Source organism: Ammospiza caudacuta, chromosome 2 (genome assembly GCF_027887145.1).
Source record: "Ammospiza caudacuta isolate bAmmCau1 chromosome 2, bAmmCau1.pri, whole genome shotgun sequence".
NCBI lineage: Eukaryota > Metazoa > Chordata > Aves > Passeriformes > Passerellidae > Ammospiza > Ammospiza caudacuta.
In genome coordinates, this window is record NC_080594.1 from 90,763,771 (window position 1) to 90,878,372 (window position 114,602).

Consider the following 114,602-nt stretch of genomic DNA (forward strand, 5'->3'; position numbering starts at 1 on the left):
CTGAAGTAAATGATTTACTGAAATACACGCAGCAAATCTAATCAGCAAACTGTGTTGGCATCAAGAACAGGAAAAGATGATAAGAGTGTCAAGAATGAAGCAGTAATTCGGTTACTTTAGGATCTTGCAACAACTGGCACCACAACAACACAGTGTGTGAAACTCTTGTTTTTAAAAGGAAAAGTGTTTCTCCATGTGAAGTGACAGCTATTGCACTATAGATTATGCACTGCTCTTGTCTGCAATCCAGCCTGGCAGAAATACATTCTTGACCAATGTTAGCATTAAAAATTCTGAGACTCACTCCTCATCCAAATCACAAAGGTGCAAACTTCCCCTTGGAGACATGCTTCCTACACAGATCCTAGAAATAGCCCTTTAGAAAATATTTTGCTCTATTTAGCATTTTATTAAAAGCATTGTGTAAAATGAATTCTCCGTTACTCTGCACTGTTCATCTGCACATAATACCAATGGTAATTGATTTTCTGATGGTGCATGAACTACTAGTGTAAAATGTCTGCAGAAGACTTAAAGGTGAAATCTATTCTCCCTGCAGAAAGCCTATATAATCTGGTTTTACACAGGAGAAGTGTATCTCAAAGGAACTGGAGGGCAATGCAGTTCCTGCATCCCACTTACTACTCCAGCCTATGGTGAGGAGGTAGGCACTAGCCCAGCCTCATCCACACCTATGCAGAGGCGGCAGCATCAGCCAGACATTGGTGACAATTTAAACACCTTTTATCCAGTGTTAAATTCCTAACACAATTTTGCAGCAGCAGCTCATTTAAATACATATTATTCACTTAGGCATCCACACATGCCACTGTGTTTTCATCTCTGCACTCACCACTTCCATTCCCTGCAAACCTTCTGGCTGCATCCAGTGGCATGTAGAGGGAGGACATTGGCTGCCTCACTGGGCTATGTCTGTGCACAACTGCTGCCACCACACCAGGATCAGGCCCTGCAGACTGAAACAACTCACTGCCTTCTCAGCAAACAGAGCTGGGGGCAAACATTGCCTACAGTATCTGCTGATGCTGGAACACTGCAATTACTTCCGAAATATAACCTAATTACAGTTGCTGAAGAATTTTTCTCCATCCTCTCTGGCTCATTTACAGTTCTCCCACATTCTCCTTTATGTCTCCTTTCTTTGAGTCAATATTTACCTTTTTAACACTTTCTCTTCCTCTGCTTCCTTTCCTCCTGCAATGCTCTGTGAAAGGGGAATATCACAGCCTCTGCTAGAAGCTACATCTGTACACTATCTGCCCTAGAGATGGAAGCCAAATGCATCCTTCAAGTTCTTGCAGCCCCATCTCTGACTTTGCAAAATCAAGGGAACACCTCACCTGGTTTTGCATTACTGAAACTGTTTTGTTTGTATTTTGAGAGTCTCCTGGGGCAGTCACAATGGAATAACCACATTTGCATCAATATGAGGGTGAGGAGCTGACAGCCACAAAAAAGGAAGAGCAGTCCATGAACTCACCCATTTTCATTGACAATAGAGAAAGGACATAATCTAGGTTAAAGGAAAAAGTTTTCTGAAGTTTTTTTTTAATTGTATGACTATGCTCAAACTAAGACTTTGAAACAGCAAAGTAAATTATTTTTAAATGCATGGTTTAATTTAGGAGTGTTTTTTTTTTTTTAATTATTACCAGGAATTCAGTATCTGTTTGAGCAAGAATGAGCCCAAGGAAGAACACACCTAGGGCCTCATTAACATCTAGTACCCACGGACTGCAGTAGTTTAAAAAAGATTGAAAGATACAATGAAGAGATGAATCTGATAACAGCACATAAATTCAGACTTCCACATTGTCTTGATATGATAGTTGTTTACTGCTTTGAGAATCATAGATGACAGAGCTGAATATGTGTGGACAGATTCTATGCCCTTGAGTTTGAATATTTCTTTAAATTTCTTTTGTTCTTTACTAAACTTCCACATTTAAATTATCCATATTTCTAGCAGCATGTGTTGTGACTAGCAATTGCATTATGAGATTAAGGTAGGTGCAAGAGCAGAGTGTTGCACACAATCAAAGCAAGCTGAGATGAATTTGAAAGAGGGAGTGTGTGGTGGTGAGTAGTATAACTCCAAATATGTGAGCAAAATCAGTACCCAGAAAAAAAGAGGAGGAAGAGCAGTTATCAAAATTATTTGAAAAACTGGAATCCTGACTGTGATGATGAAATCCAGGCCTAATCCAGCTTCTGCTGAAATCACTGGAGATAGTGATGAGGCTGTTTCATGTAAGGAGAGAGGCAACAGTTAACTACACCTTCCTTCTGCTCATCAAGAGCTTCTGCATGAGGTAGAAGGTCTCTGTAAAACTGGCCAGGAACTAAAACTTTTATACAGGTCCACAGGAATATGTGCCTGACAAAAAAGTATTAACACAGTGCAACAGTAATGTAAGATGTAAAACATAATAACTATTAGCAATAGTCTTTTATTCTCAGTCAAGGTTAGGACAAAGATGCTGTGTTTGCATTCAGACTTCTCCCAGCTGTTCTTAATTCAGTTGTAGCACTACAACCCCTTATTATCTTCCATTTCACTATGACTTCCAGAGCAAAAATAGCAGATCCCTTACTCCTGGGTTCAAGCTTGAGCTTCCTTTTCTTGAACAGCTCTCAAATCTGAACAAACTCCATCAGTCTGATTTGAGACCAGAGCCTTTTTCCCAGGCACAGCCATGCCATAGTTTCTTATTCCTATTAACCAGCACAGTCACAGTGAAACTGGATGTATTCCGATGAGATGTATTCCCATTCTGCTATGAGTGAACCAAAGGTCTTGTATGGGTGCACTGGCACAAAGACTGCTGTCAGCCACAGGGTAAGTGGATCATCTCTTTCCCACACAAGAAGGAATTATTTCCACAGCCTTGAGCTTTGGCTCGCCAGGCTGACACACACACACACATGCAGTATGCTCCGTGGCAATTGAGTGCACACATACAGCTCATGCTGTCGGGAAGTTCTTCCCAGAAAATATGCAAATGCTCAGCCACAAGATTGCCAGCAAGCTTTAGGGCTTTCTGGGCACCCAGCAGTAATCTAAGACCTTCCAGACAGCAAGTCTATTCAATGGTTTGCAACTAATTTTTCAACCCACACCTTCTTCCTCCCCACTCTTTGCATTAACCACTTTAAAGAAACTTACAACCCCTTTTTTGAATAACCTGAGAAAGTCAAACCCTCAGGTAGCTTATACACCTGGCTTAGTTCTTCCATGAAAACCCTGGCAATGGATGTTTTTTTCAAACTAGATCTGACTGAAGTAAGTTCAAATCAGGAAATTCTCTCTTCTCTTGTAATAACCATGCAGAAAAACAAGGAGTTTGGTTTTCTAAGGGAACAGATCTTGATGACCCATTAAACATCCTACTCCACTGCTTGGGGCAGCTCCAGTAGGATGCATCTGAGGTCCATTTCACTGTGGAATCTCTCTGCTTTTCCCTGCTTCGAAGACTGTGCTGCTGGTTGATAAGTATGCATTACCTCTCCCTCCCTCAGGAAGCTGCAAGCTGCAGAATGAAAAATAATGCTGATCCCCAGAAGACTATTCGGCCCTGCAGAAATTTCTAACAAAATTGGTTACAGAAGTACATTACCCAAAGAAGGAGCTCCTCACATCTGTCCTTGTGCTCCCATGCTTGCCTCCCCCAGCCAGCCTGTCTGGAAAGAAGCACAGAGCTCCCAGCAGACACAGCTGGTTTGACTTCTCTGACTAACATGAGACATTCGATTTATTTGCCATTTATTTGTGCCTGTTGCTCTCACTTTCAAAGTGGAAGGTAAGAAAAATGATCCAAATTCTGTTGTGCCCTTTAATTAATATGAATCAAATGAATCCTTGTCCATTTCCTTACTTTCTTGAAAACTAAAGAGAACAGTCATATTCAATGGAATTGGTCAGGTCTTTGTGGGTCCTTTATTTTTTTTCCATCATGGTCCTCTGCTCTACAGTGCCATCTCTGACTTTTGCACCACTGTTGCCATTTATGTTGATCAGAAGATGATTATTTGGGAGAAGCCTATTTACGTCTACACAAACACTAATCTGAATGTAGGCTTCACATTTAAATTACGGGGCTGCAAATGGCATCCTGTTTTCCCACAACATCTACTGGTGTCTGCTGAAAATTAAAAGCCTTTATATAGAACAGGCAATCAGAGAATCATCACAGAACCTTTTGGGTTTGAAAGGACCCTAAAGATCATCCTGCCATGGGCATCTTCCATTAGACAGAGTTGCTAATGAAGTAGGATGAAAGCTCCATCCTACTTGGCCTTGAACACTGTGAGGATGGGGCATCCACAACTTCTTTGGCAACATGTTTTAGCGCCATCACAGTAAAAAAAAACAAAAAAAAAAAAAAAAACCCACCACCTAATATTTTATCGAAACCTGTCCTCTTTCATTTTAAAGCCTTTATCCCTTGTCCTATCACTACATGCTCTTGCAAAAAGTGACTCCACTGCTCTCCTGTAGGCCCCCTTTAGGTATTTGGGAGGCCCATGCTTCCAGATTGTGGTGGCCAGGCTCTGGTTCTGGAGCCAAGGGATGTCCAAGGTAGGTCCTGTGCCAAGGGTTACGCCTTGCAGTGGCAGCACCTCCTAAATTTAACTCCTGGCAGCAAGAGAAAGCAAACCAGCAGAGTTAAACACAGTGTGTCTGGGCTGAACTCACACCCAACCCAAATCCCTCCCATAGTCTTGCCACAATGGAGCAGCAGAGTCCCTGGGGTGCTGCTGTCCTCTCAGGCTCTCCCCCTTGGCCCTTCTCACTGGGAGACACCTAGCCTGTGGTTCACAGCCTATTGAAAACCCTCTTGCCTTGTTTCTGGGCCGTGAAGGTTGGCCAGCCTATTCTAGTTGAAACAAAAGGGATTGTGTCTTTGGATCACAGGCTCCCGGTGTCTGAAAAGTTGCTTACTAATATTTCATTATTATTAAAAGATTTCATTCTTTAAAATTGAAGCTGGGCTCCTTGCCTAAAGTTCTTACGTGTAGCATCTAGCATAATTCTTTGGGTAATTTCCAAGCCAAACATGGTATTGACAGTATTTGGTTATTTTCCATGTGTCACTGGACGGAGAGAAAGGCTTTGTGTTTTGAATGGCTGGTATTTCACAATGGGATTCAGGTATGAGCTGGGAAAAACCTGCCTCACCCTCAGCCGCTCTGCTCTTTGCTGCACTAATTAAAGTTTACTCTGGTAACCTAGGGAATGAATTAAGAAACAAACCTTAACCAGTCTCACTTGTTCACTTGTGCAATGGTGTCCTTAGAAATTCACAGGGAAGATGTTAAAACACAGCACGATAGAGATGTAATTTTGTACGTGAGCCTGTGTGTCTGATTGCATTTCTCAGCCTGGTATTTTCCTTAAGGTACTTGGTTTCCCAGCTTCTGAAAGCACAGGGTTGGTTTGGGGAAAGGATTTAGGTAGGTTTTCAAAAGGACTGGAATATCAAATCATGTAGTGTATATAAGCATGGGAAGTTCCTTTTCTCTAACCTTACAAGGCTTGAAGATTTTATGTTATACTTCATTGTGCAACACAAGAAAAGTACCTCAGGAAAATAAATGTCTTTTATTCCACTCCCCATGTATCTGATGCTTTATTCCCTCAGGCGCTACTTGTTTGCCAAAGGATTGTTTAACCACTGTTTGACAATTTCCAAATGGGAAAAAATGCTGGGTTTCATCCAAAGGAAGGGAGGAGCTTTTTGAAGTTTTGTACTTAATCTTGGTTAAAAGTAAACAACTTTACCCTTTCGACATTAGTCATGACTGTTGTATAAAGTATGATGTAAAAGTGCTCAGCAAAGGAGCACAACATATTTCCGTACCTTGTAGTTATTCACATTTGCATTGGGGATTGAATTGGATCAAATAACTGGCTGGATAAGGTGTATGGCAGGAGGCAAACATCACGGCGGGATAACTGGGTGAGCTGTATGGTGGGGGTAGCGGGAAAAGCAGCACAGCTCCCCACAAGGGCCAGGTAGCTGGAAAAACCATCAGTTCACACGCTGCATCCACAGACGCATACCCGGAGTGGGCAGTGTTCTCTGCTGGGGGATATTTCGTGAAGATTAACGTGTCTTTACAAAGGAGGCATCGGGGGACATGGGGAAACAGCGCCTAGCCCACCACACAAACTCTACTGGAAGAGGCATGGCTGCGCAGTCAGGCCTTTTGGAAAGGACACAGCTTGCACCTCGATATGGGGGCTTTCCCTCCCCAACAAAACCCTCCTCTGAACAGAAAAAAATACAACTGTCCCGAAAGCACATACTGTATCTCGGGGAGAAACCCCTTCTGCCGGTGAAAGAGGTGTCTGCCAGCAGTGCCAGCAAGCCCCGGGTACACAGGCGGTGCGAGGGCGGCAGCGGGCAGGGGGCAATAGCCGGTGAGGCCCGGGGCTCCTTGGGCTGAGCCGGCGGGAGGCGCGGGGAGCGCGGCCGGGAGCGGCGGAGCGGCGGGGAGGCGGCGGGCTCTGCCCGAGCCGTGTCCCCGCTCCCCGGCCACTTCTGCTTTCCTCGGGAAAGAAGGGCAACTCCGGAGCCGCCGCCAGAAGCCGGCAGGAGTGCCCGTCGAGGCAAGAGCAAGGCTCCGATCGCCAGCTCCTACCGGGCTCGAGCACACCGCCTTCTCTCTTACTGGCCACTTTGCAGGACGAGTATTAGAGGGAAAAAAAAAAAAAAAAAAAAAAAAAAAAAAAAAAAAAAAAAAAAAAAAAAAGGCAAAATAGGGAATAAAAAGAATGACCTACTTTGAAACAAGAAAAAAAAAGCGCTCTCTGTCAAGGTTTTGCTCCAATTGCCTGTGCGCCGTTGCATAACCAGATCGGGAGCTCCTGCCTGTGCCCGTGAGCCTGCCCCGGGCGGCGCGGTGCCGTGCCCCGCTCCGGCCCGCTTCACGCCGCCACCACGGCCGGGACAGCGGGCACGGACAGGGCGCGGGATCGCCCCCTGAGGCGGGGGCCGAGCGGGGAGGGGGTCCCGAGCCCGCCGAGCGGAGCCGCGCAGAGGTCCCGCCGGATCGCCCCGGGAGCCAGGGCCGCGCACCGCGCGCAGTCCTGCTCGGCGGGGCCGGCGGCACCGCCGGGGGCTCCCGGGGTCAGGCTACCGAGCCGTCCGCCGGTGCGGAGCGGGGATATCGCTACAGACATATGTAAACGTGGGCACGCCGGGGTTCGCTCGCGGCGGCGGTGTGAAACCATCCTTGATGCGGGGCTAGATCTTAGGTTGAGGGTTTTTTTTTCCCTGCTTCCCCTTTCGTTCTCTTTCCAGCTTCTCCTTTTCTTGGATCCTCGCCTGTCTCCTCCCACAGAACGAGAGAGAGAGAGAGAAAAAAAAAAGGTCACGTATGTTTGGAAAAATATGTAGGTCAGTGGAACATTCCCTGCACTTGTGCACGGGAGCCGGGGCGGGAGAGCTCCTCCGCAGTCCTCTCGCTACCCACCGCCTCAGCCCGGCCCTCTCGGCGCCCACCGCGGGTAGGGGGGCGCCGAGCGCCGGGGTCCCTTTCCCCTTTCCTGACCCATTTTGAGCAACAGCCTCGCGTCTGGGCGCCCCCCGGCCCTCACCCTCCCCCCCTCCATCTCCCCCCGCTCGCTGCCGGAGAAGGCGACGAGCGGCGGAGGAAACCGGCACGGGAGATCCTCTGCCGCCGGCGCCGCGGCTGCGCCCATGGGCGCGGGGCGCGGGGCGCGCCCCCGCAGAGCCGCCGGCTGAGGGCGCGGGGCGGTGGCCCGGCGGCGGGGGCAGGCGAGGGGAGGCGGCGGCGGGCGGCGATGAAGGGCCGGCGGAGAGGATGCCCCCGCCTCGCCCGCCGGGCTCCAACTTCGCGGAGAACTATCGGCCCCGCAGCCCCCGCGCCCGCCCTGCCTCTCCAGGCCGCGCGTCCAACTTAATGCCCCAGCGGGAGCCCCAGCCAGCAGCCCCCCCGGCCTCTGGCCTCCGCACTCCCCCGCAGCAGCCCGGGCTCCCGGCGGCCTCCCGGTGCCGGCGGAGCCCCTGGCCCCGGCGCGCGTGGGTCCCGCGGCGCCCGGGGCGGCGGCAGAGCGGCATGCGGCGGCCCCGCGCACCATGAGACAGGGCACCGGCACCGGCGGCAGGCAGGAGGCGGGCAGCGTCCCCGGCTCCTCGTCGGCGAGGAAGAGTTTGCCGGCTCCCGAGGCCGGCCTCCTGCGCGGCTGGAGCAGCGGCGGCCGCTGCCGCAACGGCACCGGGAGGCACCGGAAAAGCAGCGGCATCCAGCTCGCCGGCACCGGCACCGGCGGCGGCTCCCGCGCCCAGGTGGCCACCGCGGACAGCAGCAGCAGCGGCAGCGGCGGCGGCTGGGGCTTCCCCGCCGCGCTCCCGCAGCACCGGCACCCCAGGTAACGCGCGGCCGTGCGGCCCCGACCCTGCCTCCGTCCCGTGGGGTGCCCAACCGCGACACCCGCCCGGGGGGCGCCCGCCCGGGGCACCCTCGCGGGATGCTCGGCCACGCGTGACCCCGCGGCGGCGGCCGGGGTCAGCTCCGCGGTGTGCCCGCTCCGCGGGGGTCACGGACGTGCCCGGTGGTGCGGGGTGGCGTGGCTCTGCCGCGGGAAAGTTTCCGTGGGGAGCCCGCTCATGTGCGGCGTGTCTGCCCTGGCCGGGCTGGCGGGGTCCGGCCGGGCGGGCCCCTCCGTTTGGAAAATAAGTTGTCCCCCAAGCAGTCCTCCTCGCCATCTCGTTTTGGTGTGGTTGGACGTTTCCTGACTTTGGGGGTTCCTGTAAGCTAGACTGGAACAGGGTCTGCGATGCGATCGGGAGGTGTTTGCTCAAGGAAAACTTCCAGTAAGACCAGTGGGGATTTTGAATGGGTGAAAGCTGCCGGGGGGAGCAGGGGTTGTGTCGTGTGCCGGGAGAGCCCTGCTGCTGCTGCAGCCCTGCGCAGAACTCCCCTCCCGCGTGTTTGCATCCCTGTGTGGAGCGGGGTAAACCTTAAATACACGGCTGAACCGCAGCGCCGGATTCACACGGAGCTGTGCCGTGGTGCTTTCCTCTATGGTCACTAGCCCGTTTGTCAATTAACAAGCACGCTCATCCAGAAACTTTGCTCCGTACTCCCTTAGCAGTCTACAGGATGGCAGCTTACTTTCACTCAAGTGACTCAGAAATAATTAGCGGTTATAAGCGTTACAGCCAGCAGAGGAACTTGGATTTTTTCATGGCGCTAAACCTCCTGTAGGGATCTCTCGGATGGGCACAGCCAACCTGAGCATTCAGTTCAACAAGTGGTTGCTCTTGAAGTGGAAAATAATCTAATTTACCCCAGTGTGAGATGTTAATGCCCTAAACTGTGGGTTTAGTTTATTTGGTGGTGCTAAATAATTAGAGTTCACAGTGTCCAGACGTAGCCAGCTCATCATCCACTGATCCACGTCTGATTCCGAGAGCTGTCAGCTGGTGGAGGGCCCAATCCTGCATACATTTCAGTAGATGAATATGAGCACAGAGTTGCTCTGCAGAGATGGCCAGGAGTATTTGGAGAATGTGATTGCCAAACTGCATTCTTTCACTGAAGATGTGAAATGAAGGTTTTCTAGAACTAGGTATGTGACATCAGGGTGATTCCCCAAGCTGGCAGCACTTCTGTGCCCTGCACCAAAGCCTGGAGAAAGTGAGCTTTCCTAAATTAGTTTTCCCTCACAAATAAAGGTGCCTTCCTGCACGTTTGCAGGGTTGAATCCACAGAATTACAATATTTTTGCCCAAATCTCTACCCTGAAGCATGCAAGAGCTCTTAAAGGAGTTGTTTTTTTCATCATAGGCAGCAATGTTGTCTACAGTTAAAATTAGCTAGTGCTTTCTAGTACAATGCTCTGCTGTCAGGTTTTTTTGCTAAGATTAAGCCTAGGCTGGTATTTTGCAGGTTGAGTGCCTGCTGAAGACAGACTGTCTTTGGGAAGTTTCAGATTAAGTGGTTTGGTTATTTCTGAGATCATGGTAAGACGTAAACTTGGTCTTTCACAACGTATTTGATGAAGATGGTTTAGGTTTACATCCTGCATTAGGAGACCTTGATCTATCTGGGAATCTGAATTTTTTTCACTATGCTAAGAAACACTTTCTTTGAGATTTAAATTCTTGTGGCATCGTGTTTTGGAGCAGGGAAAAGATATTTTTCTTGGGATCATCTTATGATGGGGGAGTGCCTTTTGCTGATCCTCTGAGAATCTTCCAGAATTTCTCTCCAGTATAATTTTATCGCAATGCTCAGGGCGTGTGCTCTTGGGAGGGAACTTGTTGAGGGCTTGACCATTGCACTGACTTGAAGATGCTCTCAGCACAAGGCATGCTGAGCATCCCAGCACTGTTAGGAGCTGAGCAACTGCTCCTCTTCCTGGGAAGGATGAGACCCCTCCAGCTGGTGGCTGATGGGCTGAGTGGACTTTCCCCCCAGTTATTCTTCCAGGGTTTCTTCCAGGGTGTTGCTTCTACAGTGAGTGCAGGAGGGAGAATTGAAGACTTTCTCAACTGTGTCTTGGGTGGCCGAGTGTGCCTGGTGATGCCATGGAAGGGTGGAGGAGGAAACTGTTTAATTCACTTGCACGGTTACAAAAATTGTGGAACTAGAATGGTACCACTTCTGAGAAGAAGTACTGGTGATGGATACATGGAGAAATTGAAGAGCAGATATTTGAGACCAAGGATTTGTGGGGTCATAGATGACAAATCTTGGGAACAAGGTGCAGGGAACTGTAGATAGAGGTAGTAAACCCAGGCCAAGAGAAGGAATGGTGGAAAGAAGGAAGTTGACACTTGTCGTGTACAGGGACAGGAGATCTGAGCATGCAAAACCACAGTGGTTTCCATTCTTTCAATAACCAGGGCATTGTACTACTACTTTTTCATCCTTCTCATTTTCCTCCCCACGCTGCCTGCTGTGTCTCAGCCCTTGCCTCTGCTTCTTTGCCTCTTCCCTGGATTGGTAAATGTCATACAGTTAAAAATAACACCCAAATACACATTTTATGTGCATTTAATTGCTTTTCTTTCTGTGTTAGATGAACTTAGGTAACTTCCATTTGTGTTTATAGTTTTGTGTCTAGGCTCTTAGGAGAGATGCACTTGAATTGCAGATTTTTTTTGAGGGATCATTATCTGTATAAAAAATTAATTTTCCTGGATTTGGTTTAACTGTCTGTCGATCCTTGATCTTAATAAAACTTCTTGAAAAGGCAGGCTGAGGCCATGCAAACATTTGTATTTTAGCTAATTTAATTCAGTAGGCACTCTGCATCAGCTGATAGAGTGATTTTATGAGTCTGACTACTGAAGTTTGAAAAGGAAACACCATGTAACAGCATTTAAGCAGAATGCATAGATGGTGGTGGATTTATTTATGCAATGCTGCTTTTGGTATTGCTGTTTTGGGAGGGACTAAAGCCATTGTGACATGGTATGGGACAGAGAATATATACATATATATATATGCATGCATGTATGTATGTGAAACAGTATATTGCCAGCTGAATTCAAAATTACAAGAGCTGCAGGGCAGGAAAGGCAAGGGGGTGATAAGGGATGTGGGTCATACAGGCTCATGCTCTGAATAAGGAGCTGAGGAGCTGCAGATGTGGTTCATTCTCTGCTCCTTGCATTTATCTTGTGGTGGCTCTGGGATGTTGGCAGATTAGATTGAGGGATTTAGGGAAATGGCTTTCTTGGCCTTGTCCACATAAATTCAACGTATTTTGGGGATAGAGGGATAAATACTGGTTTTTATGCTGCTCTTCCTGTGTCTCTTCCCCCTGAAGGCAAACTATGAGGCACAGCTCAGTCCAACCAAAACATTGTTTTTAATTACACTTTGGTAAAGACACTTCTGTTGCTTTATCCAAGGACCATGGCAGAAATCGGTGTTTATTGCAGGCTGCCTAATACATTTGGGAAGAATAGTCTTATGCATCCCCAGTGCTAGTTTTAATCCTGCTTCGGTCTGAAAATCCACCTGTGACTTCAGCAAAATAAAGCTCTCACAAAACTTAGGTCACTGGTGAGCTTGGACCTTTGTTACTATGAAATAGTATTGCCATACTATAAGACCAGATTTATAGTACCCCATCTGCCTGCTGTTTCTTGTTCTTTCCTTTACCACCAAGCACTTTGAGGCAATGCCATCTCTTTCTCCTGTGTCTTTGTGGCAAGGTAGCAGGCCTTGAGCATCAAGATACTCCAAAAATGACCATGTAAATGGTGGGAACAGGGTGGTTATCTAACCTCCTCCTGCTTGGGCACAAGTCTGTGTAAAACAGCTGGGCTTCTGCTGGCCTGATTATGACAGAAGGTGTTTTTCAGCTGTTTTACTACCGTTCTTAGGGATCTGCATAAAATAGAAGATTTCTAGCCAAGTGGAATGATGATATGGGAAAAAAAAATTGAGAGTATGTATGTTTGAGATCAGAACTGAAATTTGGAAATTCAGGTATGAAACCTCTAATTTCAAAATGTTCACAAAGTGCTGGCATGACAGTGTCATCTACTGGGACATTTCAATCAGCCTTTCTCCTTGAGTATCTTCATGTGATATAAATGTAATATGCATGTCAGTTTGAAAATAAATAGAAGAAAATATATCTATAGTCATAGAAATTAATTGCCATAGGTCACTGAAGGTGCCAAAACTTAGACAACATCTTCCCTGGTCAACTCAGGGGAAAAAAATCAATGCAATGTGGAGGTGTGAGTTAAAAAACAAAAGGAAATAGAACATTAAGATTGTTTTTTAAATGATGGGAAATTATAAAAAAGACTCCTCATTATTTCACTGTAGCAGCTGTAATGTGCTCTATCTCCAGTGTCCTGTGATGTTGATTCCCCCACATCAGAGATGGCTAGTGGCAAGGGAGATGGTTCGGAGGGTCATAGGAAAGGGGATCAGAAACAGAGTGACTCCTGTCTCAGGACTGACAATGCTGATAAAGTGATGCAACACACATCTGTAAAATTAAGCAAAGCATGGAGAAGGCAAACCAGGAATGACTGATCACAGCCACAGCAGCAGAGGGCACTGGGCAGGCAGTTGCAAGAATGCAAACAAAAGGAGATTGCTCTTCACATGGCATGGTCAGACTGCTGAGCTCCTCACCACAGGATGTGGATGCTGAGAGGTTACATCAGCTAATGAGGTGACTGGATGAGTTCATGGAAGAGAAATCCATCAAGGGCTGTTAAATTTAAAACCACTGCCTCTGGCATGGGAAGTTTTGAGCAGCATATTTTGGAAGCTTGGTGAGTATCCTGAAGAAATACCACCACTGGTTTGCCTTGTTCTTGTACTTGCTCCTCAGCACCTGTGTCTGGCCATGGCTGAGAGGGGCTGCTGGGCCCGGAAATCTCCCTGTGGAGAGAATGGACCAGCATCTGGCCCCCCTCAGTTCCCAAGGCCAAGATGTTGCTAGTGGCTCATACCTTCCCTGCTCAGAGCTGGCTCCATTACAGCACATCTGCCATGGAACAGGCTGGCTGGGAGCAGCTAGTTGAAGTGCTCCAAAGAAAAGCCAAGGCATGGTCCAGAACTGTACTCCAAAAAGCTGTGTACACTGCTTGAGCGCCCTCCTTGGTGTCCTGTTGTGGAGCTGTGCAGTCATGGTGAGGATTATCTTCTTGGGTTCAAGTAGGTTCAGAAAGCACTTCATTCAGGGAAGCAATCCCACCTGAAGGCATTGAATAATGAGATACAATGCCTGGCTGAAGAAGTTCCTGCTGGGAGACTGTAATATTGCTACATGCCTGCCCTGCTGACACAGGCTTCCCCAGCCTTCCCTGCTGCTCGGTGCCAGGGAGAGGATTTGGGCCAAGGTGGGCATTTTCTCTGACGAGTAGTTGGTTTCATCTGTCTCTACAAGACCAGGCCTTGACATTCTGAACTGAGAATGAGAGGACTGGGAATTAAATTTCTTCAGTTATCCACTGAATTTAAGCACTGGTTAAAACAGAAATGTTGTGTTCACTGCTGTTTATTAAACCAGACAATTTGCTTAATCATCTGAAAGGCAGATTTTAAAGCCATGGATTGCATTTATGACGGCTGTGCTAAACCAAAGGCTGTATTGCTGTTTACTTAAGCAATGGTCAAAGCACAATGTATTAAAACACAGCTCACAGTAATGGCATTTTGCTGCCTTTTGGATGAGGTCTGTTGCTATTAAAACAACAAGCACCATTCCCAAACTCAGCAATGTCTTAAGTCCTTCTGGTAGTTGCCTAAAATTTCCAGATTCTAACTGATACAGAAACTCCAATGCAGCACTTAATGGAGCTCACAACTGCCTGGCTGTATATTTTTGGGCTACCTTATGTAATAAAATGGCAGGCCCTTGCACTGCCTGCACAAACAAGGTTGCATAAGCAGCCTGGGGAAACAACCGCAGCTCCAAGAGCCCTCCTGAATCCTGCATGTCTTGTTTGATCTCATTTAACATTATTTAATAAGCAGTATTAACCTTTTCCTCTCTTCCCCCTTAAATTATCTAGAACCAGTGATACTGACTTAATTTCATACACAGACCTCACTTTTCAGAGAAGTCATCAAACTTTCCAGTCAATTGAGCAGCCTGATGTCTGGGTAGCCTTGAATTTTCTGTAATCAGCACTCAATTTAGTTAAAAATAAAAAGACATTAAAAACAAAGCCTTGAACAGGAAAGTACTTGTTTTTCACTCTCATTTCTAATTTGGTAACCATTCTTAAAGTTCATCACTATGGTTTGTTCTATCAAGGGATAAACAATTTATTATTCAAGCAGCTTTGGGATTTTTTTCTTTTAAAAACAGACAATGCTATTCAACCATTGGGAAAAAAACCAGCACAAGAAAATTGTAATCAATTTTAACAGGCTTGCAGATGGCAATGAATTTCTTTAAGCATAATGTTAGCCCTGCAAACAATAATAATTGAGTTTGATCATTTATTATCCTTTTATCATCGATAACAGACCAGACTATTTTTCTCTTGATTCCCTCTGTTAGGTGTGTCAAATTTTTAAGCTGAAGAACAATTTTAATAAGGCAGCTTCCACCTGTAATCTCTAAATCAACAGGTGGATGTAACCATGCAAAACCTGAGCATTCCTGGTTATCTGATTGAGTCAGTGGCTGAATAAATCTGACTTTAAACATGTCCTAGATTTATTGGTTTGGGTGGGACACCTCTCATTAATACTTTGGGAGAATTGACATATTTCCCATGTTATGCATAAGAACAGTATGCTTGCAAAATCTAGTCAATACTGTGTGCAGCATGATCAGCTAGAGATAGGATATTTCTCTGTCATTTCTAATTCTGATACAAAATATCTGCCTCAGTGTTTTTATTGGTAATTCTATGGATTTTACTTGTGTTATTTTGTCTGTTCCTGGTTTTGACATATAAAACAGGAAAAGGTTTTAAATTGGAGGTTTTGCATTAGACATACACACATTCCAGTTACACTTCCAGCCAGGCTTCTTTTAGTTCATCATTTATAAAGGGGAAGACAACTATATGATTTCTACATGGACCATTAAGGCCACTATTTACTCAGGCAAAATCTTCATCCTGTTGATTAGATAAAGAGTGAGTTGTTATAATTTGCTTTATCTTTGGCTATGAAGGTGAGAAGAATATTTTATTCTCCTATCTACTTTTCAATGCCTTTTTTTTTCATATAGTAATACAATATTTGGGATAGATAGTTTCACATAAAAAGCCTAATCAAACAATAGTTCTGTAAAGCAGCTGGGTGCATTTCCAACAATTTCAGCAAGAGCAAGACTGATGAAAAATAAATAGGTCACTCATAGTCATTCCTATATTTATATTTTTTATAAGAAGGACTGAAGAATCTTCTTTGTTTCTGGGCTGTCACTGAAGTCGATGGGAGTTTTGCTGGAATAATTCTGGGCCTTTAATTTGATTGTTTGTAGAGTGGCACCAGTCATTTTTTTTTCCATCTTTTTTCTTTCTTTCCAGCACAAAGGACCTTATTGTCAGCTGACACACACTGATGTAACTCAGCTCGTTGTAGCAATTACATTTATACTGCCTGGCTTGTAACATCCATATTTACTCAAAAATGCATCATCTTTTTCAACAACAGAATATCTTGTTATATCTTGCTGTTATTCAAGTATAAGAAATGAAGCTGCATTTGGTGCCTGTCCTGCTGTCCTCATTAAGGCAAAACTCCCACTCCCATTAAGGCAAAAATCAAGGAGAGTTCGGCTGACAGAAAATTACCGACTCGAGTTTCTAAAAGGTCTAAACTTTCTCACTTTATGGGTTTGATTTTTTTTTTAATTTAAAAATTTAAAATTATCTCACTCTGTATTCTAACTCTTCCCTCTCCTTTTATATTTCTGGTTTTGAATCTTTAGCTTCCTTTACTAGGATCTTTTTTCCTTTTTACTTCTGTCAGGTCTTAGCACCTTCTACTTTCCACCTTGCCCTCCCCTCCTTTCTTCTCTCCTCTTACTGTCTCGCACTCTCTTTCAGTCTGTTATTCTCACCTTCACTGACTACAGCACTGTAAAAAGTTTACATACATCATACATGTTTCCAGGAATTTCATTGAGCTTGCTTAGACCCCTTCTATGTACAGGTGCTTATTTTAAGGTACTTGCCTTAGGGCAAAACAGCAGTTTGTAAGATTGGTGATCCAGGCAGAGATTTATTTGCACAATATTCATCTCAGTAATCCTTCCTCTTCTTCTGGGTAGAATCTTAGCATTTCCTCTGAAGTATTGATGCAGGGTTTCAGTAAATTGAGCTTTGGACTGATAAAATAAATATTTGGCATAGTATTGCAGTCAGAAAAAAATACTCGCGGATTTTGAAGTCTGTGTAAAAGGGGTTTTGTTGAGGGTGACAAAACTGGAAATCTCCAGAGAAATGGGTTTTATTAATAATTCTTCTACTGTGCAATGTTATGAGCTTAGACCACATACATAATGCTTTCTGTGCATCACTTCTCTGATCTGTAAACTAGGACAGCTTTACAGAGTATTGTAGGGTATGAACAATTCTGGGTGCCAGTCATAACCAGGTGTCAGAGGGGGGCACGAAGCAGGGAGCTCTGGGATGCTAAAAAGGCCATTGACAGGAAGAGGAGCTACAGTAAGGGGTTTTTTGGGCATTGGTCACCTCTGTGGTGATCAGGATACATCAGGCAGTACCTTGTCACTTTGCTTCCAGCTGTGCAACACCTGGTGCCTTTGGAGCTCTCCCTGGATGTCCCAGCTCCATTGGTTTCCTGCACAGTGGCTCAGGTCCCCCCCTCACCCTGCTACCTCTTAGCTGTTTGCATTTTTCAGATGGAAAGCCTTTGGAGAGTGCCAAGTATTGTTATTTCCTTGCTGAAATGACTGAAAGTTGTGTTGTCACAGGACCTAATTCATGCTTGTGAAATAAATAGTCGGTATATGGCTTCTTAATGTATAGTGTAGCATTTCAAGCTAAAGCTATCAGCTTTCTGCTTCTCAGCATCTGGATCCCTGCAGACATACTTCTTAAAGCAAAAGACATAACACTAAACTGGCTTATTCTCCCTTAAACAAGCAAATGCATTTTCTCTTATGGGAATGATAAAAAAAAAAAATTTCATGGTGCCCAATTGCCTGTTATTCTGGCAAACCTAAAACAAATCAAAAACTGCAGGCTATATATAGAGAGTAATGACAGTTAAAGAAGCATTTCTTCTTTGATGCAATTTCTGTTTGATTTTCTTAAAACCCTCCTTTTCCAAAGACCCATTTCCACTACATCTGAACAATAGGTTTATTGTTGTCAGCTGAATGAGAAATTTGATAAAGATAGCTTTTCTATTTCCATTAAAAATAGATGATTTTTCAGAACACTGAAGGATGAAAGTTCAATTTTTAAGTCTGAATTTCACATTTCATTTGACCAGTCTATAATATATGTATTTTTTCAAAGTCCTGATTGGCATTAGACATGGCATATTTCTCTGCATATTTTTTATCAGTGTGAAACTATTAGAGGGTCATTGCTCTGGATAATGAAAGAGGGCTGACATTCTTTGTAAGTTGTGAGTGTTTAAATATTCCTCTATGCAAATTTTCCCCTTTAATGAAAAAGTTTAAAGAGACATCTTAAAAAAAATTGTTTAACAGTGTTGAAAAATTCAGGTTACATTCATTCATAATCTATGATATCCAGTGGTACGAGATGATGACACATTTCAAATTTGCTACTGTATAATTAAGAGGGAATTCCATATAGGAGATGTAAGCATAAAAACTGGGTATGGCTCTTCATGATACTGCTGGTTTTGCTGCTGAATTCTTCAGTAGTTTTGTTAGAGTGTATAATCAGTTACACTTGTGCTGATTTAATCAATTATTCTTGTGCACAAACAAACAAACAAACTCACACAAAACCCAGCTAATTTCAGACTGTCTTTGAAACATCAGAGCTAGAGATTTCACTTACAATGAAAGAAAATATTATTTTCAAGCCCCTAGAATGATTTTTAAAAATGGCAAAGATATATTTGGGAGCTATCATACTTTTGGGTACCAGCAGCTGTATATCCTCATGCAAAAGTGGATTTGGCTGAAAGACCAATTCATAAATATTATCTTTGAAGATTGCAGCAAGCTTTCATATTTTCAAGACATAATGTAAAATGTGCAACATTTTTTTCTTTGCTTCAAGAAGTTTGAGTTTAAACAGCTTGGTCTCTCAAATCTAATGAATAATGGCCAACAAACAAAAGTATCCATGGCTTCTTGAATCATAGGGGCTGGAGACCATTCTGTCTGTGGAAGCAGAAAGGTCAGCCTGCTGTGGTCAGTTTGAGCACCCTCCTGCGTACTGCCAAACTGTGAAGTGGCTTGGCGGTGGAAGATGCCAATAAATAACTTTACACTGGCACTCCATGACTTCACATCTTGTGGTCTATGAGCTTCCAGGCAAGCAACAGCCTGCTCCTAGCTGCATTGCTTGGAGAAATCAAGGGAGTCAGGGGAACGTCTCATTTTTCTGCTGGAAAACGAATCTTATTTTTTTCCTTTTTTGTAGTCCTCCTCTGCCTTAATCTGCTGTTTGGGGAAGTGAGGGGTGTAGTGGGGGAGGTAAGACTTATCTTTGATCTGATGGCTCCTTTCGTTCTGGGCTGCTCTCCAGGAAAAACTTTTTCCCCCTTTGGGATACAGTGCTTTTCATGGCAGAGGCTCTGCAAACAGGAGTGCTGTGGAAGATCCTGAGTTTCCCTGACATGCGTTTGACATTTTCGCACAAATTCAGCAGAGCAGCTTTATTCAGGTAAACACTTAAGCACATGCTTTTCATTAGTCAGAATTTCATCTGAGTTTCTTTACTGAATATGGAAAGACTTAGGCACATATTTAGGGGCTGAACGGGTCTCCAGTCTGACTCATGTATGGAGCAGCGAGCATGGGTTGGATGGAAAGGGAGTGCTCATCATGGTAGCACAGCAGCTGTGAAGTAAGATGTACTGTCTGAAAATCAGGATGTTACAAAGAGGCCTTGTTCTTTTTGTCTATGTATGGTCTCAAGAAGAGGAGCAGGCCTGAACTTTCTGCTTTTGTCTATGCATTTGTTCCTCTGTTTCTCCTTATTTTGAATTACTCTGCATATGGCTTGGATGATGTGACATAGGTTTATAATTAGAATTTTTTGGTTCCTCTGCAACCTCATGTTTGTCAGTTTTAAGACTCACCCATCTGGCACCCCAAGAAGAGGACAGTGTTCTTTTGCAGAACACTGTTGGCTATCTCCATGTGAAGACGGTGCTGTATGCTAAGTCCTCTGAGGATTTCTCATGTTGCATCAGCCACAGAAGGTTTCTGAAATTTATTAAGTATTTGTCAGCACTGAACACATACCCAAACCTTTGGCTCCTTCTAGCTACTTCATTCATGAAAAATGTTTTTTCACAGTTTTGTGTGCAAAACTTAAAGTGACTCAGGCACTGATGTAACCTTTCTCACTTCTTTTGAGGATCTGAATTATGAATCTAGATTAATGTTTTGCAACACAGAGAAGGAAAGAGAAAGGCACTGCAGAGAGAGCTCAGAAATGGTTGTGCCAGAAGGTTGTTTTGGTGAGCCAGATCTTGTCTGTTTTTAAACATCTTTGCTGACACTAGCACATGTAAGGGCACAGTGGTAACTTCCTCTAACAGATATGTGTTGTGTGCAGGTACTTTACTGGCAAAACTAAACTCTTTCCCTGAGCAGAATGAGCTATCCCGGTAAAAGAATGCTTCAGGGGAGCATAGTAGAGTTGGCAGAAAGATGTTTCCAACATAGGGTCCGTTGAAGGTTCTTTCACATTCCTCACTGACAGTGTCCCCCAAAATTTGAAATACAGACTACACCTGAATAGAATATGGATAATGGGTTTCAAAACCTCAACTGATGAATAGCCTTAATTGTTGCATTTCTTCTTGCATGTTGACTTGAGCATGACGACAGTGGAAGTCTCTTGTTTTGGGGGGATTATAATGTAGAAAGTGTCTCACTTCAGGCCAGCCCTTTTTTTGCATTTTATTCTGGAGTTAATAATGTTTTAGAAGTTTCTTCCTAGTCTTGTTTCATAGCTAGTCTTCAGGTTTCTTTTGGAGAAATGTATTTGATGTGAATATCTTCTCACTCTGCCAAAGCATGACATCTCTTGGAAACCATTGTCTTAAAGAGCAAAGCAGTAACTGGGAGTCATAAGATGTTTCTGGCATGAACTCAGGCAGCATTGCCTCTATAGTGTATTTTTCCATTTAAGACTGATTTCCCATTACTTCCTCAAATCTTACGCATTTTGGCTAAACTCATAATTGCAAGACTGCTTTTATCCATTGTATTGAGTTTGCATGGAAAGGTTGTAGTGAAGGCTATAGGTGTGTATTTTCTGAGAAACTGCTAGAAACTTCCCTGATGTCTGACAGAGCCAATGCCAAGTGGCTCCAAGCAGAGCCACTGCTGGCCAAGGCCAAGCCATTCAACAAAGGTATTACTGATTTTGGGATAACATGCATAAGAAGGAAAAAACCAGTTATGGGCAGGAGTAACTGTGGCCAGAGAAGAGAGGAATGAAAAGAAATGAGAGAAACAGTTCTGCAGACGCCAAGGGTGGTGAAGAAGGAGGGAGAGAAGATGCTTCAGGAGCTGAGATACCCCTGTGGGCTGTGCTGAAGACCATGGTAAGGCAGCTGTGCCCCTGCAGTCCTTGCCACCTGCAACCTTTGGAAGACCCCATGTCACAGCGAGTGGACACCCAAAGGAGGCTGTGACGCCGTGGGAAGCCCACACAGGAGCAGGCTTCTGGCAGGACCTGTGGGTCCATGGAGAGAGGAGCCCACAGCAGAGCAGGTTTGCTGGCAGGACTTGTGATTCCATGGGGAGCTCACACTGGAGCAGCCCATTCCTGAAGGAATGCACCCTGTGGTAAAGGGACCCACACTGGAGTGGTCAGTGAGGAGCTGTAGCCTGTGGGAAGGACTCCTGTCGGAGGTCTCCATGAACTGCCTCTGGTGGGAGGGACCCCACACTGGAACAGGGGAGGGACTCCTTTCCCCAAGGGAGAAGCAGTGGCAGAAGCAAAATGTGATGAGCTAACTGCAGCCCCCATTCCCTGTCTCCCCATGCCACTGGTGGGTAGGAGTTAGAGAATCAGAAATGAAGTTAAGCCTGGGAAGGAGGGAGTGCTGGCAGGAAGGTGGTGTTAAGATTTGTTTTACTTCTCATGATCCCACTCTGATTTGATTAGCAATAAATTCAATTAATTTCCCCAATCTGAGTCTCTTTTGCCCTGGACAGATTCTCATGGGTGATCTCCAGTCTCTCTCCCTATCTTCAAGTCTTGAACCTTTCATTACATTTTGTGTCTGTTATCCAGCTGAGTAGGGGAGTAATAGAGCAGCTTTGGTGAGCACCTGACATCTGGCCAGGATCAAACCACCACACCCATGTACATCTCTGCTGCTACTGCAAAGGATGATGCTGCCTTACTCCCAACTCTGGACACCAGTGTGTCAGAGCAGAAAGCTGATCTTGCTGAAATTTAGCCTTTTCTTTATGTGCATGGGTTAATTGTCAGCTGTTGCATTTCCCTAAGCTGGGTTACTGTGCAGCCACACCAGGTTGCAGAGGTGAGAGGAAGACAAAGGATCTCCTTTGAAACCAGTGTGGGTTTAATCCACTTTAGAGTAACTGCTGAATGTTTTATATTTCTGGATGAGAGGAGAAGTGGGGCTTGAGGGGAGCTGAGTGAAGAAATGGAGGCAAGGCAGAGACTCAAGGATTTGTACAGGTCAGGCAAGGACATGATGCACTGGGGTGAAAAATGGACCAGCAGGAGTGGGAACAGTGAGCATGGATGGAGTTGAAAATGATGACCAGTAGAAGGAAGAGCACAGACAAGGAGCAAGGGAGACAAAGAAATTTCAGCTGTAATCCATGGCAGTGAGGAAAAAGAAGAGATGGAAAAGAAGCCCTTAGTACAAGCTTGGCTGAGGAGGGAGTGGTGTGATCTACTGGAAAGAGAGTCATGAAGGGAGCAAGCTTGGAGCTGAGCCTGGAAGAGGGAGGTCAGGTGGCAGCATGGGAGGAAGAGGTTGGAGGAGGAGGGTCTTTGCACTGAGAGAAGTCTGAAAGTGGGGTTCTTAGAAGTACCTGGGGCTTGGATAGCCAGAAATGGAGATGAGCATGTGCTCATCCTGCAGTGTATAACTGGGGTCAGGAGGAGTCTGAGGTACAGAAGGAGGCATCAAGCTGACAGTCAGGGAGGACAGACAGAAAAAGCTGGCCTGTGTGGGCATCTGGGAGGGCATCCCAGTGCTGGCAAATGTGATGCCCCTCTGTGGTGCCTCAAAGCCCAGCAGGAGAGCCATCTTATGGCTTGCCTCACTGCAGCCCATTGTCCCTTCCTACAGCAGGACCCTGTGACCACTCTGGCTGATGCAGCTTGTTAGCTGTCATGAGTGGAAGACTGCTGATATTTTGGAAATATCACAACAATGCCAAATAGTGGGGTTTTCCATTTTTTTAAAGACCTAGTAAAGTCACACACTCCCAGAAACTGCCTTGAATGCTAACTAATATGGATGCAAAGCTGAGCACTCAGAAATAAAGAAATAGTATCATTAAGTCTGCCTGTGTAATTTTGATTTACTTCCTTCCTGTATATTCATTGTTATGCAGTACTTATTGGTTTGGTAATCACACTGCATTCAAATAATTTTTTTGTTTAGTTGTTGCTGGTCACTTTAAATCAGCTTAATTCACTGGCAGTTCACAATCAGTTCACTAAGTCACTTCACAACTACTGGCATAAGATGGGATGGGCAGGGGAAGGATGTGAGCACTTATGTGCCAGCACTGCTAGCTTAGCCTGGCCCAAACCAGTACTCAAATAACATTACTCTCAATATAGTTGGGTAGAAGCTTCAGTTTTATTAAACATTGGTCAATTCAGGCAGATTTTAAAATGAGGATATCCTTGTTGCAAAGAGCACACACACCTGCAAAGCAAAGACTAACTTTTCTCATAAATATATAATCTCTACTTCTTAACTCTTCTGGCTGAAAATAGGAATCATCAAAATTCCCAGGCAGACACCAGACTGTAGAATTTCAACCCAAGTGGTTTAATCATGGAAATATTCTGTATAACCAAGTGTGATGGTTTCTTCTAAGATTCTTGAAACTGGAAGAACCAGGCAAGGCTTCCTGGCAGGCTCTGTCCCCAGACTGCTCCCTAGAAAAGGCAGAAGCTGAGAGAGCTCCAATGAGGCTAGCCCTATATAAAATCCCTATTTCCTGCACACTTTCTTGTTTGTTTTCAGGTGTTTCTGCTGCTAGAAAACATTGGGTTTGGTATGTTCAAATTATCTTCTTGAGATTTTAAGTTATACATTTTATCTGGTTTAAGTAAATCAATATAGATTTTTCCTTACTAATAAGTACTAACTTTTATGACTACCTTGGTGATATAATTTTCATTTTCAAGAACTGTGCACCATTTTTGAATCTTAGAAAATATCAGTTGCTCAAGTTCCGAATTATATAAAGCTTTAACAGTTCTTTCTGATACCAATTATTTCAAGATTGTCAGTATGTAACCAAACTCTTGAGATCAAACAGATTTTCTAATTAGTTTTTTGATCTTCTAATTACATCTTTTAGAAGCAGATTGACAGGCATTAATGGCAGTTTTAATGTATATTTATAATTTACTTTGTCTACAAAGCCTTGTGTAGAAGGACTTCCACTGTCTGTCTGGATACTCCTCAAACTAAAGAAACACAGTCTTTAAGAATCTTGCATTATCTTGCTTGCTGATCTAGAATTGCATGTTTTGTAGTATACCTTTGACTAAACAAGGTATTAAAACTTGTGCTTAAATTTGAAGCTATTTTTATTGCTAAAGTGACTTGATTACCCTCATGCAATCAATGTCTTCAAGAGAGTAATAGGTCTTGTTTCTATCATATATTTTTATACTCCAAGCCTCTATGTATGCAAAATAGCATTCTTTAGTTGTGAGCTCTTTGAGAACAAAGCTTTACAGCTTTCTGCTGTGCAAGGCTGGAAAACTCTGAAAAGTAGAATAATGTAAACAGTAACAATAAAAACCTATGTGATGTCCATATGTCACATCCTGTCAGATTGATGCATTGACTTGCCAGATTACAGGTTTCAGTCAGCAAAAAGCAAAGCAAAGGAAAGTGGTGAACAAAAGTTTGACCTGGTTTTCCGTATAATTAAAATAGTCAGTAGTTTAAACTGATGAAAGGCAATGGACTTGGCTGAAAAAATTGAAAGCAAATAAGTTACCTGTTAGATACCTCTTCAGGAGTGAGTAATTCTTTCATTTATCCTGGTGTTTGGGAGACCAAAAGCTCACCCATGGACTTCTGAGGGATCCAGTTACCATCTGAAGTCCATCTATAATGGCTGCAATAAATACATTGTTGTCATGGTAATACAGTGATCAAAGCCTGAGGGAAAAACTGTAGCATTTCTGTGGTTCATAGTGTAAGATGAAAGAAAGCCTTGACAAGAATAAGACTGATTTTTAATTTTTTTGGTTTTTTTTTTGTTTTTTGTTTTTTTTTTTCTTCGGGACTCACTTGAGCAGGTCAATGTCCTTTATACGTTGGGGGTTCCAGAGCTGAGGTCAATATTCCAGAACACAGCAGGGGGACATAATTGCCTCCTTTGACCTGCTAGTCACACTTTTGGTGTGCCTAGGATATGGTTGACTTTCAGGGCAGTAAGCACACAAGTCCTTTTCCTCAGGGCTGATCTTAATCCCTTCTATGCCCAGCCTATGTTTGTGTTTGGGATTGCCTGGCCCTGGTGAAGGACTTTGCACATAGCCTTGTTGAACTTCATGAGGCTGGCACAGAGCCACCTCTCAAGCCATTCCAGGTCCCTGTGGGTGGTTTCCTTCCCTCCAGAGTGTCAGCTGCCCCACACACCTTGGATTGTTGGCAGACTTACAGAGGGTGCACTGAGTGCCACTGCAAAGGTGTTGAACAGCACTGGTCCCAGTACTGACCCCCAGGGAAGGCTGCTTGTCCACTTGTTCAGCAAGCTGTTGACCTCAAATCTTTCAGTGCAACCATTTAGCCACTTCCTTACCCACTGAGTGGTTGATTTATCAAATCCATGTCTGTCCAGTGAGAGGCAAAGACATTGTGCCAGACAGTGTCAGACGCTTTGCATGAGCCCAGGTAGATGATGTCAGCTGCTCTTCCCTCATCCACCACTGCTGTAACAGTCTTGTAGAAGGCTACCAGATTTATCAGGCACAATTTGCTTTTAGTGAAACCATGTTGGCTTATCAGTCAAATCCTTATTTTCTATGTGCCTTAGCATAGTGAGACTGGCCGGCCTGTTGTTCCCTGAGTTTTCCTTTCTTTTTAAAACATGAGAACCTTCCCAGGACGATACTCTGAATTTTAATTTAAAATTAAACTATTTCAATTTAATAGTGTAATCTTGCATTAATAGTGTAATCTTTCAATTTAATAGTGTAATCTTGATATTGTTAGTACTCAGAAGGAATAATGCTGTCATTGTTGCCTGGGAAATGTGATAGTCTTCTTCCACAATTGAGTTTCTAGTTTTCATGGCAAAATTGACACAAACTGGCCCAATTGAATCATAGAATCATCAAACTGTCAAGGTTAGAAGAGACCTAGAAAAGACCTACAAGATCATCCAGTCCAGCTGCTTACCTGGCACTATCACTGTAATCCCTAAACCACTAATCCACATCACCCAGTGCCAGATCCACATAGCTGTTAGACACCTCCAGCAATGGTGACTCCACCGCCTCCCTGGGCAACCAGTTCTGATGTCTGACAACAACAACAGTGAATTTAATTTTTGTAATATCTAATCTGAATCTCCCTTGGGTCAGCCTATGACTGTTTTCTCTGATCTTCTCACTGAAGGGACAGCAGAAGAGATCGGCCCCCACCTCACTACATCTCCTTTCAGACAGTTGTAGAGAGTGATGAGGTTTCCCCTGAACCTCCTCTTCTTGAGCCTAAACAACCACAAAATCAGGCCTCCCTGCAAGGCCATGCAGGGAAGTTGCTATGATCAACTGAGAGGATTCATAGTGAAGTCTACTGACAACTGAAAGATGAGGTTTCACAACAGACTGCAATTTACTTAAGTCCACAAATATGCCATCACAAGTGCACTTGGGTGGTGGAGGACCAGTCCCATTTATAAATGCCAGATTTCCCTCCCCTGTTCCCTGCTCCTAGCTGGACACTTCTGCCAGTTACCTTTGCTGTCCTACCTAATGAGGCTTCTGAAGAAGTCCTGTCAGCTTTCTCTATGAGAAAATTAAAGAAAAAAGTAAAGGATGGCTTTGTTTTTTGGTTTTTTTTGCCAAATTACAGAATTTAGTGAGCTCACAGAAGGAAAATGGACCAGCAATAAAGATAAGCAGTGCAGGAGAAGCAGGACAATCAACCATGTCTGTTTGGTGGCCAGAAGCCAGCTTGGCTGGCCCACTCTTCATGGCTTTGAGCATTCAAGATGTAGAGCCTGAGCTGCCTGCTCACCTAGCAGGCAAAATGCATGTCCCCAAGAAAGTTCAGGATAAAAGGGAGGCTTGAAATGCTACCTTCTGCTGTTTCAGTGCCTTAGTGAGGGCTGTGCTTAGGGCCATCTGTAAGGCAGGAATTTAAAGCCACAGTCCCATATGCATTTATGCAACAAATCTTCCCCTCTGGGTTATTAGTCCGACAGAATATTACCCAGATCAGATCACTTCAGAGGAATTGTCTCCTTTGCCAGCATGCTCACAGTGGGTTTCCAGCCCCAGTCCAATATTCCTTGCTCACAGTGAATACCTCATTATTCCAAAGCAGTGTCCTTCTCTTCAGTGGTGTAGCCTAACGGGGTATGCCCATAAATCCAAATAGATCAAGCTGTGCAAGCTTTAGTCCCAGTGAAAGGGGATGACTCACCTGATGAAGTGCTCCCCAGTCAAAGCAAAAGCGGCACAAAGGGAATCTGAAGTGTCAAAGTAATCTTTTGTCAACAGGCACAGATTCTGACCTTAATCACACTGAGTGCATCTTACAAGCAGTCCCATGAACAAACTGAGACTGCTTGTAGAGTAATAAAGTAGCTCTCCTAGGAGAAAGGGCACTGAATTCCAGCTCTAGGTCATTAAGCTTGTGTTAAAGTCTCAGTCCATTTCGTTGATGTCTCATGGTTAATGTTCCATGACAGCCCTTTAATACACAAGAAAACAGCTTAATCTGAGAGCGCCCTCCTGGCACGTTATAAATTTCATTGGTATTGACGAGACTATTGAAATTCCGATTACAATAAAAGATGTGAAATGTCACACGGCATGGTGATGATCAAATGCTGAGCACTCTCCTAGCTTACTTCCTGGACACTAGAGCAGGCCCACAGCCCATTGCCCAAAACCCTTAGATAAAGGCATAAATATGGAGGGAAAGGCAAATACAAGGGGAAAAAGTACAAAAATGAAAATGATAAATTGAAATTTAACTTCCAAAGAGCTTGATTGTGTGAACAGAACTGATGAGAATGTGGAAACCTCCATGCAAGACTGAGGCAGCTTTCTTTTCTTTTTTTTTTTAACATAAACAGTACAAAAAACTGAGTGCATGTGAGCCATCATGCATAAAATCTGTATAAATACTGTGACTACTAATCTGGAGCCATTGCTGGATTTTTAAGACAATCCTTGCCAGAAAAGGACCAGTGACCTTAATATTTTATTCAATAGTTAGTATGTCAAAAACAATTTAACTTTGCTGACAAATGATAAAGAGGTACTTGCATTGCAGATATTAACTACCTCATGCAGTTTTCAACCTAAACAATGTAAGTAGAAAAGTAGTTTTGTCTGAGTAAGGACATTATGATATGCCCCAGAGGAATTAAAACTCCGGGAAAGGAAATGGAAAAATCTAGAAAATGTAGAAACTACAATTTAATACCATGTTTAAAACATATACCTATTTTAGAACATGGGTTCAACATCTTCCTTTTCTGGGTTTTTAAGATGTACAAGTAAGAACCAGACAATGCACATTACTAAATCACAAAGCAAAGATCGTTAAACATATCTGAAAAACTTGCATTTTTCTTGGACTCCAGCCTGGCTATGAAAAAAAATTAAAATGGGACAAGGAAATTAAAGTATTAAATGCAGTTTTTTACCTCCAAATAGACAGTAAATCAACTTTCAGGCAGCACTTAGCAGTATAGAATATCAAGCATCTAAAGGAAAGACCATTACATCTGAGTGGCAGTTACTGCTCTCATTTGTACTGTATACTGTAAATATACAGCAGTGAACACTAATGCTCTTTGGTTAGATTTTTAAAACACAAGGAATACTGAAGTCAAAGGGACATGCTCAGTCTGACAGTCTGATATTTTTTTAAGAATGAACTGAAAGGGATTTCAGAGACTCCTAACCCGTGAATCTCCACCTTGAGCTTTTGCATTTCTGCTCCTGAGTGTTTAATACATTATCTTTCTCCCCATGTCTGACGGGGCCATACAAGCAGAGGACAATGCCAGGCCATGTGTCTGATAGCATAGTAAAATAAAGCATTATTCTATAAATAAATCAAAGTTGGGTTGGTTTTTTTTAAATGATGAAGATTTTTTTATTTTCCTTCAGATCACAGAATCATAGAATAGTTTCAGTTGGAAGGGATGTTCAAGATGAACTGGTTTCAACCATAAGCAGGGACAGCTCCCTCTGCACCAGGTTGCTCAGAGCTCCATTCTCCTGGCGTTGAACACTGCCAAAGTATGGGGCATCCGCAGCTTCTCTGGGCAACCTCTTCCCGTGTCTCACCACCCTCACAGCAAAGAATTTCTTTTTGAACATTTGGTCCAAAGCTACCATCTTTCAGTTTAAAGCCATTCCTGCTCATCCCATCACTCCATGCCTATGTGAAAAGTCCCATGCAGCTCTCTTGTCAGCCCCTTGAGGTCCTAGACAGCTATAAGGTCTCCCTGAGGCCGCCTTTTCTCCAAGCTGAACAATCCCATCTCAGTCAGCCTGTCTTACAGGAGAGGTGTGGAATGATCCAGCCCTATGATCGTCTGGACTCGCTCCAGCAGGTCCACATCTTACGTTGGGGGCTTCTGTCCCGGCAGATACCAGAGAACCTACTCAAGAGCTTTCTGGCAGTTTTGCCGCTCAAAAAACTTATTTTATTTTCTGCAAACACTTCCTTTTGAATCTGAATGCAGGAGGATTAAGTGTCTCACATCTGAAGTGAGTTGGGCTTGGTTTTAAAAATTAAACATTTTAGAAAGAAGAAATTGGTAACTAGGAAAGAAGTAGGAACCAGTCAGAAATTGGGAAGAGTGGATGGTTTTAGGACCAAGTGGCTTGAATTCATGGTGATTGCAGTTTTGGCAGATGAAGAATTATAGTACTGGTTGTTTTGGAGAGATTTTTGTGCCTTGACTGCACACTTTGTCTCTTCTGGCCACAAAAAGAGAAATCACAAGTGAGAGGAGTTATTAATGGGAAATGCTTTATTACTTTCCTAGGTATAATAGATGATGTGAAAAAGCAATTGTCAGGGAAAGCCAGAGTCACTCTGAACACTGCAGCATTTAGACCTGCTCTTGGCTAATTGCTATTCTAGAGACGTACAAAATAAAAAAAGCTAGAAGACGTGGTGCTGTTGATTACATCAGTGGGATCCACTGATCTGAGCACTCATGTGCAGCCAGCTGGCTCCTCTTTGAACTTTCTGAGGCCAGCCTTGCCTGTGGCACGTGAGCTGGGTGCAACAAGAGAGAAAGGCAAACACCATGAAAAAGTGAGGGGATAAAGAGACTGCCTGCTGAGCACTGAGCTTGCTGCTCACAGGGCTGCCGATAGATATCACAGGTTTTATCTGGAAGGTCTGAGGTCTTCCCCATCATGAATTCGTAATTTTTCTCCTCCTCCACTCCTTAACATTTCAGAGCAAGCAGAAGCTGGCTACTCTGCTTGCCCTAGATGAGTCACTCCTCCAGATAAGCCTGACTGACTTCAAAACTGAAGTTACTCTGCATCAAGTTGAGACAGAAAAAAGCAGACTGCAAATGAGGAAATGCTCCTGCCAAATTTCAGTACCCATCACATAAAGTAATGCTATTTCTTGTGTGAGGTGACGTGCTGTTTTGAACTGACTTCAGCTGATCGTAAAACAAAAATGATATTGTAATTGTCACATAAAGGCTCCTGACATAGCAGGGGAGAAGACTTCAATCTGTCACAACCTGTTCTCTTTGAGGAAGAAAAGGTGACTGAGAAAGTGTTATTTGGCACAGAACAGTGAATCAGAAGCAGAAATACAGTCTTCTTTCATTTTTTTGGATGCGTTTACACTTGCTAATAGGCCACTTGGTGGTCTTAAAAAACTCAACTATTCGCTTCTACCTGGCAGCAGACTGAAAATCTACATTTCTAGGAACGTGCCAGAAAAATATAACTTTTTCAGAACCAAAAGTTTCAGTCGAGTGGGCAACGCAACAGTTTAAAACAGAGAATGTTGCACTGACCTGTGGACAGGATGCTCTCCATGTCCAATGCTGCGGCCGGGGAATTCCTGCATGGCTCTAAGGCAGAAAGATTGCCTTTGTGCTTTCCAATGCCTCCACTTCTGAAAGAACTCAGCCCACTTCTAGAAAACTTAATGTGGAGACAAGGCTCAAGAAAGTTACAAAGGTGGATATCCAGACCCTCAGACTTCGGTTGGAATGCCTAATTTATCATTAGGGAGGCTGGGGAGGGGTGGGAGAATGTAAGCATAGAGAGATAGTGAACCTCCCTTCAGAGGAGCCTCCTGAAGGTGAGCAGTACTGCTTTGTAGCAGTGCAATCAGGCAGTCACCTCACCATAAAGGAGTTGAGCCAGGCCTTTTTCAAAGGAATTCTTCGATGAGTCAAAAACTGCCAAAAAATATTTGCTTGATATTTTTGTAGAGAAGAAAGAGAAATGTTCTGTGTAAAAATATTGAAAAACTCTTTACTATTCTAATGAGCATAGCCATAACCAGACAACAGTATATCATCTTGGAACAGAGGAACTTTTAGGACATAGTACTAAATGGAACTCTTCCATCTCTGGTCTTTCTAATCCTGACATGGGACTCCTGATGGGTGTGCTAAATGACCCATACCCAGCAGAGACTGAAATACCCTCATCATGCATATCTGATAGCACCATTAGTGAACACAACCTCCTGGAACTGGAGGTGTTGGTAAAATGGGCTCAAGTCAATAAGGCATATCAATCTCCAAGCTGCTGTCAGGCCTTCACTCCACACACGCCATCTTATTCTGCTTGGCTTTGGGGTACAGAAAATTAAAACTGAGATTAACAGTCACTTTGGGTTATTGCTAGCAATCACAAGATCAGGAGAATTCAATTTATTGCTACAAGAGTTCACTGAGATCACTTTAATACTGGATGATGAGAGGAAAACCTGAGTTTGAAGCCCCACTGTGGAGGAAAGGAGGAGACACTGGGCAACTTTTATGTAGTGTTTGTGAAGGAGATACTGTTAAGTTTTAGCTGTGGAAATACTGAACAAGGAGAAATATTCATGGATTGCAGAAGACTGACCAGAAGGTCAGTGTGAAGTGAGCACTGGTAGGACCAAAAGCTCTAAGGTGAATTTTGGCCCCATGTAGCACAGGTAAGCAAGCTTGGGCATACACATGAAGCAGGGCTTTGGGAATGGGTAGTTCAGTTTGCTGGTGGATCCTGTACCTGTAGAGGGAGAGGCAGACAAGGCAGGAGTCAAACATCTTAAATTTACTCTTCTAACTGTTACAAGTTTCAGGTGATAAAGATGTAATAAGGCTTAGGATGGTGATTGCAGTTAAAATCAGGCAGAAGTGAGCTGCTTGCTCTGCTGGGACAATCAGGAGGAATTGTTGGGTTGAGCTGAGGGTTTGGGACATATGCTGAGAGGCAGATGCTTTGCTGAGTTTTACTGTCTTCGTCTTGATTGGGGTTAAGGGAAATGGGATCTGAAGTGTTTAATCAATTTTTGGTCTAAAGCCCAGGGTGGTAGGATGGCAGCAGGTTTCCCCAAGGAGCTTAGAGAAGATTAGTTTTCATTTGAGGTTTGGAAGAACTGCAGAAACTGAAGCACTCCAGATTTGGAGCTAAAATGAATCCTCAGTCTTTGTCTCATTCTTCTCCCAGCCCTACAGACCCAGTCAGATATGAGACTTTTATCAGTCTCATCTTTAAACCTAACTTGCACATCAAAAGAAGTTCATGTGCCCTTCCTCACAGTACAAATGACTACCTGCCCTTCAGCCCCAATTGCAGTCCAGTGACCTTGCAGGATCAGTGCTATTAACAGTCCTGAAGCTGGTGATTCCTCTACCCCATCCTTTAAACCTAGCTCTAACACTAACCCTCATCCTTGGTATATTTTAGCAGCCTGTATCTACTCCAGGGTTGTGCACAAGCCATTTGCTCTGCTGGCATTTGTGCGCAGTCCCGCTGAGTGAGTCTCTTGAGACTTTCTGACATTTTCATCCTCATTCCCATCACAACATGGACCCTTCTGCTGGACCCAAAACAAAGAAGGTGCTTGCCCCAGCATCTGTGATGTGAAGCCCCCAGCCAGAGGGGTTTTTTATTAGTGAAATTGAGACAATGCCCAAAGACAGGAAAGAACCCTAAAAATCTTTGCTAATGAACACATCACATGCAAATGTAACAAAGCATAGAAAGCTGTAAGCTGCTTTACTTCTCAGATCATTGGTTGATGATCCCACTTTCTCATTTACTCAGAAGGAACAAGTCACTGACCAGACACTTGTTCTTTTTAGAACTGTTCTTTTCAGCGGCAGAGACAGGATGTCAAGAAATGGTCCTCTTAAGGTTTTTTAAGGGGGTGTCTTAGGGCCTGCTGCCTTAGATGGTATTATTCCAAAGCTACCTGCCTGCCAATACTTGTTAGGTTCTGCACAGACACAGACAGTGCACGATAGGCCTTGGCACAATGTGTATATTTGGCAAGGCTGTGAAGCCATACTTGTGTTTGGATCACTTTGTCCTGGTTTTTTATCTAAGCTTTTTCTTATCAACAGCACTTTCATTTCAGTAAGCTAATAATAACCCTGGAAAAATTTGATGTATCAGCAAATCCCATGGCTAAAGATTGAATTTGGAAGCGTATGCTGCACAAGGGTGAGCAATGAGGAATCTGATGTGTTGGCTCAGGCTAAGGTATAGCCTTGCCTTTGCTCAGGAAGGCCAGTGGTGAGGTTTTGCTGTTGTCTTTATCTGAATCATCAGTTAAGCCCTTTGAGATCCAGTGATTAACTCAGTTCTTTGGGTCCAAACTCTAGTTCTACACCAAGCCATTAAACCCCAGACTAACATAACCTAAAGCACATTATTCCCACTCAGCCCTACAGCTGGTCATGCTTTTCTGTGTTTATGCTCTTCTGAGCTTTATGATCTTCCCAGCAATAGCACCTGCTTTTCATCCTCATCAGTCCTTAGCCCCAATCTCAGTTCCAGCAGGAGTATTAAGAGACTTGAGCAAACTCAGGTCTTCAGAAGTCGTGAATACCAGCCTAGATTGAATCACAGCCTTTCAGCCTGGAGGAACCAGCCAGAAATATTCAGCTCCAGCTTTTCCAAAGACAGACACCAGCTGATGCCATTCATAAACTTGTATTAGTGTCCACGTGGAGCAGCCTGTGCTGTCTTTGAGCCATTAACCCCTAAGGCAGAACGATGCTTCAGGAAGCACAAATGAGCTTTGTTTATGGTATCAAACTTGTCCTTTGAAAATGCCAGTGCAAGGTGCATTTTAGTTTGCCTTTTAGCTATAGCCCAAGCACAGGCTCTGAACAGTGTCCTATCTTCTAGTTTTCTAACTAGTTACTTCCTGCAGAAGTACAGCAGGAATTGCACATATGAGTCAATAAATGTTTGTGGATAAAGACTGCTTCTCTCAAAGCCTCATTGTAAAACAGACACCTCAAAAAACAGACAGGTATGTCATGCTGTTGTTGGTATTTTGGCACTGCTTTTGAGAAAGCTGGAGTGCAGTAGTTTAGTCAAGGTCATGAGAGCTGTTCTGTTAGGATGATGCACATTTTCCTGGGCAAATAATCATAGTACTATTTATCTCCAAGCTATGTTTTCACAATAGAGTAGAATCAATGTATCTGATTCCAGTTCACGTACATTCATTTTACTTACCAGTGGAAATTGATATTACTGGTCTTTGATAAGTACTTAAATTAATTCCTTCTAGACATTTCATTTAATGCCTTTCAGCCTGATGGAGTTAAATTAGCAGGACTAACTACTTAGGAGTACCGAAAAGAAAGTAAAACATTTTTCGGATTAGACATTTGAGACATGTTTACACATTAGTATATTAAATCCATGCAGTGCAGGTGTTAAAAAGGGCTTCAGTTACTCCCTAATTAGAAACAAACCTTTGATAAGACAGTGTGTGCATTTTTAGACATGAGTTTCCCTGTGGATGGGAGAACAGCATCACTATGCACACCCAGCTGCCACAATTTTTTTAAATAGCACTGTGGTATCCCCTCTTCTAGAGAAGGTAGTGTTCTCAGAGTAAGTGGTAATGTAAATGTATTATTTTCCTTGGTTTAAGAGCACTGTTCAGAGCAGCAGAGCTGCTTTCACTCAACAGGACCATATTGTTCCTGAAGCCTGGGATCAAGCACCCACAGTCTCCAGTCACACCAGGAAGGTCAGATGTGAAGCACCACCACTGTATGGCTTTGCTTGGCTCTCCTACTGGAAATCGTGGATCTGTTGGCACCCCAGTGTCTCCTGCCATTTTAGGGAGAAGGCCCACAAAAGCTTTCTAATTGAAAGGCATGAACTACTGTGCCCAGCTGGTCTGACAGAATGGGAAACTTGCATGGGCAGTTTTACCCACATCAGCTCCTGGATCAGAGTCTCAAGGTGTGATTACCCAGTGTGGGGGAAGAGGCAGTAGGTAATTTTGGAGTTTTTACTCTGGTGGACACTGCCTGCAAGTAGCTTACGAGTTATGTGCAAATGAAACACATCTCGTAAGAAAATCTGGAATATTAAGTATCTTCCCAGATGTTCTTACTTTTTACTGAAAAGGTCAGAAAATTTGAATTATTTCTTTTAAGAGAAGATGCATTCCAGTTTTTCCATAAAAGCAGTGTCCCAAAGATTTCTTTGAAAGAAACACAAAGTGTCTCTGATGTTGGTTTTTTCCATGAAAAGATGTCATTCTTCAGACAGAGAATGCTATATCACCTTTTTGTCAGCTTTCTCCTTAATTTATATTTCATTAATATTTTGCATTTGCATTTATTTAAATGTGCAAGGCCTGGATATGTGAAGATCTGGAAACAATTACTGAAATCTTCAATTAAAAAAATAATCTCTACTTTCCATTCTCTCCTCCTCTTCCTTCCACACTCTCCACACCACTTCCCCCCAGTGGAAAGTAGGAAATGCAAGCTTGGAAAACTTGGAAGAAGCTTGAATTGAGTGCATTTGAGAAATACTTTTTGTCAGAATAAGCAGGAAAAGGCAGTGTTCGTGTGCTGAAATGTCACCCTTCAAATTACTTTCCATACAATAAGATATTTCCAATTAAGCTACTATGAAGTCACTATACTATGTTAGCTATGTTATGAATATGGATGTTTGTTTTCCAAACATTTCTTCTAGGAATATGGGTTTGTTTTGTGTGGCTTTCTGCATTATAGCCTTAAGTCTGCTTACTTCCCTTCTCTGAGTCTTATGGAACCTTCTTGTTAATGGCTCAGTGATAGTGGCGCCTTCTATTTCCATCTTTCTTGTTATTTAATTAGTCATTTTACTGCTTTACAGATATGTGAACTAGGAAGAAATGTCATTGTGTACATTACATCTGTGTCTTTAGTATTGGGCATTTTTGGTGCCATTCACAAGACAGGATTTTTTCCTTTTTCTTACATCTACATCTGGCAGTAGTCTATATGTGCTAACAAAATTTGGCATAATAGAGTTTTTATTCTTAGAGAAGTAAATAAAAATTAGTTCTGAAGTGAAACTGCTGATATTTCAGTTTTCCCCTATAGGGGAAAAAAAGGGCAAAATCTGTTACATTTTCTAGTTACAATCATTTCCAGAATATTTAAATCTCTGGATAGACTACAGTTTTAGCAGAATTCAGTGAGATATCCTTGACTCAGGATGCAGGTGTAAAGTAAGTGTGAAATTTGGGAGGAAAGTTTGTGAACATGGTGCTGCTTCTGTCTTTCACTTGTTTACTCTTCCATGTGCCGAGAACCAAAAAAACGAGGGTAGGAAAGGTCAGAGGGGAGGAGATGAAGGAAGTGAGTCTCAGGGTTTCCTTAGCTTTCTCTGCTGCTCCAGGAAAAGCTTTTGCAATTTAAAGAGCACACATTCAAACAAAGAGACAGACCACCAGTCGAGCCCTAAAAGGTGCTGTCATAGGTGTGTGTCGTGGGCTGTAAGTGTCCTCATTTTAGGAAATAAGTAAATGCCAAAGGGAAAGTTCCTATATTGGAGGATAGGCCAACCTGCCTGTGTCCATGAGAGGAGCTGGATGCTGCTGTAAGGCTGGATATGCTGGCGTGGGAGTGCTCGTTTGTACTGGGCGGTACTGGGGGCAGCTGTGATGGGTGGAGAAGAGGGAAATAAAGCACTTCCAGAAACACTTTGGCGTTGACACTTTTGGCCCAATTGCTCAAGACAACATATTTTTTAAAACAGCAAACCAAAACCAAACAGAAGATATTTGCATTTGTGTGACTTGAGTTAGCTTAAATGCAATACTGTGTTCTCCTAGGTGTGTATCTCTGCTATCCTATGAAAACAAAATGGTTCTGTATCTGAGCTTTTGTTGTGCTCCCTCTTTTCTAACTTGTCTGTTGAGAGTCATTCTCCTTAATCTTCTAAAGTGTGATGAATGCCCATCAGCATTGCATAGCAGGCTAAAGGAAATTTAGTGATAAAGGGAAAATAATTGTTTTCTGTGGCACTTTTGTCCTGCAGGAATCCTAAATTAAACATGTATTAAATCTGGCAGAGGTGGAAGGAAGTGGTAGAATGTTAAAGCACTTAGTCTCCTATTCCTTCTTGAGCTTTTTACTCTCCTTTCTGTTAAGCCCAAGTATCTCTCAGATTTGTTGCTTTCTGAGAAGAGTCATGTCTGCATTTGTAGCTGAGGAGCATCAAACTCGGTTTAATGAGAGTGTTTTAGAGTAAGTCAAATGTTGTTTGGTCTCTGGTGCACAGCACAGCTTTCATTTAAACTAGAGGCTGACATCCAGAAGAAACTCAGGCCATGCTGCTTCTGCCCTGGCTTCATTCTCTTCCTGTGCCCTTGGTGGCTGGCATTAGAGCCATAGGCTGCCCTGAGATCCAAGGGCTTCCTTGCTCACCATGCTGTGCCCCAGCCCTGTGCTGGCAAGTAGGTGCAACATCTGCACTCATGAATCACAAGCCTCAGAAAGGAGGGCAGGCAAATAGGGCTCACTCTTACCCTCTCTGTTGTCTTACTGTTTCCTTTAAAACTGTGCATTCCTCCACAATGGGACAAAATACCTCATTATTTCTCAGCTCTCCTGAGACTGCATGTTCTAGTGATGCCATTTGCCACCCACATGACAGGAGAGAAGATACAGGCAAGTGATGCAGTGCTTGGATTGGCTATTGCAGCCACCAAAGTAGTAAAGTTGCTTGTGCATGCTTAAGTAATGACAATGCTGAGGGTAGTGGAGAAAAGTCCCCCAGGAACAGAACATGAACATTAATTATAGGGGGGAAAATATATTATTAACATCAGACTGCACACTACAGGAGATCCCAGTGTGACTATTAAAGGAAATTAATTACCACCTCTTTTTACCTTTCAGATCAACTCTTCTTTATAATGAGAATAATTCCTTCATTGTTACCACTGGTATTATCAACTGTAGGAGAATAATTCTTTCCTTGTATTCCATTCACAGCTATTGTGCATCTCTGTGTTTTGAAAATAAATACTTCTACTGGAGGTATTGCATCCCCTTTAAGGGGAAATTCCCCAGGCTTAGCTCAGGCTGTGTAAAATGGGGCACTATGCTAAAATACTCATTCCTCTGCACTGATTCTTGTGAAATAGTATTCTCTGTTAAAATTATTTTCCAAGTAACCCACCACACTAAAATGCAGCAGTTAAGGAGATACTCTTTGTTAGACTACTCTAGCTTCGCAACACTCATTTCCAGATCCCAGTGTATTTTCCAAATGCATCTTGTGTGAACTCACATGAGAATTTTTTTCTGGCAAAGTCAGAATTGAGGTCAAAACTGGACTAAAAGAAAGCTCATTACAACTTTAACATCTGTAATCCACCCTGAGGAGAGAAATGAATGCAGCGAGCAGGCCATGGATGCATTGTTTCCATTGTACTCTTGATTAACTTATAATTCACAAGTGAGGGACTGTGAAGGAGAGTACTGACTGATGGAAGGTCACCAATTCCAAGAGGAAATAAATGATATATAGGCATCCCATTCATCACTTTATTTGTGTAACAGCATTTGGGACTCTGTCTCTGTAGAATAAAGCCCATTTAAAATCTTTTAATATTTTTGCAAAGGCAAGGCTGGGGAGCTTGTGTAATCTCGGTGACAAAAGAACCGTATGTAGAATCCACATCATCCCAGGGCAGGAGGTGACTTTTTCCTTGAAGAGGGTGCTAATTCCCCAAATTCCTCATGATTGTCCTTGGATAGAGGCCAGTAATTTTCGTGATTTTTTCCGTACTGTGTGAAGATCTGCTGCCCCCCTATTATTTCTAGTGTAATAATAATTCTAAGCTTTGCTGGAAGGTTCACCTTTGCATTACCAGGAGCACTCACTTCTCAGAAAATGCTTTCTTACAGCTGTGTCTTTAATTCATGTCATGATCCCAAATTCAGGTAAAATATGAAGATATGGCATCAGTTGATGACTTTCTTTGTGATCAAGAAAAGCAGATAGGCAAATATCTGCAAACATGCATCAAGCTGCTGAAGCAGTATCTCCCTTTACCACATGGAAATGGAAGCAGTGAAACAGGAGCTAGTCTAAGCCCGGAAGCCGTAGGAAGAAGTCAGGGTACTCCACTTGTAAAGGCTGTAGAGAGTTTGAGTCAAATAAGACGGAAAACCAGAAAGTGGGTGGTGATATAGACATCAGGGCCAGATGAAGAAAAGTCCTTTGCATATATATCCCTATTTTTCCTTCTGTTATGTAATACTGTGGCATTAGGGCAGCTAGACATGAATGAAATACTTTATTTTCTCTGCAGTTTATTGCAGAAATAATAAATGCTGTGCTGCACAGACTCAAATTGATGTATGTGATCTTCTGTGGTTTTGGTGGCTAATAGGATTGCTTTGGAGCAGGTCAGTGCACATTCACACTTGCAATTGCTTTGGACAAAAGCAAACTAAGTGTACCATGAAAAATGTCATCACGTAAACTGGCATCAAAAAGATGATGTATGTCTTTACTGTGATATTTTTATTATGCCTCAGAGAAAATCCACTTTAATGCACAGCTGCAAAAAACCTCACCGGTCTTAGGGCAAAAAAGACACACACTAACCAGAATGGACTAGCATTTTCTGTCACATAAACTGGCAGAACTGCAAAAATGCATGAGATGGGACATAAGCTGCATCTTTCTGAGTGTTTTGGGAAGGATTTTAGTGGTAAATTTGAATTAATGAAGTCTTAATGCTGCATTTTGTTATAATGCCTGTTTGGAAAGACTGAAATGCTAAATAAAGAAACAGGGAAAGCTATAGCATGTCTGCAGAATATTAGGGTGTGAAGGAATCAAGGCACAATATTAACATAAATTTTTAAACAGCAGAGGTCTTCTTTGTTCAGCCTACTATGCAACAAATATGACACTCGGTATGACAAATAAAAATCTTCAGCCAGATTTCATCTGTGTCATATGTAGAGCATGCAGCATGATTGGAGCTGTCCTGAGCGGGCAAATCTTCACCCAAACCATGACTCCAGCTAGCAGAAAACCTCTTCATAAAGGAGGCAGCTGCTGTACTTGGTCATTCTAGCTCCATTTCAGTGGCTCTGTGTGTAGTGCTAGATCACAATTCCAGGTCAGCTTTACAGAGCTTTAGCTGCACACATTTCAAAAGACTTACTGTTGTTTCTCACTGATGTGAGTAAGAGCAGTGACTGGCCTCATTTCTCTGTCCCAGCTGACGTGCTGGAGGATGCCAGTAGGCAAACGGTGTTTCCCTGAGCCACACCTGGATGGGGATGGCTGCAGGAAGAGGCTGTTCTCACCAGGGTGTGAGCAGCAGGAGGGCAGGTTCATGCAGCCCCACACCTGGATGGGGATGGCTGTGGGGAGGAAAGGCTGTTCTCACCAGGGTGTGAGCAGTCAGGGGGGCAGGTTCATGCACCACAGAGAGGGCCAAAATCTAGACTGAGCCCAAGGTAATAGGTTTGATAGTTTAGGAATAAGGAAACAGCAGATACCTTTGAATGCACGTTAAGAACAACCAAGTCCAAGACTTAGTTTGTGGTATTTAGGTTTTGAGAGACAGAAGAAGCAGCAGCCTGTCTGCTGAGACATGGCGCAAAGCTTTGGTTTTCATTTGAGCATCTCTTTGGGTTGACAACTTGTGATCCTTCTTTCAGATGTGTAGTGTAACTTTTTTTCCTTCCTGTGGTTTCCACATGACAGCAGCTGCTTCAGTCTGCAGTTTAGTTCTTCAGGGGTAGTCTAGAGGAGGAAAAGTGTCTGCATCTGTGAAGGGGGTAGTACAGGAGGTCAGAGAACATCTGTTTCCCAGGGAGCCTTCTTAATGTACTTCACCACTGACCCAAAGATACATTGCAATCCATGATAGTCAGTGCAATTCCTAGCAGCACCTGGATTTTCTTTCAAGGTTTCTTGCCCAGCTTTGCCCAGTCTGTTATTGCTTGTCTGTACAATCGAAACTCATCCTAGCAGCCAGCACGAAATAGTTGAAAGCTAGCTGTGAATTTAGAAGCTGTGCTAGCTGTTCAGAAATTTATTATCTTTTTTTTTTCTGAGTAATGGGCAAGTTAGAACCTTTCGATATTTCAGCAAAAGAGCAGCAGAAAATACCCCTGAGGACAAGCTGTCTCAGCTCTGATCCTGTATCTGAAGTCCAGTACCAATGTTTTCTCTCAAGAACGAAGTAATTCATTCAGCTAAAAGAGAGTGAGATTGACTTTGAAAATTAAAATCAATGCTTTAATTCAATACACATACAATTACCAGCTGTCAAATGGCATGTAATGCACTTTTACTGAAAAAAACAACGGCACAAAAGACGAGAAAGGAGGCTTTGACAAATGTTAGGATTCTCATAATGATGTTTTTTGTGTGGTTTTGAAAGCAAGACTGCAAAGTTAAGCACTGTAGATGATAGGGCATTATGCAGAGGGCGTAAAAGGACCAATGGTGTTTTTCAGAACACATATCACTGCTCTCTGTAATGCTCTGTTGTCACAAATACATGGTGATTAGCTATTTATCAGCGTGAAAGCACATCATAAAACATTCCACATATCATTGAGTTTCTAATAATCTGTGTCACTGTGAGGATTAATACATTAAGTCAGTCCACAAACTTCATGGAATACATTCCTCTGCCAAGATTTGTGTTGGGTTTGGCAAATGAAGGATGAAACACTGATGAAATGGTAACTACTTTTGTTGACTAGTCTGTGAAATAACACATTTGTTTTTTCACTCTTTGACACTGTTTTTAGGGGATAATAAGGGTGCCCCTGGTAGCACTGTCAACTTCTGAAATACCTCACTTGCCTGCTCTGCCACTACAGTCCTCCTTAGACTCTTTTGGGCTGTGACTTACCTATATTGAAGCCCTGCAGACCTTTTTGCCATGTGAGGGCATGCTAAAGACCAGCACTACATATCAAGGTCCATATTTTCAATTATGAATGTCAAGAGATCAGCACTTAAATCTGTATTTACCCATTGGACTAACTGCCCTCCCAAGCATCCACACGTCCTTCAACTCCAGATTTATCACTGCCTCTCTTGTCACATGTACTTTCCCAGAGCTCCACTGTGTCTAAGGATACCCTGAAAATCATGTTTTATCTAAAAGACAAACAAAATAAGAAACGAATCAGTCGTAACATTGCAAAAGGGGAATTGTCTCATATCACAGAAGAATTCTGAAAATCCATCCACATATTAAGATGGCTAAATATACTGCCATCACTAGCTTAACACCATGTGTTTGAAAATGTTGCCCTGAGCCCACTCAGTACATGATTTGGAATTAGATGAATGATGAATCCAAAGGAAATAAAACTTTCTCAGGTTAGTGTGACTGATGACACCCATCTCTAGTTCAGGGGGGAAGGTGGAATTTAATTTAGATTGATTTATTAATGTTTTTTCAGGACTCAGTAATATACTTGATAATTAATGGCACAGAAATATGAGTTCAGCTGAAAATCTTCATAAATTAAAAGTATTTAATTTAATAGTAATTTAGAGGATTTTGCAAAGTGCCAGAGCAAGATAACTGCATTTGCAGAGGAAGCAAGATTGAGAGAATTGTCTCCTGGACTGATGCAAGTAATGCATCTTTATAGCCATGTGGGTCAGAATTCAGTAGCACTATTACAATCCTTCAGATCAACATTTCCATGAAGAGAGAGAAAAAATATCAGGAAAAATATTTTCTCACATTTCACTCCTTGCTCTTTAGCTGCCTAGAAATTTACTGTGTGCTTCACACAGTACGCAGTGAAGTATAGTTTAAGGCTTCTCATTATTTCTCAGGAAAATGTCAGTTTGAAAATAGCTTAGAACAAGACAGTGGACAAAGTGAAGCACAGCTGCAACGGCGTTGTGTTTCTTTCCTGTAAAATATTTCCGAGTCCTAAAGAGAGAAGAGCAAATCTAAGGAAAGAGAGCCTTTTAATGCATTTCTGTTCCAACTTCCCCTGAGTAGCAATAGCTTAAACCCTTTTGGATACCCAGGCAGTGGCAGTTGGATGCCTGTTTCTCATGGCCAATGTGGGCATCAGGCTTTGGCTGTGGAAAGCACTCACGTGCTTGCAGGTATCCAGCACCAGCCCAGAAGCAGGGCCTCTGACTCAGGCACTGGATCCAGTGCACCGGAGGATTGCACTGGAGTGCAAGGAGTGGGATGGTGTGTGCTTGGGCAGGAGGAAGAGGCCCAGTGCCACGGACCCCACAGTGGTTACGCTCCAGAGGAGAGGTCCTGGCCCAGAGTGCCACAGACAGGGATAGGACAGGGAGAAGCTCTTGCCTGGACAGAAAGCCCATAACTGGGTTCCCAAAATGTACATCTATTGGCTTCCAGAAGCTGGACCAAGATAGCTGTTTTTTGAGAAAAACAGGGCAGTTAGACATAGATGAAGCAGCATTGGAAAGGATGGGTGACACAGACAGATGTCAATGTCCACTGCAAACATGCTTATTGAATTATCTGTGCAATTTTCCCATAAATTTAGGTAATATGGAACATTTAGCTTAGGAAAGGTAGGTTTTACTTTTTTCTGCCTCGTGTCCTTGAGAGGGAGGTTGTTTGAAACATCAGGGTAATAATTTCAAAGAAGAAAGCAAAAGGGCTGGGGCTGAGATGTGGATGAGGACGTCCCTCTTTTTCTCATGCTTGTTTGAAAAAGCCCTACTTTGCTTTGGGGGATTTGAGTGACTCCCTGCAGCAGATTTTAGGACTGGAACATGTTCAATCATGGTCAGAGAGGATAAAGTGTACTTAATTCTCTGCTCTTTAGTTGGTTTACATTGGCACAGGCTGAAAGATTTTGAGTGCTGAAGTTTACACATTCACAGAGCCTTGGTGTTCAGATTTAACATTATGTACTTTTTTCACTTGGAAGTAGAAAACAATAGGAACCAGCAGAAAAGTTTTCTCAGGATATTGCCTTTTGAATATCTGAAGAAGGGAGGCTGAGGAGGGAAAAAAACACCCACAGAGAACCTAAGATTTTTCTTTTTAAAAGCAAAAGATCCCCAGACCCGAATACTCCTGAAATAGTATGGTGTAGGATGAAGTATAAATTTTTCTAAGTGAAATGCTGTGACATCAAATTTTATACTACCTTTGGCACAGTTTCTATAAATTGATATCTTTTTGCAGACACTAAAGTTCTACAGTTTCAATAACCACCCTTGAGACTGCTTTAAACCTCCCCAACAAGGAGGAGCAGTAGCATTTTTGCAAATAAACTTCCCAGTCCATCCAGTGACAACAGCATTTTTCCTGAGGGTCCCCAAAACTGCCTTTGGGGTCTCTCTTTTTGTGAGGATTTTTTTTTAAATTTTTTTTTTTTTGAAACAGGACATGGGGCTTTCCGTTTTCTCTTCATCTCAACTCACAGCCCTTCCAGTTACCTCTGAGCTGCTCACGAGACTGTGAGCCAGAGGATCCAACCCAACCCCAATCTCAGCTCCCTGCCAACTGCTTCTCTTTCTTTCCTCTTTCTCCCTCTCCCTGCCCTCCCCCAAACTGAGCTGCCATACACAAGCTTCTTTTGGTGACACTGGGTAAATATGTAAACCAGCAGACCTACAATGAGCTGGATTGATGCTGAACTACATCTCTACAGCCAGATCAGATAATGTTTCAAGAGCTGCAGTCGTAGTACTGGCTACAGAATAGATGGGATGTAAAGTACCTTTTTTTCTGCAGGATATTTAGTCCAATTTTTTAGGTTATCTGCAAAATTCATGGTGCATTGAGGGTTCAAGTCCTATTTTTTCATATGTGGTGCTCCCATAATGGCTATGGCACTCTACATAAACAAAATGTCATACAGCTTGTGCTGAGATCTTGAATTATGTCAGGTTTTACCCCCTCCTAGTTTTTTCCCTGGTAGTTATGAAAGATAGGAAACAGTGTGCAACAACTGATACCCTTCGGGACATGGACACACACTTAGTGTGCCTATGTGAATATTCGACACAGATGGCAAATAAAACCGCAAATCAACTTGAGATTCTGACAGCAAATTTTGTTGCAAGTGAAAAGGGAAAATGCACATTAAGAGTGGAAAGCAGCACCCATCAGAGCCAAAAGATGCTTTCCTCCCAATATCATTTGGCACAGAGATTATTTTGCAGTTCTAAGTCATGCAGTACGTAAGTGCAAGGTGAATCAGCACATCAGTATTTCACTGTGGTTTTCTGACTGTCTCTATTCCTTTTCAAAGTTAATATCTGGCAGAGGCATAATTTGATCTTTTGCTGTGGGGCTTTTAATGACTTCTCTGTTTCTGAACTGCTGCATTTGAGTGAATAAGCTAAAATCTAAGTGCACTTTACACTCTATGGACTGTATCCTTCATTTAGCCTGTGTTCAAGAGAACATTAGCCTGAGACTTCTTAAAATCTCTGCTTCGTTTTGGTCAATAGAGAGAGTTTAATGTACAATATGAAGTAGGAAGAATTTGGTGTATGAATAAAAAATATTAACAAAAGCAGTTACACTTCTCTCTTGTTCCCCCATTTCATCAGTTTAAAGCTGTTTTTATGCTAATCAGTGCTGGATCACTGGAATGCTCTATGAATAAAAGACAGAGTTTTTCAAGTTGTTTCCTTGTGTAGGATCCTTAAGAGGATATCTGAATTCTGGAGCCAGATCAGTTTTAATTGATTCTAAATAATCAGATTCCAAACTGACTATATATTGATATTTATTATTTCAGGCTCTGCACTTAAATTGAACACACAGCTTAAGCTGTAAGCTTGTGTTCTTCAGAATCCGCCTTTTCAAGTCACAGATATATAAATGGATGTTGGGATGGGATTTATTCCCAGAGGACCAAAAGAGAACAATTCTAGCTGCCTTGCAAGCTCCCCATGCAGCACTGCCACACACATCATGCAACACAGCCGTGTTGCACCACAAAAATAGAACATCTATCAATTACGGTTGAAGAGGCAAAACCTTCCTCTAAAATTCAAGACAAAATCCCCTGAGAATGTTGAAGCCAATAGCAGAAAAAGGGGGACACAAGGTGCAGAAGAACTGACAAATTAGAGAATTTCCCATGTGGGAAGGCAATATCAGCCCTTAAAGCTGGTCTTCCACTGGGGAACGATTATGAAGAGATTTTTCCTGTTTCTGTACTGGCTTTGGGGTTGTTTCTCCACATCTTATTTTTTATTATGCTGACCCATAAGAGTTACCACTAACTAAAAATAAAAACCAGGAAGTGCTGTATGTTTGGTACCGTAAAGGTTTGAATTTTCATCTCATAACGTTTTGTTTTTCAAACCACTGTATTCCCAGTAGCACAGCAAAAATCATTTGCTTTAATGCAATTGCTAATAATGATGATATCAACACAAACCTCTGTTTGTTCATATGTTGAGCTCATTGAATAAAGAAGCTTATCATTTATCTGTGTAGAAGCTTTTAATTAGTTTTCTGAATTTACTCCAGAGATTAATGGGCAGATGATATTCAATATATGCATTATTGTTTTAATTTCGTTATTGAGATATCTAAATTTGTATGCTCTTCTCTCTTTGATTCTTTACTTTTTTTCTCTCTGTTAGGTAATTGTAAATATTTGTCTGCAAACAGATTCATAAAAAATCTCCACTAGGCCATTGTACCTGGGTGGTGGTAGGTGGGTCACAACAGAAAACAGCAGCAAATTCCACTCTGTCAGGGATTATAAACTTTACTCAGAAAATACTGTGTCACTGAAAAGTGTCACTTGCTGGAACTTTTCAGCATTTCCAGTAAGTGGAGGAGGTACCTTTTCCTGCTCACACACTAATAGTTTGTGTATTCAGGCATTTCTTCTTTAATTGAGATTTCTTTTGACCTTTTCCCCCATCTGCCACCTTTTCCCCTGGTCATCAATTGCTGTTGGCCACTGCAGCATGGCTCCTGCTATCCCTCAGTATCCCACTTACCCATGGGACTCTTCCAGTATGGCAGAGTTGTCCTGTGCACCTTCCTGCTGCCTCCACCTGGCAGGTTCCTCTTGCATGCAGTGGGTCACAGCCTCTGCTAACGTGGGAGCTGCACGTGCTCTTGTTGAGGTCCACATGAGGACCCAGAGCAGATGAAGCTCAACCCTTGGGCTGTTTAGGGAAAAAACTTTGTCTGTCCTTTCAGTGGAGCAGTGGTGTCACTGCCTCCTGAAGGCAGCCAGTATTCACAGCCTACTGCCATCCTGGCTTAGGGACTGTGCCCTTTTGCTGCCAAGAGAGGATATTGAGCCCAAGCTGCTGAATCCATCTTTGCTTTTCTTAATTTATTGTGTCTTGGGAGAAGGTGCACCTTCGAAGTGCAGATAAAAGGGAATGGAAACCCTCAGTAAACAGTGCATCATTTTTCTTTAAAACAGTGCTCTGTGTAAATGTAAAGTTCAACATTATGGTTTTGTTGGCCCAGTAGGAGAGGGATTAAAAATGCTCGTTAATGGGATTTAAAAGCAGGAGTTCAGTTATATTAGCTACAAAAATATAATTATCATAATTAAGATTGCAAAGCACTAACGAAGTTCTTTAATAATTATCCTTTTTCCTTAGAGATTAATTTTGCAAACCTGATTTGAATTTTACATCATGCTGGAGAAACTTTATCTTTGTAGAAATGGGAACCACTGGTAGCGTGAAGGGTCTGAGAAGAGCAGTATTTGCACATAGCTGGAGTATGGCTCAGTCTGAGACAGGAGGGACTCAAGGGCATCAGTGTTCAAGATGGCACAAAATACAGGTGCTACCTTAGTCTGATGCTGTAGCTGAATTCTTGGCAGGTTTATGGATTCAGACAGAAGACTGGGAGTCTGCAACTAGAGAACATTCCTCCCGAAAGTGTCATGCAATCAGGCAGGTGGAGGGTCTCTATTCTTGCTGGCTTTAGGCTTGGTGATGCCCAGGCAAACCCTGAAACCTCCTGACTTGCTCTGGTCAGAAATGACCTTCAAACTCCATAGGCTGTGTTACCTGCAAGGAGAGAGCAAGCAGTACAGAGCAATAATCTGTGTGGTCACAGGCTTGCAGGGTCCCTTCTGAAAAGAAAGAGACAGCAAGTTCTCAAAATTAAATGACAACAAATTGTCCATTTAAAAATATCTCCCCCAAACAGCTTTTCATGATTCATCTCCCCAGATGATTAAATATTTAGTTCTGCTGACAGGGATATGATAGTTACTATAGAGCAGAAAATTTAGTGCAGTGTGTGAGTTATAAGCAGATGTGTTATCAAGCTGTTAACACAAAAGTGATGGGATTATTGGTGTTGATATCTGTATTTATTTCTGTAATATTGTATGGGGATTTTTTTCCTGTCACCAGCAGATCTAGGCCACAGCTTTGGCTCTTGCATGGGGCAGAGAAGTTGTCTTGCAGGGTCTCTGGAGGGACAGTCCCCTTGTCCCCTCATGCCTCCCACCTGCAGCCCCATCAGTGGCAGAGCAGCTGAGCACCCATGGGTGTCACCATGCTGCTGTGCCCATGAGGATGGGGAGGCCCAAGGAGAGCGCTCACTGCCTGGCTCAAGTCCCAGTCTGCTCCTCGGAGCTTGGCCCTCCAGTTCTTGCTGGTTTGAAGAAGCAAACAAATCCCATGTGGGCAGGGAGAGGGCAAGGACACTGAGAGAGGACAGCCCTTCACCCTAGGGCTGTTTAATAAGAGGGAGATGCCACATCAGGATAGGTGCCTAAAACTCAAAGGAAATTTGGCTTCATGTTTAGTTTCTGCTTTCCTGATGAAATCTCCACAGAAACATGTAGTCTGTTATTTCAACATCTTGTGTATGGAGGGAATGATCACAGCTGGTGTAAATTGTGACAATTAATTGAATAACACTACCAAAAAATCAGAATTTATTTCTAGAACAAAGTTTTCTGTTAGCAAAATTACTTCTAGACCTAGAGCCTTTTAAAAGAAGAGTAATTTGGTTATTTGAGAGCCATACATAAACACTTAACAAACAAAAAAGTGGGGGGAGTAACACTTAACAATCAAAGAAGTGGGAGGAGTGAGACCAAACTATGTCAGCTCCTGGACATCTTGCTTTACATTCCAGTGCCACCATAGCTTGTTTAATCATATGGAAAGGGTGAAAATGATCTTGTCAAAACTGTTGCTGCCAGAAAACAAAGAGAATGACTGATAACAGTCCCATTGAAAAAGACTCATTTTCTGCTTCGTTGGTGTGTCCCAGGTAGTTCATGTCAAGCAAAATAAAAATCCTTGCATTTTTGACAAATAAATATTTATAGTATTGTCCTTGCATATTTTGCCTGTATCAGCTGAGCATTTGACCATGAGAGGATCATAGGTCAAATGTTGTATTACTCTACTTATTTAAATATTTGCAGAAGAACATAAAGAGATTCTTACAACTACGAATACTTTATAACTGAGACCCTTTTAAAGAAAAGGTTTCAGAGCTAATAATTGCAAAATAATCTGTGCAGTTCTGCCTCCACGTTTTGACCTGGATTTTGCAGAGATACACATACATGAGGGCCTTCTTATAGCAGTATAGAGTTAAGCACATTTTAAAGTCTTTGTACATTCGGGACTTCTGATATTATGAGGATTAAAGTTTTATAAATACCTAAAACAGATTAAGAACATGAGAAGTAGAGAGAGAAGAAAAACAGGTTTTACATTCAAGGGCCATTCTCGTGTTAGGCCTTTTTTCTTCCCTTTTTTTTTTTTTGTTTGTTTTTTTTTTCTTCTTTTTTTTTTGTTTTTTGGGTGTTTGTTGTTGTTTTGGGGGGTTTTTTGTTTGTTTGTCTGGGGTTTTTTTGTAATTCTATCATAAAGTTTTAAATGCTTTTTTAATTAACATCTAGAAGTGGCATGACAAACACCTGAAATATAGACATACAACGTCAAGATGTTTATCTGTTTATAAAGCAGGAGCAATGTCAATGTAGGAGAGACAGTGCATAAGCTATTTCTAGTACAGAAACCAAAAGCACAATAAAATATATTTCAAGAACATATATATAATATAGGAACTCATTGAAGCGAACTGATTTGCTTAGGATATGTAGCCAGCTCAGTAGATCCAGAATGACTGGACAGTTGAGGTTGAAACCTCAGGAGGTTTCCAGTCCAGCCTCCTGCTCAAAGCAGGGCCAGCTCTGAGGTCAGACCAGGCTGCTCAGGGTTTTGCCCAGTCAGGCCTGTAGATGGGGATGGCACAGCCTCTCTCCTGCTCCATTGTCTGGCTGTCCTCATGGAGAAAAGTTCCTTCTCTCTTCTTTAAACTTACACCTGTTAGTTTTTACTCTCCCACCCTGCACTACCATGAGGAGTCCGCCACTGGTTCTTTACTGACCCCTTGTAGGCAATGAGAGGACTCTTAGCTGTCCCCAAACCCATCTCTTGTCCAGACTAAGTCAGTCTGGCTATCCCAGCCTCTTCATGTAAGTCAGGGGCTCCAGGCACCACCACTGGGGATACTACTGACCTTCCTTCTATCCTAAAAGCTATCTTTTCTGTCCTGGAAAGCCCCAGACCAGTCACATTATCCTAAATGTGGTATAACAGGTGCTGAGTGAAGGGACATAAATCCTTCCCTTCATCAGGCTGCATTCCTGTCCATGCAGCCCAGGGTCCTGCTGGCCATCCTTGCCACCAAGGCACGCCACTGGTTCATGTACAGCATGCTGCCTGCTGCCTTCCAGAACTCCCAGGGCCTTTCCTGCAGAGCTGCTTTCTGATCAGGCCATCCCCAGACTGTGTCAGAGTTCAAGACTCTTCATTCCTAAGTGCAGGACTTGGCAGTTGGCACCACTTTCATAAAGTTTCTTGTCTGTCCTTTCCTTCAGTCTCCCCCTAGACAACAGCCCTGCCTTTGAGCATGAAGCCAGCATAAATGACATCGACTGCTCTCCCTCCATCCACAGATCCTGTCATTTCATCATAACAGGCAGTCGAGTTATTCTTGGTAAATCCACACTGGCTGTTTTTGATCATCTTCTCCATCTGCCCAGCCTTGTGCTCCAACAGGATTCATTCCATGATTTTCCAGGGACTGAAGTGAGGGTGACTGGCCTGTTGCTCCTTTCTTGAAGGCCAGCATTTGCCTGTTTCCAAACATCAGGGACCTCCCGCACCTTCACAACCTCTCAAAAAAAAAGAGATCAGCCTAGTAAAGGACACCAGCAAGTCTCCAAGTACCCAATGAGGGAAGCAGTCAGTCCCTATCAACTTGTGTGGTCAACTTCACCCAGGCTTCCTCAAGTTCCCTGAGCTGATCCTCGCCTGTTGCTGGTGCTTCTGCTCTTCCCTGCCCCTGCCTCCAGCACAGAGGCTGGGAGACCTTGCTGCTGAAAACTGCCTTAAAACGGGCATCAGCCTCACCTGTTTTGCTGTAACTGATTCACCTCCTCACACACCTCCAGTACTGCAGCAGTCCTGCACTTTCCTTGTTCAACCTTTTGCTACTGATGTAGCAGCAGAAGCTCTTCTTGCTGCCCTTGTCATGCCCTGCAGACGTCACTTGAAGTGAGCTTTGGCTTTCCTGCCACCATCTCTACATACCCAATGAAGTCAATGCAGAAAGACAATAGGTGATTTACCATCCCTTGCCACTTTGGCTTATGTGTAAGCTTTGACGAATATTTGGCTGTACACAAACTAGTAATAACTAAGCATTTAGCTGCCCTGTGCCTCAGTTTCCTTGTTGAAATGCACCCACTAACGCCAGTGCATCAGCCAGGCTTTGCCAAATCCCTGATCCTAGAATTGTCAGGTGTCACCGTGCAGGGATGTAGGATCTGAGCCACCTCATGCACCCCATGACAAGCCCAGGTGCTTCATCTCCTGGCTCATAGAGAAGGCGAGAGGGCTGCCAGCAGACCACTGCAGTCACATCCTCCTCCGTTCATCACACGCAGCGATGTTACCGAACTGACCTACTTTCCCCATCCGCCCACGGAAGGCTAATCCTGTTTAGCATTGCTGGAAGGGGACGGGCACGCGGAGAAGTGCTCTGAGTTATACAGATGGCAGTCTTTGCTGATTAATGTTAGTTTAATTTGTTTGCCTTTCTGTTTCCAGCCGTGCGAGGGGAGAGCAGAGCAGCGGTTGAACATAGGGATTCACAGCCTGTGCACTCAAGTCTGAATGGCTGTAGTCATTCAGTAGTAATAACAGCAGTGAGGAACATAATGGGCATGTATGTACTGATCTTCATCAGAGATCCAAACGCTGCACAAAACTTTACACGTTGCTCACAAGCCAGAGATGAAAGATGCCTCTCACCCTGGCCACGCTCCAGCCCGGCATTGCTGACGTCAGCCGGCTCACCCCTGGCTTAAACCGATGTGAAACAGAGCATCAACAGAGGGATCGCAGGCTGCACACCCCAAAATTCAGTGGCACCAGGCAGAGGGGGAAAGGGGTCTAACACATGGCAATAGGTGCAAGGTTTCTGACATGTGGAAAATAAAACCCCTTCCCACCAAACAGAATAAAACCAGAATATGCTCTGAGTCTTTATTTCTATTCATCATAATCTCTTACTACTCGACTCTTATTATCTATAACCATCTTCCTGTCATCCCCAGTTCAGAAGAGGGGAGCATTAATTTCTGTCAAATTCTATTCTTTTTACTATCCACATGTGGATTGTTTTTAATATATGTTTGCTTTAAGCCTGTTACCATCTAAAGATTGATTGTACACATATGTATGAAACATGAAACTGTCCATGAGGTTCATGAAGTCCAGTGTTTTCTCAAAAAGTTTTCTTTTCTTTTTTTGAAGGGTCTAAATATCTCTTGTGTAAGCAAAATGTAGTAACCTATTGAATGCAGGAAGACCTTGCTATACACTGTCAGGAAAAAACTGTAAAGCTGGACACTTAGCAATGCTTCTGGATTTTTTCTTTACTCTTGAAACAGTAATTCTCATAACAATCTTGGCATAACATGATCCATGGTGACTCCAGACTGTCATTCTCCCACTAAAAAGCCACGTATCTTTCTCAAATAACCATGTATATCATCAGGAAAGTGAATTTTTACTATCTTAAGATTTCTAAAGGCTAGTCTGTTCACATTTTGATAAATCAATTTTTATTGCTATGGTTAGGAATGTGTCATACTTAATTATAGAGTCCAGCATGTTCTTGTAACAGTTCATAGGTTTATATCTATGAAAAGAGAATAGAGTGGTACACTTCAGTTTGATGTGTCTGTGAATCTGTTGATTTGTTCTGATTTGTGTTTGTACAAATCCTTCTGCTGTGTGTTCACACTGTACCTTTCCTGGTGGGATATCTGAGTGCTTCATCCATGTTACAGAACTTGAAACCAGGTGCCTAAAATGGTCAGATGATCACTTCTTGCTTCTCATTCTGTGGCCTTTCCTGCTGCTTCCCATTTGCTGATTTTTCTCTTTGCCTTCCAGCAGGGCTTGGAAGGGAAATACTACACTTGTTTGTGTGATTCATTTCAGAGCTCTGCTTAGCCTAGGGCAGCAGGTGGAGTTCCTAGCCACAGTGGTGCTCCCCAGGGTGGGCAAACCCCATCTAATCCATGATGTGGAACACACATGGGATGATGCTATTGACCAACCACAGTGCCCATCAGACCTTGTTCATCCTCCCTGGGCAGGGGATCTGGCAGCAGTGCCAGCACAGTGACCAAGCTACACTGTCCCCTGTGCTAGAGTGCCTAGAAACTGTGTCCCTGGATCATGCCTAGAACCTGTCTAATCTCTTTTGGTGCCTTCTTCATGTGTATTGGATATGTACTCACATATGTACTCACTAAGCACAGGATGCCATGCATGGCTGGATCTGGCCTTTGAATCCTGAGCCCCACCAAACTTACCCGTGTGCCTCCTGTATGGCACTGACCTCTTTGCTGACAGCCATTTCCTCCCCTTCAAAGAGGGCATGGAGAGTGGATGCCCTGTTGAGGCAGAACAGGAGCAGTGCTGAGCAGAGATGGGCCCTGAGGCTGAGCAATGTGTCTGGCAGGCACGGCAGCATGCCTACCCTGTTGTTCTGTTTCTTCCTCCATCACAACACAGCAGTTGTTGGGAAGGGTCTTCCCAGAGGTCAGAGGATAGTTCAAGGTGTTTCATCCCAGCATCCCAGTTTTCCATACAAGCCTTGCCCATCCCTTGTCTTTGAGAGGATTGTTCTCCAGTGCAATATCATCATCTTTAATTAGGATTGGTTGTATTGTACCAGCATCCCAAGTGGTCTGGGGGTGAGGTCTGAGGTGTAAGGCTCAGGTATGTCTGCAGTGGGTGGGAGCATCCTTCTCCCCAGGGCTGACCATACCTGTACAGGAAAAGTGGTGGAATACCCAGGCAAACCTGTGGGGTGATGGAGGCAAACACCCCACCTTGCTAGAGAGGGAAGAGGAGGAAAAGTCCAGTCTTTTCCTTGAGCTGCCAAACATAAGGGCCAGGGAAGCACAAATGCTGTGATTTCTCACAAAGGTTCCCCAGGCACATCTCAGGTCCTCTGAAAGAAATTTACATCTCTGATTTAATCCAGCTGAGTTAAATGAATATGATTAAAAAATTCTTGATAAATATCAGTCAGATTTGTAAAAACTATTAGCTGGCTTTGAGGCAACTTAATGGGAAATCAGCAATGATTACCTACATTTGAGTGTCTACAGCATATCCTTATGGGCAGTAGGGCAGGAAGGAGTGAAACCAACCTCACCAGCCCAGAAAAGTAGTAGTTTAGCTCAATAAAAAACATGTTTCTAGCACAGGATAAGGTGATCAGTGCCAGATGATTTTTTATAGTGCAAGCTCTGTGTCCAGTGGGAATAGACTGTATCAAAATAAACATGTGCAACCTTTCTTCCGGAGAGTCCCTGGAGCGAGCTGGCACTCTGCCTGAATTACTTCTTTCCCAAGCATCTATTCATTGTATGAATGAATGTGAGGGGGATGTTTGTGCTATAATTCTCCATCTGATAACCAAGCCAGGGGTACATGGTTAACAGCTTTAGCCAGTCTTTTGTTTCCAAAATACCATTCTTCCCCACTTGTGGATATGCGTCTTTCTGTGTGTTTGTATGAGTTCCTCCCTGATGGGAGTATGTGAGCTTCCTCCTCCTTGTTCCAAGTAGTTCCCATCTTTTTGAGTGATAGTCTTCACTCCTTGATAATGATCATACTAATGAAGCTCCAAATGTAACTGTCACTGTGAAATACTCTGCCAGCAGGAGTTACATCATGTGGTATTCTTACCTATAGGTTTCCAAATTCCCTTTCTTATTGTGAAAGGATTCTTCATAGTTTGAGAAATACTTGTGCCACTTGTTTTTTTATGTCACTTCTTTGCAGGGGAACCGTGGCACAGAACCTTGGTATTTACTGCCTGCCTCCATCATTGCAATGAGTCAGAATTTTCCCCTAAATCAAGAGACAGTAGGTTTCCAGTTTGCGGTTTGGGACCTTCACAGCTGAGGGATTGGGAGAATAAAATAAAGCAAGCAGGTTGCTCTAAGCACATGCCTAAGCTCCTTGACATGGGTTTCTCTGTCAAGGTGTAAGGCAGCGTCTGTGAGTCTCTAGTAGTTTGCAGCAATTGTATACTCTGATGTGTCTATTTTGTTGAGAACAGTTTGAATTTCATATGGTACATATGTACTAGCAAACCCTGTTAGCAATGCTTATGATGCTCTAGAGATTTTGCCATGTGAGCAAACAGAAGCAAAATGACAATTAGATATTGTCTCATGCTAACAACAGCACAGCAGGTCCAGAATTTCATGTCAGTCACTCAGAAACCTTGTTTACTGGAAGCTGGCCATGAATTGCTTTACAGATCTAGCCAAATCCTTGGCAGAACAGACCAGTTTGATCTGTTGCTCTCTCTCAAGAGTAGAGGCTTCCTGGCAGTGTAATTTCTTCTTGATGGTTTATGGGGTACAGCTGTAGGAAGCCCCTTTCATTAGGTGCATTGTGCCTCTCCAAAAGAGCCAGGGCTGAGCAGCACCAATACTGACTGTCTCGTCCACCTCCACCCTTCCTCACAGCCACTCAGCACACTTGTATTCCTGCTTTCTACTGGGAGTCTGTTACAGCCAGAGGAAGACCTTTAGGGATTCAGGGAGAGCGACTTCTGCTGGTGATGTTGCCCCATTTAGATTGTCATACCCTAGATTCAACATGTGTGCATGCCACAGAACATTTTGTGCTGTGCTGTGCTGTGCTGTGCTGTGCTGTGCTGTGCTGTGCTGTGCTGTGCTGTGCTGCACTGTGAGGGTGGTGAGACACTGAAACAGGTTGCCCAGGGAGGTTGTGGGTGTCCCAACCCTGGTAGTGTTCAAGGCCAGGTTGGATAAGGCCTTGATCAACCTGGTCTAGTGCAAGGTGTCCTCCCACCATTGGGACCAGATGATCTTCATGGTCCCTTCTTACCCCTTAACATCCTGCTGATTGTGAGCAAGGATTTAGCCAAGAAACACTGCAAAATCCTGAATGCTAACCTGCCATTTAAATGATCCCCTCTGTATTCTTGAATAGCATAGGTTGCAATAAGTGAGCAAATAACAACAAAACACATTGAATTGTCACTACATTTTAGCCTGAATTACTTGAAAACATAGTGATTGGGATAACAGTTTCATTATGGGACTAAGAAAATAAACACCTAAAATATATGTAAAACACTGGTTAATAGAATTTTGCTGGCCTTATACATTTTCCTAGTCCAAAATATGGATTATGATATGGCTGACTTGCATGTCAAAAGTCATGGCTGACTGTGGCTGTTTTGCAAGTCAAAACAAATATAAATAATGAAAAATAATCTAAAAAAAATAATCTAAAAACTATTTGGTATTATTTGTTATGTTTTTCTGTATAAGGGAATTCAGCAATTTAAATTCATCAGTTATGACTGAAAAAACTAGTCCCTTGGCCTTCATATTTCCTGTTTATCCTTCATCAAAGAGCTGAGTGCCATTAAGTAGCAGCTTTACCCCTCAATCAGTGACCAGTGGATCTAATTCCTCATAACTCATTTGATAAAAGGTTATGGGTTTTGTGTTCTTAGCTAACTGTTGAGTAATGACCAGGTAGAATGTTGCTGTAAGAGAACTACTAACAGAAGCACTGGTTTTACTATTGTTGAGTTTTCACTTTGGTTTTTTCATAAAATGTTCTTTAAACAGACAAATTTATGTGTGACTCATATGTGGAAAATAACATGGGCTTAAATAAAGCCTAGCAATTAACTTCCTTCCTCCTCCCTTCCAATTTTATTCATGTCTTACATGTTGAGGACTCATTAAATGAGAAACATTGATTGCTGAAAAAGAGTGTTATCATTGCCTATCACTACACTTCTGCTTTGAAAATGAGGCTTTGACAATATCCAGTAGCATTGTGCTGCTGTTTCAGAAAATAAGTGTGTGGGATGCAGCCGCACATGGATTTTGTACCCAAAAGGGGTGCCAGATGCCATGAGAGGTGCAGTTGCACAGAGCTTCCTTCTTGGGCTGAAGTGGTGACAGATCAAGCATCACTGTCTCATAAGGTCACAGAGCAAAGGAGGGTGGGCAGTGAGCTAGTGACAAGGGTTTCTGAGGCACTCAGCCTTCAGCTGGGCTGCTTTTGTATTTTTCCCTTTGCCTTGCCTACACAAATTTACCCAATTTACCCAATTTACCCTTTTCTCCTTACAGCTCACACTGCTAGAGAAATTGTACTACAAAGCTGAGGTCACAACATTTTGGGGAAGATTAGCAAAAAGAGTGATGGGGATGGGACAGTCCCCATGCTTGGTCCAGCATGGCTGGGCAGGTGGTCTGACTGGGCTGCAGGAGGGATTTTTAGTATGGCTTAGGCAGTGGGATTTATAAGGACACTTCAATTTGAGAGGTAATTCAGTAGAGTTATTAACATCTTGTTTGGCTTTGGGTCAAGATCCACAGAGGAGGATGAAGAGCTTCCCAGTAGGAAGAGCAGAGAGGTCAAAGGCATCAGTGATGCTGGCTCTTGCGCTGAAGATGGTTTTGGTGGGAACATGGGGGGCAATGAAAATGCTTTTCAGCTTGAGCAGACCCCAGGCTCATCCAGCCTGCAAGTTTGCAGAGAGTAACTGCCACACAAAAAAATCCCCAAGAAGTGGCTGTTTTTGTACTGTGCTGATGCACCATGTGGTGCCTGGAAGCCTTGATCCCTGCCTAGGAGACCCTAAGGCTAGCATAATGTTCAGGAATAACATTACCCACAATGGATATTTCCTAAAATCAAGGACTGTGGCATAGAGCACTGCTGACACATTTATTTGACCTGGATATCATCACAGTGTTATTAAATTGAAATAGAGTGACTGTGAGATTAACCTGCAAATAGAGCTAAAAAAGTGACAGTTCATACTGATTCTTGCATTCCTTCAACAGAAAAAACTGCTTAGACAATCTAATGGATGAAGATGAGAAAGACAGGGCAAAGAGGTGAGTATCTTTTCCTTTATAACTCTCTGTGATGAGCTTGATACTGTTTGTTGTTGCAGAAGCTGTTTTATCCATAATCAATTAATCAAAGAGCAAGACAGTAAAATACAGTCAAGCACAACTTGAAAAACTGCCATCTCACAGACTCCTACTCCTGGCTGCACTGTAAAAGGAAAATAACCTAGCAGTGTTTCCTGTGGAAAATGTTAAAAAAGCCAAGGCATTGATCATTTTCTTCACATGACTGCAGAACATCAGAAGTGAAGCACCAACAACATTCTTCTGCCACTATAATACATCATCTGAGCTTCCAGAGTGTACAAAAATGTTGTGGTTTTCTTTTTTCTTTAAATACATTTTGCAAAAGAAAAAGAACAGGAAAAGTGGGGTTTTTCCCTATTAGAATGGCCATTTATTCATTTATTCATCAATGCCTGTCTCACAGCAATGAAAACACCCAGAAGTTACCTTCGGAGCAGAGAAAGACCACAAAAAGTCAGCTTTAAACTGGCACAAACCTATATTCACATGCAGTCTGTACTCCATTGAGTCCCAGTTGGTGGGAATTCACTGTGAACCCTTTGTTGGGAGAGAAAAGGTGTGTTTCAAGGCAGAAGACCTGTGGCAATGAAACTCTTAGTAACTGTCAGAGCTGACCGGCATCTGCAGAAAAGCAGTTTGGAAGCATTCGAGGTTATCAATGCCGCAGCCCACAGTTTAATTACTTTAGAGAGAGACGGAGGTTGCCCACATTTTTCCCCTTGGTTCCTTCTAATGAAAGTATTTCCAGTCCAGGCACAAGCAGTTGATCCAGTTTCATCTCTTTTGATTCCTTCTCTGCTTCTTTCCCTCCCTGCAGCTTTGTTTCACCAATATAGGTCAGCAAAGGCTGCAGCCAGGCTCAGCTGCTCCCCTTTGCTTCCTTTAGGATGGTGCAGAAAGGAGCCCACCTTGCAGCACTGCTTCACCTGCTAAAGGCCTGATCATCTTCAAGATATTTGTGTGCTAATTGTCTAGTAAAAGAAAAATTCATTAAATGAATGCATATATGTAAAAAGTAGGATAACACGTATCCTCGCTCTCGGCAATTGTCATCACCATCTGGTATGGTTTTCATGCCGTTTGTTCCCAGAAGGAATTTTTGTCGTACCCTGGGGCTGGCCTCTATCAGCGTGCATAAAAAAGTTATAACTTTCAAAATTAGAAAAGGAAACTGCTTCTTCAGATTGTAATATAAGTTCATTTTTCTTTTTAGCAATAAAGCTAAAGTTGAAATCGAGCTTGAAATCATGAGATGCTTCACGAAGATCTAAAGTTAATACATTATACTGAAATGGTTCAGATTCATTTAAAAGCTACAGGTTTTCTTCCAGAGACAGTCAAACTTAGGAGAAGCTATTTGATTAATATTTTGCTGCTATGTCATGTAAGCTGAGGATTCTCACCTGTCCTGTACCACAAGGGAAGTGCTTTTTTTTCCTTCTCTTTGGTATGAGGACTGGGTCCCTCAGGGCTGAGAAACACCAGAGGGGATTAAAAAGCCCCAGAAATTGTTCTCTCCTTTTATTTTCTCGGTTAAAAGTAGGTGAGACTGAAAACTTCTGGACCTAAGTTGTTGGGATGGTCTCAAGCCAGGAGGTGAGTTTCTCAGGTTAGGTGTGTGTAGAGATACACATTCACACCATGTCTATCTGCTGCAATTTATTAGGCACCTACAGGTTGCATTACACAGACATGGAAAAAGGATCCATCCTCTCCTGAGAAGAGGCACTTGCACTCCCACCCTTGTGCCAGGTGTTTAATATTTGGCCAAGATCAGGAAGAGCACTGGTTAAATTGAGCCCTGTTCTGCGTCACCTGACTCCCTAAGGCGCAACGTCACTCTCATAACCTGAGGACTAAAATGTGGGTATGATGGCACCACAGTTGGCAGCATTGAAGACCTGTGTGAGGTTTTCTGATCTTCTCAGATCAGAAGCCATAGTTTCCTTTTCAGTTCTTTGGTGTGGGATGAGGTTTATTTTGGTTTTAGATTTTTATAATTTTAAACAAAAGGTGTGCTTTGTGCACTTTTTTCTCTATTTGCTCTTCTTTCGGTTTACTTTAATACTATATAATTTTAAAATACTTTTTTTACATTTCAGTTGAATTCCAAATTCCAACCAAAACCAGCTTGAAGTAAACCATGAGAAAGTGCTTAATCATGAAGACTACTACCTGCCATTTTCCACTGAAATAAAAAGTAAATTTAAGAATCTGAATGAAGATATGTGGTACAGTTATTTGCATTGATGCATATATAACACACTCCACTGGACAGGCAGAAGAAATCTGAAATTTAGTGTAAAGTCACATTTCATTGTAAATTAGCAAAATGCAGTATCTATTACTTAGTCAGTATCTGTCTAAGACAACAAGCAGCATATATGTAAGTGAATAAAAATGGCTGTTGTTGATTTTGTTCATTCTGAGTTCAGGTTGTTCTGTATTGCTTTTAACTGTATTTACTAAAAATCGTGATTTTATTCATACTGTGTCTCCTCCTTCCCCTTGAATGTGCTGTAATCTTTATGGAGTAGCAAGGAAGGAGGAGAACTAGGACAAGTAGTATGGAATTAAGACAGAGGTTCTTTTGTCTTACTGTTATTGTATGCCCTAGCAGTGAAGTAAGCAAGGCTAGAAAATAATCTTCAAAGGGAAGTGATGAAAACTATGTTACTTCATGCATTTATAACTGTACTAAACAAAGTATTTTCAACTGTGCAGGGATAGTTTTTATCATTTTTTCCAATCTTTTCTCATTTTTTTTTCCTTTTCAAAACTTAACTGTGATCATTGATTCATATCTTGGTAGAGTTATTTCCACTAGAGGAGTTTTTATATTTCCTTTGTGAATAAAATGTGAAGTGTTAAAAATAGATACTTTATATTTCTGTCAGGGCTTTTTTCTTTTTTCTTTTTTTTTTCTATTTTTTTCCTTTTTTTTTTTAAGCAACACATTCCCTATTGACAGCTGGTGGTTTACTTTATTTTCAGGGAAATCTGGACTCTTTAGGCTTAAAATGAACTGAGGATTGAATTATGAGGAAGTAAAATGTTGATATTCTTAATGTTGCCCTGAACTGTTGAGAAAGAGGATAAGGCTGGAGCTTTTCACATCTTGTTCTGACAGCCTTTTGCAGTGTAATAAGAGCAAGCTGAAATCAGTCAGGCAGTATCCACCCAATCTCTTGTGTTCAAAGCTGTAAAATAATCAAGCATTGGCTTCTATCCAGCGTATCTCCAAGTGCGTTCAGGGTTGAGAGCAAGACAAACAAAAATTACCCCTCTGTCAGTAGTAACATCCAGAAGCCTCTGTAGTGATTTCTCTGCTGAAAATGTTTATTGCCATCCTGGTCCTTACAGGGGATGTAGATGCTGGGCTAAATTCTGCTCTGACTTTCAGCATTGTGCATCCAGAGCTGCTTTGAGGCACAGCAGAGTTAGCTGGGACTGATAAAGTCATAGTGAGAACTGGCCTCTTGGCTTTTCTTTTCCATCTACCTGTAGCAAGATTTTTCAGTCTTTGCATAATTGACAAGGCAAATCTCATCTGCTTGAGGAGCTTTCAGAAGAACAAACAAACCTACTGGGCTATACTTATTTCTATTTCCATGTGGATACAGTAGTCCAGGTGATAACCTCTGAGTCAAACAGTTGTGGTATTCATGAGAAGTCAGAAAATGTGTGTGTACGGATTGGCATAGGGTTAAAAAAAACTAAAGCGCGCATGCTGAAAAGATTATCAACAGCCTTAATGACAGTATTATGATGGTGCCAAAATACCCCAAATGAAATCAGATCCTTTCTTCCTTTGAGCTCTTGAAATGCAGCAGCAGAAGCAGACTCTCTCTGAGGAATCTGCAATCTAAACAGACAAGACTGGTGAAGAAAGCTGTAAAGTCTTTGTTGTAGACCTAGAGATTGGGGCACTGACGCTGATTTTCCCAGTGGCACAGATTAAGGGCAAGCACTGCTGGCACTTCCAAGACCCCAAGTATGGCAATGCATCCCAGCCTCAAACAATCCATGCTGATGCCCTCTCCTGCTTGTCATTGTGACCTTGGAAAGGAGACTGAACAAAGTGGCATACAAACCAGATGGGAGCTGCAGCAACTTCTACCCAGGTCTCTGATCTTAATGACTGGAAAACAATATCCTGATTCTTCTCTGCCAGCCTGGAGGTAGGCAGAGCACCTGTGACCAAAGTGGGCAAGTCCTTCTAGATCAACCCAGCTTCTGTGCAACAGCTGCAAAACTGGGATCTCTCTCTTCTGTTAAGACTGCACAGATGGGTATGATCCAGTCTCTACTCTTCTTCTTTATGGACAGTTTTACTGTTGTCACAGTATTCCTATTTCTTCTCACTCTGAGTGCCTCCCCAGAGACTGCATGAATTTTTAAGATCCTACATATGTCTGGGAGATGGACAGAGCTCCTTCAACTACAAGCTCAATGCTGTCCTGATAAGCTCAGCTGGAGCGTCCAGAGGCAGCACAGAGAAGTGAGCAGAGCCTCCATCTCCACGCTGGGCACTAAAGGTGGCTCAAAGCTGATTTTATGTAAATACATTGCAAAGAGCAGGTACATGATCATTTTCCTTCTTGCTCTGCTCATCATTTGTTTCTTTTCCCCCGTCTGCAGGGCTTCGCGTAACAAGTCTGAGAAGAAGAGGCGCGATCAGTTCAATGTTCTCATCAAAGAGCTCAGCTCCATGCTTCCAGGCAACACTCGCAAAATGGACAAAACCACTGTGCTGGAAAAAGTCATCGGCTTTCTGCAGAAACACAATGGTAAGATTTAGTGCTGCTCCTCATGCACTTGCCAGACAGTTACTATAATATCCTGTTTCCTTCTGTGATTATCAGAATGGCTTGAGGGACCTAGAAGTGCCAACATAAGGTATTTGAAGTTTTTTCCTGCCTCATCAAAAAAGATCATTTGCAGACACTGTGCTGCCCAAATCCATCTCCTTGTTTGCTCTTCAGTCGAAGATGACTCTCAACCTGCTAGAGAAGGGGGCAAATGGCAGCAGCTGAGAGAAGGATGGCAACAGTGCCCTGCAACATTCATGAAGAAGACAGATGCTTTGAACAAGAGAGATTTAGGAGGAGAGGGAATATTGCCTTACTTGAAATTTGCAATATTCTGAGCAGTAGAACAAAGCATTTGCCCCAGTTTCTCTGCAGAAAAAATGCAGGGAAGCAATCTGTTCAGCACCCCAGCTCCTCAGTGAACTGTGCAGGACTCAATTTTCCACGTTGAGTAGAAAACTCAGACCAGAAAGTCCCTCTTTTTTTGAAGCTGGCAGCAGCAAATTGCATCCACAGATAGTTGACATGCTTCACCCAGTTTGCACAAGCAGAAGCTACATCACATGTGCACAGCATCCAGTTGCAGTAGTCAAATTCAGCATCAGAAAGCCAGGAGTTAATTTTTTAAAATGCTTGCACCAGAGACAGTTAAGTCCCTTAGAAATGTACCTTCACAGAGGGCAGAGGAGATTTCTGACCTTGCTGAGCTACTCTCTTAGGTCTAGTTTCTACTCAGAGGGGAGAATGTGCAATGGGGCCTTCCTGATTCTTTGACATGCACCAGTAGTGGTACACTGAAATGCTCCTCCCTTGTAAATCAGGCCACTGATTAAAATGGGGCTCTCCTGCTCTGCCCCTATGATGAAGAGGCTTCAGTGGGTGATTGTGGGGAATGCCCCTGGTCCCAGAAAGCATAAAGGGGTCTCACAAGATGATGCACTACTTCACCTGGCTTACCTTGGCTCATCCAGCACCTCCTTCCTGCACTCTCTGCAGAGCTCTGGGTGTAACAGAAAAGACCATTAAAACTCTTATATCATGACTTGTAACAGAATGGAGTCACAGATGTCAATCTTACTGAGGAAATAACTTTAATGGTTCTGGCATTAGAGTGCAATTTCTTCTTAAATGAATTTTTGCCACAGACAAGATAGAATCATATATTTGTTTAGGTTGGAAAAGACATTTAAGACCAATAAGTCCAACTGTTAACCTGTGTTTGTACAGGAGGGGATGACCAGGACATCTCAAGGTTTAATAGTTATGTACACTTTCAAAAAATTGTAGTAATAACTCACCTTTTTTTTTTAGCTGCCTAAGGCATGGGAAGATATGAATATGCTCAGTTATAAAGCTAAGCAAAGAACAGTCACCCATGATTTGAAATTAGGTGTGTAAATGTAGCTGAAGGTCTAAATAATTTACTCCAAAAGGTGCTTTTCCTTGAAAAACAGCTAGATGAAGGAAAGCTAACAGTCACAAATCTTTCCACAGCAATTGGGTCAAAATGTGACTGGGGTTTGTGCACTTGCTAAAAAAAGTAAATGTTATCTATTTTTAAAGCAGATTAGTAGTCAGAATATAATACAAAGCATCAGCATTTAAAAGTGTTGATTATCCTCAGTGTACTTTGGATCTGGTTTATTGAGTCATGTTCCCCCTCTGTTTGGTAGGCTAAACCAAGATTTTAGTCATAACAGAGAAGAAGGCAAATTTTCAGATTTTTTCCTTCATGAACAGCCTCCTTCATTATAATCCACAGAATCTCCCAAATCTCAAGTAATTCTCCCAACACTCACCATTTCATGTGCATTGGCTTTTCCAAGCTACAGATCAGCTGAAAGTATCCTATATTCTGAAACTACTTTAAAAATCTGATGGACTCTTTTTCCTTAGTCTGCTTTTCAAAGCTGTGTGTAAAACCATGGGAGCTGTGGAGAGTTGCTGTGCTGCCAGTGACAGCCCCAAGTGGTGCAGAAAGCAACTCAAATGAGCTGGTAGGAGCAAATGGCTGCATCTCCACTAATACAGCCTGAACAGAGGATTTGATTTCTTTCTTGGTGACAAAATGCACTGACACTTGAAGAACTTTACTGTCTTTAGTATCATTGGTCCATTTGTGTTTCTCTGGCCAGTTTGCCTACGTGCTCTGAATACAGAGCATTGAGTGTTACATGCTCTGGAAGTGTTAATCAACAGGATTAATTAAAGTGCTAATTGTCAGGAGGTGCTGAAAAGAGAAGAGTCTGTGCTCACCATCCCCTCACTACTAGACCTGAGTGAGGGAGCCCTCCTAGAGAAGCAGAGTGAGCAGCAAATTATAAACCAGCTCAAGTTTCTGTAAATTAGAGCTATCCCCCAGAATCCTGTTTGACTCAGAGCTAACATAAATGACTGTTTTCCAAAGGCAAACCAGCAATCCAGTATAGTCCCAATTTCAGTGCAAAGCTGTGAGTTGTTTTCCTGGTGTGTCTGCACTCCTCCATGGAAAGCCCTCCAGGCACAAGCCCTCTGCCACGTGGTCAGGAAAGGACAACAGTGGGGCAGATCTCCTCTTGGGACCTTTTGGGCTGGCAGCACAGGGGACCCTGCCCTCCAGACAGGATTTGGGATGAGATGCTGGAGCTCCATTCCTTCTCCTGGGCTGCCCTGCACCATGTGGCTGAAGGCAGGGAGAGGGTGGTGGCAGTAGCACCAGTGTAAAGTTGCTGCAAATGCTTCTGATTCGCTCTCCTTCTGGAAAACAGAGCAATAGCTCTGCAGTTTGGGATCACAGCCCTTTGGGGCTCCTCTGAAGGAGCTTTCTTGCTGTTCTGTTTGGCACAGAAGCTATAGGCTGAAGCCTCTCTAGCATCCTGATTTTGAAGCTGTAAATTGTAAATAGCAATTGGACACATGCTAATCCTTGCCTTGATTTTAATTTCATGCAAAGTGGTTTTATCTTTTGATCAATACCCCTGTAATGCTGCTTGAGGTCAATAGCCTTGTGAATACAAGCTCCCACTGAAGTCAGTACAAGTTGACTTGAGTAAAAAATGAAAACATTTCAGGCTTGAAAACTGCAATTTTTGAATACAAAGGTTATTTCTCTCTTTTCCTAGCAACTCATATGTAATATTTCAAGATAGAAGTTAATTTGAATTTTAAAGATGTAAATATTCTCTTTGTCTAGAAGTCTCAGCACAGACGGAGATTTCTGAAATTCAGCAGGACTGGAAGCCTTCATTTCTCAGCAATGAAGAATTCACCCAGCTGATGTTGGAGGTAAACATGCACATACACCTTTCCTAATTTTGTCTAGCACTCATGGAAACGCCCATGCATTTAGAACAAACTATCATCTGCCCTTCCAGAAGAGGAGGTTTTGGGAACTGCTGTATTTGACTATCAAGCAGAGGTGTCACCTGTTGCTCTTCCCTCTCAGCAGTACTGTTGCGCTGGGCTGCTGCAGCCTGCAGAACTGTGCAGCAACTCCCAAGGAAAGAAGTTCAGGGCAAAGATTTAAATCACAGGTTTGTTTGTTTTTTTTTTATAAGCAGAGGTGAGGTAAAGGGCACATGGCTGTTTTTCTGCTGTTCTTGGAAGGCGTTGTTAGCATCTAATATTTATGCAAGATTAGCACCTGAAACACAGTGGTGTCGCATCCCTCTAGTGCTAGGTGCTGAACAAGCAGATAAAGCCTGACAGCTCCTCTTGGCTTGATACAGTTGGTGCTTCCACTCAGATTTTCAAGGCCCTTATCAAACACCTCTTATTCTAGCATTTTCCAATCCTAGTTTTTCAATTATAGCATATTCTTTTGATGCTTGGTTCTTTTAATGCTAGCTGGGATTTGAAGGGAGGCAATGCAATGGTGTTTATGTAGGTTCGAAATGAAAAGCAAATGAGTTGCTAGAATGCATTTTTCTCTCTCAGTAATAGCTAGAACTGCCTTTAGCCAGGGTCTTCCCTAATACTAAACACACAGATGTTGCATAGCCCCACAGTGTCCTTTGAGAACAAGCTTCTTCTCCCACAAATGATGTGAACATGGCACATGATCCAGGCTCTGGTGATGGGCAGGGAAGGATGTGGGGAACAACTTCACCACCAAGGAGTGGCATAAAGCCAGAGCACATTGCTGGCTCCCAGAGGCTGGCAGTCCTTTGGCCATTGCAATTTGTTGTGATGAGACTCCCCTGGACTAGTTTTATGAGACACTTTGCTCCCATTGCTCTGACAACTACCCATTTCCATCTCTGTGCACAGGAACTTAACACACATAACTCCTTCAGTCTGCACTGATATATGTCCCTCTGATAACAGTAAATTGACTGTTGTTTTGACAGGTTGGGTCTTTGTTGATTCTACTTGTATGCTACACAATTTTAGATTAAAACAATCACTTTTGGTTTCCCAGCTTATAAATCACCTTCTTGCTACTGTGATTTTCCATGCCCTTCAAGATAACATTGGGTATTGGGATGTCCTGTTGTGACAGATGTTCATCATTCCCTGCTATTTTGCCTTTCTACTAATCTTATTTTATTAGCATGTGGACAAGACTGCTTGAAGTTTTTCCTGTCCTGTTATTAAAAGATGGGTAGGGCTTTTTCTGAGCACTAATTCAAAAGACTCAAGGCATAATTGACTGCAGTAATATATCAGCTTTCCTGAAAATGGCCTTTTCTTACCACATTGAAAAGGCTGTCACCAAATTACAGTGGGCATTAGGCTCTGTTTGTCTGTCTAGGACTGATGCAATAGTAAAACCTTTGAAGATGAAAATGCTCCCTTAATGTTGGAATGTCCAGTTGCAAGTAAATAAAAACAGAGTTATATATGCACACATTAACTTGGTTTTACCACAAAGCTCTGATATGAGTCACTGTGTGTAATTTGCATTGGATATGAAATAAAGACTTGATTTTTTAAAAACTAACAACCTTCACCATAGTAACATGCACGATCCAACTGCCTTGTAAAACTGCTCTCTTCTATGGGTTAACAGCTATCATGCTTTTTTAGAAAACAGCTTGAATGTACTGCACCAAAGAAAAACATATTCTCTGCACCTAGATTAACAAAATCAAACTAACTATAGCAGCTGGAGGGTTTTCAGAGATGCTAAACACTCACTCTTCTACTGGGGTATAAGTTATTGACTTGCTTTTCAAAGGATTGAAGCACCAGCAGATTCCCATTGACTTAAATAGTTGTGGGTGCTCAGCAGTCTCTGGAAAAAGGAACATATGTTTGTGTCTTTATTCAAGGCTTTGTGTTTTCCTTTTTTTTTTTTCTTAACAATTAGCATTTTCCAGTATTCTCAGAATTCTTTCCCTTATTGAAGTCAGCGGGGGGGAAGGATGTGCTGGGGCTTACAAGATCAACTGCAAGTCTGTCTTGGAGGCAGGCCTGGATCTGTGGTATGGTTTAGTAATGCTGCCGTGGCTCTCTGGTCAGGCTGTTTGCAGTACACCTGTCTCCTGAGCAAGTATGGCCCCTGGAGCATTGTCAAACACTGTTCTAATTCAGCTGTGCTTACAGGGCATTTGCTGCTCAAGTACTGCTGCCAAAACTGACTCCAGAACATCGGGGAACTGACAGGAAGGGCCCAGACTTGCTCCACTTGAAGGGTTGGGAGCCTCACTGGTGACTCCCTAATGACAATAGGAAGGTTTTAATATATTATCTGAGCCCCTACTGTTGTGTCTTAATTTTTTGAGATGTTCTCCTTACAGTGATCTGAAGATCATCTAGTTTTATTTCACTCTGAGGAGAATCCCCCCAAAAAAATAAGTTAATCTTGCCTTAGATCTCGAAATCCACCTAGGTTTAATTTTGAGCAAAATTTAGCTCAAAACTTGGCAGCTCAGACTAAAGAGGAGACTCATTTTGAAGGTGAAATTGCTCCCGTGCAGAGGGTGGGGATAAGGCTGACATTTCCCTTCAGTTCTAGGAGTGGAGGGGCTTACCACAAGATGGGACCAAAGTGAGGAAGAAACTCTGCAGAAGGGTGAATTTGTCTTGGAATGAGTAATCTAATACCATGACCTTTAAAATAAATCACTCAATTAAAACTCAGGCTAAGGATTATTTGATCATTTGCATTGCTTTTACTTACATGAAAGCCCAGTAATATACAATGTTACATTAATACAAACTGAGATTTATGGGGTTTGCAGAGAAGTACCATTTTGAGATAGGACTGCATCCTTTCATCGTCCTTTGATATTTACACAGAGCTCAAATGTTCATTTTAATAACTTCCAAGGGATCCAGTCTTAGTCATTTTGCATTATTAAAATGTGTGATTAATTTAAAAACTGAGACATGAAATGTTCCTGTGAGCCCTTTGTTGCTTCAATAGTAGGTTTTACTAGACTACAAAGAGTCTTGTAAAAGTTAAATCAGACTGTAAAATCAGAGAATTACTGTTCTGCAACTTGAGATAACATTCCTACAACTAGATAACAATATGGTGCCGAAGTCAAACTGTTTTGATCCATACTGATGAGATGTCCTGTTTACACCACTCATTCCTATTAAAGCACTCTGCACTTGTCTGTTTTCCTTAGGCATTAGATGGCTTCATCATAGCAGTAACCACAGGTGGAAGCATCATCTATGTGTCTGACAGCATCACACCTCTTCTGGGGCATTTACCGGTGAGTAATTCTGGCACTGCCTTTTCTACTACACATTGTAGAATTGGGCACTGCAGTTGTAGGAGCAGTGTAAAGCAGTGCTGGGGGTGGTGTTTTCCTGAAAATGTGGTGAGGGAGTTTGTCCCTGCATTATGCTGGCTGCTGCTGTTGCTCAGCTCTGCACTATCTCTGTCTGATTCATATCCTTCAGGTTTTTGTTGCTATGAGGCACTTCAGCTTGAAAAAGCTCTGCAGGAATAGTCTGGCCAGGGGAGGGACAGGGTGACCTGGCTGATCTTTTCCATCTCTGATTTTTAAGCTAGCAGAGAATAGCACCAGTGCTGCTGGCAGCCCAGTGAGGAGCTTGTTAAGGGCCTTATTCTGCTCCCAGGGAGGTAAAGGACAAAAACCCCATTGAATCTGGAGTTAGCTGGAGGCTGCTGACAGCTCTCCCTGCAGCTGCCCTGTGCTTTCCCAAGGGGAGCACACTGCTCCCAGGAGCTGCTGTGGAGCCAGTGCTGGTGCAGCCCTGCACCAGTGCAGCTGATGCTCAGCACATTCAGCTTCTTTTGTCTGCGTGCTGCTCCAGGAGACACTCCTGTGCTTTGGCTTGGGCTGGAGGAGCAGGGGAGAGGGACTGCTCCAAACCCTGCTCCTGTTGCTAAGGCTGCTCTAGGAGAAATGGCACAATAATTATGGATTAATCCTCACACTCATTTTTAGTACCCTGGTCTCAAATAAATACATGCCCAGGAGAAAAAATTAGCTGCCAAATCATTATTGTACTACCCCCTGCCATGTTCTTAAGAAAATTACAATTCTCTTTCTCTCATTTAGTTTTTCACCAAATATGCATTATGTTTTTCACCCAGACAAATGTATTTCACAACACTACCTTGCTGGAATAAGAACAAAAATTATTTTCTTCTGAGACAAAAGAACTTGATGAAAGAGCAGCTCCTGGTAAATGCAAAAATATTGCTATGCAACAACAGATTGAACTGAGTCTATCTATTTCAGTTTTCTTTCATCCTCAACAGTTTAGAAGACCAGTACTTGACTATTTTCTGACATTTTCCTCACTTCAAGGGTGGGGAGAGCTCTGTCCTACACACAGGCTGTGGGGTTTTCATACGCTTACTGATCTCCATGAAATTTCCTTGTCTTTCATCATTTGGAGATTTCATTGGTATCCCTTTCAAATACTGATTCTTAGTGGAGATGATAGATCTGCTGAGGGAAAGCATTCCTCTTCGGGAAGACACATTTCAGACCCTGTGCCTGAAGTCTGAAGCCCTGACTGAACATGGATAGATTCAGGTTTACAATTCCTGAGTTGCACCATCAGAAACTGAAGTGGTTTTCTCTCCCAAAGACTTTGTGTTTTGTGTGATAACCTTACATGGTATCCAGCCCAAAATAAGGATAAAGATGGACATTACTTTTTATTTGCACAGAAGCAGCACATGGCAATCCAAGTCAGGGACCAGCCTGACCAGGCTGCAGGTGGAGCAGACCTTGCTGGAGCTGCTGGAGTGGTAATGGTTAACACCAGCCCACACATGCAGAGGGAGCATCCAGAGGCCATAACTGAGTAAGGAATAAAGGCTTCTCCCTGCCCAGGTTGGCAGATCACTATGGCCATGGGCAGGGGCCCAGCTGAGGGTGCTTCTAGTGCACACTGGATATTTTAGTCTTCCTCTGTCCTTGTCGTTTGGTTTTTTTAAGTTTTAAAACTGATCAGAGTGCTATCTGGAAAATCTATGTGGCTCATTTTGTTTACCTTGAGGATCTATTTGTAAGCTAAATTCAGTCACTGCTTGAGGGACAAAATACCAATTCTTTCTACTCTGTGGCAACAGGGAAAAAATACTCTGAAAATCTTCTGCCTTGAACAATGAAAAGAATGCAAAACTGGGCAAAATGCAGAGCGGGCACTCTGAGGCCTCCTGTTAATAAAACTGATGTATATTCTTTTTTCATTAAAATCATGAAAGTTCCAGTGCTGAGAACAAATATATCCGGTTCTCTTTAACACAGTTTCCCATACTTCCATGGAAAATTTTCAGACACAAACTTCCCCTGTTGTAATTCTAAATTTTTTTTTTTATGAGGTCTGGAGACTACTTGTAGAGTCAGTTGAGATGGAGAGATCTAGCTCACATAGTAAGGATGACTAACTGAAATGAACTCATTGAAATCTGATCACAACTCAGCATTTGCCAGTCAGATGGCACACTATGACTCCAAGAATATGCAATCTCTTGGGAGGGGTCCTCCCTGTCCCTTCTTGCCTGCTTTTCCAGAAGGTCCCTGGCAGGGTTGAGATTTCTCCTCAGGGGCTACCCAGTGAAACTCAAGGAGCTGCTCTGCTGTGTTGGGTGCTTAAGGCAAACCTCAGGGTGGAAGAATCCAGGACATGGCACCTTACAGTGTGCAGAAGTTAATCATGCTGTGTTGCTGTTACAGGGTAGCAGTGGGAATCAGTGCAGGACATACAGGTTCATACAGGGGCCAAATCCCAGCACACAACTGCATAGCCATCTTTATTTTTTGTATTGATGGGAAAGAAACCCATCTCATTTGCAGCCCTCCACCACCCCTTTCCTAGTCACCATGTTTGCTTAGATCCTTTGATTTTTTTCTCCCTGCAGCAAGAATTTTTCCACCTAACCACTACCCCCATTCCACAGTAAAAGCAATGAAATTATGAGGGAGTTCCATTCTGGAGTACAGCTGTTTTGTTGAAACTGCAGAAATATTTTAACTATGCATCCCATTATTGCAGAACTTGATGTATTGTGTTTAGAGCAGACCAGCATCCATGTAGGCAAAGGTGTTCTTTGCCTGCCTTAGCTTTCAGGAGTAAATACTCCAAAGCTTTGCTTAGCAGCTCCCATAGATGTGAAGATGCAGAGTAGATTCCAGGCTTAGCAGCATAATTGTGCATTAACATAGTTCATCTAACAAGTCTACCCACAGTCACTGTAGTTGATCTTTTGTCTGCTTTGCCTATCTCATTCAGCAATACTCTGGCTGTCTCAGACAGTGGCACAGAACTGCTCACTACAGAATAATTAGACAGCGCTGCAAACCATTCCCCTCCAAGTGATCCATTTTTATCACTGATGGTCAAATTTTATCAGTAGAATCAGGTCAGAAAAGACCTGCAAAATCAAGTCCAACCTTTGACTTAATACCGCCATGGCCACTAAACCAAAGTGCAATGTCCTCTCATTTTTTGAACCCTTCCAGGGATGGTGATTCTGCCAACTTTCCTGGGCAGCCTCTTCCCATGCTTAATCACTCTTTCATGAAGAAGTTTTTTCAGATGTCCAGCCTGAGCCTCCCCTGATGCAGCTTGAGTCCATTTCCCCTTGTCCTGTCACCGGTTGCCGGGGAGAAGAGACCAACCTCCACATCACCAAAACCTCCTTTCAGATAGTTTTAAGAGTATGATAAGGTCTCCCCTGAGCCTCCTTTTCTCCAGGCTAAGCAATTCTAGCTCCCTCAGCTGGTCCTTGTAAGACCTGTGCTCCTGACCCTTCCCCAGCTCTGTTGTCCTTCTCTGGAACACTGCAGCACCTCAGTGAGATGAATTGAGCAGCCCAGAACTGGATGCAGCACTCGAGGTGTGGCCTCACCAGTGCTGAGTACAGGGCACAATCCCTGCCCTGCTCCTGCTGGCCACACCATTGCTGATCCAGGCCAGGTCACCATTGGCCTTCTTGGCCACCTGGGCACTGCTGGCTCATGTTCAGCTGCTGTGGACCAGCACCCCCAGGTCCTTTTCCACTGGGCAGCTTCCCAGCCTCTCTGCCCCCAGCCTGTAGCACTGCCTGGGGTTGTTGTGGCCCAAGGGCAGGATATGGCTCTTTGCCTTGTTGGACCCTCATACAGGTCTCAGGTCTTTGATCCAGTCTGTCCAGATCCCTTTGCAGAGCTTATCTGTTTCACCACCTACCTTTTTGCCATGACATCAGATGTCTGCTCTTTGGGTGTGGTGCAGAATTAGCTATGAACAGCTTGCTTGGCATTTTCCACAGTTCCAGTGAGACAGTGGAATATTTGCTTCCATCTCTCTGTTTGACTTAGCAATGTATTCTGGGTTGACATATTGATTCAAGAGCATTGTTGAAGTCTTGATGTGTACAAGATCCAGAAGTTCTGTTCTGTGCACTGTTTTACTGGTGTGCCAGACCTCTGCAAGAGGTGAGTTTGGAATTGGAGCTTGGTCACAGTATGGAGACAAAAGGTTTCAGTTAGAGGAGTAGTGATGGCTCACATCTAGTTTTCCTGCAGTTACTGCAGAGTAGATGGGAGATTAATTAACCTGGTGGTATCATTATCATTTACAGGAAAAAAAATTCTGAAATTGCACCTAAGCCTTAAACAGAACTCACCAGTGCAGTTTCCAAAGGCTCTTTCTTCATATGCACAGCAAAAAAATTACATGAAACAATGTACTATATTTTGTGAAGTATAGTATGTGTATATAGAAGTGTGTATGTAAGTATTTATACATACATAAAAAACCTTTATCACATACTGTATCAGTAGGATTCACATTAATAAGATATAAACTAAAGCCACAAAAATAACTTTTGATTATTCTTCACAACAGGAATATTCAAGTAATGAGCATATATAATACTTACAACTGAATCATCTAAAGTGATATATTCTTGTTAAGGTGTGTGTATAAAGCATAGCACTCTGGTTTTTAAAGTCTGCTCAATGAGTTTCACCACTCTAAACAGGAATTCCACACAGAAAAGCTAGCATGAATAGAAAGCAGATGGAAACCAAAGCACAATATTACACAAATAATGATGGTTAATAACTTGCCAGTCTCATACACAGCTTACATGTTTTCAGCATGAGTGTACAGTCTGATAGAAGCTGCTCTGATGACACACAAAGCTGTGTCAGTGTGCCAGCTCAGCCTGAGGTAGTCTCAAGTGGGACAGATGTAAGTTGATGCCATTGGAGGGTCAGTTTATCTCAGGCTTCCTTTCAGAGGCACTCTGTTGGGTTAGTCACCACACTGGGCACAGGGACACCTTCCTCTTGGCAGCCCATGACAGACTCATTGTTGTCTCCACCCTGAGCCAGCCATGGCCTTTTACACAAATCCATCTCCTCTTTCCATTCCCAAATCTTACTTCCTAGATTTTGGATCATGGGGCTGGAGGCACATGGACATTCAGCTCATGGCTGGCCAGAGGCAGGACTTGGTGGCACTGTGAAGTTCCCCTCCCTGGAGACTAACTGCTGTAAAGTCATGTCCAGACGTGGAAGTCGCCTTCTCCCTGCTCCCACCTGCCAGGATGCAGGAAATGGGGAACCACACCTGCCACCCCAAGGGCATTTCCCCGGAGCTGAGGGGATCCCCCCAGGAAAGGGCTTGATCTGGGACTGACCTGGCTGACTCAGGATGACTCCCAGCCTCACTGCTCCTGCAGGTCAGGCTCTGTCAGGGAGAGAACAAATTCCAGTGATCCGCAACAGGCCTGTACATGGAGCTTAGTAGCACTATGGGGAGCCAGACACCCTTTTCCAGCCCTCTCCCAGGTCTCATCATTTAATTGCACGGACATACCTGCTGCATCTGATGGTCTCTGAGAAACACTGAATATTGCTGATTGCTGAGACTTAATTGATGACCAGCCCACAGGGAAGTGGCCACTCAGTTTGTCCAACAGGTTCCTCCTCTGTTTTAGAGTACCTGGAAATCAGTGAGGAAACTCCTGTCAAATGCCACAGGCTTTGTATCACATCTTGTTGCACATCTCTGCAAGTGTTGCTTGTTGTGATATTTCTGTTTGTCTCAAAACTTATTTCTCTTTGCAGTGTGATGTCTTGGATCAGAATTTGTTAAACTTCCTCCCAGAACAAGAACACTCAGAAATTTATAAGATGTTATCTTCTTGTATGCTTATGACAGATTCTGCCTCATCTGATTACCTAAAAAGTAAGTTTCATTTTATCTTCTCTAGTAAATGAAAAAGCACAGGCAGGATAAAAAATTTTCTCACAGAAAGAGTTTTTTATGTGATGTGCATTAAAAAATTAGGTTCATAGCCTTTCAAAAAGATCTTGCCACCTGGAATGACCCTTTGGTTCTATTTTTAAATGAAACTCTTTGCCTTTATTTTACTAGGCTAAGACTACTTGCAGTTATGTTAATTATTAAATATCATATCATTTGAGACAGCTAAGAAAAATAGGTTAGCTGATGGAAATTGAGAGTTCGCCTGAGACAAATCACATCTTAATTGATATTTCAGCCTGTTCAAGTAAGATGTTGTTCAGAGATCAGCTAATGTGGCGTAACTTTGGTTTGCCTTACAGTCAAAAAAACCCTCTAAAACTATTGCAATTCTTTTTCCAATTGAAATTTGATTTCCTTGGAAATGTTTTTACTTCCTCAGCCTTACTCACTCTAGGAGGTAAGATGCAGAAAACCAAAAAAGACACAATAATGTAAGATGTACAGCTGCCCAATCTACTGTATCATACAAAACCTGCAGCTGAAAGCTAATATGCCCAAGTTAATTTAATAGATGTTTTGAGGTAATTAAGCATAGTTTTCCAACACAGGATGTAGAACAGCTGTGAGTTGTGAGGAGCCTAAGCAGAAAAAAGCAGTAAGTGAAGGACCCAGTTCTGTCTGTGGCTGCACTGAGGCTGTGGCTGTGTAACTCCTGTGATGAGGTGTGTCACAGAAGGGCAAGTCTCCAAGCTGTCCCCGAGCTGCAGGCACGCCTGGGCACAGTGCTGAGCAACCTGCATCCCTGCAAGGCTTTCTTGCAGAGCCTCTGCTCCTGCAATGTATAGCACATTGGTGTTTGAGACTCCTGAGAGGTAGCAAGCTGATCTTGTGCTGCCAGTTGCAAGATTGGGGTTGGAAGACACCATTGGTTGTGTTTAGCTGAAATAGTATATTTATTTCTTCTTCTTCTTCTTTTAACAATCCAGCTGACAATGAACTAGAGTTTTATTGTCATCTTCTGAGAGGAAGTTTGAACCCAAAGGAATTTCCAACATATGAATACATAAAATTTGTAGGAAATTTTCGGTCTTACAGCAATGGTAAGCTTTAATTGTTGTATAAATGTTCCTTTAGCTGTGTAAAATAAAATATAAGTATTGCTCCATTGAACAAGACAGGCTTTTAACTGACAGAACTATTTTTACATTACGGGATAAATTTTGCTTCTCACGGATCTCATGGCTGAGTTGCAGTAGCTGGATGAATACATGTGATGAGTGAAATTGTGTTAGTTGCTTTTGTTACTGCCCTTCACTTGCAGTGATCCTGGACTCTGGGTAAGTTTGCAAATAATGACAGGTTTAGATGAGGGTTTATTTGTGCTCACTGATACTGTGTGCTAAGACCCCACCTATTAGCAAAATTATAATCTTGCTGCCTTATCTGCTGGTTTACTTTAAACACAAATTCCATGCCAGAACTGATAACCTGCCAAATCTGTCTTCTTACCCTTCTCTGCAAAATCCTGGGGAAAGGCAGCAGTGCCACGTTTCATCAGAATGGCTGTGGACACTGCCACCCATCTCCCTCTCCAGCTGCCATTTTGCATTCCTCTCCAGCACTGCAGAACCCACTACTCTCCAAAAAAAAGGGAAAGACATGCAGTCAGCATAGTCACTAATGCACCACAGTCAGTCCAGGGAAACCATCTTTCAAGGGGTGTAGAGCAGATTTCCACCTCACCCATTCTCTAACAAACAGATTGCTGCACGGCCATTAGTGTCAGAAATGAAATACTCTTTTATTTCTTTCCTTCTCCTGCCTGCCCAAGTTTGCTTTAGTTACTTGCCTGACTGAACTCCAGAGTGGCATTTCCAAAGTTGCTGGTATTGTTCCAAATAGGTCATCCTCTGCAAAAAAATTCCCCACCGTGCTTTCCAAAAACTGCACGCCACGCTGTGAAAAAAAATGTCCCTGTCCCCATTTAACTTTCTGCTTTTGCTCCACATGACTAGAATAGAAACCTACGTGCAGGATGGAGATATGTATTTCTTGTTTGGTGCCATCTGATTTGAGGCTCTATTTGTATAAAAAAATGTAGCTGCCTGTATGCTTTCTAGTTTGAATGAAGTGAAATGCGCCTGCCTGACAGACGCGCACACCAAGCTGTTCTGTTTTCTAGAGCAGAAACCGGATTTCAGGTGCTGACTCATAAGGATGCATTTCTACCAGGGGAATTTCTGATCCATTTTCTTCAAGGATTTTCAGCCCTTTATTTTAGCCTGACATTAATATTGCCCCCTTACCCGTTAGGATTTCACATCCCAACTATTTCATCAGTGGCTATTTCTCAGAAAAATGATAAAACTTACATTACAGATATCTTCCCTGGCTTACTGCATGGAAACTAAATGGGAACATATTGATTTCAGAAGACACCAAATCATTTTCCAAAGACCCCGTCTTAATAGCTTTCAAACAAGTCATGTGCTTTCTTCTTCACATTTTTCCCCCTTTGTGCCACTTTTTTCTAAATCTTCACTTTATTTTGTCTCTTCCACTTTCTTCCCGTCTCTGCTGCAGCCTGACCCTCTGGTTGAAGGGAGGGGCAGCCTTACCTGGCTCTGTGAGATGGTGCCTCCTGGCCCCTTGCCATCTGACTTTAGTTTCACCAGTTCAGTGCAGAGCCTGATGGAAATGCCTCACCAAGTGCATGTCCAGCACTGCTCCCCTTTGGCTGGGAGTCACTCCCATGGCTGCCTCCCAGCAAGGGTGGAAGCGAGTGCCCTGGACTCAGATGTAGCAGCAGCAAACTGTTTGCTTGGGAGCTGATACCCTTGGCTTACAGAGTGAGCAGCCAGACGAGGGTGCAGACCTCCAGAGTGGCTGTCCTTGGATCCACTGGGCTCCTTGCACCAGCCAGCTGCACCCTGAGCAAGGCACAGGAGAATCAGCTCAAGTGAGCACCATAGGAATGCTCCACCCTTTGGGGAAGCCACGCAAGGGCTGGGGGCAGGCACCTGTGCTTTGGCACAGGGACTTGTGGCACAAACAACTCCAAGCATCTGGTGGGTGCAGGGGTGGGCTGGATTCCTGCCTCTGCTTGGCCCACAGTTACCAGGCACCATCCCCCAGCCCATGTTCCTCGGGGCTGTCACCTATTGGGCCTGACAGCAATTGCCCTCTTTTCCTCCTGTTAAATAAATACCCATTCTCCAATCATCCATCCTCCAGGTGTGAGGGCAAGTGGGCAAGAGAGAAAGTGGTGACAAGGGTGGTGGGAGAGACACATCACTCAGGGCAGCATTTGTCCTATATGCATAGGATCAGCTGGCCCCAAAGCCTGCTTTTTGGAGATGTTTGTGAAGGAGGGATTCTAAGCTAAAGATAAGAAAAGACTTAGCTGGGGGAGAAAGACAGAAATTGCAAATTAGGCTTAATTAGCAGGAGACATTCCTTATGAATGTACTGAAGAATGTTTTTCCCTGTAGCTTTTCACAGCAGTGGAAGTGTGAGCATGTTTTTACACATGGGAGACTGATACAGGATGTTCCTTAAATACAAATCCTGCCATTCCTTTTTAGCCACCCAATGCAAACTCCTGCCTTTGTTTCCAATGCTTTGCTGAGCGTACTCTGAGCCCACTCAGCCTGCCTGTTCCTGCCACAAGGATGCCAGAGCCTCTATGGCCAGGGAAGTTCTTTTATCCCTGGGCACATTATATCCTGTCAGGATACTTAGCTATTCTGTTGTCATTAATGTAGAGTCTTGCAGGAGTAAATCTGTCTCCATGCCTTGTCATTTAACTTTTGCTGATGTTTTTAAGAACTGGTAGGTCCTACTTCACCCTCCTTAACAGAAATGTCACTATCTTTATTCTACTTCCACATAGCCTTTTATGTAACCTCTTTTGAATTATCATCTCCTTAGGCTTATTTTATTATTGCTCATTACTCATACAGTGTTGGTGCTTGGGGCAAGGAGGTCATGCCTGTGAGTCCCCAGTCACCTTGCCCCCCTCCCTCCTCCTTTATGCCTTCCCCCTAATCTCATTGTTGACTTCTGGCTGAGAACATCATATAGGGATGGGTTTGAATGGATTAATTTGAAGGATTGCAGCTTAGAAAGCCAGTTAGGAGCTTAGCTTCTCTCCCTAACTTTAATGGGAGCTCTGAGGCTTTAAAGGCCGTCGTACTGAGATGCCAAAGATAATTTTTTTCATGCTGAAGTAGGACAAATACCTGATATCTGCCAAGGTGACTTGTCACCAGAATTGCTGTCAGGGAGCCAAATCACACACAGTCTACATTGAACCCATGCTACTCCCACAGAGGAGCAGTCACTGGCATCTTCACTGATCCCAGAAGAGGCAAGGACATGCATACACAGGGCTCAGAAATTGCCCAGGAAAGCTCTCACAGTTCACAGCAGGCATTCTGTCTTTCAGGAGATCACTGTCCCTGGAGCTCCTAGGGTCAGCTACAGCTGTGGTCTAGAGGAGCTACACAGCCCAGTGCCAGGGTTAGCAAGAGCAGGCACACTTTGGCTGGTCCTGAGGAATCTGTACTCTGCAAACCCTGCTGCAGAGCATTTCTGCTGCTGTATCTGCACCAGGGATGTGACATGAGCTGCCTGCACATGAGTGAATCCCCATTGCACTGGCTGTGCCCAAGTGAGAGCAGCTGACCAGTGAGACAGCAGTGCAAGCTGTGCAGAGTGCTGCATGAGTCACTGCCTGTGCTAAATCAAATACAAGAGATTTGATTTTCCATTTGGGAGGATTATATAATCATCATTAATTAAGCTTCAATGAGAAAAGCAGGACTGTAACCTGATGTGAAGATTCAGTAGTCCCATGAGAGGAAAGGAGGTGGCCCACGGGCCACTCAGACGAGGAAGGTGGAATTCCTTTTTGCTTCTGTGAGAAATGCCTACTTGCTGTCAGATCACTAGGGTTGGTTCTGGTTTATTTGTAAATAGGAACTCTGTCCAGTATTTTTATATATTTCAGGTTCTGGGTCTGTAGCCCAGATTTTAACGAGAGTCATGAAGGGAGCTCACATCTGAGGGAGCCAAGTGCATCACTGTACCTATTAACCTGTAGTACCTGGTAAGAGAGAGAGTCATATCAGCATCACCAATCAATAATACAGTGGCTCTCACCCAGTCTTGCCTGAGGGCTGAGGGGGAAGGCAGGTAATGAAGGTAACTCTCCCCAAAAGTCCAAGGAAGTGCTCGGCTCCAGTATAAAATGTCAGATCGAGTGAGAATACATTATTTTAAAAGCCGCTTAATAGCTCACTCAGATAAGAAATGATAAGATGGGTTGGATTTATTCCTCCTGTGAAAATTGTTTGTAATTTGTAAACACACAAAGATCTCTCGTAATTATATATCCAAATATTGGCTCTGGTATCCTCTTTCTGAAGTGACACACTTGCTTAAAAACTCCTGAAAGGGACAAAACTAGAGTCTTCCCTTTCAAAGAGTTAATCAATATTAAAAAGGACCACCAGCATCTTTTAAGTGATAGATCTGTCCTTTCATCCAAAATCCCTGAAGCTTTTCTCTTGAAGAAGTAGATAAGCATTATGTGAAAAGAGTTCCTAATCAAGTAATGTAATATTATAGTGGAATTTAAAATTGTGCATTTTTATTCCCAATTACATGGAAACTCAGGAAGTATCTGGTTACTGAATGCTAATAATGGAAGATACTCTACTGTTAGCTGATACATCTCTCAGATATAATAATAAGCATCAAGAAAATTACTATGTTGAGGAGGAAAAAAGTCTTAACTTCCAGAAAAATTAATTGCATCTGAATTAATTTTTAAAAGAAGTAAACAGTTCATACAGAAGATACATTGATCTTGAGCCTCCATACGTATGTGCTGAAACAAGAATAACTCAATCCAAAATGAATATTTTGATCAGAACCAAGAGCCACATATTATTACTTGCTATTAACAATATCATAGAAGCTACAGCTAACCATATGCAGCACTCCTGCTAGGCTCTCTGCGCAAAGAAAAGACACCATTCCTGTTCTAAGGAATCTGCTTGGCATTCATATCACACATATCATACCATTCATATCATTCAGCACAGGATGGCCAGGGGAGAAACAGGAGGAGGAAAGAGGAGAGAGTAGATCAAAGTGGACAGGTGATGTATGGACAGTGTCACTGTTACTCATCTACATGACTCCTGAGAGCAGTCTGGCTTGCCACCAGCACTTTGGATTTCTTCATTATATCTGTTAATTGCCAAATATTCTGTTCATCTGAGGCCTGAATTAATTTATATGAAACAAATTTGATTTTATTCTGGTCTGTTTGGCTTGTATTTTTTGAAATCACTGTTCAGTTTGTTTGACAGTCACTAAGTCTGGTTCTTTAAATATTAACATCTCTTGACAAACTAGGAAGGAGGGATTTCTTCTTTCAAATGGCATAAGCAGGAGGTTTGCTATCTTAGGAAGATTATGTTTTACACATTCCAAGCTGAAGAAAGATGACCGAGCAACTGACTGCTGTACTATTATTAACTGAATAAAGTGGCATCTGGGGTTTTTAAAACATGTTTTCATTCACTTCATATGGCATGATTTCTCTCCCTAAGGATAAAAATCCTTTTGCCTGTAATAGCAAAGGGTTTGGTTCCTTTTGTACTTTATTTATTTGTAACTTTCTGTTCTAAGTGTCCTGGTCTTTAAAAAAAATAAACAAAAGAATAATCAAAGAAATATCTCTGTATAGGTAAATCAGTTTCTTTGTGTCTTACAAGATACTTGCAGGTATTTAGTACTTCTAGAAAAAGAATTTTGTGGTACTCTAGGGGCAACAGGCATGATAGGTTACCACAAAAACAATTAAAATTCACACTAAGGAGCATCAGCTAGCTGATGTATATGAGACAACTGTTTCACCTTTCTGATGATGTATTTAGCTTTGTCACATGACCTTCAGATTCCTTACTCAATATATTTTATCCTGATTATTTAATTGTGAAACACACAGGTCTTCACTTACCCAAGCCCACCTGTTTATGGCGAGCCTAACATTTTTCATTAGGCATCTTCTGACAAAAACACTCCAAGCCCTATATTTGACTGATAAATCTTAATATCTGCAAAGCCTCAGGCTTCATCCTCTATTTTCTGTTCCACTGTTTTTCTGTGGTGCTTTCAGAAAGTTCACTACTGAACCACCTCAAGGTATTGTGTTTCTTTTGAAGAGACTTGGAGAGTCATAAGGTATGATTTTTCAGAAGGCTTTTTTAAAAGGTTATACCAGGATTGTATTTTTTAAAAAATTTATCTAATGACCTCTTTTTTTAACTACACTTCAAAATTCATCAACCAAAAAAGGTTGAAATTCACTGACCAGCTGCAAAAGCAGAGCAAAGCAGGCTGTGCAGATAAAGCTGTGGAAAGAAAAGATACCAACAGCCAAAGTCAGGCAGCAAAATAATTCAGAAGCAAATGTGAGTGGTTTTTTCCTTTCAGTTATTGTAGTTGTCATTTTCAGATGGAGATGTACTTGACAATGTAGTGGCTACCTGCTTGCTTCATTGAGGCTTTTAATGCTGTGGACTTTGTCAAAGGCAGCTGAGTATGAGATGGCACAGTAGCTGTTCAAAGACAGGATAACATCCAGCCAGGCCAGCTGTGTCTCATCTCTTTGGGCTTATTCGTTCACTGCTGCTTAAGTTCATAATTTCCAAATGTTGTGAGGAAATCCCAAATTGCTGCCTAGCTGTCCTACACAATAATTATTACCCTCTTACTACTGCATTTACCTGTTGGAAATAGAATCCTATTTTGTAAATGCCACATTCAGGGATGTATTCTGCTGCCTTCTGGGAATATGTCTCCGGCTCATGGCTGTTTACATCCAGCAGCTGACATAAAAAAGCCATCTGCTCTCTTTCGTGTGACTCAGTCTCCGCTCCCTTCTACAACTGGTGTCATTTGCAAGCCCATGGTTCGCTAACTAGGTTAACTTATCATACCTGTATCTCAGAGGCTAAATGTGCGTATCTTGTTTTCATATCTTAGAGCCCAGACTGCAAAAATTTGCTACTGAACTTGGCTATTACAAAGAGAAACAGCCCCACTGATTTCAAATGTCTCAGCATACTACATAGCAAGCTCAGAAGTAACTTTTCTCAGTGCCCGTAATGTGGGTTTATAGCATTCCCATTAATTTTTAAATGGGACCAACTACAGAAATCAACAGACTTGCACAAAATTCTAATATCAGAGATGGATCAATAACTCTTTACTTAGGCTACTCGTGTGTCCTGTAGAACTTAACTCTTCTTCTTTTCAGCTTTTTGTGTTAATAATCACATAGAAGCCCACATATATACACATAACTCCAGGATCAGAATGGGAACACATATTCCTAGGGCGTCCTGAGAGCACATGTGCTCTGCTGGTGAAAGGAGGAGAATTTTGCCCATAGTTTTTCTCTCTATATCCAGTTAGCCATGCCCTCCAGTCTCAACTATGAGAGAGGACTTTATCTCTGGGGATGTTCATATCTGTGCCGTCTTCTCAGATAAAGAACTTTTCTCTTCTTTTTTGGTGTAATATATATTGTACACGCAGTGGCCTAAATCATTTAATCACAGGTGTGAATTCCACTCAGAATACTTTCTTTTCTGTCTCATACCCTGTTATCTTTGTTACCAGTAATGCATCAATATTCTCAGGCTTTTAATAGGTTGAATTGGGTTCCAAAAGCACATGTGATCACTTGAGACTTCTTCCATCTCTGCAATTTGTGATAGTGAATGAAATCCCAGTGCAGAAGCACCCCAGGATAAAAATGGCTTGTTATCTTCTCCCCATATAGATACAAAGCTCTTAAATTTCACAGTAATGCTTTGCCCTGTGCAGAAGAGCTAAACTGTTGAAACTTCATGATGGATGTAGGGACCTAATAGTAAGGAAAGAGAGTTTCATGTTAGTTTTAATCCCTGGTAGCATGAAATTAGCTCACATTGGTGAACTCTGGTTGTTAGCTAGGACCTTCTCTGCCCCCATGGGAGGAAGTCAGCCAGGCAGGGCAAGAATCCAGCCCAGTTCCCACTGCAGCCTGGCACACCATTTTCTTTCATAGCTGTGGGAGTGGGATTGCCATCTCTAAACTTGAACTTGGAGGAATAATTTGCATTATGTCATTCTAACATGGGACTGTGGGCTGGTTTTCAGCAACATGTCCTTTTGGCAATGTATCTCTGTGGCAGGAGGTGCTAGTGGGCTCTCAAAGCAGTTGAAGCCATGCAATCATGAAAGACACAGGCAAAAAGCATATACAAAATGTGTAACCACATCACATCCAGTTTTTCCCCCTGCCCGGTGCTGGAGGACGCAGCAGGCCTTCTGCAGACTCGCCAGATGTGCCCATCTCTGCAGGCCAGTGCCATACATGGGGTCCCTTCTTCTTTAAAACAAGGAGAGCTTGAGCATACTGGGGACAGTTCTTTCCATGCAGAAGGGGAAGGCATTCTTCAGCAGCCAAGAATCACAAGCATCCTCTTGCTAGTTTGATGAAGCCTCCCTGGCTGTGGGCCCCCGTGTTCTGCCATTGATGACTTGACGAACTCTCTTGAGCTTCCTCCTTTGCCAACACTTTTTTTCACTGCATCATGGAAGTTACAGCACCAGGCACGCTGCAGAATGTATTTTTTTTCCTTGTGATTGGTGAAAAAGAGCAATTGGATGCGTGGGGTTTCTTTCCAGAAAACTGGTTTATGCTCTGTAATAAGGTTTGGCCTTATTTTTATCAGGATTAACCTGTAAAATTCATATTTGAAGTTAAGCTCTGATGCCTTTCTGCCTAACATGACTGACTTGGATTTAAATATATGCATATCAGCTTTAAAAGCTTTTAGAGCTCTTCTCTGAATAAAAATAGTATTAGTACACTTGGAGTGTGCAAAATATTCAGGGAGAGCGAATCTTTTATGAGGCATGACTCCAGGTCCCATTTTTTTCCCTAACTAGTGCCTAACTCCACTTGCAATGGCTTTGATGAGGCTGTCCCAAGGGCTTACAGAGCATCCCCAGGAAAGCAGATCTGCTTTGTGGCAACAGTTCGCTTGGCAACACCTCAGTTTTTAAAGGTAAGTGCTCACCCTGGGTGCCGTGCATCCCAGAACTTCACTAAAAACTTTCAGATGGGGCAACACAGAAGGTTCTTAGTTTTGCTAATTGAATGGATTACAGGTATCACATTTCATGCATAAAAATCCAGTGAAGAGGATTATCACTGCAAGCCAGGATCTGTGGAAGCAGTGTCACTTCTGCCCGTGTTGCACAGGATACAGAGCCCTCCTTGCAGTAGGAATTGCAAAATCACTTTGAAATTTGGTTCCTCGTTGCTGCTTTCTTTTCCTGCAATGGGACAATATACAAAGGTCTCAAGGGTCTTTTCCAGCCTAGCTAATTCTGTGATCCTGCGATTTTATGATACAGATGACCACCAACACTTCCATTTGTGCTTCTCAGTGTGTTTGGTGGATTACTGCTTGTTTCCCTTCTCACAAATCCTCAAAGATAGCTGCATGTGGTTATAAGGACAGACAAACCAAGCTTGTGCCTAACACTGCTGTTCCCTAATTGACAAATGTGAACTGCTGCATCAGGTATCCTGTGTCCAGAGTTTAAGAGGGTTTTTTTTTTTAATGTAATTGAGATGTGACCAATATGAAAACACTTCTCCCTTGGCCTGGTTCCATTCCGTGCTCTGGAACTTGCAGGGCATTCTAGACTGATTCCTGACTCTGCAGGGAAGTAGAGTCCCTTCCAGGTAAGTGAGGACACTTCCCATGCATCTTAACCACAATAAGCATATTAGCAGAAGGGTTGGAGTTAAAGGTTCTCTGAGAACCCTAAAAGCAAAGTCCTTGTCTTTGGGGAGCTAGCGTCTCAAAATAAACAAGGAAACAAAATGGACCACCTGTGGCAATGAGCTGCCCAGTGCTAGGGAGGAAGCAGCTGCTGAACAGCCCTGAGAAGGTTCTAACTGCCACAAAGTCCTGAGCACACTTCAGTTCACCTGGGTGACTCACCTAACTCCCACTCTTGACTTTCTGCTGTAAAATGAATGTAAAATGTTTATCTGACCATCTAAGGAAGACAGAATTCAGCAGTTTGGTTGCACACAGCAGTGTTTGTACCTTGAACTTTAGTGTATGATCTTGGCATCAGCATGTATTTTGCCCTAAATGGAGAGAGGGGGAGAGAGGAATTGAAGGTGAAGCCTTTTGCCTCTGCGCAGCTAGTGACTTCAAAGAACTTTGTCAGCATTGATATGTATCAAAGAACTGCTTGACTGCAGCACACCTCAGCTTATTCTCTAGTCCCAACAGGGTTTAAAACATCAGTGGTCTCCTCTGCCTGAGGGACAGCAGAGAGAAAGCACTAATGGAAATGATGGGCCCACAGCATGGGGGGGTGTGGCATCACGGAGCAGGGGAATAGCAGCACTGGGGACCAGTGGGCGGGCTGTCCTGACCAGTGAGGAGGGAGACCCTCCTGCAGGAGAGACATAAAGGACACAGGAACCCCGGATGCCACAAATCCAGAATGCTGATGCTGGGAAGTCCCAGGCCAGGAGCCTCCAGGCTGACTCTAGGCAGCTTGTGAAGCTGCAGTTGCCCCTGCAAAGCATCCAGTGGGAGAGGAGAGATGGCCACAGTGAGGTGGCCCTGGGGCACACGCCAGCCCCAGCCCATGCATGGCTGTGCACTGTGATGCCATCCTGCCCTCTGCTTCCCACCTCCACACAGCAAGTGACCCCCACCGACTGCCTCCTGCTCCTCATCTCTCTGGGCAAGGCTGTTCTGCCTCACCCTGCCTTGCATAACTCACTTATTATCATGCTCATGAGCACTGAGGGGCTGCTGTGAATCTTGAGGGCCAGCTTGTTTCTGTGGCGGTGAAGTGCAAGGCAACACTGACCCCTTAACCCACTGGACAGATCCCCTGCAGGCTGGCTGCCTGAAAAGGCATTTGCTCCTCTGCAGCTGCTGAGGGAGAAGGAAAGTGTCCCCCTTTCTCAGAGAGCTTGGTGGGCAGACATCCAAAAGGACCAAGGGTGGTGGGTATCTTTAGTAACACAGAGGGAGTGAAGCAAGATGTGGCAAGCCCTGGTGGGATCACGCACAGGCTGGGTGCTGGGAAAGCCCACGGCCGTCACACCCCAGGCACTGCTTCAAAGCCAAAAAACTTTTGGCACCCTGAGGCACAGTCTCAGCTCTTAAGTACGTGTGCATTACAAGTTCTTCTCCCTGTCTCCTGTAAAAAATGTTGGCATTGATAAATACAATAGTTTGCTCTCTGGAATGGCCAGAAAATGGGTGAATCCTTTTTCTCCTCTTATGCACCATGTATTTATAGCTAACAAAAGCTAGATGAAGCAGAGGGGTGAACCTCCAACTCTCAGTAAGTCAGTTTTCTCCACTGGACAGGAGATGTGCATCGTAGAAGAACCTCTAGAAGAATTCACATCAAGACACAGTCTGGAGTGGAAATTTTTATTCCTGGATCACAGGTTAGTGACAAGAAAAGCCCTGCTGGTTGTGTTTGGTGCTTTTCTGCTACTATTTCACAAGTACATTTCTCTCAAGTAGTGCTCCATTTCACATCTAAATCTCATGAACAGAAGGGCTGCCAACTAAATTCCTACAAAAGCTGATGTTTACTATTTTGCATTTACTTTTGCTTTTATTTTTAATGGGCTTTTGAAACAAAAGGACTCTATTTCTTCAACTGAATTTGTGGTTAGCTTGTTCTTCCTTCCTTTAAAATTATCAACAGACCAAAGTCTGTCACATGGCAAAATGAGCTAATTATTATACAGCTGCAGAAATCCTTCCTTCCAAATCCAGTCATTGATTGCGTGTGTGCAATTCCCACTGAGTTATGGAGGGAAAGTCTATGCTGGCCTGAGGCATCTGTGCTGGCAAAGGTACAAAGCAAGTGCCTCAGCATGCCACAGATGAGCTCTCCAGGCACCCAGAGGAAAGCAGCACAGATGATTTCCTCTCTTATCCCCCCAGTCCCAGCAGATGATGGCTTCCAAACACCTCCTCACACATTTTTCCCTGTATAAGGGCTGCAGGAGCCATCGCAGAGCCCCATACCAAGCAGCAGCCAAGGAAGGACTCCCTCACAGCAGATTCCTGTATAAAGGTCCCTGAGAAGCTGCCCTGCTTTCCACAGTCACATTTTCTCTGGAGGAGGGGTGTTGCCATAGTCTTGTCCTGGTGGGATAGTCCCTGCCGGTATTGCTGCTCCCAGCTGGGTATCCCAAGCGCAAGGTGGGGGATCCAGCCCCCCGAGGTGAACAGCTATACACTGATGAGTGAAAGTAGATCTGGGCTGTTTGCATCTCTGCATCAGCATGCAGAACTGCTGCTTCTGTGTTTCATGGCCTCCTGTCGTGCCCAACCGCAGAGCGCCGCCGATCATCGGATACCTTCCATTTGAAGTGCTGGGAACTTCTGGCTACGACTATTACCACATAGACGACCTGGAGCTCCTGGCAAGGTGCCACGAACACTGTAAGTACCACATGGCCCGGGTTCCTGGGAATCACTGGACACTGGGACTCCTCTTTTCAGTGAAAGGTTGTTTGGAAGGGGATGTTTGACTCTGCCTCAGCCCGTATATCTTAGCAGAGCTGTAGCACACTGCAGACACTGCAGCTGATTGACATCTGGGACAGACTTACCAAGCTCTGAAAAATACAATTTTCCCTTCTAAATCCCCAAAAGTAGCCAGCGAGACTCACTGAATGGATAAAATATGTCAGATTTGACCCCTGTTCTATTAGTAAAGAATATGCAGAAATAGTTCAAGCAATTCTTGTGGATTATTTCCCCTAATGTTGTTCACTGTGTATTTGGGATTAGCTGTGATTATTTAAATACGGTCTACTAGGATTTAATTGAAAAACTCTTTCACTAAGTAAGGAAAATAAGGCAATGCTTTTCAAATATTTGCTTACAGAACCGGCTTTAACATCTCAGATTACCACCTCTGCCTGTCTTGAAAGTATCCTGTCAACATTAGTTTTTATATGTTGACATTGAAATATAGAAAAGCTAAATATGTGGATGTTTGGGTACCCCTTGAAATCACCGGGGGGAAAAAGAAGAGATTTAGGTTATTGAATCTACAAAACCTTTAGTACACCCTGGTTTAGTGTAGTTTGAATTTTTATCAATCTGGGAATTTTCTTTCAAATTTTGTCTTTGCACACTGTTATCTCATATGTTTACTTCATTCTAAATCCATCTGCACACAATACTCATCTTTTCAAGCATATTTATCCTGTACTTTTCTGCTCTAGAATTTAAGATGATCACTCTTAGAAAATAATCCCAGGTGTCTAATTAAGCAGTATGTGATCAGCACATAAAGCTGGGTAAGATCTCTGTTTAAATTGTAGAGGACACTAATTCATTAGTGTCCAAACTTAAGGTTAATTGTGCTGTGTAGGAATCCAAAGTGTCAGAAGAAGATACCTACTAATCATTATGATTTTTGTTCTGTCAGAAGGCTGAGAGGAGCACTTACTCAAAATTGCTGCTTATACTCCTGTCTACCTATGACAGATATTTTTGTCACTTTTTTTTCACATTTCATGTCATTTTCACATGGGAAATTGTGCTCCAAGCTGTGTGTATTTTCTGCTGGCAGTGATGCAGTTCGGCAAGGGGAAGTCGTGCTGCTATCGGTTTCTGACCAAAGGACAGCAGTGGATCTGGCTCCAGACCCATTACTACATCACCTACCACCAGTGGAACTCCAAGCCAGAGTTCATTGTGTGCACTCACATGGTGGTAAGGTATGGAAAATCCTATCAACTCGCCAGGACATAAAGGACAGGAAGATAGGAGCATCCTCATATCTGCCAGAATGTTCTTTTAAAAATATAACATCACTTACATAACAAAAAAATTAAGCCTGAACTTTCTGAAGGAAATAGGGTAATTATAGAAAAATTATCAGACTGAACCTTAGTTTATGTTGAGCTTACTTTTTGTTTTTAGTTTAGGGGCAGATAAACTATGGCATTTTTTAATTTTGTGCAAAATTAGAGAATAAACAGATCCTAAATATTCATGTTCTCTAATCCTTATATTGTTTTTAAAGAGATGTGTAGAAGCTTTCCAGTGAAGTCATAAAGTGGTTGTAGGATGTGAAGTTGACCTTTTTATATAGTTCTTTAATATACATCTTGACTTCAAGAAGATAGGAACAGAGCAAAACTTGAAAATTAAACCACTCTCAAATCTTATTCAGTAGCATTTGACTTAAGTCACTTTCCAGCTGCTCATTTAACCTGTAAAATGTACAGTAATTTATTTCTCCACTCTCTTAAAGCACATTTTAAGAAATATAGCAATTCCATGTTGATACATAGAATTATGTTTTCCATTCAGTTATGCAGATGTTCGTGTGGAGAGGAGACAGGAGATGGGCTTGGAAGAAGTATCCTCAGAGGTGGTGTCCTCAGCACTAAAGGTACAATGAGAAAAGTTTTTTTCATAAACTTATGTAGCAATCACAACTTGTTCTGTGTTAACATCACTGAAGACTCCAGCATTGTCTTTCTGCAATGTTGGTGGATTCTCTTAACTTCAGAACTCATTGCTCATTTGAATTATTTTGACATAAATCAGGTGAGTTTATGAAAGAATAAACCTGGAGACTAGTAGCAACCACAAATGAAGTGGAACATGGGCAGGGGCAGTGTAAGATATCTCACTTTTCCTTGGCAAGGTACTACAGTCTAAAGATGCATTTGGACAAGTTCTGGCAATCAGCCCTCTTGGCAACATCTCAGTGATCTCTTTAGGAAAGACAACAAAGCTGGTCCTCAGTGCATGGCCAAGTGTCTCACAGAGGTTGCAGTTGCTGTCACATCCAACTGAACACAAAAGAAAGAGTCGGAAAAACATCTGAAGGCACAAAGTGACTATGGCAGTAGCTTGCTGTTTATTTCTAGCTCAGTGATAGTTGTTTGTAAAATGTATTCATATGATGCTGTTTGGAAGGGGCATTGATGCCTTTGTCCCGGTCTGCTGGTCTACCTAAGATTATTTCTGCTCAAGTCATTTTAGGTCTGCCAAAGAACTGGAGTGCAACCATTACTAAATATCAAAATGCTTTACCTCTGACAGATGCAATAGCTGTTCTCCTTTTCTGGTTTGTTTTAGGAGAGTGGTGCCAGCTTGGATCCTGAACAGCACTTTAATGCACTTGATATTGGTGCCTCAATCCTCAGCGCTAGTCGGACACCCTCAGTATCATCCAGGAGCTCACCAAAATCTTCCCACACACCCAAGTCAGACCCAGCATGTGAGTGGCATTCCTGAGTTATGGAATTATTTTTAATTTAGCCAAGTTAAAGAATGTGCGCTTATATACCACAGCTGCTAATTTAACAGTAAATTATGAGGTATTGATGATATGCACTGACAAAGAAGTGCAAAAGCTGAAATAGTGATGTACAAGAGAGAAGGTTCTAGCACAGCCACCTAAATGCTGGAAGATGAACACTGGGATTAGACATGAAATGTGCTGTTTCAATCTGTTACAAAAAAGAGGATTTTGTGTTTAGATTTGAGGGCACCTCTGTGAGCAATATAAGATTTCTCTAGACTTACATGAGTAGTAACAGCCTGTGGTGACTCACCTCTGGCCAAGATTTAGGATGCTCCAGTGTTGACTTGGGTATACTCTTTCTGCTTCCTGGTCTGGAAAAAAAGCCAATGAGCTAACCTAAATTTACAGTTATTTGGCCCATACAAAGGGGGTTCCAGCTGGTTTAGAACAGTTCATGGGTCCTTTTGCAGTGCTCATTGGAGCATAGAATCATAATCTGTCTCATTTACTTTTATCTTTGCCCAGACCCTCCTTATCAGCTTGATTTTATTGCCATTGAAGTCAACAAGAACAGCCCTGACTCCCACTAGAATTTAGCCAGGCCATTACAATTTCTACCCAGGTCTTGTTGTATTACCCCCTTCAAACAGGGTTGATTTCCAGCATGAGAGATCTCACTGGTGCTTTTCTTGCAGCTACACCAACAAAGCTGATTACAGAGTCCAACACTCCCTTACCGAGAGCACCGAGCGCACAGCAGGATTTATCTGTGCACAGACTCAGCCAGCCTACTGCTCTTCAGGTAACTTCACAAGGAATCATGGAAACAGGCAGAGGGTGTAACAGCATGTGCCACATACGCAGCTTAGCAATTAAAAACAACTTACACAGAAGCCACGGCATTAGAAGAAACCTAAAATTTAAAGAAGCCAAACTTCTAAATAAAGTTTTGGTTTGTTTTGTTTTTAACCTAGGTTTCTTTGCCTTCTCAGCTTCCATGTGAGCTTCTCCCACAGCAGTTGCTGCCTCAAGCAACTCTGCAAAATCAGCCTGCACCTCTGGCACAGGTTAGTTGGGGATTTGGAAGTGGAATAGGTCACTTGCTTATCTCCTGATACTTTCTCATTTTGGGGCTTTTAAGTTACCTCTCTAGTAACTAAAATCCCCAAATCCAAACTCTCAACCACTTAAAATACTGTGGGAAAAGTAATATGAATTTTACACTTGTATGTTTAAACATATAACTGCATGCAGGTGTTCAGAAGCCCAGGTGCATGTAGGTTCAGGTGTGCACACATCTGTTTCATGAGAGGACAAAAACCAGATGGAAGAAGAATTTCCAACTTCACTTCTACAGCACCAGGTCCCTTCAAGATCAAATTCACAATGAGAATTAAAACCAAAAACTAACAGAGACATCCAGTCCTGCTAAAAACACCTGTTTGGCTGTGCTGATGCAGAACTAACTAGCAGTATAGGACATGCAAATTCAACAACACCCATTTTGTGAGTGTGCCAGTAATGGTGAGGATGCCACTGAAGACAAATTTCATATTCCTCCAGTCTATTAAAAAAGTGGGTGATGGCCCAAAACATCACCTCAGGGTTACATTTGCAGTGGAATTTGAAGAACAGATTTGCATACCATGTTCCCAGCACATTGTTTTTCTCCTGTGGTTCTGCTCTGATGATACACCCCATCATCCTCTGATTTTAGGAATGACAGAGTATTGCTGGACCTAGACTGCTTCTACCATTGATACCACATACTCACTCACAAGACCCCAGAGTTTATTTCTGTAGCACATAAAGCATATAAAGTCCTGAGGATCCTGGCTTTAAAATAACAAATTCTCATTTATCTTCCATGTTTAATATTCTCTTCATGACTCCACGCTAGCATGCAGCGAATAAACAGCATATCAATTATCTGCTCTGAACATTCATTTTCTTTTGCAGATACTTTTCCCCGTTATTCATTAATGCATTTTCAAACATCAATTAGTTTATGTATTATAAGTCTCTGTGTGTTTTGTTTGACTTTTTTCTACCTCCCTTTCTTCTCCATCAAAGCTCTTTGTGAAGAGAAGCTTTCCAGTTGTTTACCAAGACCCCTACTGCCTTGTCCCTTCCCAGTAAAAGGCTCTTTCTGGCACACCAGCTACATTTCTTTTTTTTCTGACAAATTAGAGCGCCATCCAGTCACTGATTAAGCCTCTTTGGCCACTGAAATCTTAGTGAAAGGAAGAGGGCTGACTCTGTCTACACAGGCAGCCCTCTGGCAGCAGTCACAGCAGTGCTCCTGGCGAAGCTCAGGATGAAGCTTGACCTGGAGCAGGGAAATAACACCAGGACATTGCAGCTCAGGCTGCTGATGTTCACACTCCATAGAAAAACTCCTGTAGAGAGTACCAAGTCTCCACACACGTGTGATTTTCATAAACTGTTATGAATGTTATGATACTACACTGTACGTCCCACTTTAAAATAATTAACATGTCAGCCTACAGCAATATAATTAATTATTCAAAAGACAAAGGTGCCTGCAGCACTAGGTGAGTGAGGAACAAAACCAGGTACATGTGCATCCTACCAGGAACACTTTCTTGGCTTCCTAGCTGACCATTTCCAGTTGTGCAGTTTAGTGGCAAAACACAAGCCCATAGCTTGTAGAAAAGGTGTGGCCAGGTGCCCCGCTGCCAGGAGGAGCTGCACAGGTTTGTCCCTTCTGCCTTTCTGCCACTTGTCCTTAGCTGATGGTGACTGATGGCAGGAGCTGGAAGGCCCTGGGTATCCTTGTGGCTAACATTTGGCTACAGGGTGGCAGCAGCAGGGAAAACATTATAAGTGGCCACAACTGTGTCTGCAGTGAGCAGCTAGCTGCTGCCTCGGGCACCATCTGCTTAAACTTTGAGTAGTTTTATTTCCAGCAAAGGCTGTGATGGTTTTGTCTCCACTGAAATGCGATTTTAGCTTGTGCCTTGCTTGTGTGAATGAACAGACAGCACAGTGTCACCCTAGATGTCACCTGAATGTAAATGGTTTACTTTAAACCAAGTGCTCCCAATTAGAATATTTGTTTGTTTGCCTTCCTCATTGTCATAAATTAAAATCCCCTGCAACACAGCGGATGTTGATGACTGAATAATAATTAACACTAATAATCCGTTTGGGATTGAGCAGGTGTTATTCAGATGAAGGAAGAAAGAACAAGTCGTTCGGTGAGCTGCAAAATTAATGAAATCCAGTTTCCCAGGGGCTGTGCCTTGCAGGACTGGTGCATGGAGCCAGCCTTTCCCACAGGAGCAAGGGATGAGTGGATCCTTCTCTCCTTTGCTCAGCTAAAGCCTTCATGAAGTTACAGCAATCTGGTATTTTTGACACTCTCTCAACTCTGTTGAATGTCTCCAGCAAGAAACATGGCTCATCTCTTGGGCCAGAAGAATTGAAAGAAAGCTGGAAGACAGGCAGAAAAGAAAGTTTTAAAGGAAACTCAGCTACAAAGCAAATAGGGTCTCTTTTCTTTACCTAGCTACCTATTGTCATGACACTTGTAGGAACAGATTGTCTTGGGAGATCCATCTTTTTGTTCAACACATTAGAAATGAGGAACCGTCCTGACAGACACAGGGGCCACAGGTCCCTGCTCCTGGCTGCAGCCCCCCAGCACCTAGAGAGAGGGAGTAACCCTGGCACCGTGGGGTAGCACTCAGTGGAGAAAAACACCTCTCCTTGGGCATGGTGGAGGAGAGGAATCACAGCATGGAAGTGCCAGCCCCTCTCCCTGGTCTGTAGAACTTCCCTGGACCGTACCCAGCACTAGTGCATCAAGCCCTTCTCTACCAGAACATATGCTGACATGATCCCAAATGCATCACTTTATTTTACTCTTTTTTTAAGAAACCAGACTAAAATTACTGCTGTGGTTTTTGCTTGTTTGTTTTGAGGGCTTTTTTTGCCTGCATTAACAAACCTTGATTAAACTGGTGCAACTATAGAGATCTCACAGGTTTAGTTTCCCGTGTTTGTATCTAGGAAGATGACAGTTTTCTGTGTATTACATGCACTTATCTAAGAATTCTGTGGATTTGTAAATACCTAAGTGAGATGAAGAGCAACTTCATCGGATGCCAATGGCAGAGTTAAACCTGAGCAGTGTTTTCTGTGAAAGGTTTTGAGTTAAGCTCTTTTAATTTATTATACAAGTAGAGATTTCTCCCTTAATTAGTAGAGAGGTTAATGATCTTGAGATAAATACTCTCTGGAGCAGTTGAATTGCTGTTAGTGTCTCATTGTACAAAAACAATAGGAGCTCTGTAAGCACAGAGATCATGGTTAGAGTTATCAACAATTTGGGGGTTAGAGTGGGAAAAGGAAAAAAGCAAAAGAGAAATTTCCTTGTCTTCCATAACAGCTTTCACTCCAGTATACCAGCTAATTGTTGATGTTAAGTATTTTAATACAGAAAGCATGTAAAAGAGAGAACAAAAAGACAATATAAGATGAATATGCTAAATATAAGAACCTGCACAAAAAAAATTAAGGAATAATAATTTAAAATCAACAGCAATACATTCTTGTATGCAACTTCGCAAAGCAAATTCAAATTTAAAACTAAGACCTGAAAATTGATTTTATTTCTTTTTGAAGTATAAAGTGATTGTGAAATTACTTAGTTTAAAATTCCTTACATTGATCAATTGAAGAAAATCAGGTTCCTTTCTCAAAGGGTCATCAAGGAATTTGCATATTAATCAAAAGTCTGCCATCACGAAGACAGGCAGTTAAAATGAAGCTCTTTGCTAAAACTGTTTTTAATTCCTTTTCTAATAAGGATCCTTTTAAAAACTTAAAAGCAGTCCTCTCTAAAAGAGTTCATATAATTAGATAACAAGACTTGTCTTTTTAAAAGATCCTTCTGTACAGGCCAGGTTAAAGCAGGAATTTGCTGTATCTCCTCCATGATGTGTTGCTCACAGCATCATTCCACTCCTTAAACCAGGATACCTGAGACTCTTCGGAACCAAAAGGCTGGGCTGCAACGAACAGCAGTGGATTCCCCTTTGAGTCACTTGTTCTTATTCCCAAACATCTGAGGTCTCTGCTCAGCCATTCCTCAGGTTAATTCTTTATACATGGATAAGAAAGAAAAAAGGAGACCCTGATCTGGCTTCTGTAACCCCAATTCCAAGTAACACAGACTTCCCTTTGGGAGGTTTGACACCATGTTTCTGCTCTGGGGAGGAGTGGGTTGCAGATGATGGCACTGCTGTTTGCAGGCACGAGCACCATGAGTCACAGCAGGGCCAAGGGCTCCCTTCCCCGCCTTGGGCAGACTGTGCAAGCAGTGAGTGCTCACAGATGCCTCTGGCAGCCAAGGGGCTCTGTCACCAGCAGCTGCAAGTACCACCTCAGCAGCCCTCCTTGCCCCTAAGCAGGGCTGGCTGAGAGACTGACCCCCACCTGGCCATCACTCTGTGCAGTGACCTCCCAGGCTGTGTGGGAAAGCCTCCCTCTGCCTGATAAATGGAAATAAACTTCCTGAAGTTCTCGCTCTTTCTCTGCCAAAGGCCATTTACTTGGAGATGTCAGCTTTGCTAGAGGGAAGGTAAAGGTACTTTCACATACTTAACTGATTTAAGATGTGCTAGTTAGCTGATACAAATCTATTCTGTCACATTTAGCCTTCTCCAAGTAGCCAGAAATTTCATCTAAGGAAGTGTACAGTGCTGCTAGCAGCAGAGCACTCCTTAATTCCTGTCTTGTTATCTTTTTTCCCCTACTAAAAAGCCAGAAACAATGTAAGCCAGTGCACCATGGAGCAGGAAGGCTCCAGCAGCGAGCATCAGCTCACCCACTAGCACAGAGCCACTGGAACAAATATAGGGCAGGGCAGCATTTTCCAGTCACAGCAATTATTTTTTTTTGCCTGTACACTCACAGCCCTGCATGTTTTCAAGAAGATCTTGGATGCCTTGATTACATAAAAACTTAAAAAGATTTTTGAAGGGTTTTGTTCTTTTTTTCAAAGACTGTTTTTTACTTTTAGAATATGAGCTTATCAAAAGCAATTATTCCAAAGCCTATTAAAGTAATAATTAACTTTGGTGAACTTTGAATTGTACCTGAAAGCACCAAATATTAGGGATTTATTGCTGTTAGTCCTCTCCACAACTCTTGATTATTTCAGTTTGTGCCAGTATTGCTGCTATTGGAGGTGCACCTGCTTCTTGACCTTGATTAACGATCTCCATTTTTTACTATTATTTAGAACAGCCTTTCTTCCACTGAGTTGAGCTATTCATTTTATATCACATATAAAAATAACTTAATGAGTATTTCTTGTCATTTAAGTGCTACTCAGCTGTACAAATCTAGAAAATGTTTATTTTGGTCTATTGTGTGATGCCTTAGTAAGTCATCAGCAGAACAAAGCATTGCAGAACTGCTATTTCTGATCTGAAAAAGGAAAGCATTAGTAAAACACATCTGGATTATGCTGTTATGCCACACTAAGGGCTCCAAACTACAAGCTAATGAAAATAATGCATTCATTTGCCATCCAGTTAAGATGCTCTTGATATATTAAAGTAGCATATTCCCAAAAACAGTCCTTACAGCAGAACATGGTCAACTGTAAGCAGATCATTCTAGCCGAGGAAATTTAATATATGTGCATAACCCTGAAAATAGACAAGATGTCTCTGTCTGCATGTTAGTATATTACAAAGACATTTTTATTTTTTAGCTGTGCTTTACAATGAAGAGACCAGTAACTCCTTACAGAACAGTGTTCTACTGAGGCTGTTTGTATTAGAATGACTGATTTTCCCCCCCTCCCCTCTTTTTTTATTTCCTCCCCCCAGTTCTCAGCACAATTCAGCATGTTCCAGACCATCAAGGACCAGCTGGAGCAGCGGACACGGATCCTGCAGGCCAACATCCGCTGGCAGCAGGAGGAGCTCCAGAAGATCCAGGAGCAGCTCTGCCTGGTCCAAGACTCCAGCGTACAGGTGCGTTACTGCTGGAAGGGACAGAGTCAAGCATCCTCTCTCTGTTGATAGGCTTGGCAAATTTAAAATTGTTCCAGAGTCCAGGATATCTGGACAAGTAGAAAGTAGCTCATCTGAATTGTAGACGGATGTTGCCTTCTAAAAGCCTTTTGAGTAACCTCTGTTAAGAAAGGTTTAAGAGCTCTCTGGAAGAAGAGAAGGAAGGAATACCTCAGCCTTAGGAGGAGGAGAAGAATAATTAGGGTCATTTACAATTGCATTTTATTACTTTATCTACCAAGTCTTCAGACTGAGGAGCTGTAGTAGAAAGAGTGTTCAAGTTCAGACTTCCTTGTCACCTTAAAACCCCTGAAATTCTGCTAATGTTAATTTGTTCACACCTTGGAGGTATCTGAATTTTTTCTTCACCAGACAGGCTTAAGCCTTTAGGGTGAAGCTGACTGAGCCTGCTCTGCTTCTGCCTTTGACACCTCCTACACAGAGGTAGAATTCTCTGATACAGTATGTGCTTTGTACCCCTTCCGTCTACCAAACCTCAGAAATAATAGTAAGTGAAGTTTAGTAGATCACAGGTTTCCTTTAACAACAAGTGGACAAATCATCCAGTTTTATGGAGTTTTCTGAATGTGGGTGATTACTACTATATTCCTCATAATTTAAATATAAATGCCAGGTTAAATGATCCTTGCTAGAAATGTGGCACTGGGGACTTGGTGAGTACTATACTAACAAGATTATTTTAGAAGACAAGCTTTGTCAAGGAAACAAACATCTCAAGAGTATTTTACAAACAGGACGGGACCTACTGAAGTCAGTGAGAATTTTGCTTGCAACTTCCACACTGAAATAGACTCTCACCCATGATCAGCATCTGTGAAATGCAGTTTCACACATTAACAAATTGCGATCGTATGTTTAGGTAATTAAGGGATCAGCAAAGCCAAATTAGAAACTTTGCCACCTAAGTTGCTGCATGTGCACTGCTGTAAGATGACACAGCAGCTGTGGGTTCCAAACCCAGAACTCCCTGTTCTGGTGCCATACAATCACACAGGGAGACCGGGTTTAGCTTCAGTGTGTTTCTTCTGTTGGTTCTCTGCTGACTTTGATTAATGGGAAGAAAAATTCTCTATGCAATTAACAGGTGTTCAGTTCAGAATCATGTCATATGTCTGAAAGCTATTATTGTTATTATGAATATCAAGAGACATTATATTCTCACTTTCTCTCTTTTTAATTGGGTGACAACCATTACTCTCTCCTGGTGATGTCTTCAATAATCATACACACTCTTTTTTTTCGTCATTCAGGCAAAAACAGAATTTCAGAGCACATTCTTATATGCAAGAAACAGATTCTGGTTTTAGAAAGCTATTTCCTATATGCATTAGGATGCATTTAACAGCACAAAGACCATGGGACAGATTCTCACATACACTCAGAGGGAGCTCAGGCAGAAGCCCAGAGGGTAAATTAATGGTGAGTTGATCTGTATTGCCCCCCCCCCCCCCCCCCCGTTACCAGTTTGTAGCTCTGACTTACATCATCTGGGTGATGCCCTCTCGCATGAAGACTGCACCAGGTTGGACCAAGTATTTTCAGACCATTACAAGTTCTTTTCTGTCAGTACCTACCAATTTCCAGTTTACAGATGCAGTACTGAGAGGCAGGGAGAATGGAAAGAGCTTGGAAATGCAGGGGGCTGCATATTTGCCTTAAATGGCAATGCTGGACAGGGATCATCCAGCAATGCTGGATGGAGAACACATCCTCTGTATTTTGTGTGCCTTTTGGTCTCCTCAGAGCAATCAGACAAGGTGATGAGATGCAAGTGGTTACACTGACTCCTGGCCAGGACCTTTTTCTTCTCCAACTTTCTCTAGGTAAAAAAAAAACAAAAAACACACAAAGAAATTACTGTGCTGTTGCAAGGATAGATTGACATGAGGAATAATTTTTCTCTTACTTGGCTAGGGGTAATTTGAAAGAAAGCTGCACACTTTTGCATGCAGCTCTTTTGTGACTCACAAGCAGCGAGGAGTAAACTGTTAAATCAGAAATCCAACCACGTGCTTTGCTGCACAGATTTCATCATTCAGGGAGCTGGATGTCAGACATTGATCTGTGTCTACTATCAAAGCTAAAATGCATTGTAACAAACTGGCTACTATCAAGCACATTTCTGGTGTCTTTAATACACTGCATAATAGAGCTGTAAGTGTGGGGGAGTGATGTAGGCTGTTTGAAAAGGGGGAAGTGCTTCCTGCTTTTCCCCTATTAGCTGATTTATTAGCATATCATCCCCACCGGTTCACTCCCTTCCACATAGAAATGTACAGGTAGCTCCATGGAGAATTAAGCTCGATTTCCATTTCCTTCAGAGATCTTCAAAACTGAGTACAGCAGTCCACTAAGAAATGCTTTCCCAGACAGACAGATGTTGAGCACAGTAGTCTGCATTAGAAACTGTTTGCAGGAGCCTTGTGCAGAGAAAGATGAAACTATCGGGAGGGTTGCAGGCCCTGAATAAAAGTGTTCAAAACCCCATTAGATCCCTGTTACTGCTTCTCCTGACAACGAAGGACAAGAGCAGGAAGAGTAACCTCAGAAGTCTGAAGGATGCTGTGTCTGCTCCAGTTTGAACAGTCTAGCTAATGATTCACAGATGCAAGAGGAAGGCAGAAAGGCTGAACCAGAAGAGCTTGCAAGAACTACAATCAAGACCATCCACAGCCACCCATCATTTGCAAAGCAGGCTCTCTTCGAAGTCATGAATCTCAGCTTCCCAGTGCTGTGCTTCTCATCTTTATATATTTTACATAAAGAAAGAGTCTTGATGCCTGTAATGATGAGCCCAAAAGCTATAATCCCCTGATTATCCACAGGACAGGTAGAGTCAAAAAGATGTTTTCCTCAGGATGCCTTGTCAGTGTGGTTCAGCCATTAGCTGTAGGGCTCTTCTATCTTGGAATGAGGGGGCAGCAGTGTCAGAGGGTCCCTCCTCTCCCTTGCTGCTTTGCTGTGTATGTTAACAATCTGGCCAATTAAAAAATGTTTGTAAGATGCTTCACTGACCTTGCAGTCCACAAAATCACCAACGAGACATATCATTAGCAGCAATACAGTTAGGGGGCTGCTAATTTATCTACTTAGGGAAAGATTTCATTTTTTGTGAAAAGGTTTTTCTTGTTATTTAAAGCTGCTGTATTTCAGCGTTTTGGGGGAATTCTGACAAGACTATCACAAAAGAGGCACATTGCGAAAAACCACCATTAATTTTGTACAAGTTAAGCTTTTAGGTTTAACTAACAAGTGGAAATGTCATGCTTTGATCCTCTGTCAGGTTAACTCTTGAGTTTTCAGTTCTGCAGGGACACAACCACCATTGCTTCCTGCTCTAAGCTTTTTTCCAGGTCTTTTATGTCCAGAGGGTAACAATGCTGCTTTGGCCATTATAATGGCAACAGAGGGTCCCCAGGTATGAAGCACTCAGAGCCCTCTCAGGGTACAAACACATGAACAAATGAAATTGGCCTTCTGGGATAAACTTGGTTCTGAATTTATGGTGTGTTAGCTGCCAACCATTAACTGTGCACGTTCCTACCCAGTGGCACACTCTGATAATTGCAAAGTAGGTTACTCTGCTTTCTTTGGAGGATAAACTCCTTGGCCTTCACCTGGAAGTAAAGTAAGCACACAGGGAAGTTCCTGCTAAATAAGTAGTCTGCTGCAAGTTCACACCCCACCTGACATTCACCTTGATAGATGTTGAATTTGCATTGGGTGAGCTGAGTGTTTCTCCAGTGCTGTGTGCCATGTACAAGGAGAACACTAAGCTAATCCTCCTAAATGTCTTAATTTGCAGTGATCTGTCCAGTACCAGTGGGCTCACAAGCCCTTCCCATCACTTTTTTCACATGCACCACTTGCTTTGCCCATTCTTAGTTTTATATCAAATTTTATATCAGTGGCGACCTGCCTCATGGCTAGGGCTAATCAAGGGAGTTCATGTACTAAACATGTCCAAAACTTAGCTTCTATGTACAGAAAATAAACAAGAAAATGAATTTTAAATGAATTTTCATTATATTTGTCTTTGATTTATTCATAATAAGGCCTATTTACTTGGCAGAAGTTGCAAGACCATCTGTCTTTCTGATATGTAATGGCTCCATACTCAGTGAGCAGTGTTTTTAAAAGACAACACTCAGAGCTAGTTTCAGACCCGCTGCAAGCAGCAGCCCCAACCCTGTCACTTGACCCATTTATTCCTATCAGACATCTCTGAGATGTGGTTAGCCTACAGCACCTGAAACAAGATGTTGCTTTTCCTTAATCGTCCCCTTCTCCCAGATGATTAATGTAAGCTTTGTCTGTCCCTTTTTTCCTAGGTAAAATCTTGGCATGCATAAATTAATTAAAAATTTATCATATTTAAATAAGCTGTGTTTTTAAAGCTAGGTAAATAAGTACAACCATGATGGATCAAGCCATACTTTTGCAAAGAAAAGCAATACATTATGCTGGGCCTTTGGAAAAGCTATGGGCTTTTTCCAGGAAAAATGAGAGGAGACATGATAGTTTAGGGAATTGTTAATACAGCAATAAGCTGCACAAAGGTGTACTAATTACTGGGCATACCTCAGATGTACTGCTAGGCATGAGACTGATGGATGAATAATAAAGAGAATAATTGTGATTCTGATTTCATTTAAAACTTAAGTAGCTCCACTTAAATTAATGAAGTTCCATACATGCAACAGTGGTGTGGAATCAGAATCAGATCCAAAAATTCTGTCAACAGTGTGGGATGTGTATCTCCATACAGCCCTTGGTGGCAGAAAGGCTAGGTCTGAAATACTGCAAAGAGAGCTTGTGGCATTAATAACATATTGTTTTAAAATATTACTTTTCCCTCTTTACAGCTGTAATAAAAAAATAGCCCCTAGAAGAGCAAAAATTCCCAAGTCCTGTAACTTTTAAAGAAGAAAGCTTCATCTTGAAATACAAAAGTAGAGAGGACATCATTTACAGAAACACTAAGAGAGGAGGTGCTAGCTCTTTTGCACAAGTGGAATGCATGGCACAGTTAGGAAGAACACCAGGTGACAGTTACCTGATGGGAAATCAGATAAATGACAGTGACTGTCTGTTTACACATCCTGTCAGTGATAAGGACACGGCCATTCAGCTTGGAGAGCTCTGGCCTGACTGTGGCCTCATTAAAAACATTTGACAACTCAGCTGGGTGTAAACTGTTGGGAATTTCCAGAGACAAATTAAAAGATAGTTCTGTCTGAAAGGCAGGTGGATTTTGTTGAAAGGATTGAAAAGACATGGAGTTACTCTCTTCTCTTTGGTCAGGATGCCCCAGAACACAGTGAATGTACTGGGAACTGCTCTTAAGAGGGTTGTGCCTGCCCCATGGAGAGAGGACTTGCACCTTGTAGACACATTTCACAAGTAATGGGTGCACTTGCAGAACAAGAAACCAAGGAACTAGAGACAATAGAGCTGTTAATGCAGGAATGATAGGTGATTTCCAACTAACAGTAAACGTGCTGTGATTCCAGAAATGTGATAACTTTATTTTAGAATATACTTTTGGATTTACTTCTGTCACATTCATTATTCAAAACATCTGGGCTATGTAAATAAATCCTCCCTTCTTCTTTTCCAGATGATCTTACAGCAGCCAACAGTGTCCCTGAGCTTTAGCAACACTCAGCAGCTGGACCCACAACAGCTACAGCAGAGGTCAGGGACCCTTTCTCAGCAGCAGCTTGTCCCCAGTTCTCAACTTCAAGGGCAAATCACATCTTCACAAACGCCGAACCAGCAGTCACTGAGAGAAGCAAGCGTGATATCGAGCCAGGTAATCATTTCTTTGAACAGAGAAGCATTTAGATGGACAGGAGACACTGAGCTGTTCTTAAGCAAGCGAGTAAAATCGTGTCAGTCCTGTAACTATGCCTTTGCCTTCCCTTTCCTATGCTTCTGTAAAAGGGCAGCCTATAAAAAGGGTTTCCCTACAGTGTTTACCTTACCTTAAAGCCTGTTTTTAATATCGCAGCCAGGAGGGTTACTTGAGCAGCTGTTTCAGATTGAAAATGGAGGAGGGAGGCATGCAAAACGTGTCAGTGACTTACTGGTCTTCAGGTGGTCCTGAAAGAAACCTGACTGATCCCACTGGAAACTTGAAATAGTGAGACCTCTCAGAATACTTGCTCCCTGAGCCCAGTCGAACACCACCAACACAACAAAGCCTGTCTGCTGTGGTGGCACACAGAATACATTGAGATTCTTCTGAGACCCTCAGGCTGTCAACGTTAACAGGTTCCTGCAGAGCAAAATAAAGTTCAGCCTGAGCAGTAACTGAGATCTGTGAAAGCTATTAGGTTTGGCACTGTATTTTTTGTTCATACTGCTGGTTTCTCAACATTTCCAGTGTTTGCTCTTCCACCCACCTGTTGTACCTCCCTTCACAGAAAACTGAGTTCCTCTGCTTCCCAATTGCGTAGCAAGCATATTTCCATTATTGTCTTCTGAGCCCACAGCTGTAGCATTTCACCTCCTTCATTCCTGTGTTATAATGACTCTAATAAAGTAGAGAGTGTATAGCAAATACAGGGCAAGGGGCAGAAACTGATGCCCAGAAAGTTTCGTCAGAATACAAGGAAGAACTTCTTTGTCACTGTGCAAGTGACCGAGCACTGGAACAGGTTGCCCCTAGAGGGTGTGGAGTCTCCCTCGCTGGAGATTCTCAATCACGGTCTGGACACGATCCTGTGCCTGTGGACACGATCCTGTGCCTGTGCTCTGGGATGGCCCTGCTGGCGGATGGAGGCCTGACCAGATGTCCCACTGTGGTCCTTTCCAACCTGACCTGGCCTGTCATTCTGTGAAATGGGGGGGCGGGGGGAAAAACAACACTTTTTTTTATTCTTTAATCTCTTGCTATGACGGGGGTCGGCGGCAGCTCCTCACACTTCACTTTGCTCCTGCCGTAACTGGGGGGGTCGTTTAGGTTTGCGGGCCGGCAGGAGCGGGCCCGGGGCAGCTGTGGCCATGACAGTCGTTTCGCGTACGGTGGCAGGAGCCGGCTGGCGGCAGCGCCAGGCACTGGTGCCGCAGCCGGGCTGTCTCCCCGCTCTCTCCTCTTCTCTTGCAGGGCCCGAAGGCGGCGCGGAGCGCGGAGCTGGCGCCGGGCGGCGGCCGCGCCCCGCCCCGCCCCGCACCCGCACCCGCGCCCGCGCCGTTCGCCTCAGGCGGCGGCGGCGGCCCCGCGGCGCCCCCTGGCGGCCTGTCCCGCGGCGGCACCCCCGCGCCCGCCGGCTGCAGCCACGACCAGCAGCTCAGGTACGGGCCGGCTCCGCGCTCGGGGGCTGAGGGCTGGGCGTACAGCTCCGCCCCAAGGGAACAGCGGGCGCGGCGCACCCCGGCTTTGGGACTGCAGGAATGCACGGGTGGATTAAAATTCCCAAACTGTAGCTGTGTCACCCAATAGCGTTATGAAAACTGATGCCTTGCTGCTGGCTTTGAAGAGCACAAGGTGAATTAAATCGAAGTTGTAAAATATTATTCAAGCATCCATATACCTAGCAGATAATAATGGTAAAAAATGTGATTTATGAGGTGGATGTCCAGTACCTATACCACCCCAGAGGGCAGGCGCTGCCCCAGCCTCCGCCTCGCGGTGCCCAGGACGCGCCTGCCACAGCCGGCAGCTGGATCAGAGCTCCTCACACTCCTCAGCCCGGTGCCGTGCCCGTGAAAATGCCGCTTCTCTTTGCACACTGTGGGAGTTGTATGGTCCTTGTCTTCCAGCAATGTCTTTTTTTTTTTCCCTCGTGTGCCAGATTGTTGCTTAGCCAGCCTATTCAGCCCATGATGCCTGGGTCCTGTAATGCAAGACACCCTTCAGACCTCAGCATGGCGGGATCCCAGGCCAAGTACGTGCCTTGTTGAAGATAAAACATTAAAGTTGCTTTTGAGGGGAAGTAGCCTTCTTTTGTAAGATGATTAAGTAGTTATAAATATTGGGAATGTGTTACTGTGCTGAGCCTGCCTTCCAGCATCTGGGTCGGCCTTATCCTGCCTGGTCATATCAGGAAGAGTGACAGAGAGAAACACAAAGTGCCAGTGGCATTTTAACAAGCCATGGCTGGGGGAATTGTTGTCCCTCACATGCTGCCTGCTTCAGCACTAGAACTTCTGACCCACCAAAGGTAAATGTGAGAAAGTCAGCACTGGCTCAGTTAAATGATTGGTGAAAATAGAAAGCATCAGCTCAGTTGTTTTATCTCCTCAAAACTTAGATGAAGGAGGCAGAACACACTGGTCAAAATATACCCTTTGTTACGCTGTTTTTTGTCACTGTACTTAATAGTGAACTGATAAAATAATAACCAACTGTTTGCACATCATTCCTTTAAAAATAATTCTTTTTACAAAACAGTACTCTTCTAATGTTATCTCAGGAATGTACGTATTCAGTACTTGTTTTTTTTTTAGACATCATTATTGTTGTTTAAAATTATCTTGAGTTAATTTGTCAAATGTAAATATTGTAGCTCTGCTTTAAGCCTCTGAATAAAAGAGGCCTTATTTGCAAAGATGCATCTCCCAGTTCATGTAGACTTGACTCATGGGACCCCTTTATAGGAGCTCCCATCCTCATACAAGTACCCAGACTGTAGCATTTCTAACTAAACCCTAATGTTGAACAGCTGTTGAGTGAACACAAGCCACACTATGATCTCATCACCCTTTACAGGATAAACAGAATCAGGCTGGGTTGGCAATAGTTCCATTGTGGTTTTGCCCACAGCCTTCCACAAAACAACACATATTTAAGTTTTGCTTTGCAGAAGCAGAATGGCAAGAGAAGATGAGTATTTTGGTTCTGTCACATCCCTCATTCCAGAGGTTTTCTAGAGGCTTCTTCTGTTCCTAGAGCAGGGCTCATGGTGATGGGAACTGCTGATAAGTGGCAATATGCGTATGAGCAGCTTAGGAAGTAATCAACCCTAGCCTTGTGTCTGCAGGAGATCACCACCCCCCCAGGGGAGCACAGGCAGCAGGACAGGCGGTGCATTGGCTTCTCTCTTGCTGCAGTTCAGGGCTCAGCATATTAAAACAGAATCAAAGGCCATTTGGTTTAATGAGCCGGGGATGTGAATGCTGTGGCTGAAGACAAGATGTGCATAAACCAGAATTCTTAATGAATCTAAAATGTGATCTGGATTTTGAGGTGAGATGTATTCTTCCCTCCAAGCCCAGCTCATGCACAGAGTAAGGGAAAGCAGTGCTGCCAGTAATGCTGTTGTTCATATTAGCAGGTCCCATGCACTGGAATAATTTATTGGGAATTATCTGGGGGGTTTAGGCTGAAGAAGAGAAGGCACAGGGAGACCTTACAGCAGCCTTCCACTATCTAAAAGGGGCTACAAGAGAGAAGGGGAGGGACTTTTTACAAGAACATATAGGAATAGGAAAAAAGTTAGTGAATTTAAACTGAAAGAGGGCAGGTTTGGATTAGATATTAGGAAGAAATTCTTTACTGTGAGGGTGGTGAGGCACTGAAACAGGTTGCCCAGAGAAGTGGTGGGTGCCCTATGCCTGGAAGTGTTCAAAGCCAGATTGGTGGATGGGGCTCTGAGCAGCCTGATCTAGTGGAAGATGTCCCTGCCCATGGGAGGCAGGTTGGCACTAGACAGTCTTTAAGGTCAGCATGCTGTGATTCTATGATTTAGGAAGACTAGGGATTGCCATCCCCCTTCTAAGAGAAGACCTTTGTTTCCAACACTTTGTTCTTGATTGTTTTGCTTCTTTCTTCCATAGGTATTCTCAAACCCAACAAATGTTTCAAAGTTTGGAAGTGCAGACTTCCAGCAGCAGCTCTCCAATCGTACTGATGGGACAAGCAGTGTTAAACCAAGGGTTCACCACTACCCCTCCTTCCCAGCCATCCTCTTTGCCACCTATGCAACTCCAGCACCAACAGCATCAGCAGCAACGCTACCTGCAGGTAGGACAAAGAGGATGATGTGTAAAGTGTGCACACAGAGGAACAAGGTGAGTGGGCTGTGCAAATGGGGCCCAGGTTTCTGCTGGAGCCTGATCCTGGCAGAAATGGCCATTTAAGAGATTCTGACCTGTGACACACTGCTACGGTGGCTGGTACTAGTACAGCAAGGGAGCAGTGGGAACAATCAGAATATTTAAAAGAAAATTACTAATTCTGTACATTTAAAGCATAATCAGATTATCTTGGATATATTTAAAGTTTATTTCCAGCTGGAGAAAATCAGTGCCTTAGGATTTGTTCTGTTCTCTTTATTCAGTAGAAAATTTGCTTAGTTTACAAGTCAAAAGATGATTTTTAATTACCAGCATCAACATAAAATAGATCTGGATCAGATATCTGGATCCCTTCAGGAAACTAACTTGTTTTCTCAACTCCACAAGGCAAAGAAGATAAAGTGGAGCACGTTGCCTGGAAGAACCAGGTGATTCGAATATGAAAAAATACTTATTTTTGACCTAATTCAACACATACTAAAATAAAGGGAGGAAATGAGGTGTGTCTGTATTAGTTCAACAGGAGCTGAACCAAGTCTTTGAAACCTGGTCACATATCCACTGGCATCACCCAAAGAGTATAACCAACCTCAAATTATTAAACTCTTGTTATTGAAATGAAATCCTTATCATAGCCTGAGAATTAATGAAAAAAGTCTGGCAGATACTGTTTCCAATAAAGCATCTGCAAAATTCACATCAGCTTCAACACTGCAAGGTCACACCCAACTGTAAGCTCAGGAAAAGGAAGGGCTAGAAGGGACAGCATGAGGCACATTAGAAAATGCTGTTTCATTTCTGCCACCCATCCCTGTCATTTCTGACATGTTCACCCACACGGTTCCCAAACAGGCTCTTCAGGATAACCTGCACATCCCAGGCAGTGCATTACTGTGAGAAAACCATTTCAATGTTCTTTGTTGCAATTTATGTCCACTCCTTCTAGCATTAGTTAAGCTAATCTCATGCCAAACAGCTCCAGAAATAGAAGCCAGCAAACCAGTAGTATTTTTAAGCATCCTGTAAGCTGAGGACAAAGAGCATTAACGCGTGAAAGAATCAAACCGCACGATAAATTTTGTTTTATCTGTAGGTGCAAACACCAAGTTCTTTGCACAATGAACAACCCGATTCTTTGCTCCTGCCATCTTACTCGCCACAGCAAGGAAATATGGGGTATCATCAGACACAACAGCAGCAACAACAGCAACAGCAGCTAACATCAAGAAGGAGGAATAGTTTATCAGAATCATCAAATTTACCACAGCCACTGCGATAGAGTCCCACCAGCACAATCAATGCACGATTAGCTTTAACCAATGGGCACATGAGGCAGAAGAGAATGACTTTGTACTTACTGTTCTGGCTTTTGCACAAGCATTTCTTTCCAAGCTCTGTGACAGAAGTACGCCCAGAGTGCAGACTGCCACGGACAGCGCATTCCCGGCACGCTGGCTTCCGTTTGCGCTGTGTCGAGAGCACAGGATGTACTGACAGAGCAGAGTCACAAGGAGCACTATCCTGTGCAGCCTCCATCACCTCTGGGAGCACGGGAAGAGGCCGTCAGTCCCGCCCTGTCACCCTGGAAGCCATCTGGCAATTGCAAAAGACTGTCAACAGACTCATGAGGTACTTGGCCTTCACTGTTTCAGTTCTTCTTTTGTGTATGAAAAGCACTGCATCAAAGGTCTATCGAGGAGAGAACAAGAGATTATTTTTATTATGATTATTGTTATTATTTTGCACAACTGCACAGATGAGAAAACTAGGCACTTTCTGTAAAGAGAAGTTTGTTTCTTTATTCTTGTGGCCAAATTAGCACATCCAATGGAGGAAAAAGCCCAGCCATTGGTGAAGATGGTCTACAGCTCATAACCCTTGATTTAGAATCTGAAAAGTATTATGCAGCTTACCCTAACTGTTCTTCATTACTAAAAACAAAACAACCAAAAAAAAAAACAAACCCACAACCCACACTGGACTGTTTCCTACATGAATTGTGATTGCAAAGGAGAACTCAAATTGTAAGCACAATCATGCAATTCTCCGGTAGTACAACATGAATCCTTCTTCAACCTAAACTCACCCACTCCAAGTCTCTGAGAAATATGCACTGTGTTTTGGCCCACTGACTTGGGATGCTGCAGACTATTACATATCTCTTTCATTATAACATTTAGGATTAAATTTTCCTTTGGAGGAAAAAAAACAAAAGAAAATGCACTTTTCGCTTTTTTTGTATGTTTTCCGTTGATATGTTTCTAAGAAAGATTTTATGTAATTATTAAATAAAAAGTAGTGTATTGTACAGCTGTTGTAATAATGACCTATTTCTATATAAAATAAAATTATATGGAATTATGTGGAAATTATTTTGTATATGAAATATCAACTCATTTCACAAGTATAAAGATTGTGCTTGTGTTTTTTTGTGAGTGGGTATTTTGTAATAAACTAATGAATTAGAAATGTTTTTGTGAAGGGAACTACTGTTTCATGCTATATACAACTCAAACTATTATTTTTTTCCATTTAATGATGGACAGTTGTCTTTATTTGTAGAATAAAATAAAATAGCCAAAAGGCTTTATTGCAGGACTTGCACACATTTTCCTGTGACTGTTGAACTATGTGATTCACTTTAGACTTTTAATCTTAGCCACAGACTTAAATGGTGTCGGGCACCCAGTTAGAAAAACCAAGTATTTTCCCTTGTAGTTTTTGTCATGGCATAGACACTGAGAATGAAAGCTCAGGAAGTTTTGTTAGCTGCAAGTGAAGATAGCTCATTTTAAGCACCTTTAAAACTTTAAGCACCTTTAAAGACCTCAGGCAGCTTTGTACTTTCAACCAAAGAGTTTTATATTAGCACAAAACAGATGGTTTAAAGAACAGTTTGATTCAGCATAGGCCAGGGCTTTGACCCATGTCCAGCTTCAGTGTATTAAGACACTGCTGTCCTGAGTTTTGGGGCACATCTCTTCTGGAATACTTGCCCTGTAGACAGTCTGGCTTCCACTTTAGCATCCTTGTGTAGGCTTCTTTTCGTGTTAAATTCAAATTGACTACAGGATGGAGCAGCCAAGGTACAGGCTTGCTTTCCCTCTGCAGACAGGGAGAAGCTCTAGCACAGACTGAGGTGGGTAACTGAGCGCAGGAATGTCTTCATTCTCCTCAGTAAGACTGAAAGGGGATGGCCCTCAGGGCAGCTTGCAGCCACTGGAGCCAGCATGAAGTTCAGCAAAGTGCACGCATGGCCTTCCCTCCCTTGTGTACCAAGGATCACATTCAGCAGGGCCCACAGGTTCCTATGCCATATAGGAACAATAGAGAGAACTGGGCTAGGAGCTGGAAATTGTGAAAGTAAGCTTTCATGGAAAGGAAAAAAGCTTATTTGCCCTGAGTTCTGAAAAAGCTAAAAATGTCCCAAAGAAAATTCATTGACAGAATTACCCTGGTGCTTCAACTGCAAGGTTGGGTGGTAGCACTGATGGGTGCATGTGTATTTCAGTCCTTCATCCCTCATTGAGAGAAGATGAGGGAATCAAATACTGGGTCTCTAAGAAAGCGTTTTTACTGCTAACTTTAGTTACCAGGGTGAATTAGCCTGCTCATCCCTTTAAATTGTTGTATTCAGTGAAGCAAGAGTGACCCCACCAGATGAAGATTAGAAAGTTAGATGTGAAAGTTTCACTCAGTATCTGAAGGAACTTCTCTCCTTCCATTAATGTAGACAAACCTAAGCAAGAGGTTGGCTAAGCTAGAGGCTGACTTCATAAATCCCAGACACTCCTGGGAAAGGAGGGGACAAACCTGTAAGCCCAAAGTTCAGGAAGAGGTAATGAAGGAATATGAGCACCTCAGAGGAAATACCTGTGGAAGCAGCAACTGATAGATCTCAACCACTATGACAGGAAACACAGGGAGGGAAAATTCCTTTAAGAATTTGCTCTACTCTCGGGGATTACAAACCCACATCTCTCCCAATTGCCAGTGGTATGTCCAAACCAAACTCAGCCTTGGAGCAAACACTTAACTTTCTAAAGCCAGTGGTGCTGTAAGCTGTTAACAGGGAGATGCTGTAAATAGCATGGGGTTACCATCTTCTGAGCTGGTTTAATGCATTGTTTGGAAGGATACAGACAGCTCACAAGAGCAGATTTTCATCAAGACTGAGTTTTTCCTGCTCTTCCCCATACACACATTCCAATTTAGGATTATTGTACTTGTTCTCTGTTGCACACACAAGGCGACACCAGTCCTCCTGACAGAGCTGGGCTGTTCTAGTTCATTATAGCCAAAACTCAGCTTGTCCCAACATAATCCCCCAGGTCGGTTTTCCGGGCAGGCAGGGTGATTACATCAGGCTACTGCTCCACGCCGGGATGCCTCGGTTCTGTCTCTGGAACAAGAGCTCCAGATGTGCAAGAGGCAAAGTGCTTGCTGGAAGCACCACTGTGCCAAGCTGGGTTCCTCACACACCACTGCAAGGAAAAGGGAGAGATCCTACAGAGGAAGCGGGTGGGTAGGCACCGAACGCCCCGGTACCAGCACACC

At 43.0% G+C, this 114,602-nt stretch overlaps 1 protein-coding gene across 1 annotated transcript; it reads left to right on the plus strand.

Moving 5' to 3' along the window:
- Positions 1 to 59,015: 59,015 nt before the first annotated feature.
- On the plus strand, positions 59,016 to 112,600 carry NPAS2 (neuronal PAS domain protein 2). Its single transcript, XM_058825219.1, has 20 exons — positions 59,016 to 59,062; positions 63,746 to 63,894; positions 67,088 to 67,179; positions 70,473 to 70,562; positions 76,395 to 76,515; positions 77,523 to 77,636; positions 86,554 to 86,672; positions 89,022 to 89,104; positions 90,010 to 90,116; positions 91,258 to 91,405; positions 92,004 to 92,085; positions 92,781 to 92,922; positions 93,645 to 93,751; positions 93,924 to 94,016; positions 99,816 to 99,962; positions 105,643 to 105,837; positions 107,134 to 107,321; positions 107,822 to 107,914; positions 109,806 to 109,992; positions 111,139 to 112,600. The coding sequence occupies exons 1-20, from the start codon at positions 59,031 to 59,033 to the stop codon at positions 111,322 to 111,324; spliced, it is 2,475 nt and encodes an 824-aa protein (XP_058681202.1). The 5' UTR covers positions 59,016 to 59,030; the 3' UTR covers positions 111,325 to 112,600.
- The last annotated feature ends 2,002 nt before the right edge of the window (positions 112,601 to 114,602 follow it).

What these genes read in the sequence shown, in the direction of transcription:
- NPAS2 (XM_058825219.1), top strand. Translation starts at nt 59,031, where the DNA reads ATGGATGAAGATGAGAAAGACAGGGCAAAGAG. An exon ending in CAACACCTCAGTTTTTAAAG is followed by an intron (nt 86,673 to 89,021) that starts GTAAGTGCTCAC and finishes TCCACTGGACAG; the next exon opens with GAGATGTGCATCGTAGAAGA. An exon ending in AGCCACGACCAGCAGCTCAG is followed by an intron (nt 107,322 to 107,821) that starts GTACGGGCCGGC and finishes CTCGTGTGCCAG; the next exon opens with ATTGTTGCTTAGCCAGCCTA.